This window comes from Marmota monax, unplaced genomic scaffold, assembly GCF_021218885.2.
Source record: "Marmota monax isolate L192 unplaced genomic scaffold, Marmota_monax_Labrador192_F-V1.1 WCK01_AAM20220418_F8-fsc00182, whole genome shotgun sequence".
NCBI lineage: Eukaryota > Metazoa > Chordata > Mammalia > Rodentia > Sciuridae > Marmota > Marmota monax.
Window position 1 is genome coordinate 1,992,422 of NW_026693043.1, and position 144,179 is coordinate 2,136,600.

Sequence of the window (144,179 nt, forward strand, 5' to 3'; positions counted from 1 at the left end):
CCTAGGTCTGCTCCTCTGTATTCTACTTGCTTATTTACTAATTATGAACCATAATTCTTTTGAGAAGGTGTGTATCTAAATAAATAAATTTAAATTTACCAAATTTAAATGAAATTAAATACATTTTATTAAAATCAAGGAATTTAAAAATTCCCAAATTCAACACACAGAGAGAAGCCCCCAAACCATACATGTCTAGCTTCAAAATTGTTATAACACAAAGGCATGTGCAACCACCACTTGTGTTGAGAAATAAAACATTGCCTGGAGCCTAGAGACTCTCTGTGGGCCCCTTCCCCAATTACATTCCTGTCCTTGTCAAATTTACTCCCAAGTGATTTACCTTGTATAATGGTACTGTATGTAGTATCTTTCATCCCTTTTGAAAAAAGAGGAAAGCAGTCCCTACTTCTGGGAACTGGCCTGGCCCTTTCCTGTTGAACATTAACAAAAATAAAATGAAACAAAACAAAACATAAGCAAAACCAATTTCACATGAAGGGTTGCAGAACATGTCACCCAAAATGTGCCATTTTGAAATAAAGTTTATTTTGAGCTTAAGGTATTTAGAACAAACAGCTGGTGAAAGAAGGGCACCTTGACCCTCTCTATTTTTCTTCCTAAAAGTGAAAGCTTCATGTGGAAGATGCCTTTCCTATACCAGAAGGAGAGTAACATACTTATTATTATCAAGGATGAGAAGCTGTGAACAAGAGAATTCTATATAAACAAACCTTGTTACAATTATTCTTACCTTCCTTTAGCCTCCCAGTTTGGTTACTTTTCTGAAATTGCCTCTCTTTGTTAAAATTAATAGAAAATATGTTGCATTATATATTAATATATTAATTATAATATGTAATATAAAATATAATATGAAAGTATTATATTGCCACTTCTTTTTATTTCTGTTACCTTATGAAGGCTCCCTGGTCACATAAAACTTATATTAAACAAGTGTAGCTGGGCATGATGGTGCATGCTTATAATTAATTCCAGTGACTTGGAAGGCTGAGGCAGGAAGATCACAAGGTTGGAGCCAGCCTGGGGAACTTAGGGAGACCCTGTCTCAAAATTTTAAAAAAGGTTGGGGATGTAGCTCAGTGGTAGAGTACCCTGGGTTCCATCCCCAGTACAAAAGCAAAAAAAAAACAAAAAAAACCTTTTCTCTTGTTACTCTGTTTTATGTCAACATATCAGGCTCAGCAGATATAATCCTAAGAAGGGAGAAATAAAGTTTTGACTGTGCAACAGCATAACACCAAGTCAAACAATGCCATACTGCAATCCTGATGGATCATGACAAATGCACTTGGTAATCATGTCTGAACACAGACAAACACATATACTCTCTCAAATAAAACAAAACCCCAAAACAAACAAACAAACAAAACAAAACAAAGAGCAGGCATCCCATGAGCAACTACTGCTGTTTTTTTCTTTATCATTTAAACATTTGACCTCTCTCTAATCTTCCCTCTTTCCAATGGCATATTAAGATAATCACAAAATTTCCCTCTCTGCCTAAGAGGGTGAAATTTGGAGTAAAGACTGGCTTCAATCCTATCACAAAAGCACCAGACAAATTCTATAATAAGTCCTTTCTTAACGACCTTTACTGAGATGCAGATGTCCCCTCATAATGTACATTCTTCCTTTCTTCAATGAACAATAAGCTCAACTTGTTTGACTTCAGATGTGTTCATGGTGGTCTATGCCTAAAAAGACACTGACATTTTGTATTTCCTAAATTATTTTTATTTGTGTAATGATAGATAAGATTTTCTGTATATTAGTTTAATTAGTTGTGTGAATAGCCTCCTTACTGATTTTTCTTATTACTTAAGGTTTCAGAACAACTTTTACAGCTGGGCTCAGTGGTGCAGGCCTGTAATCCCAGCAGTTTGAGAGGCTGAGACAGGAGGATCACAGTTCAAAGCCAGCCTCAGCAATGGCGAAGCACTTAGCAACTCAGTGAGACTCAACTCAATCCCTGGTACCACAAAACAAACAAACAACATTTACAAAATCATGAAAAATTTTCTACCTCTACTTTTCAGCATTTATCCCTCTTATTTCTATAATTATATCTTATTATTCCTAGTATATCTGCATTAATTAGTACTTACAGAGCATAAAAGATATTTCTGGTGATAATGGGTATGCTTGCTTGTTTGTACTTTAACAGGAATTTTTTTAAAGTTTCTCATTATTAAACATGATGCCAGCCTTTGGTTTGAGATGCATATTATGTTAGGAATTCTCTTGGTTCAAATTCTTGCTCTGCCTCTTAATATGCTCTGTGACCTTGACTAAGCTATTAGACTTTTGGAACTAATTTACTCATCTGAGTATCATGGCAATAATAACACTACCTCAAAGATCTTTGTCATTACTAAGTTCATTAAAATATGTGTTAAAAATGTGACACAATACCTAGAACGGTGCTTGGTTCATAATAAATAACCTCATTATACAATATAATATATTATAATAATACAGTTCTAGAACATACAATGTAACAAAACAATATTTCATATGTCATAGATATTATGCCTCCATTCTGATTTAATCAATAATTTTTAAAATTTTTTTTAGTTATAGATGGACACAATACCTTTATTCCTTTATTTATTTTTATGTGGTGCTGAGGATCAAACCCAGTACCTGATACACGTGAGGCAAGTACTCTGCCACTGAGCCACAATCCCAGCCCTAATCAATAATTTTATCAGAACAAGAAGTTAGATTTTATCAAGTTAGATTTTATGTCATTGTGGCATCTATGGCAATATTCATATGGCATTTTTCTTTCATGGATTCGTATTTGTAAATACTCATCTGATCATGTTCCACTTGTGTTTTGGATTAATCTATACCTGCATGAGATAATGTATTATTCCTTAGAAGGAAATTCAAGAACTTGATATAAGCCCAACTTTTGTTTCCATCCTTACCTACTTCTGCTCTGCATCCTCTGCTCTGTATATATATATATATATATATTAAACTGTCTGCTCTATAAAGCTATCATCCTGTACAAGAATAGTTCTACCATTAGATTTATTGTAATTATTAAATAATTTATGCATTTCAAATTTTTGTAAAATATAGAGAATAATAATACCTGGAGAGTGTAAATACAGTATGTGTTTCTATAGTTATGTTTTATTAAAATAAGTAATATATTAAATTTTATCAAGTTCATTTGGGGCCTTTGTATAGATGTTTAGCTGACATTTTGATAGAGTTAATTCTATTTTTTAATTAAAAAATTTTTTTTTGGTGGTGCTAAGGATTGAACCCTGGGTTATACACATACTAGGCAAGTGCTCTACCACTGAGCTACATTATCTTTCTAAATACATGTGTGATCAATGCCAACAAATCTTTGAAAAAAAAGTTCAACATCTCCAGCAACTAGGGAAATGCAAATAAAAACTACATTAAGATTTCATCTCACTGCAGTCAGAATGGCAATTAGCAAGAATACAAATAATGAATATTGTTGAGGATGTGGGGGGGAGGTGCATTCATACATTATACATTGTTGGGGGGACTGAAAATTACTGCAGCCACTTTGGAAAGCATTATGGAGATTCTTTAAAAAACTAGGAATGGAACCACCGTATGACCCATCTATCTCACTCCTCAGTATATATATCCAAAAGATCTAAAATCAGCATATTATAGGGATAAAGCCACATCAATGATTATAGTAGCACAAATCACATATTCATTTATCCTTCAACAGATGAATGGATAAAGAAAATGTGGTATATATATATACACAGTCAAGTATTACTCAGTCATAAAGATGAATGAAACTATGGCATTTGCTGGTAAATGCATGGAACTGAAGACTATCATGCTAAGTGAAATAAGCCAGTCCCAAAAAGTCAAGAGTCGGATGTTTTCTCTGATATTGGGAAGTTAGTCCAAAATTAGGTGATTAAAAAAAAAGAGAGAGAGCCAGAAAAGAGAGAGAGAGAGAAAAGAAAAGGGGGAGAGAGAAAAGAAAAGGGGGGAAGAGATTCCATCAAAACAGAAGAAAGATCAGTAGACTAGATGAAGGGGATTGAAGAGGAGGAAAGAGGGATGCAATAAGGGAAGGACAATGGAATGAATCTGACCTAACTTTCCTATGTACATATGTGAATATACCACAGTGAATCTCACAGTGACTCATGTATGTTTACAAAACACTAACTAAAAAAATAAACTATAAGTAAACAGCAGAAAGATCAGTAGAATAGAGGGAAGAGAATAGGGAGGAGGGAGGAAGACAGGGACAGAGGAAATACTAAGGACTAAATTAGAGCCAATTATATTCCATGCTTTTAGAATTATGTCAAAATGAACCCAAATGTTATGTGTATAACTAAAAAGAACTAATAAAAATAAAAATGGGAAAACACATGTTTGGTCATATGAATATAACATCTTCATATCAACTCACCACTTACTACAAAGCAAGACATTTAAGACTTTCCATTGCTAAACTCTGCATTTGGGGGCCTTCACTATGGTCCAGTAAAGAGGTTTAAAATTTTTTCTCTTAATCCAAAACAGTTTTCACTGGGTTGTGAATTTTCAACTTTGTGCTGCTTTCCTGTGTTCCTAGTGTTGATAAAAATTATAAGACAAAAGCATAGCATCATGGATTTTAGCTTTTATTGCTCTGAAAGCTTTTAATTTATTGGAACAATTTCTTGCCAACCTATGCTCCTTCTTTGAGATCCAAGATACCACTTGGTAAAGTGCTCATTAGTATGAGTTCTGTACTGCAAATGTAAAAATTCCATGTGTATTCAAAAAAACACTTCCATCTCAATATTTAGGTCCTTGTTCTAGCAGTTTCCTGTTTACTAAGCATACATTATAGACAACTAAACAATATCCGGAGATGCCCCTTAGGGCTGCCTGAATATTCTGAGATATATTGCAATCACATCAGCAATATCTTTCTCTTTCATAACATATTATTCTATATGTTTATAATATCTCCTAAGGAAACAAAATTAATTTTTTGATGTTCTTCCCTTGTGAGAGAGGAGAACATAATAAATACTCCTTCTCTATACCTTTGGAGATAATTGGCTGGAAAATGATGGGGTGAAAATTGTTTTCTCACTCAAGATCACTCTGCTGCACATTGGCACCACTGAGGCATGCTTCTGAATACTGGGAACATGCCCTTCAGACAAAGATTAATTAGATGCAAAAGTTAAAAGGGAGAAACAGATGAATCCTCAGCATGGCTTTTAGAATATAAGAAGTATAGTCCATGTTAATGGCTGAGCTAGTTTTCAAAGCTAGCCTTTTGAACTCATCTTATTATGTATCTAGTTTAAAAGACTTGTATTCCTATTCATAATGAAATTTTAAAATGAAAGGGATCCATATAATGATCTAGGATTCATGCAAAAGAAATAATTATTTACCATAAAAGAATTAATTCACAGATGTCACCCAAGGAAACAAACTGAGGAGAAACCCCTGCTTTGCTCATCCTCTTTGATCCAATTATAACCTGCTATTTGTTGGAAAGGACTGTACAGGGGTTGCAAAGAGGGATGTAATATGGTCCCACTACTTGACAAGTTATTTAAGAACAGCAACCAGAACAAATATACAAATACTTTTGATATAATGTAGAAATTGTTAGGGCCCAGAAGAGAAATTTCAAAGGAAGGAAAGATCACACTCCCTGTTTTGCTTCTGATGCTTTGCTATTTTATCCAAAATTTTGTAAATTACAAGAGTTAAGGGATATGGTATAACAGGTCAAATAACACAGAAGCATAAAAAGAAGTAGTTCATAATCTGCTCCTCCATCTTTTCAGCTCTGCCTCTGTTCAAGGTAATCAGTGTCAAATATTTGATGTGTAACTTCCATAAATTTCTAGATTTTCATATTAAGATATTCAAACTTTTTTATTCTTTTGCCAGAAAAAATAGGATCATCCTATGTATCTTTTTGTGCAACTCCTCTTAAAAAAACACAAAACAAAATGAAATGAAACTCTAAGATATGTAGAACTAGAGTTGTCAATGCAATTCAACACCAGAAAAAGAGTCTTTTCACTGAATAGATCTGGAGCAACTAAATATATATATGGACAAAATAAGATTCTTGAACCTCTACCTCACAGACATAAAATAATTATTTTGATATGGATTGTAGACCTAAATGTTAAAGCTTTTACTATAAAGCTTCTAGAAGAACCCATGGGAGAATACAGTCATGACTTTGCAGTAGGTGAGGTTTCTTAACAGAACCGATAAAACACTAATCATAGATGATAAGACTTGATAAATTGAACACAAACACAAGCTTCTGCTCTGATTTCCAAAACAAATGTACCAATTTATAATAACATCAATAGCATATGGTTGTTCTAGTTGTTCCACATTTTCTTCCACACATGGTATTGTAAGGTTTTTAATCTTTATTATTATTACCGTTGTCTTCATTTTAGCCATTCTGATTGGTATGAATCTCATCATCACTCTGGATGTTCTTCCTGGATAACTGATGAAAGTGAGTACCTTTTCATTAGCTATTTGTTTAGTTTCTTTTGTGGAGTATCTGTTAAAGTCTTTGTTCATACAAAAAATACAGAAACAAATGGTTTGTCTCTCTCTTATTGACTTGGAGGAATTGTTAAATAAATTCTGGACTCACTATAAAATATCTGGACCTTGCCTCTTCACTATTTCAGTGGAGTGTTTTGATGAAGAGTATTGCCAATTTTAATGGAATATAGTTGCCTGACCATTCCCTTAATTATTAGTGCATTTTGTGGGGACTAGTTAAGCAAGCCCCAAATCTGCAGAGCAAGCAATTGAGAAGGTAGGGTCATGAACAGGTTGGAACCTCATGGACATGAGTTGATGTTTGTCCACAGGCAGGCAGGCAAGAAGCAAACACCATCAGAAGACTGGACTAGCACAAGTGTGAGCTATTTATTGTTCATAAGCAGCAGTTAGAAGAAAGGAAGAGCAACTGCAGACCCAGGTGCTCTTTGGAGTTTCTTTGCTAATGGAAGGCCTGAGCCCTTTTTTAAAGACCCCTTCTCCCAATGTGTTAAATTAGGTCCACAAAGATTATATCCCTTGAGATTAACTTAAAATCAACTGACTATGTCTTGAATCACATCTCCAAAATCCCTTTATAGCAACACCCAGATTAGCATTTGATTCAATAACTGGGAGAAGGCCTGTGTATATCACAAAATGGCTACTACCTCCCATTCACTCCCAACTCTTGCAAGCAAATTTCCCTTATAGCTGCTTTGCATTCATCCAGAAACACATTAGAAATGGAATTTATAGAGTGCAGAGTGCACACCTATGATCCCAATGGCTAGGAAGGCTGGGGCAGGAGTATCAAAAGTTCAAAGCCAGCCTCAGCAACTTAGCAAGACCCTGTCTCAAAAACTAAATAAATAAATAAAAAGAGCTGGGGTTGTGGCTGAATGGTAAGTGCCTTTGGGTACAGTGTCCAGTACCAAAAAAAAAAAAAAAAAAAAAAAGAATTCAACCTAGCCAAGTTAACGTATCAATAATCATCATATATATCTTCTATGCCATCATCTAGAAGTGTTATGTCCAATATGGTAGTCACATTTGGCTACTTCAGTTTAAATTTAATAAAGTTAAAACATTAAGTTTCTCAGTCACACAATCTGAGTTTTAAGTGTTCAGTAACCACAAGTGGCTACTATGTTAGCACAGAGAAAGGGTATTTCTATTTCATCTGAGGAAGTTCTACTGAACAGTGCTATTTCACAAGTCTGTCTCCTGTTTGGAGTTCATGTTTAATTATAGAGCAAGTTAGGGATCAAGATTTATTTTTTTCATTTATTAGGTTTAATTAATTGACCCAGCATTATTTATTGAAAAGTTCACTCATTTTCACTGCATTTCAGTGGCTGGTACCTTTGCTGTGAGTTGAATGACCATATATGTGGCAATCTGTCTGGTCTGATATTACATAGATTATTCAATCTATATAATATCACTCAATCTTTTTTGAGGGTATAAATATAATTCATTGCATGGCTAAACATGTAGAAATAATTCAAGCTGTGAGATGTATATTATCCACATTGTTCTCCATCATTAATAGTCAACCCAATAGATGTATAATAAAAAAGATTATTTAAAAGTAGAATAGACAATTCTGATGTTAATTATTTTATTGACTAACAACTGTATAGAGTCTTAATATAAGTACAATGTGACATTATTATAACTTTTTAGTGCATCTCACTCAAGCATTTGATTGAAGAGATAAATTTTAATTTCTAGAGATTGCTGACAAGAACAGTATTTCTTCTCCTCCTTTGTATCCCATTATGTTAGCATATGATTTATAGCCAGACTGGAATTATTGTATTGATTTGGATTCACAGTACCAATTTTCACCCATTACAATTCACTTCTTTATTTGTTGAGCTAATGATTCACAAATCATAAAAAATAGAAGAAAATATCTGTGAGGCAATAGTGCCAGGCATCAGAAATAATCTCCTCATTATAATTTTTTCTACTTTTTTTTTAGTTATACATGACAGTACAATCTATTTTGACATATTTATACAAGCATGGAATATATCTTATTCTAATTAGGATCCCAGTCTTGTGGATGTACATGCTGGTGAGATTCACTGTGGTGTATTCATATATGTACATAGGAAAGTTAGGTCAGGTTCATTCTACTGTCTTTCCTATGCCTACCCACTTGCTTTCCTTCACTCCCCTTTGTCTAATCCACTGAACTTCTATTCTTCCCTTCCCCCCACCTTATTGTGGGTTAGCATCCTCATATCAGAGAAAACATTTGACCTTGTTTTTTTGGAATTGGTTTATTTCACTTAGCATGATAGTCTACAGATTTGTCCATTTACTGGTGAATGTCATAAAGTCATTCTTATTTATGGTTGAATAACATTCCATTGTGTATATATACCACAATTTCTTTATCCATTCATCTGTTGATGTAATACCATTCAATCTTAATTCCTGTTTTTTATACACTGATATTGGCAATGCAGTTTTTCCAACTGTTTTTCTTGTTTAAATCCAACTCAATAATTTTTGATCTTTTTTATTTCTATTTGCACAATTTTCTTGAGTTTTCATTGGGTTTGCATTAAGTCTCTAAATAAATTGGAGGTAAATTGGCATTTAGTTTTCAACTTAAATGCTATTAAATACTGTCCAATTATGTTCCTAGACACAGTTGTCTTAGCAGTATGTGAAGTGCTTACTTCTCTGTGTTCTTGTCATCACTAAGCATTATATATATATATATATATATATATATATATATATATATATATATATATTATTGGGCTGGGGTTGTGGCTTAGTGGTAGAGCTCTTGCCAGCATGTGTGAGGCAGTGGGTTCAATTCTCAGCACCACATACAAATATATAGATAAAATAAAAGTCCATCAATGTCTAAAAAATTTATATATATATATATATATATATTATTGCCAGACACTGTGGCAAATGCCTGTAATCCCAGCAGTTCTGGAGGCTGAGACAGGAGTATCACAAGTTCAAAGCCAGCCTCAGCAACTTAGCGAGGCCCAAAGAAACCTAGTGAGACCCTATCTCAAAATAATAATATTTTAAAAATGGACTAAGGATGTGACTAAGTGGTTAAGCATCTCAGGGTTCAATCCATGTTGTGTGTGTGTGTGTGTTTGTGTGTGTGTTTGTGCATGCATAAAGTTTGTTGAATGAAAATAATATCTTGCCATTTTAATTTAATTTTCCTAAATTCTATTTTTCCTTTTTTATTATTTTTTTAAATTTATATATGACAGTGGAAAGCATTACAATTCTTATTACACATATAGGGCATAAAATTATTTTTCATATCTCTGGTTGTATACAAAGTATAATCACACCAATTTGTGTCTTCATACATGTACTTTGGATAATAATGACCATCACATTCCACCATCATTTGTAACCCCATACTTCAGGGACACAGCCACATCAATGTTTATAGCAGCACAATTCACAATAGCTAAATTGTGGAACCAGCTTAGATGCCCTTCAGTAGATGAATGGATAAAGAAACTGTGGTGTATATACACAATGGAATATTATTCAGCAATAAAAGAGAATACAGTCATGGCATTTGCAGGTAAATGGATGGAGGTAGAGAAGATAAGGCTTAGTGAAGTTATCCAATCCCCCCAAAAAATGCTGAATGTTTTCTCTGATATAAAGAGGCTGATTCATAGTGGGGTAGGGAGGGGGAGCATGAGAGGAGTAAATTTTCTTAAATTCTAATGAAGTTGAGCATTTAAAAATATTTTTCCATCAGAATTAGCTTTTTTAGAAATTAAATTTTCCTTAAAATTATTTTTCTTAATTCATTTATAGGTCTCTTTGTATATCATTAATGCAGTGGATACTACACTAAACCACCCAGATGCCACTTCAGGAGAGAAACCTTACCCTCAAGTTTTTCCTGGAGTGTTGCTACTGACAGATCATAGCATTGCCCTCTCTGGAGATTATCTTTGGCCAGAGGATGCTTCATCAACTAAGGTTGCATTTCATGATTGATTAACCCAAACTTTCATTTCAGGATTGGTTGACAGTGGTGTACAGAGGTGAGGCTTCCTTATGTTGAAGTGGTATATCTATCTGAAAGGCCATGTTAACTTCAGAGTTCCCCCATTAGCTTGGCTGAGGCTACTGGTATAAAGATATCATATTTTAACCTCTCCCTCTGTCCAATCTCGCTTCCCTTGTTTTTTCTCAGGTACTTTTATCCAAGAGCATTCCCCAATAATCCTCTTATATGCAAATCTCAGAGTCTCAGAGTCTATTTCTCCAGACACCTGACATGTGACTCTTCACATAGGAAGTAGTCCCAAATAGCAGACTCTAAAAGGGTTTTCTGGTGATGGACACCTGCAGGTTGGTTGGCAATAAAGACCTCAATACTGCTGATAAGTGGAATATCAAAAGTCTGGAATGTTTTGTTGGTACAATTATTAAAACTTTCACCAGTTGTGAACTTGTGTGGAATATTGGTGGAGCACAATACATTAGTGGGTGCAATATCCAAGCATTTCAGATATACAGGGGAAATATTAATTTTAATTTCAGGGGTTATGGAAATGGATAGCTATTGAGATAAAGGCAGTGCAAGACTGAAATTGATGGATCAGTAATTTATAACTAAATGTGCAATTTAGATGGTCTGCTTGATAGCCATGGAGCAGAAAAAGCAGAGAATTAGGTCTTGGGCTTGATAATTAGATTATAGTGTTTGGATTTGGTTTTTCTCCTCCAAAACATGTTGAAATTTGGTCCTCAATATAACAGGGTTGTGAAGTGGTAGGGCCTTTAAGAGGTGATTAGGTCATTAAGAAAGATTAATGTCGAAGGGAAGGAAGATGGCGGCGAGGGGAGTGCATTACCCCCGTGTGCTGCTTCACTGTGTGGGAGTATGACAAGTCAGGACGGCTAAAGGATATCTTGTTAGGAATTTCCAGCAATAGTGGGGTGCGCCGGAACCTGGAGGAAGGATTTCCATCGCACGAGGATCGGCTACGGGGACTCAAACGCGAGAGGTTTGTCGCACGGAGGGTAAAACTGCTTATTCAGCAAATCGCCCCGTGGCTAGAGTCTGCAACGCGCGCTGGGATAGAGACGCAGGGTTACAGTGCTGCAGTTTCTGCCAGCCGCGCAAGCACCGCACTCAGGGCTGAATTCTGGGTTAGAGACGGGGGAAGGAAGCGGTCCATCTCGGTTCTCCACACCAGTCAGACCACAGAGGAGGCCAGCAGCCACCATGTTGGTAAACTGACGTCACCATACCTGTTTTTGACTGACCGCAGCTCATTCAGCCATAGAACAGGTAATTTCAGGCTGCAATTCGCCTGCGGCTTGCAGACAGATTGCTAGGGTTCAGAGCCTGGGTGCTTCTTAAAATCTGATCTTATCGGAGTGAACACCGAGCGCGGGGCGGCCGAGTTCCGGCTCCCGGAACCGTCCCGGAACCGCACTGGCTCAGGGCTGCGGAGCCTGCGGAGGCTGCTTCTTGGACCCTGCTAATATCAGAGCAAACACCAAGCACTAAGAAGCCGAATTCCGGCTCCCAGAACTGAGCCCGCGGGGACTGCTTCTTGGAGCTTACACTTATAGGAGCTTACACCGAGCACGGAGCCGCCGAGTTCCGGCTCCCGGAACCGTCCCGGAACCGCCCTGGCTCAGGGCTGCGGAGTCTGCAGAGGCTGCTTCTTGGACCCTGCTACTATCAGAGCAAACACCAAGCACTAAGAAGCCGAATTCCGGCTCCCGGAACTGAGCCCGCGGGGACTGCTTCTTGGAGCTTACACTTATAGGAGCTTACACCGAGCACGGAGCGGCCGAGTTCCGGCTCCCGGAACTTCCCTGGACCGGGGCTAGGAGCCCGCGGAAACTGCTTCTCGGTCCGGGTCCTGCTGAGGGCCGGTCAGGACTCACCCATTGCTTGGGTTGCCCGGCAAGGGGAACGAAATGCTGCCATTCGCATAGGATACCAACATGGCAGAGATCTGATGTCAGCAGAAAGCGGTGGAGGAGAGATCTTCATCAATACCAGCGGTGACATAAGCAGTTGGTCTCCTGGTAAGGGGGGTGAGGCTCAGTCACCCGAGTCTCCTCAATTTGTCCTCGAGCCAGAGGGAAGGAGCCGGGCCGCCGCCAGCCCCCGGAGCAGGCCCAGAGGCTTGCCAGCGTGGTGACCGCGTGACCCCAATTGGAGAGGGGGCGGAGCGGAGCCGCCACCCACACCCGCCAGGTGGGCAGACCCACGACCCAGTAGTACATGGGCGTGGTAGGAGGGGCAGGGCAGAGCCGCCCTTCGCGCTTGCAAGGTAAACAGACCTGTGACAGCCTGGCGGGTCAGGCCCAGTGGCCTGCCAGTGTGGTACACACATCATCCCAACTCGAGTAGGGGCAGAGCAGATCCTTCTCCCACGCCCGGATCAGGCCCTGCCGGTGTGGTGGTCACGTGACCCCAATTGGAGTGGGGGCGGAGCGGAACCGCCACCCGTGCCCGCAGGGTGAGCAGACCAGTGATCAACCTGCAGATCAGGCCCAGGGGTCCGCAGGCGTGGTAGGAGGGGCAGGGCAGATCCGCCGCCCGCGCCTTCAAGGTAGGCAGACCTACAACAGACTGGCGGATCAGGCCCAGGAGCCTGCCGGCGTGGTACAAACACCACCCTAATTGGAGTAGTGACAGAGCAGAGTCGCCTCCCTTGCCAGGAACAGGCCCAGCGTCCTGCAGGCGGGGTAGTCACGACACCCCAATTGGAGTAGGGGCAGAGCAGAGCCTCCACCCGTGCCCGAAAGGTGGGCAAATCTGCGACCGACCAGCGGGACAGGCCCAGTGGCCTGCTGGTACGACAGACACGTCACCCCATTTGGAGTAGGGGCAGAGTAGAGCTGCCGCCCGCGCCTGCAGGGTAGGCAAACCTGCAACCGACCGACGGATCAGGCCCGGTGGCCTGCCGGCGTGGTACACTCGTCACCCCAATTGGAGTAGGGGCAGAACAGAGCCGCCACCAGCTCCCAGAACAGGCCCAGTGACCTGCTGGCATGGTAGCCACGACACCCCAAGTGGAATAAGGAGAGAGCAGAGCCGCCGCCCGCACCTGCAGGAAAGATACGCAAGCAGTATGAAAAGACAAGGAAAGAAAGGACCACAAGCAATGCAGGTCAACGCAACTTTAGAAGAGGTAACAGCTGCAGCAGATGGAATGTCAGATAAAGAATTCAGGATATACATGCTTCAGATGATCTGGAGTATCAAGGAAGACATTAAACAGCAAAATCAGACAATGAAAGATCACTTCGACAACGAATTACGCAAACAAATCCAGGAAGCAAAGGATCAACTATACAGGGAGATAGAGGTTATAAAAAACAAGCAATCAGAAATCCTAGAAATGCAGGAAGCAATAAACCAACTTAAAAACTCAATGGAGAATTCTACCAGCAGAGTAGAACACTTAGAAGATAGAACATCAGACAATTAAGACAAAGTATTTCAACTGGAAAAGAACATAGACAGCTCAGCAAGACTGTTAAGAAACCATGAGCAGAACATCCAAGAAATATGGGATAACATTAAGAGACCAAACTTAAGAGTCATTGGGATACAGGAAGGTACAGAGCTCCAAACCAAAGGAATGAGCAGTCTATTCAATGAAATAATACAAGAAAACTTCCCAGACTTGAAGAATGAGACAGAATCCCAAATCCTAGAAGCCTACAGGACGCCGAATGTGCAAAATCATAAGAGATCCACACCTAGACACATTATAATGAAGATGCCCAACATACAGAATAAGGAGAGAATTTTAAAAGCTACAAGAGAAAGGAAGCAGATTACATTTAGGGGTAAGCCAATCAGGATAACAGCTGATCTTTCAACACAGACTCTGAAAGCTAGAAGATCCTGGAATAACATATTTCAAACACTGAAAGAAAATGGGTTCCAACCAAGAATTGTGTATCCAGCGAAATTAAGCTTCAGGATGCAGAATGAAATTAAAACCTTCCATGATAAACAAAAGTTTAAAGAATTCGCAGCTAGAAAACCATCTCTTCAAAACATCCTCGCCAAAGCATTACAGGAAGAGGAAATGGAAAATAACAATGAAAACCAACAGTGGGAGGTAGGACAGTAAAGGGGGGGGGATAATCAAAGAGGAAAACAAACAATGTTTAGTAACAGAAATAAACAAATATGGCTGGAAGAACAACCCATATCTCAATAATAACCCTAAATGTTAATGGCTTAAACTCACCAATTAAGAGACACAGGCTAGTAGAATGGATCACAAAACAAGACCCAACAATATGCTGCCTACAGGAGATGCATTTGATAGGAAAAGACATACATAGGCTGAAGGTGAAAGGTTGGGAAAAATCATATCACTCATATGGACTTCGGAAACAAGCAGGCGTGTCCATACTCATATCAAATAAAATAGATTTCAAGCCAAAGTTAATCAAAAGAGATAAAGAGGGACACTACATACTGCTTAAGGGAACCATACACCAACAAGACATAACAATCATAAATATTTATGCCCCAAACAATGGTGCAGCTATGTTCGTCAAACAAACTCTTCTCAAGTTCAAGAGTCTAATAGACCACCACACCATAATCATGGGAGACTTCAACACACCTCTCTCGCCACTGGACAGATCTTCCAAACAAAAGTTGAATAAGGAAACTATAGAACTCAATAACACTATTAATAACCTAGACCTAATTGACATATATAGAGTATACCACCCAACATCAAGCAGTTACACTTTTTTCTCAGCAGCACATGGATCCTTCTCAAAAATAGATCATATATTATGTCACAGGGCAACTCTTAGACAATATAAAGGAGTAGAGATAATACCATGCATCTTATCTGATCATAATGGAATGAAACTGAAAATCAACGATAAAAGAAGGAAGGAAAAAGCATACATCAATTGGAGAATGAACAATAGGTTACTGAATGATCAATGGGTTATAGAAGACATCAAGGAGGAAATTAAAAAATTCTTAGAGATAAATGAAAACACAGACACAACATATCGGAATCTATGGGACACATTGAAAGCAGTTCTAAGAGGAAAATTCATTGCTTGGAGTTCATTCCTTAAAAAAAGAAAAAACCAACAAATAAATGATCTCATACTTCATCTCAAAATCCTTGAAAAAGAAGAGCAAAACAACAGCAAAAGAAGTAGAAGGCAAGAAATAATTAAAATCAGAGCTGAAATTAATGAAATTGAAACAAAAGAAACAATTGAAAAAATTGACAAAACTAAAAGTTGGTTCTTTGAAAAAATAAACAAAATCGACAGACCCTTAGCCATGCTAGCGAAGAGAAGAAGAGAGAGAACTCAAATTACTAGCATACGGGATGAAAAAGGCAATATCACAACAGACACTTCAGAAATACAGAGGATAATCAAAAACTATTTTGAATCCTTATACTCCAATAAATTAGAAGATAGTGAAGGCATAGATAAATTTCTTAAGTCATATGATCTGCCCAGATTGAGTCAGGAGGATATAGAAAACCTAAACAGACCAATATCAATTGAGGAAATAGAAGAAACCATAAAAAGACTACCAACTAAGAAAAGCCCAGGTCCGGATGGGTATACAGCAGAATTTTACAAAACCTTTAAAGAACAACTAATACCAATACTTTTCAAGCTACTTCAGGAAATAGAAAAGGAGGGAGAACTTCCAAATTCATTCTATGAGGCCAACATCACCCTGATACCTAAACCAGACAAAGACACTTCAAAGAAAGAAAACTACAGACCAATATCTCTAATGAACCTAGATGCAAAAATCCTCAATAAAATTCTGGCGAATCGGATACAAAAACATATCAAAAAAATTGTACACCATGATCAAGTAGGATTCATCCCTGGGATGCAAGGCTGGTTCAATATATGGAAATCAATAAATGTTATTCACCACATCAATAGACTTAAAAATAAGAACCATATGATCATCTCGATAGATGCGGAAAAAGCATTCGACAAAGTACAGCATCCCTTTATGTTCAAAACTCTAGAAATACTAGGGATAACAGGAACATACCTCAATATTGTAAAAGCAATCTATGCTAAGCCTCAGGCTAGCATCATTCTGAATGGAGAAAAACTGAAGGCATTCCCTCTAAAATCTGGAACAAGACAGGGATGCCCTCTCTCTCCACTTCTCTTCAACATAGTTCTCGAAACACTGGCCAGAGCAATTAGACAGACGAAAGAAATTAAAGGCATAAAAACAGGAAAAGAAGAAATTAAATTATCACTATTTGCAGATGATATGATTCTATATCTAGCAGACCCAAAAGGCTCTACAAAGAAACTATTAGAGCTAATAAATGAATTCAGCAAAGTGGCAGGATTTAAAATCAACACGCATAAATCAAAGGCATTCCTGTATATCAGCGACAAATCCTCTGAAATGGAAATGAGGACAACCACTCCATTCAAAATATCTTCAAAAAAAATAAAATACTTGGGAATCAACCTAACAAAAGAGGTGAAAGACTTATACAATGAAAACTACAGAACCCTAAAGAGAGAAATAGAAGAAGATCTTAGAAGATGGAAAAATATACCCTGTTCATGGATAGGCAGAACTAACATCATCAAAATGGCGATATTACCAAAAGTTCTCTATAGGTTTAATGCAATGCCAATCAAAATCCCAACGGCATTTCTTGTAGAAATAGAGAAAGCAATCATGAAATTCATATGGAAAAATAAAAGACCCAGAATAGCAAAAACAATGCTAAGCAAGAAGTGTGAATCAGGCGGTATAGCGATACCAGACTTCAAACTATACTACAGAGCAATAGTAACAAAAACAGCATGGTACTGGTACCAAAACAGGTGGGTGGACCAATGGTACAGAATAGAGGACACAGAAACCAATCCACAAAACTACAACTATCTTATATTTGATAAAGGGGATAAAAGCATGCAATGGAGGAAGGATAGCATCTTCAACAAATGGTGCTGGGAAAACTGGAAATCCATATGCAACAAAATGAAACTGAATCCCTTTCTCTCGCCATGCACAAAAGTTAATTCAAAATGGATCAAGGAGCTTGATATCAAATCAGGGACGCGCCGTCTGATAGAAGAAAAAGTTGGCTACGATCTACAGTCGGTGGGGTCGGGCTCCAAATCCCTCAATAGGACACCCATAGCACAAAAGTTAATAACTAGAATCAACAAATGGGACTTACTCAAACTAAAAAGTTTTTTCTCAGCAAAAGAAACAATAAGAGAGGTAAATAGGGAGCCTACATCCTGGGAACAAATCTTTACTCCTCACACTTCAGATAGAGCCCTAATATCCAGAGTATACAAAGAACTCAAAAAATTAGACAATAAGAGAACAAACAACCCAATCAACAAATGGGCCAAGGACCTGAACAGACACTTCTCAGAGGAGGACATACAGTCAATCAACAAGTACATGAAAAAATGCTCAACATCTCTAGCTGTCAGAGAAATGCAAATCAAAACCACCCTAAGATACCATCTCACTCCAGTAAGATTGGCAGCCATTAGGAAGTCAAACAACAACAAGTGCTGGCGAGGATGTGGGGAAAAGGGTACACTTGTACATTGCTGGTGGGACTGCAGATTGGTGCAGCCAATTTGGAAAGCAGTATGGAGATTTCTTGGAAAGCTGGGAATGGAGCCACCATTTGACCCAGCTGTTCCCCTTCTTGGTCTATTCCCTAAAGACCTAAAAAGAGCATGCTACAGGGACACTGCTACATCGATGTTCATAGCAGCACAGTTCACAATAGCAAGACTGTGGAACCAACCTAGATGCCCTTCAATAGACGAATGGATAAAAAAAATGTGGCATTTATACACAATGGAGTATTACTCTGCATTAAAAAATGACAAAATCATAGAATTTACAGGGAAATGGATGGCATTAGAGCAGATTATGCTAAGTGAAGCTAGCCAATCCCTAAAAAACAAATGCCAAATGTCTTCTTTGATATAAGGAAAGTAACTAAGAACAGAGTAGGGACGAAGAACAGGAGAAGAAGATTAACATTTAACAGGGATGAGAGGTGGGAGGGAAAGGGAGAGAGAAGGGAAATTGCACGGTAATGGAAGGAGACCCTCAGGGTTATACAGTGGAGGGGGTAGAGAGAGAGGAGGGGAGGGGAGGGGAGAGGTGGGGAGGGGGGAGGGTGGATGATGGGAAAGGCAGCGGAGCACAACAGACAATAGTATGGCAATTTGTAAATCAATGGATGTGTAACTGATGTGAATCTGCAATCTGTGTATGGGGTGAAGGTGGGAGTTCATAACCCACTTGAATCAAAGTGTGGAATATGATATGTCAAGAAATTTGTAATGTTTTGAACAACCCACAATAAAAAATTAAAAAAAAAATTCAGCAAACTGCAAAAAAAAAAAAAAAAAAAGAAAGATTAATGTCTTTCTTGGATGAGTGAGTTCTTGCTCTCTCAGAGCTGAACTAATTATCATAAGAGTGAGTTGTTATCAATAAAGTCTGCATCTGGTGTTTTTTCTCTTTTGCACATGCTCCCTTGTACTCCCAGTTTTCCTCTGTTATGACTCAGCATAAGGCCCTTACTAGATTTCTAGTCTCTAGAATCATTAGCTAAATAAACTTCTTTCCTTTGTAAATTACCTTCTCAGTTATTCTGTTATAGCAACAGAAAATGGACTAAGACCAAGCTCTACCAAAAGCTGAATTCTCACAAAAGGTATTAGAAGGGTATGAGTCAATGACCTATGGATCTTTACTTGAGATTGAAACTATTATGTTTTGAAACATATTTCAAAACATACTTTTTAAAATTTCTCAGCAAACTCTTTAATATGATAAAATTCATTTAAACACACCCTACTGAACATAACACCTACTGGTAAAAGACTGAATGGTTTTCCACCAAGTTTTGAAGGAAGCATGTTTTTCTATTCTCACCATTCCTGTTAAACACTTTTTTATGAATTACAATTCTTATTACATGTAAACAGCACAATTTTTCATATCTCTGATTGAATATAAAATATGTTGACACCAATTCGTGTCTTCATACATGTACTTTGGATAATGATGTCCATCACATTCCACCATCCTTGGTAATACCCTGCCCCCCTCTGTTTTCCTCCCACCCCTCTGCCCTATCTAGAATTCATCTATTACTCCCATGCTCCCCCTTCCTACCCCACTATGAGTCATCAAAACTACTCTAAGATATCATCTCACTCCAGTCAGAGTGGCAGCTATTATGAAAGCAAAACAACAATAAATGTTGGCGAGGATGTGGGGAAAAAGGAACACTCATGCATTGCTGGTGGGACTGCAGATTGGTGCAGCCAATATGGAAAGCAGTATGGAGATTCCTTGGAAATCTGGGAATGGAACCACCATTTGACCCAGCTATTCCTCTCCTCAGTCTATACCCCAAAGACTTAAAAACAGCATACTACAGGGATACAGCCACATCAATGTTTATAGCAGCACAATTCACAATAGCTAAACTGTGGAGCCAACCTAGATACCTTTCAATAGATGAATGGATAAAGAAACTGTGGTACATGTATACAATGGAATATTACTCAGCAATAACAGAGAATAAAATCATGGGACTTGCAGGTAAATGGATGGCACTGGAGAAGATAATGCTTAAGTGAAGTTAGCCAATCCCCCCCGCAAAAAAAAAAAAAAAATGGCGAATGTTTTCTCTGATATAAGGAGGCTGACTCAAAACATATTTTATTGAAACATTTTAAATGTTATATTTTTAAACTCTCATTTAAGTTTTAGTTCTCCCATTTAATCTTTTCTGGCCCAATAAATATTGGTGTTATAAGTATGAAAATTAGGGAAATTTGACCATATTACTATAAAATTATTTTTTATCTTGATATTTGCAAAAGGACATGAAATGATGCCTCAAATTTGGTCTTTCTATTCTTACGATTTCCCTTAGTTTTTTAAACTACCTGAAAAGTTTATCCAATTCAATTTTACATTTTTTGAGATGTGTCAGGAATACTTGGAGGATAAATATTCAGGAAAATATTTCAAAGGGGTCAGAGTTTTTTTAAAAAACAAAGCTCTATAAATCAGAGAAAATGTAACCTCCTATGTTTTTCTAATTCTAAATTATCAACCCACCACAATGGTAAATCTAAAAAAATAAGAAAATTCATTTGAAGGACAAAAGCATAAGGAAAAAAATAGAAAAGGACAACATGGTGTTAAGAAAAGGAAATTAATATTAAATTTAAAAAGTAAATGTATGTAGTCATAAAGGACTGGGAGTTTTATTACTAAAGTTGCTTCATAGAACACCAGCCTACACTGAAAGGAACAATTTCCTAAAAGTCAATATTGACAGAATAATAGAAAAGATTGCATTTACTTGCCTCATGAGTCCAATGCAAGACCTTTTGTAATCATACAAGTCAGGAAGATATTGCTTCTTAGTTTTCCATTATCCTCCTTTTGTAAATTAAACCAGAAATACAGAGATGCCAATAAAAACTAATATTGAGAATCCTTCATGGACTTATATTTTTTCTAAATCCTAAATGTTCAGAATGCATCATGACAAGAAATGTCATCTGTGCTAAGACAAAAAGATTATTTGACAGTATGGTTTTCTTACTATTTGGTAGAATCTAGGGTGAGTGGGCATAATGTATAGAACATTTTCTTGCCTATCAGAGTCAAGTGAAACTATATTTAAATACCAACTTGGCTTTTTGTTGTTAAAAAAGAACAAAAATGATGATATCTAATATTACATAACCAGGGTGAAGCAGAAAAATTCTAACATTGATGTGTGTTATATTAAAATGTATCTGAAGGTCTACAAATTGGCATCATTTTTCTTTTTGTTCGTGTATAGCTTTCAGTGATTTCGCTGAGTATAAGAAACCTCTGTGTACAGTGATATCTGGTGGAAAATATGACTTTCATTTAGAATTTAAAATGATCTTGACTCCAAAAGTGTGAATTTTTGTCTACAGAATTTCCACATAGTGTATACAACAGCTTTGTTTGATTCAGAATCCCACTTTGAAAAAAAAAACACAAGAATTAATTAAAATCAGAATACAGGTACAGGTGCTAGTTTTGTCATAGTCAATTATTGAGGCCTGGTGCATCATTGCACAGGGCACTATATTTACTGCAATGTTAAGACTCTGGGCGAAGTTCAGGGTTTCTTTCATTAAGTTGCTACAACTTCCATTCCTCATTCCCTTCTCATTGTAGTTTCTGACATTGTGAAGTTCTGGGAAAATTATCTGAGGATAGAGGCATATAAGAGTTGCCAACTGAGATTTCCATTTGGCACTGTTTTGTCTGGCCTTTTTTCAATATTTTGTGAAAAATAAATGGGTCAATTAGGTATATTTCTGAGAGTGTTATGAATCCAAATGATCTTCTTTGTAAAAATGAAAATTTTAACTGATATTTTCAGGTTGAAATAAAGACTCATCTTAAGATAATTTTCCTTGAAATAATCCTTCAACAGGATTTTAGTGAGTGCTGGAGGTAGATATCTAGGACATATCCCTTCTCTCAGGAAGTTTCCAGTCTCGAGGGAATATGGAAATAAATTTAACTGAACTAAACCATTGTAGATGAATAGAGTTATTAGAAGGTAATTAGCCAGTCAAACTTTAGAGTGAATCAGAATTACCTGGATAACTTGTTAAAACATAGTTTACAGGGCTTACCCAACTGTTTCTGACTTGATAGGCCTGGGGTAGGACCTGACAATTTATATTTCTACCAACTTCCCATTCAGTATTGATGCTGCTGGCTGGTAACCACACTGATTGTGGATAGATACTGAGAAATTACTAAAACTAATGAAACAAATAAACCTGCATGTCTAGGGAACCAATGTGGGGCAAAAATGGTATGAGTCATACAGAAAAGAATGAGTAGAACTTTTGCAAAACTCTTCCTGTGACCTTCTCAAACTTGTTGTGTGAGTTAAATGAGTTTAAGTACTATATCATCCCCATTTTGTTGATGAATAGAGAGAGGCCAAGGCAAGCTAAGTGACTTATCCAACATAACACAACTAACACAGCACAGACCTACTGTTCTAAACCAGCCACTTGGCATTGGTGCTGTTTCCACATATCTCTCCAGATGAGTGTGGTGATGATGATGTTAGGGAACAGACAGAGTACTGGAGGAGATCAGGCTTCCAGTGAACTTTAAATAATAGTGAGTTGTGAATGATAGAAACCACAGTATGAATGCATTGTTCTACTGGGCAATGTGTAAAGTAAGAATCGAAGATCTATGTGTGAGAGAGGGCAAATAGGGATTTCTAATTATAAGGAAATGTTGGTATTAGGATATAGCAAGTCATATGAGGATAGCCACTTCAAAAGTAGCTAAGGAGAGGCCCTAGAGATGTAGGTTTAGGTATACCTTATCTGGAAACAAATGGGGAGACTCCCTCAAATGTGAAGCCAAATGAAGAGGCCAAGGGGCAGGTATGACCTTAGTCTTGGGATGCATGGCCAGAGTTTCAGCACAGAAACACAAAAAATATCATTTTTATAGTCCTGAGCAAATCAATCACTGAAAAAAGAACTTAAAAGTTATTTATAGTCCAATAATAAACCTTGAGCATGCCACAACTGTAAAAGTTGTAGGCATGACCGGGAAAACCCGCCAATTGCTGCAGAGAATGGAGTGTCACACAGAAAGGATGTGCTTACATCTTTCTTGGTATTCTGTCCAACTGAATAATCTGCTTTTATATTTGGGGCCAATCTGGAAATTACAGCTGCTAATAAAAGCAGAGATGTTTATTCTGCTTCTGCCACTCCATCACTCAACTAGAGCTGAGCACTAAAGCGACAAAAGGTCCTTAAAAGGGGTGGGGGAGTGGGAAGAACCAAGAAAATAAATAGCTAAACCACTATCAGGATAATGAGTAAATTACAAGAAATATGAAGAGTTTTCATATTCTTCTTTAGAATTAATTACTATTTGTTTCTGAGAATTTATTTATTGGTTTCTGAGAATTTAATTTGTGATTCAGGCTTGACACAAGGAAACTTGTAGGACATACAGGGGAACAACTGAGGTGAAATCAGCATGAGTTTTGTTGGGAAGAATAAGTACAACTAGCAAAATAATAGGAAAAGACCATTCAGAACCAAGTTGGAAGGTTCTACCAGGGGTATCACCATTGACTACATGAAAGGTATGCCCTTGCCCCAACTCCACCACATGTAAATACCTTATGACTTAAAAGAAGAAAAAAAAAGGGATGGAGTTGTGGCTCAGTGGTAGAGCATTTGCCTAGAATGCACAAGGCACTGGGTTCGATCCTCAGCACCACATAAGTGTAAAATAAAGATATTGTGTCCACCTAAAAGCTAAAAAATATTTTTAAAAAAGAAGAAAAAAAGAAAGAAAGAAAAGGAGAAATAAGAAGAGGCTACAGTCCCACTGGAAAGAAAATAGTGAATTTTAATAGTCAATTATTCTCAAATGTCTTCCTAAAACATTCCCTTGATTAAATTTAGATATGTATCTATCAGCAAATACAACTATCCATCAATCTACCTACCTTCCTGCTGCTGTACTGTGAATTTGAAATGTTCCCCAAAGGCTCTTGTGTTAAAGGCTTTGTCATCAGCTTAGTACTATTGGGAAGTGAAGGAAGCTTTAGAGGTGGAGCCTACAGGGAGGACATAGGTCACTGGGTGTATGCCCTCAAAGGGATAGTGGGACTCTATCCCCTTCCTATCTCTCCTTTTGCTTCCCTGCTATGAGGTGAACATTCTAGTCTGCAACCCACTTTTGCCATGATGTCTGTATGTATTGGGGGAATGTTGAGTACTGTGAACCTTGCAGTAATACATATTCCTACTACACAGATTTACACAAATCAGCCAATTAGCAAAAAGATGTGTGTGTGTGTGTGTGTGTGTGTTCATCCCATTTAAGGCAGTGAAGGAAAGCTATCCTGCTTGAAATTAAGGAATAAAAATGAGGACACTGCTGATAAAACTAGCTATGTGCAAGGTATTCTTCTGCAAGAGTATTTTATATATATTAATTATTTAATTTTCACAACACCTCTATGGCAGATGCTATCATTATCTCTGTTACACAAATGAGAAAACTGAGATCTGGTAGAGATATGTAAATTGCCTAAAATCACTGTTAGCAAGCAATGAGGCTGGGATTCAAATCCAGGCAGCCTGGTTCCAGAAGCCAGGTTCTCCATACCACTCCACTCCACTCCACTCCACTCCAGCCCCCTTCTAATCTATATGGAATACTGGTTAGAACATTAGAAAATAATTGTTTCCATCTAGAATTAAAGTGAAGTTTGATTTTCAGGATCACTTCTAATAAACAAAGGGTAATGTTCTCCTTATTGAAATCCAAAGGGAGAAATTAGGCAGAGTGTTCATGAAGTTACTCATTCCTGACAATCTTATATCAAATTACACTAGTCAGTCAGTATTTTGGAAAAAGAGAAGACAATTTGTGGGAGGCCACAGGGGAGGCCATGTCACAATTCATTATGAATGTCATATATATACAGAACTGCTTTCCCCTCATAATTCAGTTTCTTATTATGTGATTTTTATACCTACAATTTATCCAATTAACCACACATGTCCTTATATTATGGCAGTATCTTTATAACTATAATCCAACAGCAAAAAATATACAACATCCACAAAATCCTCAGTAATATGTTTCTTGCCTTTGACTGTATTTCGGTGAAAATCTGTAGAAAATAAATCTATTTGGATATTGTTTTTATTTATATTCTACATTGTTCCAAACAAACATGAGATACAGTGTTTTTATGCAAAGTTTGTAAACAAATACATTTTAAAAATCTATATATTTATGCAATCTCACCATAGATGAGGTACTGGCTAAATATGCTACATGTTAGAATTCATATTGGACATCATATTCATCTTCAAGCTGCAATTTTTCCCCATTTTTCTTTGTCAAAGATTTTTGGAAATGTTATGCTAAAAATAACAGACTTTTAATGTGAGTAACAGGTTAACAAAATGAAAGTTGCTATAGAAACAGAATGCACACTTCAGAAAATGGATCTTCAAGGAAAAGTGATATTTATCAGCTGCAACAAATTGGCAAAAGCTTCTAATATATATCCTATAGTGTGATGCAGACAGCTTTGGTACATGCTAATGGCAATATTTCCTGATTTTTCTGAGTTTTAAGATTGTATGCAATCAAGGATGTCCAGTTAAGAGACAGAAGGAAGAAAAGATGGCTACTTCATGGATTTCTGCAGCAGCATTAATAAAAGTGGATCTATTATAGCAGGCTTCTCCTGTCTCTTTAATGTTGTACATTATTTTGATGTCTTAACCATTAGTATTTGCAGGGTTATCAGAATCATTCACATCAACAGGGAAGAGCCCCCAAATTCCTTAGAATTATCATTTGCATAGGGTTTGGTGTGCTCAGTTTGCTCTAGATAGTAAACATACAGTGTACTTAAAGAAAACTTTAATGATTAGACATCTCTTGTTTAACTATATTATTAAGGGATATTTTATTTATTATTGCTCTCCCACTGCAACTTGTGACTGAATATTGCCACAGTTTGACTATATTCTATTAAAGAGGAACAAATAGCAGTTTTGATAGCATGCACCACTCTGCTTTTATAGCCTACATTTTTTGTACAATAAATCCAGACACTTTACAATCATTAAGAATATATAAGAAGAACCGGCTCCATAACATCTCTCCAGAGCTCAACCTATGCTATAAAACAAGCCACTATAGAAAACACACACTCAGGCTTAGTTATCTATTTTTTTTTTAATTTTTTATTGTTGGCTGTTCAAAACATTACATAGTTCTTGATATATCATATTTCACAATTTGATTCAAGTGGGTTATGAGCTCCCATTTTAGGAAAGGCAGCAGAATACAACAGACACTAGTATGGCAATATGTAAATCAATGGATGTGTAACTCATGTGATTCTGCAATCTGTATATGAGGCTTAGTTATCTAAAAGCCAAAAACCCCTGTTGTAAATAAGTTATTTCTGGTAGGAAATTCATAGGCAGTTTGCATTAAATGTTTTGTTCCTTTGATCCAGATGGTTGTTACTTCTTCTGCGCTCACCTCCTCCAAATTACAATTTGCCCTCTTTCTCAGATCATTAATAATATAGCCTCTGGTAAGTGCACAGGACTTAAATGAGAATGACTATATTGCAGTTGCTAGGACCCAGCTGGTTTATGCACTGATATTATGTAAGGCTGTAACGAGGCAGACTTTTCCTTCCCCTCATACATCTGGAAGCATTTCTCCAAGGAATTTCAAGAGGATTTTGATGAGTGCTGCTCTGGACTTCACTGAAGTTGCCATGGGACTCCTTTATATCCATCTTGTCTCCCCTGCACCTGGCTCCTCCTGCACGAGAGAGGAGTGATGATAACAAATGGGGCTGTTTGGGCCAGACCAACAGGAGGAAAGCTAATAGGCTCAGACTTAATTGCTTTCCTACCTGCAACTTCAATTTCCTTCAAGATAGGGGAATGGTTCTCTGGAGAAAATGAAATCAAGATAGATCAGGATGATCTTCCAATCTTACGGAATTCTGGACTTGAAATATGACAAATGGTCTTTCTGTTTTCCCTGACCCTAAAGAGCAGTCCTAACAACTCAGGAGGGTCATGTTCAGAAGTAACAATAGCTGATAAGGATTGAGCCACATTGGAGATTATTGGATCTCCAGTGTTTATTGAGTCTTGGCTGTCTGCCAGGCAATTCTGCTTTATATCATATCTTAGCTCAATCCATTTTACCAACAGCACTGTGAAGAATTATCCTTAAAATAATTAATGGATTCTTTTTTTCCACCCCAATTCTTTTCAATACTGATTCTGTTTCCTGTTGAACACAGAAAAAAAATCAGAACTCCTGAATTCCCTTTTTCCTTCTCTCGTGTTTTAATGCCACATCTTTCTCAATCAAGAACTCTATTTATTCCTTTTCATAATGTTGCTATGAAACTAATAATTTTAAATCTCTCTTTTTATTGTTTTTAATCTTTCAATTTAAATCGGGAGTCAATATGGTTGAGCCTAGACAGAATTCAGCAAACCCATCTGTAAAAAGCTAGATATTACTTTAGGTTTTGCCAGCTACATGGTCTCAATCTTAATGATTAGACCATGTTAGAGTCTTCTGTTAGAGTATGCAAAAGCAGCATAGATAATACATAAAGGAATGGGTATGTTTGTGTTCCACTGAAAATTTACTTGCAGAAGTAAGAGGTCTGCCCATGGATTCTTCCTTTGCTGAGCCTTGGATTATCAAAACAAAACAAAACAAAACAAAAAAAGGAAAATTGCAGGGAGGTAGTGGAGGAGGCGAAGGGATAGCCCTAATTAGTTTCTAGGACCACTTTTTTAGCTGTGTGACCTTGGGCAATTTTATTTCTGAAGCTTAATTACTTTATCTGAAAGACCAGAGTGATAGCTTTTTCTTAGTATTATTGTGACATTAAAAAGAGAGAGAGTTTTCCTCCTGAGCTTTTCTTTCAGTTTAGTTAAGACTGATGATTTACAACATTTTTGGCATTTATGATGATAGAACCAAAGATAAAGCCTTTGTTTCCTTTACTACCATCCAGAAATTCAAAGAGCATTGGTCCTATCTAAGGGAATAAAAGAAGGCTTCAGGTAGGAACCATTCAAGGCCAACCTTGAAGGACGAGTGGAATTTTTTCAATTAAATAGCAACAGAAGAACATTCCAAGTGGAGATGTCTGCAGGGGCAAAGAGATAAAAGCCTTATAAAAATGTATAGCTCAGACTTAATTGCTTTAATTGAATTTTGAAAAATATCCCAGTATAGCTAGAAGACATGATGAGACAAGGCAAGGTAGATACTGATTGACCCTACCTGATATCTATTCCTCCTTCCTCCTTCCTCATAGGTCTGTGATTTTGTCCAGGGCAGAAATGTAGCCAGCTAAAAATATACCATCCTCTAGACTCCCTTGTAGTTACAGGTGATCATGTGATATAGTTTTACTTAATGAGATGTAGGTAGAAGTTTCTGGAAAGAACCTCTTTTCCAAACAAATAGAAAACATCTCTAAATAAGAAAGCTTTCTTCTGACCTGAAATGTGGATGTGACATTTAGAGATTCAGCAACCCATTTGCAACCATGAAAACAAAAGCCACATATTATCAGTGACAGGAAAACAAAAGGAGCCTGTGTTCCCTGTGACAATATTGAAACACCACATCATCCCTAATTACCTATTTCCAGACTTTGGCTATATGAGAAAATAATAGTTTCCTTATTTGTTTAAGCCACTGCACACTATGTCTTCTATTGTTCACAACTGAACAAAATACTCATTGATATACAATGGAGTTAGAAGTGGCAGGAAAGTTGCCGAACAAGACAATTAGGTGCATACAGTTAAGAGTCCCAAACATTATACAAATTGAATATCCCTAACACAAAATCTGAAATGCTCCAAATTCTAAAATATTTTGAGCACTTACATGATGCCACAAGTGGAAAATTTCATACGTGATCTTATGTGATGAATCACAGTCAAAATGCAGGCACACTAAAAATACTGTATACACCTATATGTATAAAGTATATATGAAATAGAAATGAATTTTCTGTTTATTCTTAGACACATCCCCAAGATATATTAAAATATTCCAAAATCTGAAATATGAAACAATTCTACTCCCAAGCATTTTGGATAAGAGAGACTCAACCTGTATTAAGGTATTTAGATGCAATCTTGTGAGAAAAATATTGAAAGTTTTTAAACAAAGGAGAGATATTAAGTAATTTATTTCACAGGAGATAATTAAGCTCTAAGTATAAGACAGGTACTGCAGAGAACCATGCAGACAAATGAAAATAGCGACAAAGAGACAAATTAGCAAATACAATTACAGGCATACTTTATTGTGCTTCACAGATATTACATTATTTACAAATGGAAGCTTTATGGCAAACCTGCATAGAGCAATTTCAGATGATCATTAGCACTTTAGCAATAAATTATTTTTTAATTAAGGCATGTACATTGCTTTTTTTAAGATATAATGCTATTGCACACTTAATAAACCATTTATAGTGTGAACAGAACTTTATATGCACTGGTAAGCCAAAAACTTCATGTGACATACTTTATTGTGATATTTGCTTTAATGCAGTGGTCTGGAGTGGTACCTGCAAATATCTCCAAGGTATACCCATATTATAAATAATGGTGTCTTATGAAGGAAATAAATGGTTTCATTGAAGAGTAATCAGAGTGGCCTACTTTAAATATGGTAAGAATGTTTCTTAGGGCAAGTAACAATTGTGCTCAGACTTTAAAGATGAGAAGAAATTGGTCATGCAAATACTGATAACAGTATTCTAAGCAGAAGGGCCAGAATTTGCAAAGGCACTGAAGCAGGAAAGAGTTTTGCAGCTTATAGGAACTTTAAGAAGCTCACTGTGACTGGAGCTTATTACCCAAATAAGGAGTCAATGGTTTGAGGTGAGGTTGGAGAGGTACGCAGGCCCTTATAGGGCTATGGTAAGGAGTTTAAATGGAACAGGAAGCCACTGAAGGGTTTTGAGCAAGCAATATGATCCAAGTCATGTTTTAAGAGTGTTCTTTATATGGTGTAGAGAATGGATGAGAAAGGAGCAAGAGTACAATGGTGTAGGCCAGGTAACATTTGTTGCAGTCATCAGGGTACAAGATGATGATGGAATTTGGGTGCCCTCTTCTAAGGTGGTAACTCTAGAGATGGAGTTGTGTTGCATTAATATGATTTGCTGTATGGAAAGGACATAAAGGGTTAGGAAAAAGGCTGAATCAAGGGTGACTGTCTCTGAACTGAGTTTCTGGATGGAAAGTGAGACCACTTATTAATAGATGGGAAAATCTGGTGGGAGGGGACAAAATTTGCATGGGAAATTAATTGCTGTGTTTTAGATGTGTTAAGTTTTCAATGTCTCCCCAGACATCTAAATGAAAGCATCAAGTACACTTGGATATGTGGGATGTGTGAGTCGGAGATTTAGAGAACTCCTCTGGCTGGAGATAAAATTATGACTCATCAGCAAAATGATGGTATTTTAATCCAAGAGGCGAGATGAGCTCATTTTGGAAGATTGCATAGAAAAAGAAAAGATATGGGGTTTGTTTGGGAAAGGTGAAGAATAGAAGAAAGAAGAGAGAAGACGAGATAAACACATAAGATAGCTCACTGGGAATCCACAGAAATTGAAACCTGATTCAGTTGCAGGGATGAGCAAGTCAAAGATTGCTCTGAGGTTTCCCCTTGCTTGATTGACTGAATTCTTATATTCTTAATCAGTATGTGATATACAGAAGGAGGAGGACATTACAGGGTGAGATAAGTTTGATTTTGGTGTTGCAATGATAATCATCAGATAGGCTGAAAACCTGGGACTGCTGGTTGATGCTTTTTAAAAATTGCCTCCCCACTTCACCTAAACCTGAAGCAAATACTCAGGTGTGGTGTTTAATTGTTTTTGATGCTGGTAGGAAGGTGGATAAAATGTCAAAAATAGACATGTGGGTTGTAGAAGGCTAAGAACCTCCATGAGAATGGCAAGGGGGATTTCTTTTGCTGAGAACAATCCTTGGTCCATGTTGGTTGTGTCATCCACAGTGGAATGTCCTGGGGGTATCTTTTACTTCATGTGAACTACCTTTATAGAAACTTGACTTTTCTAGTTCTGTTGTTCTTTCTGTGGATCATATCACTGTTTAAATGGAATTGCTAAAATCCTTGGATCCTGCAGACTGTGTTGATAAGGGAACTAGAGAAACCATGAAGGTGTTACTACCAGAAAGCTAAGGTAACAAGAAGAACAACGTTATTTTAAATAAATAAATAAAACTGTGGTTAGGAGTGAAGGAAGAAGTGTTTCTTTCAGTGAAGCATGTCAATTGGCTCCTTGATTCTACATAGTTTGACATACTGGACTGGATATTAGAAATGGTCACAGTTCTAATTTCCTGGTTGCTTCTGTTGCTTCAAGCTGAAGGGCTGAAGATACCTGAGGTCTTATAGTAGAAAATGAAATTACAAAATCCAGTCTGGGTAGTGCAGGAAATTGAGACCAAAGCTGTTTGTTGGCAGAAATTGGGGCTGTCTCGCATTTTAGATGTGTGTAAGGGGAAGTGAAAATTAAGCAGAGAAAATTCTGTGGCTCTATTTTAGATATTTTCAGAAGCAGCAGATTTTTGTAACAATAAGCATTTCATAGCTATGAGGTTTTAAACGTGGCAAGGACCTGGGGGTGATAAAGACAAAATTAAGTAAACTTTAGTCTTCACGGATCTTACCTGAAAAGGTGGATAAAGAAAAACTAGGTCCACATTAGTTTTAATTATAAATAACTATGCTTTAAATTTTGTGTACTAAATATTTTCCTTTACTGTCAGCTCTGACCTTAGAGCTCAAAGATTTGTGCAAACATATTAGGGTTTTTTTAATGAGATAGCCATTCAAAAATAATTTTTTCATTGGACCAGACACTTTTTTAAAATATTTTTTTAGTTGTAGTTGGACACAATGCCTTTATTTTATTTATTTTTATGTGGTGCTAAGGATCAAACCCAGCGCCTCGCACGTGCTAGATGAGCGCTCTACTGCTGAGCCACAACCTCAGCCCCTGGACCAGACACTTTTTAAGTGAACATAAAATGGGTTTCAATGACATATAAAACATCCATTGATTAAGGGGTACAAGAAACAATTTCCTTTTGAAACTTCCAATTGGAAGAAAAAGGTTTGGTTGCATAGAAGCTGGCCAGGAGGGGTTTAAATGGGATTGAGAAATAGATAGCTATATGCCATCATTTTTAGGATATCTCACAACTCCTAAGAACAGTTGTCCCTCAAGTATCCATGAGGGGTTTAGTTCCAGGATCCCCCCGCTAAAGATACCAAAATCTGAAGATACTCAATCCCTTATGTAGCATGGCATGGAATTTGTATATAACTTAGGTAACCCTCCAGTATACTTTAAATCATATCCTAGATTAAATATAAAACCTAATACAATGTAAATGCTATGTAAATAGTCATTATATTGTATTGTTTAGGGGATAATGACAAGAAGTAAATACATATTCAGTAGAGATGTGATTTTTCCCCAATACTTTTTACCTTTATTTATTTATTTTTATATGGTGCCGAGGATTGAACCCAGTGCCTCACACATGCTAGGCAAGTGTTCTACCACTAAGCTACAACCCCCACCCATTTCCAAATATTTTTGATCTTCAGTTGGTTGAATCCATGGATGTAGGACTTGCCAATACAGAAAGCCAAATGTACACGAATTGAAATACATTCTGATGATGCAATTAAAATGATAAATACTTGACTTTATAATTATGGAAATAATGTTGCTTAGGAAAACCATATATGTTTCTTCAACTAAGATTAACAAGGAGGTTGTCAGCCTCTTCCAAATTAGACATCTTGGAATTGGCAACAGGGGACAAATGTATGTTTCCAACCATCTCAGTGCTAGGGAATAGGGAAGGATCTGACACATCGACAATCCTCCAAAACTTTAGTAAAAGAGAGAAAAATACAATAAAAAGGTTTTTGTTGTTGTTTGTTGTTTTTGTACCAAGGATTGAACTCAGGGTTGCTTAACTGCTGAGCCAGACCCCCAATCCTTTTTTATGTTTTATTTTGAGCCAGGGTCTTGCTAAGTCCTTAGAGCCTTGCTAAGTTGCTGAGATTAGTCTCACACTTGCAGTGCTCTTGCCTCAGCCTCCCAACTTGTGGAATTACAGGTGTGTGCCATCACACCCAGCTATGAATGATTTTTTAAAATTATACAAGGTAGGGAGATATCAAAGAATAGGAACACAGTAGTTAGGAAAATAAGTATCAAAGTGATTTAATAGAAGTCAAGTAGTCTTGTACTGATAGCCTGTATTTGTCTGCTCAGGCTGCCAACACAAAGTATCAAAGACTGGGTGTGTTTAAAAAAAAGACATTTATTCCCCCATGGTTCTGGAGGCTAGAAGTCCAAGATCAAAGTTCTGGTTGATTTAGTTTCTGGTGAGGGCTCTCTTCCTCACTGGTAGATGTCTGCCTTCTCCCTATGTCCTCGCATGGAATTTCCTCAAGTGCTCTGAGGGTAAAAAATAAAGTGAACTCTCTAGTGTCTCTTCTGATCTGGTTGCTAATCCTTTCAGGTCAGGGCTATATACTAAATGACCTCATTTAAGCTTAGTTACTTCTTAAAAGGTTTTAACTTCAAATATAGCCATTCTGGGCATTAGCCTTTTAACATATGAATTTGGAGGACACAAACATTCAGTCCATAACATGGCCCAAAAAGGGAGTGGGTAGACGAGCAGTCTTACTGGGAGACCGTGAAGACAGGGCAGGTTAAAGTGTCCCAAACATATTAGATGTTTGGGTTAGCTATTAGAAACAGAAGCCCCTCTCCCTCTAAACCATTCATTTGGCAAAGGAGGCCTGAGAGTGGGCATGAGAGACTATAAGATTAAATGAGAAGATGGTATGAGGCCAAACAGTGGCCTGGCTGAGTCCACCACTAACCCATTCTAGGTCTCACTGAGCCTAAGATCAGTGTATCATGGACCTCTTACCTGGAGACCAGTGTCACTTGGAGAAAGTGACAGGAAAAAGATCTTGGCAGGACCACACAGAACCTTCAGGCAGGAGGGTTTCCATTCTCAAAATGAACGTTTAAGAAGACAAGCAAACAGCAAACCTCAAAAATTCTAGTTTCTGGGAATTACTTGGGTGAGAGGCACCTGTTACATAACAGAGGCCATTTTAAAATGTCTATACATGGTGTTCACAAGTATACAAACATTAACACAAAAAGAAGTTTGGCAACCACATTTTGGGCTGGAAATTCCTTTGTTGTGGGGAGTTGTCCTGTGTATTGCAGAATGCCTAACGACATCCCTAGTTTCTACCCTCCAGATGCCAGTAGTACTGCTCTCCAAGTTGTGACAACCAAAATGTCTCCAAACATAGCCAGTGTTGAGAACCACTGACCTAAAGAGAGGGCTTCTAGTGGCTGAATAGAGACAATTTGTCCATCCAAATAATATGACAATAATTCCTACCGTTAACTGAAACCGTCATAAAGTGGTAAGTCCATGATAATGCTGAAAAGGAAATGTAATATAATATGTCACAAGAAAAAGTCAAGCCAATGTGAGTCAGAGTCTCACAAAAAATATGGGAGGGTTAGCAAATTGTTCAACTAAAGAAAAAAGCTACAAATCATTATTGAATTTTGTAATGCATTCCTCTCACTGGATATATCAAGAAGTTATTGTACTCTGCCTGAAATGTCACACATCCACATACCTATAAATGATTCAATGCTACAAAAATATCAAATCTTGGGTCATGGTATGAATTAAGAAATGTAACTCAGACAAGCCTGAAGCCTGAGTCCTCTGGGAGATTATTTGGAGAAATTGACATCTGCTTTGTTGGGTCTTGCTGTAAACCCTCAAATATGCCCTGGTACTTTTATCTAATTATTTGCACATGACAGTAGCCAGGGTCTCCCGTAGGAAACCAGGAGAGTGTCAGCTCAGGCAAGGGGAGCCTCTCCTGCTACGTCTCCTTAGTTCTGCACCTCTGGGAGGAACTTTGGGAGACTGATGACATTCTATGTCCAGTGGGGAGTATAATGTATTAACTTCTGCTTTCTATAGGTACTTCTATATGTTTTCATGTCTGTTTCCATTGCAGAAACTTTATATCTTCAATAATAGTGTCTACTGATGTCTTTCTGTCAATCACATCACTGTCCTGTTGTGACCACTGAGCAGGTGCTTTTTGAATTTTCTCTGCCTTTATTCCATCCTACAGTGTTGTGTATTAGACATTAGGAAATGTAGAAATGAAACTTAAATTGGCACCTGTCTCCTATATTTCCCTTTGGTTTTTCTCTTCCTTTTATCTTTTGGATGCATCAGAGGACCCCTGTGTAGTCCATTGCTTTCTTTAGATTCCCTTTTCTTCTTCTTTTTTAAATTCCTCTTTAGTTTAATTTCTTACTATATTATAAGAATTGCTACAACTTCTCACTTTTTAAAAAATATTTTATTTTTTAGTTGTAGATGGCCTCCATACTTTTATTTTATTTATTCATTTTTATGTGGTGCTGAGGATCGAACCCAGGGCCTTGCACGTGTTAAGTGAGCGCTCGACCGCTGAGCCACAACCCCAGCCTACAACCTCTCACTTTTCTTGAATGCCATTTAGAACCCCTGACCATGAGATTATAACCACATTCTACCTAACTTAAATATGATGTTGTTAAGTCTAGGGTACTTTTATTTCTGTTGCTAACATTTCACTTTTAGAAACTCCAAGACGACTATCTCATCCCAATGTTCCTGTCAGCTTGTGTTAAAAACTCTATTGTTCTTGTTGGTAAAAATTGAGCCCAATATGCAGATATGACATTGTCAGTAAAAAATGTCAAGAATGTGTCAAATATTTAGTAGAATGAGAATTTCTACATAAATAGGTACATTGCCTCCAAACTAGATAAAGAGATGATATTAAGGGATCAGGGACTATTTATGAAGTCATAATTACTGAAATGCTTTTTATTCTGTATTGTTTGATTGATTGATCGATTGTACCAGGGGTACATAACCATTGAGCCACATCCCATTTCTTTTCATTTTTTTATTTTTGAAACAGGGACTCACTAAGTTGCTTAGGTCCTCACTAAGTTGCTGAGGCTGGCTTTGAACTTGTGATCCTCCTGCTTCAGCCTCCCGAGTTGCTGGGATTACAGGTATGCACCACCATACCCAGCTTTAATACTGTTTTAAGTGTATATTTTGACAGAACTTCAGGCCTATAGAAAAGTTGCTAAAATAGTACAAAGAATCCTCATACACCCTTCCTCCAAGATGGCATGGATTTTAACATTTTTCCTGTTTATACAAAGAATTTTAAATGAAAGACACAGGCAGAAACATGAGGTGCTCTTAAGATGTGCAAACTATGACCTCAAATATGACACCCCACGCCCTCCTCAGAAAACCCCTTCCAGTTGCACAGTTAGACCTCTGCAGCTTCCTAGTTGCTCTTGTCCTCTTACATCAGACTGCACATTTCCACCAACTTTCTTTTTTTCCTTTATTTTGTTTATTTATTTTTATGTGGTGCTGAGAATTGAACCCAGGGCCTCGCACGTGCTAGGCAAGTGCTCTAATACTGAGCCACAACCCAGTCCCTTTCTTTATTTATCTCTCAATACCTTGCCTGCTATTCAGTATCCAGTACATTGTAAATGCATTCAGTGGGTATGGAACATTTTTTTTTTCTTTTATGGGTTTTGGTTTGCCATTGTTTTTGTTGTTCTAGTGGTGGGCTGCTCCTGAAACAGATGCTCCCTTTTATCCACAAGTTCTTCCATTAAGTATAGACTTTTAGACAAACAAAGCCATAGCTGAGTCTCCTAGATCCCAGAATCTGTGAGGATGGTGTAAGAGAGAGTATGTGGGCACTGGAAGCAATTTTTGTTCAAGACAGAGCAAAAGTTTGATAGTGCTAAAGAAAGCCTATTTAAAAGGCAGTTTAGCATAGGACAGTCAAGTTTAAAAAGTGTCACAGATCACCATATGTTTAAAATAGGGTAGTGTTGCTGGTTAACTAAGAAAAAAAGAAGGTTGGAATATTCAACAGTGAACTTTTAATCTGGTCAATACAGCTCAAATTGTGGCATGAGAGCCAGTTGTTTACACATTCAGACATTCAAGTATAAAAATATTGAGAAAAATAGTATGGGATCTAGCTGATGAAATCATGGACTAAAGAAGTGACTGGAACACAAATAGGAATGCCAGAAAAAGAAGATGTAGCCATCTGTTTTAGTAGACCTCTGTTATAATCATAGCTTCCCATCATCTTTTGAAAAGCCTTTCTATATTTGAGAAAAACCTCCACCTCATGAGTCCTGCCTCCACAGTATTGAAATCTGAATTCCAGTGCCCAGCCCCCTTTGCAGCAAGCAATGTTACTGAGACTCCATGAATCACATATCTCTTGGAGACTTAAATTTGGAAATAAAAAAGCAAACAATCTTGGCATGGACTTACTGTTTGTGCCAGTACAGATAATAGCCAAAGCATTTCCAAACTTGAGTTCCTGATGCAGAAGTAGCATTGTGGCTGGCAACAGTAATATCTGCAGTAGACAAATTCTGGGAATTTAGTGGTTAACGGGGACAGCAGAGGTGGTTTTTCCTAAGGCCATGAAATAGGGTTTTGACCATTTGTCTAGGAAATAATTAGTTAAGTTAGCTAATACCTTTATCTTTATGTGTAAATCTATTTTAGAGTTGAAACAACCAATGGAGATTGTCATTCACAATTGCCTTATACAATACAATATTATAGATATCCTCCACTTAGTTCTTCTAGGAGGCAAGTAATCAACAATAAATTTTGGAGCAGCAAAGAGATAAGGAATAAATATAGTCTTTGAAAAGAAGACACTGAAACTCAAATGGAGTAAAAGCATTGTTGGGGAGCTCACATTTTGGTTGACTCCTCAGCTTTTACCTCACACCAGACTTTGAATTCATAGTCTACCCTTTGTAGGAATTTCCCAAAACAGAGCCAACTCTTCCACACATGATTAAAAGTGGATGTTTTCATTGAGTATTTCAGAAGTGTTTCATTGTTCCAATGTTAAAATGTTATACCATGTTCCTGTTAGATACCTCTATTCTTTTCCCAAGGCCTTATCTGGGTGGGAAAGGGGATGGATTTTAATATCAAGAACATAGGATTTTTCTTTTCATTACATTTTAAAAGTGGAGAGTGCCTTGAAAATAGATTTCCCATTGGAGTACATATTTACAAATACATTAAAGTATACAGGAAACTTATACTTAACAAATGCCTTTCTTTCAAAGATTTGGGGAAAAAATCTTTCAAAATTTTCTATCAACTGTCAGTGGTATTCATGATATAGAGAATACTTTTTTTCTTATTTTTATTTTAGTTGTAGTTGGACACAATACCTTTTATTTTATTTATTTTTATGTGGTGCTGAGGATTGACCCAGGGCCTCGCACATGTTAGGTGAGCGCTCTACCACTGAGCCCCAGCCCCAGCCCCACTTTTTTTTTCTTATTTTCATTTCTTAAATGAGAACAATAAGTACAAAGAAATTTTGAGTGAGAAAGCAGAGTTTGTTCTTTGTCTTCTTTTTTTAGTGTGTGTGTGTGTGTGTGTGTATTTGTGTATGTGTGAAGTAGGGATTGAGAGGTTATGTAGATGCATTTAAGTGGCCATGGGCCAGTATACTTTCTGTGACTTCTGGAAATTCTCCCAGTTATTTAAATGTTCCATGGTAATAGGCTTGCCTATCACAGCCCTCCAAAAGAGCAGACTCTGGTCCTTTATAGGAGCCAGAGAGTGTCTCTTTTTCCTGGAGCTGACTACCTCTATTTGTTTTCATTAGTGGAAATGAAAACAAATGGAGTTCCTAGGTGCCCTAAGCAGAAGGGATGCTATGCCCCCCATTGCTGCTGCCTGCAGACTTCCGAGCTCATTCAGAAACATTGCCAAGAGAGGAATGCTTCTGTCATGACTATCTCCTTCAGGGGCTTGGGCACATTCTTTTGAATTATTTCAGAAGAGGAGACTGCCAACCAACCAAAACACAGCACCAATACTAGCTTATTTTCAACCAAATAATAGCTTTGTAGATTTGGTCTTTCCAGATCTTGTGGTTCCTAGGCTGCTTGCCTCTTCAGCCTGAATTTAGCCACCATCTTCATATTACACTGAATCCCTGTTGCTGTCTTTGGAATTTTGTGTGAACTAAAGATCTCAGAAATAGCTGCAGTTAATTGTTGGAATTTGTGTTTACAAAAGTTCCTTTCCTGTTTTGCAAACTTGGGCTCAGTTCTGCAGCATTGCAAAGCTGCTTCCTCTCAGCAGATGTTCTGCCTCTCACTGGCTATGTTATTGTCTGCACTAATTTGTCTCACCCTGATATCCTCTTCCACTACATAGTCTGGAAATGCAATTTCTCCTCTCCTCTATACAGGCGTTTCTACTAGTGACTCGTCCACTGCATTAGTCCACAAACCACAGCTACCAAGTTCTTCACTGTCCTCTCTATTGAGGTTATTTCTGCTTCCATGGCTTTTCACAGTTGGACACTAAAAGCAATGATGGCTAAAGGCCTCATTTTTTTCTTCTGACACCACCTCCCCATGCTTAAGCTTTTCTGTCACAGTGGGAGACAGTATCATGAGAAAAATTCCATCAGCTAGCAAGGTCATCTTCAAGTAATTATTGGCCCTTTCCACTCTTCTGTTTCTTTAGTATTTAAAGTAATCACTATATGCTGCTGAAACATGTTTCATCTTTATAATCTTATTCTTTTTTATAGTCAAATGCTTGGTCCTATATTTAATCTTAGCTCTTGTATTAGTATCCTCACAGATCATCACATCCAGGGCCTTAATTCAACATAGGTTTATTGAGAGGCAAGGAAACATTAATTGAGAAGTCGTTTCTGGATAGACTTTCCTTTTGTCCATATTCTTAGGCCTCTTGAGTAGTATTTTTTGTTTTACCAAGATAAGTAAGTCCTTTTCTAGTTTTCTTCCAAAGCATTGTGTGTTCAGATCCCTTTTTTTGGAGGGGTCCTGGGAGGGTCAAGGATGGGAATAAGAAGAGGATGAGAATATGATTTAAAGAGGGTGGTTATCTGAGACAGGTCATAGCTCTACAAACTGGATGTCAGGGGACTCTAAGTTTACCTATGGAAGGTTGTGAAATTTGGCAGTGTATTATAAATCAAGGGTTTTTCTTGGCTAATAAACTGTCTCTTATATTTCTATACCAAGCAATATGTCTGAGGGTATGGGGAATACAAAGATGTGAAGATGAAGTCTCTTTCTTTACCCATTTGTTGCAATGCTATAGTTTGAGTGTGTTCCCCAAAGTTTCCTGTGTTAGAACCCTAATTCCTCATTGTGGTAGTATTGGGAGATGAAGCCTAGTGAGAAATGTTTATATCATGTGATTGGAGCCTTCTTGAATGGATTAATGTCTTTCTTGAGTAATCAAGTTCTCATTTTCATGAGATTTGACTATGTACTGTAAACACAAGGTTTTATAAAGCAAGTTTGGCTTCTTGGTCATTTACTTGCTTCTCTTCTTCATGCTTCTACTTTCCTTCCACTTTCAGCCATGAGTTGAAGCAACAAGGGGTTCTGATCAGATGCAGCTGCCTGATCTTGGACTTTCCAACCTCTAGAACTGTAAGCCAAAAAATTGCTCTTCATAAATTTCTGTCTTGATGTTCTGTTATAGCAACAGAAAATGGACTAAGACATGCAGGTTCCCATTCTGACTGGGACCTCCTCCCTCTTCAGCATCCACCTGCCCTGATAAGCCTACAGCAGCTGCAGGAAGTGGCCAAGAGTCAGGAGGGTCAATGTGCCTTCACCAACCATCAAGTAAAGATATCAACATATTTTCTGAAGTTCAGTGGGGTTCTAAATACCTCAGGGTCTCTTTTCCCTTCCCTCTATGTATTTGAGCAGTTCTGAAGCCTTGGTGTACATTAGAATTACTGGGAAACTTAAAAAATAAACATAACAAAGAAGGGGTTAAAATGGTAAATTTTGTGTTGCATATATCTTACGCAATTTTTTTAAATTAGCAGATCTTCTATCCTGAAGGAGATGACACATAACTCACTACCCCTCAGTGTGGGATACATATAGTGACTTTCTTCCAGGAGAAAAGGAAAAGGAATATGGAAAGAAGGAAACGGGAGTAACTATGCAATGGAGAAACCTGACAAACTTCAGTGAGGTTGTGAACAATATCAATGATGATAAGTCATCTTGATAGCATGCACTATTAATTGACATGTTACAAAGAGTGCAGCACTTTACCTAAGGTCTTTCTTTCCAAAATCTATAATCCAAATAAGATCATGAGAAAAACATCAGAAAAGTCCCAACTGAGGGACAGTCTAGTAAATACCAAACCAGTAGTCCTCAAAACCATCATCATTTAAAGCAAGGAAAGTGTGAGAAATTGTCACAACCAAGAGGAATCTAAGGAGACATGACTAAATATGAGGTGGATGGGATACTGATACAGACAAAAGACAATAGGTAAAACCTGAGGAAACCTGAATAAAAAATGGACATTATTTAAAAGTAATGTATCAGTATTGGTTCAATAATTGTCTTAAGTGTCCCTTACCAATGTACGATAGGGGAAACTGGGTGTGGGTGAAACAGAAATTCTCAATACTATTTTGCAATAATTCTGTAAATCTAAGGCTATTCTAAAAGAAAAGGTTTATTAAATAAATAATATGCTTAAATCTTATCCTTGGGAAATAGAATTCACATCTTTAGGTGTGGAGTCTGGGCAACTATATTTTATAAACTCTCCTGGCGATTCTGACTCACAGTGTTAATTCAAGATTCAGTGGTTCATCTGGCCCTGCCCCCTGCCGGTCAAGATTCTGATGTTAGCCTGCTGTTTTACTTCACCTGCTTTTTCCTTCCTCAGCTCTTATAACTAGATTTATTGATGGGCCTCATATCTTGGCCCAGTTCCAAACCATTTCCTCAATCAAATCTGGACAGGCTTAGAGATCCACTTTATCATGGGAGCAAGCTCAGGTTGGAGCTGGACATTTTTTTGTCTGTATCTCATTCAGGCTCAGGACAATATTCAATATAGATGGCCCCTCTCTATCAGCAAGTGCACATCTTAAGATTTAAACAATCAGGGATCAAAAGTAGTTGGAAAAAAAGCAACAGTAATAATCTGTATTTCATTGTACTTAGTAACAGGAAAAGAGGAAAATATGTTTTGTAAATTATCATTCTCTATATCAAGCTTTCTCAACTTTCACATGGGTTGAAGTATTAAAAAATTCATAAGCACCAGGAAAAAAGTATTTGGAAAAAATTGCATCTGTACTAAACATGTGCAGACTTTTTCTTGTTATTATTCCTCAAACAATATAGTATAATAACAATTTACATAACATTTGCATTGTATTATGTATTGTAAGTAATCTAAAGATGATTTAAACTATATGCAAAGATGTTCCTAGGTTATATGCAAATACTATGCTATTTTATATGAGACTTGAAAATCCATGAATTTCACTACCTGTGGGGAGTCCTGAAACCAGTCCCCCACAAATACTAAGGGACAACTCTATTCCCTGGCTTCTCCCAATCAAACATGACCCTGTATGGAGGAATGTGCTTCCATGTCAATTTCTTTTCTGTGGTCTTTTTCATATCAAGACTTCCTTTTGGGAAGAAGCCTTAGACCCTTTATGTGGAGGCTTGAAGATTCTGCCTCCCTTCCTCAGTAACTCAGATACTGATAAGGGTATGGAGAACTTCTAAAGTGGAAGAACCTCTAAAGTTTCCTTACTAGGCTCAATCTGCCAGATAGACCCTGAGATCTGTGACATAAACTGCCCAACTTTCTACTTCAGCCTCTGAAGCCTTTGAGTGAGGTTCTCCAGTCCATAACTGGAAGATTAAAAATGATCCTCACTCAATTGCTTCTTACCAGCCATCTTTTACTCACCATGATACATTGAGATTTTTACCCATTTCCATTATGACAGCATTCTATCAAGCCAAACCTCCTTTTATACTGACAATGTGTTCTTCCAATGTGTCTGCTACTTATTATCCAAATGCAAGTGAGAACAACACTTTCAAATCTCGTGCTCTTTACCAAAACTTCATCTTTATCTCACACTCACCCCATTTTGCTTCATTTCATCTATAAATTCTTGTTACTCTTTCTTTTTCCTCCATTACCAATGGAATTCTTCCACTTCCTCCTTGCTACCACCAATATCACCAGGAAAATCTATAATCTTAAAAATGGAAAAAAAAACAGAAATAAGAATTTAGAAGAAACAGGGGCTGAAGTTGTAGCTCAGTGGTAGAGCATTTGCCTAACATGTGTGAAGCACTTGTTTTGATTCTCAGCACCATATATAAATAAATAAAATAAAGATCCATCAACAACTAAAAAAATATACGAAAAGAAGTAAAGGACCAAAATTAAAAAAAAAAATAGAAGAAACAAAGCAAACACAGGAAATAGAAGAAAGCTTAAAAGAGGAGAAAAGACATAATTGTTGTCCTAAAAGGGATTGGAAAATATTTTACCTGTAAAATGGAAACAAAATTTAATATGAAAAAAATGTAAAAGTAAAAAATAATCACAGAAACTAAAATCTAATAAAGAATTTTTTAAACATCATTAGAAAAGTCATTTTATGTTTCATTTTTGCCTATGCTTTTGATTCTAGTTAGAAATTTGATAGGCACCCTTGAACTTCTTGCTTCCTTAAAATGAACAAATGAGACAGAGCTCCTGCTACTGGATATGTGAGGTATCTCTTGGATCCTTGGCCATGTAGGTGGTTGGATAGAATCTGAACAAGCCTTTGGAAGCTTCATCAGGCACAGTATTCTCTCTGTGAATGGAAACCTCTGCCATATTGGAACTTTTCTGGTTAGCTCCATCTCCATACTGCTCTTGAGAGCTTTCTTACAGTTGTGCATATATGCCATTCATAAGTACTATGGAGAGAGTGGTTGAAAACAAGAATCTGAACATGCCTCTTAAAAGCTTCATCATCCACAGTGTTCTCTCTGTGAATGTAAGTCTCCCCCATGTTAGGAGTACATTGGTTACCTTCTGTTTCCATACTGATTTTGACAGCTTTCTTAGAATTATGCATATATGTATCCTTACCAAGCAAGAATGTTTTTTAATATCTTTATTTTATTTATTTTTTTATGTGGTGCTGAGAATCAAACCCAGTGCCTCACACATGCCAGGCAAGCACTCTACCACTGAGCCACAACCCGAGCCCCAAGAATGTTTTAATATCATTTGTTAAACAAAAGGTTCCAAAAATATCTCATTATTTAAAAAATATTTAATAATAAAACAATGGTAATCATTAATAGTTAAACAGCACTTGGTGCTCAGGCATCACATAATAACATATGTAATGTAGGACCATTCATACCAGAAGCAGATGGGTCTCTAGATCAGAATTTAAGATGAGGATTAGGAAGTTCCATTTCAGCCTTAACCCCAAATCACATTTTAAAATCAGGATTTAACCTGAGAGCCCTCTACTTGAATATTATTGGAATCAATTGTCAATCTGCTAATAAAGCCTTATTGGGGTCCTGTCTGACCCCTGACTTTTGTGTGTATGCTTCAACAAAATCCAAGCTAGCAGAAAGTGAATGGTAACCCCAATGCTTAACATATCCTTCTCCTCCAGTAACTAAAAGGAAGGGTTAAAATACCAAGGCAAGTCTCAAATATGGATGTTGAAGGAAATTTTAATGACTAAAAATAAAATAAATTACAAATGCTATATTAAGGATATTCATAGGCCTCTGTAGTCCACTTCCTCAGAGGCTATATTCTATATGTCCTCCCATCATTTGATCTTATCTGTATGAGATAAAAATAAAATTCTATGATTACTCACTTTATGCCAGGCATTGTATTATTTACAAATGCTATTTTATTCTATCCTGATAAAAAATACTCTAAGAGGCAAGGGCTTACTGGGGATCAATCCAGGGGTGCTTCACCACTGAGCTACATCTCTATTCCACTTATTTTGAGACAGGCTCTTACTAGGTTGCTGAAGCTGGCCTTAAACTTGTGATCCTCCTGCCTCAGTCTCCTGAGTAGCCAGGATTACAGGTGTGTACCACTGTGTCTGGATAAGAGGTAAATGTATTTATTATTCCCAATTTATAGATTAGAAAACTGAGGCACAGAGTGATCAAGTAAATTATCTATGATCTAGTCAGGGGAGGAACCCAGATTAGAAAATAGAGTGACTGACTCCAGGCCATACTCTCTTTCCCAAACTTTATGTTCATACTGTACTAGTTCATTAGTAGTTTTTTGGTTAGAGTATTTCTTCATTCCATCTCTTTATTTAGAGCTTGTTTATGAAGCAAAAACCAACCCAAGTGTCATTTCTTTCATGGAAAATCCTCTCTTTCCTCCATGTTCTCATTTTTTTTTTACATACCCATATGACTTGGATGAAGTTCCCCAAAAGCAGGAGTAAAGATGATGTGTGTGATTTCTGAAGGAAGTGCTCCCAGCAGAAACTGGTAAGGAAGCAGGGCATGGTGTCGCATGCTTGTAATCCCAGTGGCTTGGTAGGCTGAGGCAGGAAGATCATGAGTTCAAAGCCAACCTCAGCAACTTAACTCAGCATGATGCTTTCTCTAAATAAAATATTTAAAGGGCTTGGGATGTGGCTTAGTAGTTAAGTGCCCCTGGGTTCAATTCCTAGTATGAAAGGAAAAGAAAAGTAAACTGCTATGGGAGTGGAGAAGTAGGACAGGGAGGGGAAGACATCCATCAAACCAAAATGGAACATTTCAGGCAAATCGCAAGCCTCAGTCTGATCCCACAGGGGAACTCTAGAGGGTCTGCCGCAGTCTGGCTGGGCACAAAATCACGAGCCACTCACAGCCTTGTAGATTCAAACAGCAATTCTTTATTCCCGAACTGTCACCGGCACTCTACACGCACGTTCTGGGCAAAATCCACACTCTCCACCGGGCTCTGAATCCCACGAGAACTCAACAGGAACTCAAGGCGCCTGAGGCAGCAGGATACGCCCTATTCCCAGCAGGAATCACCTTAAACCTAGAACCGCCCTAAACCCGGATCGCCCTAAACCCTGATCCACCCTAAACCCACCCGGATCCACCCTGGTCCTTGAGCAAGGTCACCTTTCATGCAAAGTCACTGCAAATTACCTGAGTCCACAATGGAGAGTCCTTCCTCTAAGCAACATGGGGTAGGCTGACAAGGGAATTGCCATGTGTCGTACCTACTTAGCTATGGCTCTCAGCAGGGTCAGTTATACCTCAGAGTTTCTGTTGATTTAAAGCAAGAGAACTAAAAATCTCCATACCTGCCAGTCACTGGCTTAGCATTCCTTGGAAGATATAAACTCATAGACATTTCAGGCTGTTAAGGCAAAGTAGCTAAATAGCCAAAGGTTGTTCTCTCAGAAGGACATGGAAGCTATGGGACTTTAGAAGCAAAAGAAACCAAAACTGAGGAGGGGCTCATGGAAATGGTAAAAGCAATGTGAGAGGATCAGGACAGAGCACCGACAGTGTCTGATAACCTTATAATGGAGTCTCTATAATCTATTATTTCAGAATCTCTATATTTTACCATATTACATGATGACACACCTCTGCATCTTTTTCTTTGCATCTAGCAAATGTTATTTGGATTTAATGCACCTTAATAATGAAGAGAGACCATGACCAGACTTGTAAATTCTCAATTGTTTTTTGTTTCCTCTGAAAATTCTTCACTCCCTACCATCTATGCTGGGTTCCATTCTTGTTAATAAATCCCCAACAGCATCAACCTCTTCTGAAAGCTCCCTTTGAAATCTGATGAGTGGAAAGTGCACCCCAACAGCTATTTTCATCCTAATAGAGATGGAATATCCATATTCACCATTCTACTCTTCAAGAACCAAAGAAGTTTTCACCCTCTCAACACCATCCTTTTCCCCTTGCTGATCCTAATAGTGATAAAGAAAATTCAAGAATGACTTTGTAGGTGACTTGAGATAAAAAGCAACCAGTAAATTTGTAATGTGCATAAATGAATATCTCATTTCACAACATCAATATTGAAAGAAAGTTCTGCATGTTGAGTTGTTACCATTGCAATCACTGTGAGACAATCTGCTCATAGACTCAGAAAACCATCCTCCTTCAGTGCCTGCTCAGAGCTAGATAACACTAATGCTGAACCATTCGGCTTACATAGAATACATATAGCAAGAATGGAAATGAAGAAACTACCTGAAATTACTTGTACTATAAACATAAAATAGAAGCAGAAGATATTCCTTTATCAAATTTCTACATAATATCCAACATTACTGAACTTACTGTGGACAAATCCATGTATGAGAGTTAGTTAGAGATGTGTTAGTTTATCCTTATAACTACTCCCATTTTCTAAATGAAGAAACTCTGATCTGAGAACTTAAATCATGTTTTCAAGAGTAGATAGTCCAGAAGTTGTAGAGACGTAAAGATCTGAGATCTGAGATCTGCAGAAATAAGTGACTAACATCAGTATCTGATCTCAGATCCTCGTGCATGTCTAGTTCTCTACACAGGATCAGAATGTGGGGGTTCTTTAGTGAAGTCCTTTCCAAATATACAGGGCCTATTTAATATCGATATCTTCAAATCATCTTGAAAATCCCACATCAAAGATATTCTTCCTCCCAATTGAACCTTAAAATACCTGAACAGCATTGAACACAAAAATTTTAAATCCCTCTTCAGAATCACCGAGCATGTACAGCTCTGCTGAACTGTTATAAGTAGATTGTTGGTGACAAAAATAATAGGAATAAGAATGCATGGGGCTGGGGTTGTGGCTCAGCGATAGAGCACTCGCCTAGCATGTGTGAGGCCCTGGTTTTGATCCTAAGCACCACATAAAAAAATAAATAAATAAAATAAAAGGGTTGTGTCCAACTATAACTAAAAAATAAAGCATCAAAGAGAACCTAACTTAAAGAAAAAAGAATGCAGGGACAATGTTTTTCCTATTAAACTGAATTATTTGGCATGCTTGTGTTTGAGAGAATCAGAATGTTTACTAAAATTGAAAACTATGCAGCTGAACCAATGTTCCAAAAGCTATAGTTAGCCATTAATTCATGTACACATACAGAATAATATGTATAATTTTAAAATTCAGAACTTTGATTATTTTAATCTGATTTTGCCTGTATCAATCCTATTTAATTAAATGTCTAATTAAATAAGTTTCAACTGAACTATTAATTAAACTGAATGCCATTTGTTACTTAAAGCAATAATGATTTATGGTCTATATGGCTATTGAGGGTGAACCATATTTTATTTCATTTGGTATTTTAAACTTTATTTCATTCTTTCTTAGCTTAAATTTAATTACCAATATTCTGGGACAGAAAATCTTTCATGCCTCTTATGTATGGTATCAAGATGCCAGCAGGAAACAGATGGCTGGCTCAGGTTAAAATATTGAAGGAAAGCTTAATGAAATGACTATTACAAAGAGGTGGGAAAGCTATAAGGGATGACATAGTACCCAAGGCAAGAAAGAGAGATCTGAGCCTATTACCTATTACCTGCTCTTGAACTGAAGGGTCTTAGGGAGCTGCTGCCAAGAGCTAGAGACCTAGGGGAATGTTTGGGATGGCTACTGTCAGGTCCTTCAAGAAGAAGGCGAAGTAGGGAGAAAACAAAAACCTCTCCACTTTGCTCTTACTCCCCCTGCCAGTCTTCCTTCATTGTTAGAGCCCAATAGGAAGCTAGAGGATAGGGAGCCTGTTAATGGTCTGCCTCTCAGAGCACAAACCAAGGACATTGGCCCACTCACTAAACAGAGTATCCCTACAGTGTAGCTATTGGGTCCCTTTATCTCTGTAACTTCCACACATAGCAAGGATTTAACAAAAGTAGAATAAATAAGTAATTCCTCTCATTATGAGAAAAAAAAAGTTCATCAATGTAATCTGTAGAAAATCTTAAGAACAGAACAAGAGTTTTGTGCTATCCTATGTACATCAGTCAGATTTACCTCAAGACCCATTAAGCTGATGCTTTCTCAAAATAAGCACATGATGGAACTGGACACATTGGCACATGCCTGTAATCCCAGTGACTTGGGAGGCTGAGACAGGAAGATTGCAATTTCAAGGCCACTTCAGTAACTTAGTGAGGCCCTGTCTCAAAATAAATAATAAAAAGGGCTGGGAAAATAGCTCAGTGGTAAAGTTCCCTGGGTTCAATCCCAAGTACAGCAAAAAAAAAAAAAAAAAAAAAAAAAAAAATGAGGGGGGGGGTGATGGACCTAACTCAGGAACATTTCTGTTGTCAGAATTAAATTTAGAATCAGACATTAAGTTTATTCATTGAAACTTATTTTTTCTTTCATTTCTTCTAACTTAATTGTTGACCTTTCAAAACTATGAACCAAATTGGAGTCTTCTTTTAGGACTTTGTTTTTGCATTTTTCTGTTCACAGTTATTCTATCTATATCTGCACCTTTTCCCATACTGCTTCTCCCTTTCCCTTTCCCTTTCTCATTCAGTGGTCAAGATAATGGAAATAGAAGGTAACTCATTTGGGACAAAATCCAAGGAATCAAAGTCTACTTGCTTCTTTCATTCTGATCTGGTTAAGGTGACAATCATTGCTGCGTATACCTAGGGCCCTCACTTCCTTTTTTTGCATCTAGGTCCATATGATCTCCAAATCCCCAGCCCACCATGACTTTCTCTCATAGGAGAAAATCAGAAACCAATAAGGATGCTGCACCCCATACCCCATTCACAAATCACTAGATACTGGAGAAGGGTTCCAGTGATCTGTGGTACAATTTGCCTTGGGCCTTTTATTTTCCTTAGGGATATTGAATGTAAAGGAACAGAGTTCTCTTCTTACTTTTCATACCCACCTCCCATGTTCCTCTTTAATAATTTTTGCAAAGGATCCTTGCTTCACTCACACATCCCCATCTATGTCAAAACTCATTTAATAAATATTCATTGGGCATTCAGTTGTGTCAACCATCAACAAAGCTTCTTCTGACCTAGCTGTGCTTTAATACATCACAGTGTTCCCTTGTTGCTCAGAGTCTCCCATTCCACCCTACCTCCCACTCTACTTGCCAAAAATCTCTAATCTCCTTTCCTGCCCACAAAAATGATTTTCTCACTCCCTTTGACTCCATTTCACATTCTCTTCTTAACCTTGCTTAATCTGTATCTCTCCCTTTTTTCACTAGGTACTTACATAGTCATTCTGAAGTGATTTATTTCATAATAAGTTATTATGCTGGTGGTCATTTTTGGAATTTTATAACTATCTTTATGGTTACTATTATCATTATTGGTTTCAATGGGTTTTTGCCTAATACTGTAAGATGGGTTTCTGGTAACTGTGCTGTTTGCTGTTTTGTACAGAAGGAGATATTCTTCCTGACCCCTCAACCCTACAACCCAACTTACTTCATAGGATTTTCTTTGGGACACATTGTGTATTGATGACAGAATTAAGCATTAAGTGTTCCGTTACATGGGAACAAGTAAACTAAAAGGCAGTAATGACTTTGAATAGAAATATTACAGATGAACTACAAGGGAAAACAACAGATAGTTATAGTTATGTAGCTTAAGTATTTGCATGACTAAGAAAGTAAACAGTAATAAGATGAGTAAAGGGACAATCATGTCTTGTTCATCCAGAACAAGGAAGCAAATCATAGCCTCTCTTCCAAATGTGGACTATTGGCTTCATAGAGTTGAAATAGGGTCAACTTCTATTGATTGAGACATAGTCATCTTCATCTGTCTTTAGACAGACTGATTCACTTTATCCCATAATAGATCTCTTAAATAAAAATTAAAGCAGGACATTGTTTTGGAGTAAGCTCCTACACTAGGCCCAATAGACCAGCCTAAAAATCAAAATGGAGTCCCTTGCATTGAAGTTCCACATCACCAAGCTGAAATTAAACTATTTATCTGACTTTTTGAGAAATCAGGGTTACAGGGGTAATAGCCAAATTTTCCAAAAAGGCCAGTTTCTGTAGGTATGATGGTGAAATTCACAAGAAGTTCACACTGCTTTTATCTTTTTTTAAAGAATTTTGGTACTAGGAATTGAACACAGAAGTGCTAGCCACTGAGACACATCTCCAGACACATACACACACACACACACACACTGATGCAGGGTCTTGCTAAATTGCCTAGGGGATCACTAATTTGCTGAGCCTGGTCTTCAACTTGCAATCCTCCTTCCTCAACCTCCTGAGTTACTGGGACTATAGGCATGCACCACCCAGCAATTGTTAATTTGGGTTTGTGTATGTTTTTTTTTTTCTTTTTTGCAGTGCTGGGATTCAAACTCAGGGCCTCATGTGTGTTGGGCAAATGCTCTTGCACTGAGCCATACCACCAGCCCTCCCCGGCCTTAATCTTTACACACATAAAAAGGAATCTGAAATAACCTTATATTAACTGAACAGCTATCTTTCTATTGTTTCTCTCTGTCCCTGCCTTACAAGGAAAGTAACTTTTAAATCACTAATCTGCATTTTGTTTTTTTGTTTCTGCCCCATTCTGCCTATAAAACTAATCTCCTCAGTTCAGTTTATTGGAACACTTATTCTATTTTATGAGATGAAGTATTGGCTAATTCTAGAATAAAAAAATAAAGCCAATTAAGATCTTTAAACTAAATTGTTGTAATTTCATCCTTTGACAGATGTAATTGGTGAGAAATGGAAATGTGAACTTAGTTTTCATTTAGTCCTCTCTCTGGCTTCTAAGGCCCTTTTGATGTTTATTCTTGGTGTGACCTGCTTAGAAATGAGGTATCTTCATTGAGTGACTATTCATTTTCTTTAGAAGAAATGCATGCTTATATTTCACTTCATAAACAAGAGAGTCATGGTAAAGATGCATTGGGCACAGGGTTTTATGGATTGAAAGTTCGTTGCCATGACAAATGCCATTCTCAGATTATGGAGTGCTTTGTTTGCAGATGTGAACAAGCAGTGTTTTTAACCAACTTGGAATAAATGTCAAAAGAGAAGAGTACAGTCTACAAAAGGAGTATAGGAAATATCACCCATAAACCCTTGTGTTGGAAAGAGATGGAATATCAGTAAAATAAAAGGATACCATTGAAAATGAAATGATTTGCTCAAAAGATCCAAAGTTATAATTTTCTCATACAAATCATCTGTTTCAGAACGCTGGGCATTTTTTTTAAAAAAAGCAACATCATTATATTCATTAATGCACTCATCATTAATTTTGCACCTCTCATGAATTTGGCTTTTCTATCCACTAGTTGGGCACTTACCTCTGTATGCCTCAGAGCCCTCATCTGCAAAATGAGGATTAAAATAATACACATCATGAGATTGTTGTAAGAATAAATGAGCTAATGCATATAAAATGGTTATGACTGTACCTGACACTTATTGTTCCCAGTGGCAGCTATTATTTGAATTGCTGTCATTATTATCCCTGCTTTTTCATGTTAGGTCACCTGTGATGTTTAAATTAGCTATTATTACTCTCATTATGACAAAAAATGAAACTCAGAGAGGTTAAGCAACTCTCAGGGTAATGCAGCTGATTATTGGAAAAATCTAACTGAATTACTGCATTACACATATTCTCGTGTGTATTTCACTATTACTGAGGAATAAGGGAAAACTTAACTGTTTTAACTAATTGAGAATAGATGGTGTTGGGTGTATTTATTCAGTGACATTTTCATTATAAAAAGGTCTCTGCCTCCAGGCTTCCCTGTCTGCGTTTGTTTTTCCAGGTTTCCATCCCAGATCCTCCCTTAGTAATTAGAGGTTGTGGAATGGGAGAGAGGAGGGTAGGGCGGCATGTCAGCCCCAGACTCAGGCTAGAGGATGGTGCCCATAATCTTTGCCCATTTATACTCAGAATGCAAAAATCTCAACTCAACTTCTGCAGCAATTCATCTTATAAATCAATTTGGCAAGGCATCAGCTTTAAAAATCCATTACACTGAATCAGGAGTGGAGTTTACAGCTAATATGCCGACAGAGTACCCTTCCATGGCAGTGACCTTTTAAGCTGGCATAAACCAATGTTCTTGCTCAGCTCTGCCTCTCTCCATGCGACTGAGTCACTTATGTTCCTGCCTGTTACTTCACGCAGAAAGAAGGGCTGAAGTTTTGACTCTAGTTCTCCTTAGAAAAATAGACATTGCAGAAAATGACATCGTTTCTTACTCCAAATTTCCTCTACAATACTACTTCCTATAATGGCTGTCACCAAATTTTTTTTTTTCTTAATAGGAAGAAGTTTAATATCTACTGAAAGGAAAGTGACCACAACACTCGGAGCAACCAAAAGATCTTTATTGGAGCAGTGCAACAAAGAGAAAGGAAAGAAGGAAAGAGAGAGAGAGAAAAGAGAAGAGATGAACAGGGAGAGAGCAAGAGCAAGAGAGAGACAGAGAGCGCGCGTAAGAAAGATAAAGAGCAAGAGAGAGAGAGCAAGAGAGAAAGAGCAAGAGAGAGGGGGGCCTGGCAGGAGGGAGTTTTTATAGCCCAAATCTAATGGGGCCTCTGGGTCTGCAAGCTGCCTTGTTGGCCCAAGGGCGGGTTAAGTGTTCAGACTTGAGTGGGGTTGAATGTTCAGACTTGAGGCAAACAGGTGATAAAGGACCAGATAGAGGGGGGTTTGAGTGCGTGGGCTATCTTGCAGCCAACATCTGTTCAGCCTGCCCTGCAGACAACACAGTTCAGCCTGCTCTGCACCCAACATCTAGTCTTTTAAAAATGCTCACTCATTTATCACTTACTTAAAATCTGTCTCCTTCTACCAAAACCTGACAAGTTATTTTCTGGCAAACCACCTGTGGTGCCTTTATTACCAAATCCTGAAACTTCTGTTTCTGTTTCTTTGACAACACTTTCCCAGCATTCAACCATGTTGGACCAGTTTATCTTTCTTGAAAATCTCTGTTCTCTTTGCTTCCAAAGCATTCTAATATTTTGGTCCTTTACTCATTTATCTTAAGTTTATCCAGTCAAGATCTCTGGTCTCTTGTACATATTCTGTGAACATATTTTATTAATTTCTGTGGTAGACAAAATATTAGTAAACTCTGGAAAAGATGTCCATGTTCTAATCCCTGGGACCTGCAAATATGTTATTTTAATATGACAAAAAATTTATTATATGTGATTATAAAAAAGGTTTTCTTAATTGAGAATTGAATCTAGGGGCATTTTACCACTGATCTACATCCCTGGATCTGTTTATTTAAATATTTTTTTATTTGGAAACAGGGTTCTTTAAATTGAAGAGGCTCATCTCAAACTTGGGATTCTCCTGCCTCAGCCTCCTGAGTCATGGATTACAGGCATGCACCACTATGCCTAGCATTATAAAGGATCTTGAGCTGGAGATTATACAGGTGTGTTCAATGTAATCCAAGGAACTGTATAAGATAAAGGCAGGAGGATCAGAGTCAGACAAAATGCAACAATAGAACCGGAAGTGAGAGAGGAGAGAGAAAGAGATTTTAAAATGGTACATTGTGGAAGAGGCCTTGGCCAGTGAAAGTGAGACTCTAAAAGCTGGAAAAAAATCAAGGAAATGGATTTTCACCTGGAGCCTTCAGAGGAAATACAATTCTGCCAGCACTTTGATTTTAGGATTTCCGGCTTTTGGAATACTACAATGAGAAATTTAGGTTATTTTGAGCCACAAAGTTTGTGGCAATTTGTTGGAGCAGCAATACAAACTAATATGACTGTCTTTTCAATTCTTTATTTCTCAGAAAAATTTTCCAAATTCCAGAACCAAGGATTATCTCCTAGACATCTCTACCTGAATAGTTCAGCATCTCCAACACAACTAGTTCAACATTAAAATTATCACCTTTATTCCAAAATTCATTTTTCCTGACGACTTTTCTAACTGCCCTTATTAAGTCATTTATTGACAATTTCATTGATGTATGATATTTCTGAGTGTTCTCATTGTCAGATACTGTTGAGACTCTTAGAATGCAGGGATAGAAAAAGACAAAATCTCTGCCCCAATGGGGATCACATTCTAGAAAAATGAGTCAAAACCTGGAAACAAATAAATCAAATAGTTATAGATGGTGAAAACTTTATGAAGCCATTCAAACAAGGTAAAGTAGTAGAGAATGCTGTGAGGTAGGATAGCTGAGTGACAGCTATTCTAAATAGAATGGTCAAAGTCCTCTGAAAAGACCATATGTGAGCAGATATTTAGTTGAAGAGAAACAGTAAGAATGAGAATTTATGGCCAGGTACCATTGTGCACACCTGTAATCCCAGCAATTCAGAAGGCTAAAACAGGAGGATCACAAGTTCGAGGCCAACCTCAGCAACTTCGTGAGATCCTGTCTCAAAAATAAAAAATAGAAAGGACTGGATGTAACTAGTGTTGGAGCACCCCTGGGTTCAATCCTCAGTACTACAAAAAATGAGAATATATATGGGCTGGGGATATGGCTCAAGCAGTAGCGCGCTTGCCTGACATGCATGCCGCCCGGGTTCGATCCTCAGCACCACATACACAAAAAACAAAGATGTTGTGTCCGCCAAAAAATAAAAAAATAAATATTAAAATTCTCTCTCTCTCTCTCTCTCCTCTCTCACTTTCTCTTTAAAAAATGAGAATATATGGAAGACTTATGTTCCAGAAGAATGAACAGCAAATATAAGATCCTGAGGCACAAATGAATTTGGATTCCTTGTATTTGAGTGATTGCAAGATAATGGGAGTGCAGCAAGAGGAGTGGAGAGTGGTAGAGACATGGGATCAGAAAGATGGGCAGAGACTTCTTCAGTTATAGACAGGAGTTCTGAGTGTTTTCTAAGTGTGATAGAAAACCACTAGGGGATTTTGAACAGGACAGTGTTATGATCTGACTTAGAGTTTGAAAACAAATTTCTATGACTACTCTATAGAGAACAAAAGGAAGGGACAAAAAAGTTCATTTAAGAAGCTAAGTAATGCATGATAGTGACTTGGCCCTGACTAGTAATAGTGTGAGTGGTCAGAATCAAGATCTATTTTGAAGGCATTGCTGATAGTACTTGCTTAAAGTTTGATCTGCTGACTAAGGACAGAAAATAGTCAAGGACAAACCCCTAAGTTTTTGAGCAATTGGGGAAAATGTGGTTGCCACTAAGTGAAATGAGGTTTGGAGTCACATATCAAAATTCTGTTTTGACATATGTTAAGATTGACATCCCTGGGTTTGGGTGCTTGCCTGTTATGTGTGAAGCTCAAGGTTTAATCCAGAGAACCAAAAACAACAACAAAATGAAGACTGACATTACTTTAGTTGAGTGAAGTATCAAATAGGTAGGTGAATACTGATAGGTAAGTTTGCTGTTTAAACAGGTACTTAAGACTCAAGAGAGATTCAGAAGTCATTAGCACAAAAATGATGTTCAAAGCCACAAGAGTGAATGAATTTACTTAAGGAAGAACTGAACATAGAAAGAAAAGTGGTCTGAGGGATGAAACATGGAGGACATCACTAGAGAGAGATGGGAAGAAGGGGGAAAGTCAGAAAGGCAGATTAAGAAGGATCAGCCAGTGATGGTGGGAGGAAAGGAGAATGTACCTTAAAAGCCAAATATAGAGTGCATTTTAAAAAAAGAGAATGACCACCTATGTTAAATGCAGTAAGTACTTGTGTCAAATGAAGATAGATAATTCAGCCCTTGATTTGGTCAAATGAAATTGTACTCATCACAAGAAGAGTTGTTTCCAAACAAGGGAGAGGATAAGAAAAAAGAAAGGGTTAAAGAGGAAAAAAAGGAGATGAGGAATTTGAAATACCTTGCAGATTATTGCTATAAAAGGTGGGAGAAAATGAGATCATGACTTGAAAGAGACATGTGATAATGGAAGGGTGTTTTGTTTTAATATTGGAAATATATCTAAGATGGAAGATTTTATAGCATGTTTAAATGATGATGGGGATGGTCCTATATAGAGAGAGTAATTTCCAGAAGAAAGACCTCAGGTTTTACAGGGGAGGAGTTCATTATGTAAGTGTAGTGGTTATTATTGGTCATTTATTTTTACAGGTAGGAGAGAGAGAGAGAGAGAGAATATCAGTTCTGATAGAAGACATTGTAGATGTGATGAGGAAGACTATAAAAGAGAAAAGAAAGTAGGAAACCCAGCAACTTTATCAGCAAGACAAGGTGCATTTGTCAGGCTTTGATGAGGGCACAAATCGGTTATTGCTTAAAAATCATGATAACATTTAAAAATACTAGCCGTGTAAGTAATACATTAGTGAATTTGAAACATAGAAGGCTGTGGCCGGAGTTTGTTATGATTGAAGTTGAAATTAAAAATATTCCCCATCATGAATGAGGCTGAGTGGTCAGGAATGCGGTATATGATGACTGCTAGAAGAATAAGCGAAATGTTATTAAGTCTATGTTAAGGTAATTTAACCTTTTGATGGAAAATGAGAATAATATGATCTATAAGTGATGAAGACATCTATCCTGCCTGAAGGTCCTCTGAACAGCATTTAAGAGGGCTACAAAGGAAGTAGCACTGTCCTCAGAAAAACACCAGATTAAGATTAGAACAAGAAGGTTAAGGGAACATTAATAGATGAGATAAAGGATACAGGAGATTTTGTTGATGATCAGAGTTTCTAAGGCTGCAGAACTAAGGAACATGGAAGTGTGGGAGATGAGATCAGATTTGAATGTGCACAAAGCTGATGGGGGAAAATATAGATGATGTTTAATAACCTGAGAGATTTGCACTTCTGATAGTAACTGATGAAAACAAGGATGGAGAGAGGCTTATGTGGGAAGGGGAAAATTATTAGTTTTAAAATGGTCTCTTAGAAGAAGGTAGGGAATCAGCTCTACTGAGATCAATAGCTGATATCGATGGCCCTGACAATGAAAAGCTATGTTGCAGATATTGTCTTGCCTGGAGCACTGTGTATCTATATTATAGGCTATAGAGAACCATGTCAGGCCCAGAGGAGTCATCCACTAGAAACAGGTGCTCTTTAGGCCAATCGTGAATCCTGTTGTGGGTGTGGTGTTGTGGCCAAGGGATGAGGATATTTTACCTGGTACTTTTGTCTAGACTACCTCTGAATCCCAGTCCCCCATGTCCAACTGTCTACTTAACTTTTTCCTTTCAAAAAGCTTTAAAAGATCTCAAGTTCAAGGTTCAATCTAACTTTCATGACCTCAAAACCACCCTAGATTTCATCTTCTTTCTGTATCTCCTTTCTTATTGGATGGTATACACCACAAATCCAAGAGTCATCCTTGACACTTCCTTCTTCTTAACTACCATATCAAATCTACTCACACAACATACCCCAAATCTGTCTACTTTTTTCATTTTTAACACAAACTTTTTATAAGTAACACCCTAAAATAAGCCACTATCTTCTCTTCTCTAGTCTATTCTAACCGCCTCCCGTCTTCCATTCCTACTCCTAATACAGATGTCAGATAGCTCTTTTAAAAAAATATAAGTCATATTATATTTATCCCCAGTAAAGCCCCTTCCATGAGTTTCCAATGTACTTAAAATAAAATTCCAACTCTTGCCCATGATATCTAAGTCCCAGCATGAACATGTCCCAGCTTATAGAATTCCAGCCACACAGGCCTTTCTGACCTTTGATCACTCTAAGTTTGTTACAGACTTTGGGATTTTGCATTTGTTATTCACTCTGCTTGTAACTCTCATCTCCAGATTTTCAAATGACTGGCTCTTTCTTATCATTTAAACCTTGAAGCAAATGTCACCTTCTCAGTACACCTTTGTCTTAATATGCAATATAAAGAGCCAATTCTCCCTGTCTCAGTCCATATCACATTATTCTGTTATATTTTCTTTATCTCAGTTAAAATTAATTTTGTTTATTTAATTGTTGACTTATGAGTGTGGAGTGAGTCTAGTTGGGAAGTTGTTATAACAACAACAGATGAGAGAAGATAGTGGCTTGTATTAGGGTATTGTTTATGGAGACCATGTCTGTTTCTCTCTTCTAGAATGTAATCTCTATGACAGTAAGAATTTAATTGTGTCCTCACAATATACCCAGTGTCTAGAAAAATGTTTGGTACATAGTAGTCATTCACTAATATTTATTGAATGAATGTGAAAAGTTTCTATTATTATCTAATTACTTTATCCACAAACTGGGTAACTTCAGCCTCACAGGATTACCAGTCAAAAAATTTGGATTTGGTACTGTGTATTTTAGTCAATTTTTTTTTGCTTCTGTGACCAAAAGACCTGACAAGAACAATCTTGGAGGAGGAAAAATTTACTTGGGAGCTCACAGTTTTAGAGCTCTCAATCTATAGATAGCCAGATCCATTTCTTGGGGTAGTGAGGCTGAACATCAGGGCAGAAGAGAGTGGTGGAGGATAGAAGCTCACCAGGAAGCACAGAGAGTGCTCCACACATCAAAGCCAAAATATATACCCCAAAGCCATGCCCCAAATGATCCACCTCCACCAGTCACACCATACCGGCCTTCAGTTATCACTCAGTTACTCCCTATCAGGGAATTAATTCACTGATTGGGTGGGCTCTCATAACCCAATCATTTCACTTCTAAACCTTCTTGAATTGTTCCACACACAAGCTTTTAAGAGGATATACAAACCAAAACATGGGGATTGAACCCAGGGGTTCTTTACCACTGAGCTAAATCCCCAGCCCTTTTAATTAATTAATTAATTAATTTATTTATTTATTTATTTGAGATAGGGTCTCTCAAAGTTGCTGAGGCTAGTCTTAATTTAGCAACCCTCCAGTCTCTGCCTCCCAAGGGTTTACAGGCATACACCACCAATCCCCGCGAAAAATTTTAATGTAACATTATTTAATATATCATTAAATATTGCTCCTGAAAACTCTTTTTGGGGATTTCTATTTCTGCTTTTGTCTTTTTGCAAGGATAATGCTACTCTGATTTTGAGGAGCTCAACAAGATTACATTATCATAATGACTTCCTAGATCTATCCTGAAAAGCAACATACGTTTTAACATGCAAAATTATTTGGATGAAATCATGTTTAAGATTGTGATGCCTCTATTTACCAATGACATGCTGTAGAATATTTATTTAGATCTCTAGCTCTTTCTAGAAAAAAACAAGATATCTGTCTTCTCTCTCTCTCTCTCTCTCTCTCTCTCTCTCTCTCACACACACACACACACACACACACACATTCTTCCAAACTAGCTATTTTTAAGTCAGCATGCATTCCAGAAAATAGCTTTATTTCATAGTAATAGTCATTTATTAGAAAAAGATCTATTTGTCTCTAAAGGATTACCCTTTTGTCTTCCAGAAAAATATATCAATAACCACTGTAGTATACAGGAATTTTTCCTTTCTTGATTTTTTTCTCTGTGCTACTGGGTGCCATTTGCTGGGCAGGTTGGGATAATGGTTGGTGAAAGTATACGTTTCTAAAGAATCCTGCTGAGGCTATGTGGAAAGATTACTAATGGCTAAGAATTGCAGGCTGCTCAGTTAATTGATTTTTTTTTCTATCTAGAGGACAACCATTCCTTTATTTTCACTGTAGTTGGTGTATAATAGACTGATCTCAAGGTGTACAATGGAACTCTCTCCAGTTGCAAGAACATGTGCTTTTAAATAGAAAGCTTGGCACCAATTTAATAAAGGAAATTATATGGGCTGACATAAATGCTTCCCATTTGTTCCATGAGCATACGTTATCATTCTCATGACTAAAAACTGACCCAGAAGACGAATAACAAAAGGACAATAAATAAGTGTATTTATAGCAAGTACCACATGCTTCTTTTCTCATTGTATGTAGATTCTTTGTTCTTTGTATGACAGGAAATAAAAGTTCTTTTTAAATTCTATTTCTAAGAGGCATAGATAATATTTTTTTCAAACTACTCATTGTCTCATATCTGTCATATACTTTCCATTTCTGAATATATGAATCTTCACAAATACTAATTCTCAGAGATCCACTATAAAGTAAGATAGGTTGATCCCACATATCAGGTATTTTATTCCTTTCTGCCGGGACACTATGTAGAATTTCCCGAGTTTAAAAGATTTGTCCTTTCTTATTACATCTTCCCTAAAGGCTAGTTAGCAGGCAGTTCATGGAGAACATCCTATTTATTTCTGAAGCAGATCAACCCTATTGGCAGTTTTGGACTAAGATTCCACTGCAACGTGATAATGTGTTAGTTTTAATTAAAATATTAGTTGCAAGAAAAGCGAATTTGGTCTAGCTATTTCCTCTTGGACTCTCAATTCAACTTTCTAGATCTGATATACCTTGAACAAGAAGGAAGAGTTTCCAAGTCTTCTGACTTTGAGCATAGCAAGAAAAATAGCATTACTGGTTGGTATTTTATTAATGAAATGTGTCAATAATTCTTTTTTTTAACCCCTTAAAAACATTTGTGCCTCCCAGCGACTTGGGAGGCTATGGCAAGAGGTTCACAAATTCAAAGCCAGCCTCAGAAACTTAGGGAGGCTCTGAAAAACTGCTTAGCAAGACCCTATCTCTAAATAAAATTTTAAAAAGGGCTGGGGATGTGGCTCAGTGATCAAGCATCCCTTGCAATGCTTGGTACAAAATAAAAAATAAAGAACATTTGTGTGAGTGTCAAAGGAAGAGAAAGGGATCATGGAGATATTTTGTAGAAAGTATAATCTTTCGGAATTCTCAGAAAAACAAAGATTTTTCTGTGCATTAACTCTTCTCTGCTTAAAATAAAAGCATGATTAGGGAAGAATTTTTTTTTTATCTCCAGTAATAGGACATAGTGAAATGACAATTGAGATTTCTGGTGACTTGTTTTCCCTTCAAAAATATTTTAGCTTGTGGCTAAGGATGTAGTTCAGTGGCACAGTGCTTGCCTAACATGTGCAAGACCCTGGGTTCAATACTCAGTAATAGAAAAAAAGGGGAAAAGCATTCTCTTGGGCTGGGGATGTGGCTCAGAGTGCTAGCCTAGCATGTGTGAGGTTTGATCCCCAGTACTGAAAACAAAACAAAACAAAACAATTTTCAGCTTCTAAGTCAAACTTTTAATCAGATTGAAAGGTGCTGGGCACACACACTTGTAATCCCAGTGACTTGGGTGGCTCTGAGGCAGGAGGATGGCAAGTTCAGGGCCAGACTCAGCAACTTAGCAAGGCCTAAGCAACTCAGTGAGACCTTATTTCAAAGTGTAAAAAAAAAAAAAAAAAAAAAGGCTGGTGACGTAACTCAGTGGCAAAGCTCCCCCTGGGTTTAATCCCCAGTACCAAAAATAAATAGATAGATAAAAAAAAATTAGAAAAAGTAAAACTGAAAGGTGATTATCAACTGAACAAGGGGTAAATAAGCTACTGTTTAGACAATAAACATCAGTGAGCTTTTCCAATGTAACAAAGTACCTCAAGCTTAGAGATTTCCAACGAAAATCCTTTACTAAGCAAATAATTCTGGGGGTTGGCAGTTTGGGTTATGCTCTTCTGAGCAGTTGTTCTGGTGCCTGCTGGAATTATTCATGTATTTGTGGGTTGGCTAGGGGCTAGCTTTTCTTGGATGACTTCATTTCGGACAGCTCATCTCTTCTCTGGTCAGCAGGCTGTTGGGCAATGTTCTAAAAGGTCAAGCACAAGTATGCAAATCCTCTTGAGGTCTAGCCTTATAGCTAATATAATTTCTGCCACATTCTACTGGCCAAACCAAATCCCAAACCAAGGATTGGAGACTGGCTAATTAAATAGAGGACAGTCAGAGATGCTAAAGTAGATGGTTCTGTGGATAGAGATACCCTGGCCTAAGAATTTGTCTCAATTATGGAGGCCAGACCCTAAAGTCCTCATGTTTAAATATGTACAAATAACTCCCTCTTCTGTGATCTTATGCTCAAAGTACAACCTTTTGATTAAATGTGGGTTTCATGTACTATGCTGAGAATTCTTTGATCAATGCACTCTGGTGTCATTTATATTTCTTATTACAAATGGATAGATTATCACTCAGCTCCACTTACCTCTTTCCTATCCATCTTTTGTTCCTTCTTTCCCTCCCATTATAAAAATAGCTCCTTTCTTCCTCTGAACCCTGAGATCTATGGTACCCAGATATTGGAGGTATGGGCTCTGTTCCAGCACAGGTTCCTTATCTCTTGAGACTAAAGATTGTCTTCCCTCCCTCTGGGGGCAAGAGCTGAGCTTCAGCATGGCCACCAGTCTAAAGCCCAGATCTGATCATCCAAACTCACAGAGGCTCTGCGTTTTTCAGTGACTGTTTAGTAGAATCAAGTCAGGTGTTAATATCCCATAGGGTGAACTTTAACCAATGATACAAGAGACAAAAAGGAACTGACAAATTCCTTGCCCTTCCTTTCTTTCCAATCAGATGGTTCTAGGAGGGCAGCAAATTCCATATATACTTTATGAAGAATTCCTTCATGACTGTTCAATCAGCCAGATTTCCCATACATTTGCAACTGTGTTGGTAATGTATCACTTTACATTGGTTTTTGCTCCTTCCTTGACTAAAATCCCCCTTTACCTTATTCTGGATTCACTGAGATTGCACTGTTTTCAAAAGACAAGGATGTCAGTTGAGTATGAAGTTCTTTCACTGTTTTTAGGGAATTCAGGATAAAACAAAAACATGGAAGACAGTGACTTTTCATGCATTTGTTAATTTATATGAAGTAAACATGGAACTAGGGAACTTGTTAGTTTTGATCAACAAATGAATAATGGTCCTATTGGGGAATATCCCTGATTTACTGGACATTGAGGCTTCTTTTTATTTTTATCTATCTATCTATCTATCTATCTATCTATCTATCTATCTATCTATTTGCTCAGGCTTAATTTATAATCTGATGTGTTCTGACACAGATTGGTAGAGTCACCTAGCTAGAGAATATATTCATCCTGCCAATAGCAAAGAGAGTTTTAGCAAAAATGTTCTGTGTGGGACTTTTTTAAACTTACAAAGGAAAAAAAGAAAATTTTTGCTGACCCACAGTGATAACAGAAACTCTTTAAAATTATAATTGTCCATATCTATGTAAACCCAGGCATGAACTCCTCATGTTATTATCACTTTTACAACCATATAACCTAAATTAAAAGTTGAATTCATGGCATCAAAAACTAATAAAATTTAAATAAAATTAATTCTATATAGCAATTTTTGCCAAAGCTAAACTAGTGTTCAGCATTGAAATTATATGTACACTTATTATAGTATGCCACATGATGACTTGATTATCCTACTATTTACTCTGTTTAACATTAAGGTCTTTTATTTTACAGATATCATTTAGCTTTTTTATAATGTAAATGGACCATTCATATATTAGTTCTGCTTCTGTCTTTTTCCATAAGCTCCAAACAATTATAGTAGATATAGTGTGTGTGTGTGTGTGTGTGTGAGTGTGTGTATTTGTGTATTTGTACTGGAGATTGAACCGAGGGGTGCTTTGCCACTGAATTGCATCCTCACCCATTTCTATTTTTTGTTTGTTTGTTTTGAAATAGGGTCTTGCTAAGTTGCTTACAATCTTGCTTACATTGCTGAGATTGGCCTTGAACTTTTGATCCTCCTGCCTCGGCCTCCTGAGCAGCTGGGATTACAGACATGTACCATTATACCCAATGAATTACTTCTTGATTTTTATGTGTAGACTGGTCACCCAAGAACAAGTGCAAACATGAATATTGAAAAGTAGTATTTGATTATAAAATGGTCATCTACATGATACAGAATATGTTATTTTTACTTACTTTGAATATGATTGGAATGGAAACCCATGTATTAAAAAACAATCTTGTAATAATCTCATGGATACACAAAACATTTTCCATAGATTCCCAGAAAGATGAAGCCCTTCACTGGGGAGACATGCTCTAAGTCTGTGGTTTTTAATTTTTTATTATCTTTGTGAATCAGGTACAAAGTTATTGACTATCATCCTAGAAAAATATATACATACACACAAACAATATTTTGAATATAGTTTCAGTAAGATCATAGATGTCCTGATGACAATCCAAGTACTACCATAATTACATTATTTCATTTATTTCCTCCAATTGTCTTGGTAAGTAGTATCCTGTAGACAAATCTCATAGTAGCATAATTATTCTCCCTTTTGAATGTTATTGCTTTTCCTCCAAGATTCCCTTAGGATCTTTTTTTCGAGTCTTCAAATATCAATAACTTTACCAGTTACTTTTCCTAGGAAACATTCAACAAGATTTGATCTTCAGAGTCAAAACAACTGAAAGAACTTCCTTGCATTAAACCATTGAAATACCCTTTCCATATTTCTACTTCCTTTCTCTTTCATCTCTATTCCACATCTATCATCTTTTTATAATAATTTTATATCTAATTTCTTTTAAATTTCACTTTGTATGATGTTTTTAAAATTTAACTTCCAGGTCCCTGATTGTGAGTTCAAATATTATTCTAGTTATGGTGACACCCAGTGTCACATTTATCTCTATAAATATTTTCATTTATTTCTCATATTTATTTTTATTTCTCATATTTATTTCAATTGACAGCTTATTTTTCATCTCCTGCTTTATGTCTTTTTAAAATAAGGCTGTGATGCCTGTACATTTTTAAAAGTCATAGACAAATTTGTTTATGACTCTAAGCTTTTAAATCATGCTTATTGTAATATATTATTCATTTATTTTTTGATGGCTTTTCCTCTTTTTTGTCATTCCTACTCTTCTCTCAATGAATTTTTCCTTGATTTTTTTAAGTTGGACCAACTATTGAGCTAATTTAAAAACCTCCCTTACTAATCCTTGCCTTCCAAGCTCCCAACATTTTTATATAAGAAAATAAAATTTTCATTATAGACAATATATGTGTATTATATACTATATATGTAATATATACTGGAGATTTAACCCAGGGACACTCTACCACTGAGCTGCATTCCCAGCCCCTTTTTATTTTATTATTAGACAGGGTCTCGCTAAGTTAATGAAGCTGGCCTCAAACTTGCCATCCTTCTGCCTCAGCCTCCTGAGTTGCTGGGATTACAGGCAAGTACAACTGCACCAGACAAAATGTTCATTAATTGTAAAGTACTGTTTAGAAGGGTCTTTGTCAATCACAATCCAACATAATTTCCAATTGATACATGTTCAATTTATAATATGGATTTACAAATATTTATATGATGGACATCACTGTTATCGTTCATGAAAAAAGCTATAATAAATGCAGAGAAAAATAGAGAAAATTAACATTAGTCTTAATAGACTTTGGTTTGCTATTCCTTATTCATCTTGCACCAACTATAGAGATCTATATAAAGATATAGGAGAAAAATGCCATAATTCAATGAGGCAAAACAAATTATTACATGTTAAACTCAAATTAACTGATAGAAAATGCAGAAAATAGCCCAGGCATGGTAGTGCATGCCTATAATCCCAGAGGCTTGGGAGTCTGAGGCAAGAGTTCAAATCCAGCCTCAGCAACTTAGCAAGGCCTTAAGCAACTTAGCGAGACCCTGTTGAAAAATATTATATAAAATAAAAAAAGGGGAAAGGGGACTGGGGATGTGGCTTAGTGGTTGAGTGCTCCTGGGTTCAATCTCCTGTACAAACAAAAATGCAGAAAATAGGCTGGCAAATACATAGAAAACTTAAATAACGTGATTTCTAAATGTGACTTTTTGGTAAGTAAGAGAAGTAAATTAAAATTTACCACAATTCTTTTAAAATTGGTTATTTGTTTATTTTAACTTGTCATCTTTTGATTTGTATACTGTGTTATTAGACACAAATATAAAATTTTTATATCTTTCTGATAGATCAACAAGACATCATAAAATGTATTTTTTATTAGGATTGCTTTTAGCCTAAAAGTTTGTTTTGTCTAGTGTTCGCCTAGCTATACCAGTATTGGCAGTGAGTTCTTATACAAATATTTTTCTACTCATTAAATGTTTTTGTATTCCTAAATTAAGATGTGTATCTTGTAACACAGAATATAGTTGAGCTGTTTCTTATCCAGTCTAAGCAAATGCAGAATACTCAAACCACTTCCATTTAATGTAAATACTTACATATATGTATTTAAATTTACCATCATAGTTGTTTTTCTTCATGTTCTATATATTTTGTCTTTTCTCTACTTTCTTGATTACATATCATTTTGTTATTTCATATCTACTTTAAAATTTCCATTGGATTCTTTTTTCTAGTTTCTCGTTCTCCACAGGAATCTCTGATCATAATAACAGCAATTATTTTAAAGTATTGTTTGATAATTCCAGTATCTGAATTTTATGAAAGTCTATTTTCTACTGTTTGATTTTTCCCCTTGCTCATTTACATACCTATTTTTGATTGCATACGATCACTGCATGTAAAAAAACTTAGAGACAATTTAAAGCCCTGGATTATGTTTTCTTCTTCCAATAAGGATATGACTTTGTTTTAGTAAGGCAGTTATTATAGAGTGTCATAATAATCCAGGATTGAGCTACTTCAAAGCTGGATTTCAGTTATTTGTAAAGCTGGGCTAGTCGCCATTTAGTATTATTCTTAAATTAGGGGTGTTAGCAGAGGGTCTCACTTTAAAAGCTATGGTGTTTAGTGGGATCCTTCCCTCTTCATAGGCTCTGAACTTTAATCCCTTTTCCAAGCCTATGAAACTGCTAGAATCTGGCAGAATTTGCATTTCCAAATGCCTTTAAGTGTTTTAAGTCACTACAAGAAGTGACTTACACACACACACACACACACACACACATTTATTATCTCAGAATTGGATCAAGAGTCTAGTTGACTAAACTCTTTTTTTTTTTGGCAGGGGGTGGGGTGGGGGTGGTGCTGGGGGGATGGAATCCAGGACTTCATGCAGGCTAAGACAAGTGCTCTACTACTGAGCTACATCCCCAGCCATAAGTAACAAAATTCTTACTTGATCTGTGCAAGCAGAAAAGGTCTAGACCTAGAGAACAGAAGATCTTAAGATCTTAAGGTCTCTTTCAATCAGACTATTCTGAATGTGGCTTTGACACTGCTGCCAATTGTGATAACTATGCCCTTGTTTTTGGCAATTTTGTGCTAGTTTCTTAGGATGGCCATACAAAATCCCATAAACGTGGTGGCTCAAGCAAAAATGTATTCTCTCACAGTCTCTGGAGGCTCATATCTGAAATCAAGGTGATAAGAAGTTTGGTTCTTTCTAGGTGGTTCTGCAGAGCTCTGTGTCATACCTCTCTCTTAGGCAATGGTGGTTGCTGGCAATTCTTGGCCTTTTTTAGCCTGCATCTGCCTCACTCCAATCCCTGCCTCTGTCATTATGTGGTATTCTCCCTGTGTGTCTTTTGCCCAAATTTCTCCCTTATAAGGAAACTAGTCATTGGATTAGGGACTACTGTAATTCATTATCACCTTATCTTAACTTGATTATTATCTGCAAGGACCCTCTTTTCAAGTAAGGTCACATTCACAGATAGAAGGTGTTAGGAGTTCAACATAGCTTTTTGAAGAGTATAATTTAACTTACAAAAGCAATTAAACAAGATGCCCCTTGGCCCCTGTCATCTCAGGATTCCATTATTTTCATAGCATTTAAGGATCCTAGTTCTATGGTAGCAGTTTCTACTGTAATTTCTGACCTAGAATGAATAGGCAGCACAAAAGTCATTAAAGATGTTGGAGTTCCCCTTTCAGATTTATTTCTCACAGTTAGAGTAAAAGGTATGTTCTCAGAACCTTTACAGGGTGAATGAACAGGTCTTATAGGATAAAGCCACTCTGACATTTCAATATCCCTAAGCCTTAGGATCCTTTCCACTATGGTATATCCAGTTTTCTAGCATTTCAGTTTCATTTACTGTAGGTCACCTTTGGGTCCATGTTTCAGCCAACCAACCAAATAAACTGTCAGAGCCATTTCGAGTCTCTCAAACTGAAACAATAAACCACAATCTTTGCTTAGTTGACCCTATTATAGACTGAATTATACCCGCCTCCTCCTTCAAATTTATATATCGAAACCCTAATTCCCAAAGTGACTTTATTTGGAGATAGGATCTTTAGAGATGAAATTAAAGTTAAATGAGACCATAAAGATGTGGCCCTAATCCTATAGAATAAGTGTCCTTCAAGAGGAAGAGACACTAAAAAGCCCTCTCTCTTTCCCTACACATATGCACAGAGGAAAGGTCATTTGGAGACACAATGAGAAGGTGTTCATCTACAAACCAGGAAGAGAGCCTTCCCCCAAACCCAAAACAGTTGGAGACTTGATCTTGGACTTTAATTCTCTAGAAAATAAAATTTTGAATTCAAGTTATCCTGTCCTTGGATTTTGTTATGGTAGCCAAAACTGACTAATACAGGCCAATATCAATAAATTCTTCCTGGTCCAACTTAATGTTCCTTTCACATTGATCCTATATTTTTAAGATTGATTCCCATACATATCCCCCAGGTTGCTGACTATATATATTGACAAAATTCACTTTGTATTCTTAGCAGCTCCTCATGGGTCACACTTTGAAATTCACTCTTCAGGGACCATTGGGATTTGGGTTTAGTTATATATCTAGAAGCAAAGAGAGGAAACAGGGGTAGGTATTGAATAGGACCATCATTGTCTTGCAAATTGACTATCTCAGTGAATACCACTGCAGTTTCTTGCAGCAAAGGTGGCTAAACTTTTCAGATAGGGCAGGAAAGTCTGCATCTCCTCGCAAAGAAGGCTCAGCAGAACTGAGTTGGAGGATCCCAGCTTTATCAGCATCTTCCCATAGGATACCACTTCAGGATCTTCTCCTTCCCAAACAATATCCTAAGTTTATTCATACACATGCTGCAAGGCTGAGAATTTCGTTTGCAGAATTCAGCCACTGCTAGGAAGAGACTAGAAGTTTGATTTTCAGAAATCTTGGCAAAATTATCCCCAGTTGAGAACCACTGGTATTTCCATCCCTAGAATCTAGATCTATATCTAAGTTCTATGTGGATCTGAAAGAGAGAAATGTGTTATGTGATATTGGCCTCATGTGATTGTGGAAGCTGGTGAAGCAGTCAGGAAGGGAAGCTTCTAAGTAGGTTGGAATCAACAGGCATGAGGTGGAGCCCAGGGGAAAGGCTAAAGGCCCTGGATCTAATTGCCTGTGACATTCACAATGAGGGTATCTAGCTGAAGAGAGGCCCTTTTCCACAAAGCTAAGCAAACACACGTGGCCTCAGAGTCCATGAAACCGAAGGAGCTTCAGAAGATAAGAATAGTTGTTGCTTCTAACTATGTAGGCAAATGGATAATCTCAGACATGTCTGAGCTACAGAATGGCTACTGCTTCCCTTTCTGCCACTCCTATCTCCCTAGAATTTCCCTTGTAGCTGACTTTTCCCTAAAACAAATAGGAGGATGAATTCTGGGAAGTGTAGTTTAACCTGGCAAACTGACATATTACAAAGCCATTACAAGAGAGTTTGTTCAAATCAGTTTCCAAACTAAGTGCATACACAAATGAAAATATTGACCAAGGTGGGAGAATTTGCGGTTACAAAGATTAACCACAAAAGAAATTATGAGCCTAAATGGGTCAAAATCATATTAAGTACTAGGAGTCTTCAGAGCTCCTCAAATGAAAAGTGTATTTTTAAAAATGCAAATTGTTTTTTCTTTATTAATGAGGTTGAAAAGGGATTTGTCTGGCAAAAATGTATGACTCTTGTACATTCAAAATGATTGCAGCCAAAGCTAAATGTCTAAAAGAAAGATAGACTTAATGTTAACAAGCACATTTGATGATTGTCTCTGGAAAAATTATAGGTAATTGGATGAAAATTTTTTCCAGTAATAGATGGTAGTCAATATTTTAAATACACTATGGAGATATTTATCTCAGAGATTCAGCAAAGCAGCAGCAACTTGAGTCAGAGTAAAAACTTTTATTTTCTCATTGATGAAGAGGCTGAGCATTTACTTCATTTGTGGTAAGAATATCTCACATTTTCTCTAAGATTTCTAACAACTTTCCTGAGGCTTCATGTAATTCATGCATTCATTCCACAAACATTTAATGAGCGAATACTATGTGCCAGTCACTTCCCTTTGTGCTCTCTATATAGCAGAAAATAAAACAATGAATCTGCTTTCAAGAAACAAAACATTACAGTGGAGGGACATAGGGCTATGATACAATGCAGTTCTAGTACCATATTAGAGCAAGTATTCAGAGAAAATCCATTTAAAAGGTGGCCTATGAACAAAGATACAAGTCAAGTGAGAGAATGACGAGGATTTCTAGAGGAGAGAATAACAAATGCAAAAGCTGCCAAGAGAGGAGCTGTTTGCCATCTAAGAGGCCAGAGTGCTTGGAATAGAATGCTCCAGAGAAAGAGACTTGGGAGGTGAAACCAAGAGAGATTCAAGGGCCAGACTCAGAAAGCATGATAAAGATTCTGTTCTAAGAGACAAGAGAAGCCACTGGAAGGTTTTGAGCAAGTAACATGACCTGATTTTATTCTGAATAGATAGATAGATAGATAGATAGATAGTGTGTGGGGTGGGGTCAGTCTTGGGTATTGAACCCAGGTGCATTCTACCACTGAGCTCCATCCTCAGTCCTGTTTATTTATTTATTTTATTTTGGGACAGATTCTTGCTAAGATGCTTGGGCTGTCCTTGAACTTGGAATTTTCCTGTCTCTGGAATTACAGGAGTATGCTATGGTACTCAGTTTTTTTGTTGTTGTTATTGTTTTTGGTTTTGGTTTTTTGTTACTGAGGATTTAACCCAAAGACAATTTACCACTGAGTCACATTCCCATCTCTTTTTATTTTTCATTTTGAGACAGGGTCTCACTAGTTGCTTAGGGCCTCACTAAATTACTGAGGCTGATCTCAAACTTGAGATCCTCCTGCCTCAGCCTCCTAAGCTGCTGACATTATAGGCATGTGCTTGCTTTGTTTTCATTTTGTGGAAAACTGATGTCAGGGGGCTGATGGTGGCAGCAGGGAGACCAACGAGGAGGCCCTTTCAATAGTCCAGGAGACTAAAGTGGAAGTGAGAGAAATAGGGTGAAGTGACTGGATTTTGGGTATAAATGGAAATAGATATTATAAGATTTGCTGACACAGATGGCATGTGGGGTCAGACAGAAAGGAGCCAAATCAACATAATTACTAAAACAAAATAAAAAAAAAACTTCATATTTCACTTGTCTCTCCCTGTCTCTATTCCTTTTCTTCAACAGAGTCATCTTTTCTTTCCCTCCAAACACTTAGCCTCCTAACATTCACGTCTAGCTGATTAAAGCACTGACGATGATCTCTGTCTCTACAATCAGGGCATCCAATCCAACTCTACCCTTCTGCTCCTCTTCTTCCTATAAAAATCCTCTGCATGTAACTCAGTGGTGAAGCTTTTGCCTGGCATGCTTGAGGCCCTCAACTGCATCACCAACAAAGCAAAACAATAACAAAACAAAAATCTCTCAGCACCCGCTTCCTGCCTGTTTCCAGCTCAGTGCTCACTCTACCACCCCTTTGAAAATCCTCATGTCTTTTGAGTCGCTAAATACTAACTGTATATATTTATGGGACACAATGTAATTGATATAATTTTTGCTATATACAATAAATTGAACTCTAAATATTAAGAAAACTGTCATGTCCTGAAACTAACTTTTTCATTTAGGTGTTAAACAGACATTATCTGATATAATTAATTCATATTCAGGTAGAAATGACTAATAGCCTACATTAAAAGAGTTTTCTTCTCAAGAAAGTATTTTAAAGAGCTTTGAAATCATCCAAATGAGCTCTTTCCTTGCAGTGCCTATTTTTAAGTAGTAGTGATGGGTTCCATGATTACCTGCAAATTACACTTAGTTGGTGACTGTCCCCCACCCACACAGGCCATGTGCTGACTTTGCCCAAGACTCAGGCACATTTTATTTTTTTAAAAATGGAAGCTACAGGGAAATGGATCACAAATTGTTATTTTTAAGGAGCAACTTTACCACAGTTCATTTATGATTATTAATAAATGAAAAGGTGAAAAATGTGAACAAAGATTCTAAGAAACACAGATATGTGTCCTTTGTTAAAGCCAGCAATTTTGAAATGCCCTCACAGCAGCCTGTCTTGGTATAGATGCCTCAGGAAGGGTTTGGCACTTAACTTGCTATATCATATGAGTCAGGATGATATTGGGGTCTCTTCATTTTATCACCTTAAATTATCAATTGGCACAGGGGGCATTTGAGTCTCTATCATTCCCTCTTTGCAGGGTAAATTTCTTAGGTATGGGGTTGAGTGGGTAGAAGAACATAGGTACTTTTGGGTCAACTTGGGTTTAGCTAAAAAAAAATTTAAAAATCCCTTTGTATTTGCCATATTTTTTCATTTGGGAAAATATGAACAAATAAGGTCCTAAAAATATTATTACTGGACTCAGGTATTTATTGAGTAAATATAGAGGAGCTAGAGGCAGTTTGATCCACTTCAATTCTGTCATAGCATAAAAGCATATATTCTTAGAAGCACATGTCATCTCAAATGGAGATTTGTGCATGGAAAATAAGCTAGCTATACTCGGTTAGATCACTAGTTGCTTATATAATATCCATTCTGCTTTTCTATTTCATTTAAAAATCCTCAATTTTATTAAGGGAGATAATACAACCAGACCCCCCCCCCCCAAAAAAAAAAAAAAACTGTATTTTCCAACTTATTGTAATGCTACATTAGAGTAGGTGGCCAAAATCTGCCCAGTGAAATATGTGGAGGTGTTTATTGTTGGGAGGGAATTTTGGACATGTTTCTACAAAGCAAAATAGCTAATGAATGCTTCTTTTGCATTTCCCAAGTCTTCTTGCCTTTCAAACTTGAATTTGATGAAATAACTGGAGCTCCAGCAGTTATCTTAGATCATGAGGCTACCTTTAAGGAGGGACACCACTTGCTGAGAGGAACATTATATTCCTGATGGTAGCTTTAAGTATAAAGCTATTCATTGTAGCACTGGAAATCTTCCCTGCCAACGTTACAATGAATAGCTTTAGTCTTAAAATAGAAAGACAAGCCTGTAGTCCTTCCAAGTCACTATTATTGAAAGTGACTGTTAGTAGCCACCACATGCAATTTGTAACTGATACAAGGGTTTACTATATACTGACTTATCTTTGGAAGCCAATAATCTTTTGGAAAAACATGATAAGCTAACATTATTATATGTTAAGTGAAAGAACGAACAAGGGTCATGGTAGGAGCAAATGCCCGTTTATTGAGGAACAGCTCTGCATATTTATAGAGCCAGGGGTGGTTTGACAGTTGGCATGGGGTGCTTTTTGATTGGAGGGTAAGGATCAGGTGAGCCAGCAGGGCTAGTCTGATTGGTGAGTATGATCAGGTAAGCCAGCAGGGCTCTGATTGGTGGGTAAGGATCATGTGAGCCAGCAGGGTTCACCATTGGACGGCTCTTCTTGGGGGATGGGGAAGTTAGTCTTTGGAGCTGGGGTGACTCCCAACATTAAGTATACATTTGAGCCTCCTTAGACAATCCTATCATTTTCCAGTGGATTTGTGAAGAAAGTGGCCATTGTGACAGGGATGGAGGTTGTGTATAGGGTCAGAAACATGTACTACCACTCACTATGGCCAACCTGACTATAGCTACTGCTCAGTGTGCCCAATCTGCCACCAGCAAAGACAAACACTGAGTTCCAAATATGACTCCTCCCCTGGGGTGATCAGACAGCTCCTTGGTGGCAGATTGATCCCATTGGGTAGTTTCCATCATGGAAGATGCAAAGGGGAAGTATTTTGTTCTTACTGGAATAGACTCAGGGCATGGAGTTCCCTACACAAAATGTTTCTAGTGAAACTATCACCCATGAATTTATAGAATGCCTCATCCATAATCATGGATCGTGGTGTTGCATACAACATTGCACCTAAACAGAAAGTCACTCCATAGCAAAAGTGTAGCAATTATAAGGCAGGTTGGCACACACCTATAATCCCAGATACTCAGGAGGCTGAGGCAGGTGATTACAAATTTGAGGCCAGCCTGGGAAATTTGCCAAGGCTCTGTCTCAAAATTTAAAAAAAAAAATAAAAGTTAAAAAACTGTGGATGTAGCTCTGTGGTAGAGCATCCTTATTTTCAATCCCTAACTCTGCTAAAAAAAAATGTGCAGCAAAGCAATAGGCCCATCCATGCTCTTAGCATTCATAGTGTTACTATGTTTTCCACCTGAAGCAGCTGGCTCAATACAATTATGGAATGGCCTATTGAACTCACAATGAAGTAGCTGCATGGCGCAAGACTGTGGCAAGGTTGTCCAGGGGCCTGTATATGTTCTAAATCAGTGCTAGTGTTCAATTATTGTTTATCCCCACCAAAACTCATGTTGAGACTTGGTACCCAGTGTGCAAGCATTGAGAGGCGGTGGGGCCTTCATGAGGTGTATTGAAACACAGAGCCACTATCTTTGGGAGGGATTAATGCCTGCATTTTGGGAGTGGGTTATGTCTTGTGGGACTAGATTCATTTCCATGAAATCAGGTTGTTAAAAAGAGAGTTTGTCTTCCTTTTCTCAGTCTCCTGCTTCCTCACTCACTATGTGATCTCTCTTTGTTTTTCTCCACATAATCTCTTCTGAACACATTTGCTTCCATTCTGCTTCTCTGTCAAAATGTGATGCAGCCAGGGTGCCCTCACCAGACACCAGGTTATGCTATTTGGACTTCCCAGTCAGTCATTGGAATCATGAGCCAAATGAACCTCTTTTCATTATGAATTACCCAGTGTCAGGTATTATATTATAGCAACACAAAAGAGATTAATACAATCAGCTTTCAGCTGTTATTATTCCCCTAGCCAATATCCATACATTTAGGAATCAAGACATGGAAATTGGAGAGGGTCTTCACATTGTAATCCATAGTGATACATTAGCAAAATTTTTTGCTTTCCACCCTGGTGACTTAAGACTGTGTTGGTCTAGGGGCTTTAGTTCCAAAGAAAGGAATGCTTTTACTAGGAGACCCAACAGCAATCAATGTTAACTGGCAGTCAAGAGTACTGTTTGGTCATTATTAGTGCGTTTTGCCTCTAGATGAAGAAGCAGAGAAGGGAGTTACTGCCTGACTAGAGTGATTAGTCCTTATTTCCAAGGGGAAATTTGGTCGCTTCTACACAATTAGGGCAAGAACAAGAATGTTTGGAACACAGGAGTTCCTTTAAGGTACATCTTAATACTCCCATGTCCAGTGATTACAGTAGAAAACCATGACCCAATTAAGGCAGGGCTGTCAATAGTCTAGACCCTTCCAGAATGAAGTTTTGGACATCCTACAAGGTAAAGAACCAAAAGAAGCCAGGTGTAGTGGGACATACCTGCAATCCCAGTGACTCAGGAGGCTGAGTCAGGAGAGTTGCAAGTTCAAGGCCAGCCTCAGCAGCTCAGTGAGGCCCTAAGCAACTTAGTCAGACCCTGTCTCAAAATAAAAAGTAAAAAGCACTGCAAATGTGGCTTAGTGGTTGAGCACTCCTGGGTTCAATCCCCACTATTCCCTGCCCCCCCAAAAAAAACAAAAGAAGTGAGGTGTTTGCTAAGCACTCAGGAAATATAGGCTAGGTAGTGAAAGAAGATAGTTATAAACCCAGCTTACACCCACACAAATATTGCATAAATGATGAATCCAATAGTTATGAGCATTAATTTCTTATTATAATATTTTTATTTAATAATTTTATTTTTATGTATAATTTAATAATTTATCATTTTGATTTTTTCCTGTTATTGCCTTATCATCTAAGTCTTATTATAAGTCTTATTAATTAAGACTTATTAATTATAATAGACTTTTAATTATAAAGTTTATATCATATTTAAGTTACAAATATAGGGAGCATGAACCAAAATATATAAATTGTGCATGTGTGTATATGAAAGAGAGATGTTTGTTTGTGTGTATGGTACCCAGGGCCTTGAAAATTCTAGGCAAGCACTCTGCCACTGAGCTATATCCCCAGTCTGAAAGACTTACTTTTAAGGAATAATATGATTATGTTATTGTGAAGCCTTGGTGGCTTAGTCTGTTCAGGTGCTTTAACAAAATACCAAAAACTGGTAGTTCATATATAACATAAATTTGTTTCTCATGGTTTTGTTGTTGTTGTTGTTTTGGTACTGGGGATTGGGCCCAGGGTTGCTTTTACCACTGAGCTACATCCCCAGCTCATTTTATTTTTTGAGACAGGGTCTCGCTGAGTTGCTTAGGGCCTCATTAAATTGCTGAAGCTGGCAATGAACTTGCCATCCTCCTGCCTCAGCCTCCTGAATTGCTGGGATTACAGGTGTGTGCTACCATACCCAGTTTATTTCTCACAGTTCTAGAGGTTGGGAAATGTACACTCAAGGCACAAGCACCTTCCATGTCTGGTTGAAGGCTCACTTCTTGGTTCATGAATGGTGCTCACATGGTAGAAGAGGTGAGCCGTTTCCCTCTAGCCTCTTTTATATGGGAATTAATACCATTCATTAATCACTTTCCTTGGGTCCCTCCTCCTAATACTATCACCCTGAGGATTAGGATTTCAATATATGAATTTCAGGGGGACACATACATCTAGACGATGGCATTTTATAAGCCCAAACCCAGTTGAGTGGCCAGCAGGCCACAGATTTAGAAAAGGGTTGCAGTTGGATTCCAAAAGGTCTGGGGGAAGAATTCCTTCTTGGTTAGAGGAAATTAGTTCTTACCTGGAATGTCCCCCAAGAAGCTCATCTGTTGAAGGCTTGGTCCTCAGTACAAGAATGTCTGAAGGTGGGACTTTTATGAAGTGATGGGATCATGAGGACTCTGATCTCATCAGTGGAACAATTTGTTGATAGTTGAATGAGCTACTTGGAGATGATGGAAACTATAAGAAGTGGCATGGTTGGAGGGAATAGGTCACCCGGGGTGGGGGTACCCTTGGGGACTGTATCTTGTTTTTGTGTGTTTCTCTCTCTCTCTCTCTCTCTCTCTCTCTCTCTCTCTCTCTCTCTCTCTCTCTTTCCTGGCTTCCATGCAGTTTTCCTCCACCATCCTGTTTTGCTTCACCTCAGGCCCAAAGCAATGAAACCAGCTCATCATGGACTAAAACCTCTGAAAATGTGAGCCAAAAATAAATATGTCCCCCTTTAAGTCGTTATTGTCAGATATTTTTGTCACAGAGACAAAAAGCTGACTAATACATCAGTCTTAGTTCTATTAAATCCTCTGTTTGGACGAGGCCCACTCCCATTATGGAGCATAATCTACTTCACTTGAAGTCCATCAATTTAAATGTTAATCACATCCAGAAAAAAACATCTTTATAGAAGCATTCATAATAATGATTTACCAAGTATCTGTGCACCATGTCCCGACCAGATTGACAAAATTAAGCATCAGATAGTTCCCAGGATCCATCTTGGAAAGGATGTTCTTTGTGGGAAAATGAAGTCCTGTCCTGTCCTGACACATGAAGAGCACGTTCCTAGTATGAATGAGCTAAGCTATGATGGGAGTTATTTGAAACCAATCTAAATCCTACAAAGGACTATTTGACCTGGCCCCATACATGTAGCCACTGAAAAGAAACCATTTGGAAAATCAATTAACTTTCCTGTCATGAGTCTTTTCTCTCTATAGCTCAGTCCCCACTCTCTGTAGAGAGCTTAATTCAACCTCTAACAAAAGGTAGCTAGAGCAAACAGGAACACTCTCATGTTCCCATTTTCTGGGACTAGATGATTTCTAATACCGAATCCATCTCAAATTTTAGTATTCAAAGAACATGGAGCTCCTTCAGTAAAGCTGAGGCTGTTAAAAATATTAACTAGACTTTTGAAAAAACATTGGACTTTTAAAACATACTCTGAATGTCAGAACAAAATTAAAGGGACATTTGGGGATTCAGAATAAGTGTAAACAGTATTACATCAAGAAAAGTTAACAGCTTAAAAAGAAAGGTCTATTTGTATCCTTAAAAAAATTTGTTGGAATTCTGAACCTATTGAAAGAATATCATATAACATTAGGAAAGACTGTATTCAGATAACAGCTAGAATTACACATTGGAACATGAAGCAGAAGTGTAAAAAGCAGACTGAAAATGAAAAAAAAATAGTTCTGGGGTTGTGGCTCAGCAGTAGAGCGGGCTTGTGGCTCAGTGGTAGAGTGCTCCCTTAGCATGTTTGAGGCCCTGGGTTTGATCCTCAACACCACACAAAAATAAATAAAATAAAATAAAGATAGTGTGTCCAACTACCAGTAAAAAAAATTTAAAAAACAATGAAATTATTAAAAAATAGTTCTCTCAGAATAATAGGAAAAGGATGAAGGAGCAGGTTTGGGAACCCTGATTTATAGCGGGTCAGTCAGAAGCACAGGTGAAACCACCTGGAGCTTACAATATGGCATCTGAAGAGAGGAAGGGAAGTTTTAGGGACTGAGCTCTCAACCTCTCTGACACTATTTCTAGGTAGATAATGTCAGAATTAAATTAAAGAATACTAAGCTGGTGTCCACTGCTACAGCAATGCTTCCTTGGTCAGGGGAGTCCCCCTACCCTCATAGGCAATCTGTTGTCAGAAGCATGCCATAGAGTGGGAGAGGCTGAGCTTGGTCTTTCCTGTACCCTTAGATATATTTTATTGTATAATTGTTTTTGCAGTTCTGAAATCTAACCCAGGGTCTCCCACATGTAGGCAAGCTATACCACAAAGCTACATCCCAGCCCTTTAGTTGCACATTTTTTTTAACTAGTATAAAAACAAACACCTAGGGCTGGGGGTATAGCTCAGTAGTAGAACACTTTCATAGTACATGTGAGGCTCTGGTATGAGAAATAGAAAATCTGTGGTCCGTTTTCAGAATATGGTATATCTTAATTGGGATGTAAGATCCAATCTTAGTCATTTTGAGCGTCCCAACCTGCATCCAATCGTAGCCATTTTAACTACAGCCCTTCTCTTTTTCTGCCCCGGTTTTAAAATTAGCCAATCATGTAGATCAAAACCCCAAGCTCCTCCTATCTGAGCGTTAGGGATAAAAACAAGCAGACTGCCCACCCTAGTTTGCTTGTTTGCCTGACTTTGTACAGTGACATACCCTTCTGCAGAAGTAAAGTTTGCCTTGCAGAGCTAGTTCTGAGCACATGTTTGATTCCTTGTGGCACCCCAGTATTTCTAACACTGGCTTCCATCCCAAGCATTGAAAACAAAAATTATAAAATGAAATTAAATCCTAGTATTTTTGAGTTCTCAAAATGTAGACATCTCCTGTTTCCCCTCAAAAGTATTGGAAGCAGTTAAAAAACGCACTTAAAATTTAAGTCAGACAGACAACAGAATTGGATCAAATCCAGCAAATTTTGGTTTTGAAGATTCCTGGGAAGTTGAGAGCAAGAAGGCATCTGAAGAATAAGTAAATTTACCAATTAAATAATATAATGATTTATAAAATAGATGTAATATCCTAGAAATAACAAAGTCTAATGAAAATGATCTTTAAAAATCAATAGTCCCCAATGCTATTCAATTCTGAGACCCATTTTGTTCTATACATCTCTGGAGTTTTCTGCTCAACTTCCCTTTTCTCAGAATTTCCTTCCCCTCCTGCAAGACCATGTGCCGTGTTATTATAGTAGGACAATATGGCATGCCCAAGCCAGCCTGGGTTTCCAGGCTTTAGCCTAAGACAGTCAGGCATATGCTCACTCCTCATGCTGGGTATTAAACCAGGGACTCTTTACCACTGAGCTCTATCCCCAGCCTTTTATTTTGAGACAAGTTCTCCTTAAGTTGCTCAGGATGGCCTCAAACTTGATCCTCTTGCCTGAGCCTCCCAAGCCACTGGGATTACAGGTGTGCAACACCACACCTGGTTGGGAGATAATGTTTCACCCCACTTTAAAGGACTATGGTGAGGAATTAATACATTTTAAAGTTTGATACAAAAATGAATGCTGAACATTAACTATTAATTATATTAAAGCTTGATGTCAATGTTATGTTAATATGTATAATATTATGAAAACTATTAATATCCAAATTTATTTTTGTGTTTAACTATTATAGAGACAGTAAGGGTGTGATCCCTTTTCTGAACCTTGTAAGAGTCACAGATTAACAAGCGAAAAGTATAACAGTTTTATTTATTCCAAATTGTACATGATATAGAAGTCTTCAGGATGAAGATCCGAAGACTCATGGGAAGCTGTCCATTTTTATGCTCAGATTCAATGAAGATATGTAGAAAAATGATTGGATACAAATGGTATGATCTAATGGTAACAGGCCAAGTGGGGAAACCCAGCAAGACCTGTTTATTTTGGATTCTTCTTAACTTTCCATGAGGCATTCCTTTCTTCTGAGTGTAAGTCAGCAGGACCCCTTCTGGAATGAGGGTCTTCTGACCTACTATCAGATAAGGCAAGTTAGAGAATTTCTTTTCTTTTTAATTTTTTTTTCCTTGTGATGTTGAGGATTGATAGAGTGCAAGGCAAGCACTCTACCAACTAAGCTATATCCCCAGCCCAAGTCAGCTGTTACACAGAAAAGTGAGAGAAAGTTTAGAGTAATAGTTCTAGCTTTTATGGCTGGTTTGAGGGGAGAGGACTTATCTAGTTTCTTATCTAGTTGCCTTGGGGAAAAGAGAATTCTAGTTTCTGTGGCCTGGCTTAAGGGGAAAAGGGAAGCAGGAGAGAGAAGAGAAGGTCAGAAAGAGACTTTGCACATCAAAGTATGGTATTTTGCAGTAACATTCTGAGCCCCAACTGTATTTTGTATCAAGAGTCCATCCAGTCTGCAATTCCTTCTGGAACTGCTCTAGGGATGGTTTCAAAACTTGGGTCTGGTGATAGGGTCTCAGCTAAGGATGGTGGGGTCTCAACTATGGAATAAGAGAGAACTTAGTCAAATATTTAAGGGTATATGCTTCTCATTGAACATTTATTTATGTTCTTTTCTTTTTTGTCTTCTACCAGTCACAATTTCTTAGACAAAGTACTGAGCATTAAACTTCTTATTTGTAAAATTGATCTAATAATAGATCTGGTTCATAGAGAAGTTGTAAATTTTTTTAATGAGGCTGTATGCCAGGTATCTGGCATATAACAATGTAGTACTAAATAAATACTTCATTACTTTAATTATTATTACTGCAATTCCACATATATAGATGACCAACACATCAAATGGCCAAGTTAATGTATGGAAGGTAAAGGATAAACCATGGTTTATACCTCCTTGTCAAGGAACATATAACCCATCAACCTATACCTTTCCCTTAACTCAGAATATCCCAGCCACAGTTTGCTCTTCTTACAGGTGTGTTCCTTTAATTTCTTGAGGTCTTTGATTGTCGCTAAGTGATCATAATAAAATTTGTGCTTCAGTGATGTCTTATTCCCAGCTGGGACTACAGAAGTTAATTTTAGCCAATCAATAAGTGCTATGTATTTGAGGAGAAGACCTAACATCCATAAAGCAAATGAAATCCTGGAAACATATCTTGTTCACAGTCCTTATAAGATGCAAGTTGAACAGCTGCTTAAATGTTTATAAGTAAAGGTTACAAAGCCCTATTTTGTTTTTCCGCTAGCAGGCTTTGCCAGACCCCCATTAAACTCTGATTACTAAATTCCCCAATAAATATTTGCAGAATAAATGAATGAACACATTAACAGAGTAAACCAAATCTATAAACATGATGTTTGTGAGGAAATATCTTCAAGCACTAATTCTTAACTTGGGGGCAGAGGCATATGGGAAATCTTTTCAAGACACATTTCCAAGCCCCACAGACAGCCCACTTAGACCAGCATTTCTGAGTTATGCAACCAGAGAACTTACATTTTCAAAAACCTCCTCTACTGATTCTGTGAAATACCCAGGGTTAGGAATGTAAGCCTTAAGAAATGAACAGTTGAGCCTGGTGCAGTGGCACATGCCTATTGCCCCAGTGACTGGGGAGGCTGAGGCAGGAGGATCATAAGTTCAAGGCCAACTTCAGAAAGTTAGCAAATTAGTGAGGCCCTAAGCAATGTAGTGAGACCCTATCTTAAAGTAAAAGGACTGGGATATAGTTCAGTGGTAAAGTACCCTGGGTCCGATCCCTAGTACCAAAAATAAAAAAGAAAGAAAGAAAGGAAAAGTTGAAGGCCTCAGAAATTCAAATAATTCACTTGAGTTAAAGGGTAACCTCAATGGAACTGGCTTGTTCCTTTTGTTGTGCCCTTGACTATCTCTGTGCTCTTGGACAAAGAACCAAGATGGCCTGAGGAAGCACAGAGGTCTGTAGAAAGAGACAGACTTGTCAAGCTCTCACTTGGGCATAAAATTACAGTTACAATGCTGGCATTATTACATGGCGCAATATAGGCCAAATCTTTACCTCTCTCTGTAACCATGCCTTTTACCCTCTTAATCTGTGCAGAGTGGTTTTTTTTTTGTTTTGTTTTTTTAATTCCAGCCCTTAGCTCTGGGATTGGTCATGTGGCTTGTTCTGGTCATTAGGATTTTAGCAAATGTAAAACAGACAGGGGAATGGAGAAGTACTCAATATTTCTGCTAAATCTGTTACTTTTAACTTATTTGCTATGAGATACAGCCTAATGGAGGATAACATAGGTGGAGCAAAACTAAGTGAATGAAGGAGTTTAGGAAATAGAACCCTAAAATATGTCATTTTAACATACTTTATTACTTTGAACTGAAGGCGCATGAAAAACAGCAAGTGTAGGAAGAGGTTTTATTTATTTGTTTATTTATTTATTTGTGCCAGGGATTGAACCCAGGGTTCTTAACTACTGAGCCACATCCCCAGCCCTTTTTATTTTTATTTTGAGACAGGGTCTCACTAAGTTGCCTAAACCCTTGCTAAGTTGCTGAGGCTGGATTTGAACTTGTGATCTTCCTGACTCAGCCTCCAGAGCCACTGCGCCTGACCAGGAAGCAACTTTCTCTGAACCCTTCCCCCAGTGCAGTCAAGTATAGATCCTCCAAAAGGAACTAAGTTGTCATCAGTGTGAGTCTACTAAGGCAGTCGTTGGGGGGATACTTTTAACATATTCCCTTGCTACAGTCCAACTCTAGAGAAGACTGCCACTCTTATTGAAAATATTAGTTATGTGGTTATCTATGTTGTTTCAACCCACTTGAACTAAGTCCCAACCCTTGATTTTAGAGCATAACAGCAAGTTAATATGAAGAAACAAAAGGGGTTTATTCTAAAATACTATATAAAGTGGTCTAGGCTAGAGCCTTTCTAGAATTCTGGTTCCTTACCTCTTTATGATTTTAGGAAAAATAATAAAATAAATAGAAGATGGTAACATTGGTACATTATCCAATGGCAGAATCAATAAAGAAAAATATCTGGGGCTACTAATATAACTCAGTGGTAGAGGGCTTGCCTTTCATGTACCAGGCCCTGAGTTCCACCCCAGCACGGCAAGGATGAAAAAAAAAAAAAGTAAAAGGAAGATATCAAGAGAAAACAGATCTGATTAAGTAAAAACTAAAAGTGGTCCCATTACAAAGCGAAATCAATCAAAATGAAAAGCAAATAACAAATGAATAAAATGTTTACATAATAAATGATAGACGTGAGTTGGATATCTTTAATATGTAAAACCTCTTCTAAAATAATGAGAAATTATACATTACTGTGGCAGAATAATGGACAAACTCATAAACCATCATTTCACATAAAAAGAAATATTATGGCCAATAGGCATATAAGATATTCAAACTCATTAGTAATGCAGAATGCAAATTAAGACTTGCTTCTGGCCAAGATGCAGTAACAGGGATGAGATTTATTCTCACACCTGAAACAGTTAAGTAAAGGGAAAATCAATATATGAAACAACGGTTTTGAAGACATTGGATATCAGGCAGTGAAGGACAGTCTCTGGGATATGGGGAAAAATGAGGTAAAACCCGAAACTGTCCCAGGTTGCTGTCTGTGGAGAGTTTCCAAACTAAAGCACATGAAGAGGCAATTCAGAGAAAACATGGAAAACCCTCTGGGCCAAGGAGATAGAAATGAGAGCCCAGTGAGACCAAGATGTCTAGAATTCACAGGACAGAATACTAGAAAGGATAGAGATTCAGAGACCCCTAGAGATCCACAGATCTATAGCAGGCCTCCCTTAAGTATTCACACTGATCAGATCCTGTGTGATAGGAAACTACCTAAAGCTTGGAAAGAACCACTTGAAAAGATTAAAGTACTACAAGGTACCCAGACAAGGCTGGGAATAGTCTCTATTTTTACCAACCACACTGGAAAAACTTGTAACTCCTGGCACATTGAGTAGACCAGTTAGAAAAATCTTGTCTTTGTACAAAGGAATAATTAGCCCTATATTGAGCACTGCTTCTTACCTCACAAATCATAAAAGCAAGACATGAGGGATAAAGTATTTCCAACTAAAGTAATTTCATTCTGATAGAAATAGTTTAAATATTTATAGAAAAAGAAAAAAATATTTAGGACACAAAAATTCATAAAGTGTGCATCTGCATTGGTCAGGTTTATGTTACTATAATGAAATACCTGACCTGGGATATTTATCAAGTAAAGGAGGTTTATTTAGCTCATAGATTGGGGAGTCAAAGTCTAAGATACAAATTGGGGAGGGGCCATTGGTTTGAAATCTGATGAGGGCAAAGGATGGTAGCATAACATGGCAGAAACACATATAAGAGCAAGCAGTCACATCTCAAATAGTAACAGAGAAAAAGAAGACAAGTGGGGCTAGGCTAGCTCCTTTCATAACAACCCTCCTTCAAGAAATACCAAAGGGTCTGGGGTTGAAGCTCAGAGGTAGAGTGCTCTCACTTTGCATGCATGAGACACTGGGTTCCATCCTCAGTGCCACATAAAAGTAAATAAATAAAATATATTGGAAAAAAAGGAATACCAAAGGGGTTGCATGAGAATCACTAAAGGGGTCACATGAGAAATTCCCCATCACCCCAGTGACACAAGGACCTACCAGTAGGCACCACATTCTAAAGTTTCCACCACCTCCCAATAGTGCCGCTCTGGGGAACAATCCTTCAAACACAATGGATCTTTGGGGACACAGATATATTTAAGCAGTAACCAATCAAATATTTCCAAACATACAAAGAAGCAATAGAGCCTTATAATAACTAGCCTGTGTGAGAATAATTGATCAAAGGACAACAACACAAAACTAACAGCAATGCTAGAATTAGTAGACAAGAACATGTAAGGTAATTATAATAAGTGTACTCTGTATGTAAAAATAGCAGAGACAGAGAAGTTATTAAAAAGACCCAAATGAATGTATAGAAATAAAACTATAAGATATAAGATGAAAAATACACTAAATGGAATTTTAAAATCTTACTCATTATGAAAGAAAATATCAGTGAGCATGGAGACATAGTAACACAAACAGTCCAAAATGAAACACAGAGAAAAGATAATTTTTTCAAAAAATGGTCTTTATGCAGGAGGAAGAAGAGAAGGAGATAAAGGAGGAAGAGGAGAAGAAGAAGAACAAGAACAACAAAGATACATACCTCAAATTTTATGCAAAAACTAACTCAAAATGGATCATGGATATTAATGTAAAAAAATAAACCTCTAAAACTAGAAGAAAATACAGGCAAATTTGTGTGTTCTTGGGTTTGATAATGAATTTTTGTGTATATGATGAAAAGTATGTTTCATGAATAAAAAATGGCAAGTTGAACTTTATCAAAATTAAAAACGTTTCTCTGCAAAACATACTGTTAAGAATACAAAAACAGACAAATCTCAGGCTGAGCAAAAATATTTGCAAATTATTTACCAGATAAAGCACTAGTATCTGGGATATAAGAAGAACTCAACAATAAGAAAGCAAACAACTCTCTGGGCTCAGTGGTGCACATCTATAATTACAGTGGCTCAGGATGCTGAGGCAAGAGGATCAGAAGTTCAAAGCCAGCCTCAGCAACTTAGAGAGGCCCTAAGCAACTTAGCAAGACTCTGTCTCTGAATAAAATATAAAAAAAGGGCTGGGAATGTGGCTCAATGGTGAAGTGTCCCTGGGTTCAATCCCTGGTACCAAAAAAAAAAAAAAAAAAAAAAAAAAAAGCAAACGACTCAATTAAAAATAGGTAAAATATCTGAACAGATTCTTCACCAAAACAATATGCAGATGGCAAATAAGCAAATGAAATCATATTTGACATCACTTGCTATTAGGGAAATGCAAATTAAAACTACAGTGAGTATATATAATCAGAGATATGATAAATTATGGTATAATGGTGTATTAAGAAATGTAATGCAAAAATAAATAAATAAATAAAACAAATAAACTTTTCCTCCTCTAAAAAAAAAAAAAAAAAAAACTACAGTGAGTATAACACAGAACTATTAAAGGATAAAACAAAATTATTACCTGACAATATCAAGTAATGATGAGGATATGGAGCAATTGAAACTCTCTACATTGCTTGTAGGAGTGGAAAAATGGTAGAGCCATTCTGAAAAACGGTTGGGTAGCTTTTTAAATTTACTATATGCCCAAGTAATCCCACTACTAATTATTTATCTTGGAGAAATTTTAAAAAATAACTTTTATAGTTATGTAAAAATTTGTTCATGAATGTTTATAGCAATTTGAGTCATAATTGGCCAAAAGTGTATATAACCCAAATATCCATCAGTTCAGTACACAAACTGGGGTATTCATAAAATGTAAAGGTATAAAAAGAGCAAATTATTGATACATTCCATTGCATAGATGGATCTCAAAGGCAGTATACTGTGTGAGAAGAGTAAATCTCAAAAGTTTCTCTACTATAGGATTCTATTTTTTGTGGCATTTTGAAAAGGCAAAATTATAGGAACAGGGAAGAGATTAATGGTTTTCAGTGATTATGGATGGATGAAGGAGATTTGGGAGGTAAAGTAGCATTGTGTCATAATTGTGGTGGTGATTGTAAGAATCTATGCATGTCTTAAAACTCATGGAACTATATACATGCACATAACCTAATGAAATATCATTACAAACATATGAAGAGAACTAAAATGTAGAAGACTGACAATTACAAATATTGTCAAGAATATGAAGCAATTGAATTTCATATATACTACTGGTAGAGATACATGCTTGTGAAATCACATTAAAACTCTAGTACCAATTATTAAATTTGAACAAATGCATATCCTGTAAGTTAGCACTTCCATTCCTTCATATGTAAAAACATAAATGTATAAATATGTTCATAAACACACAAGTATGTGAATGTTCTTAGCTAAAAAATGAAAATTCTTCAAATGACCATCCACAAAAACATGGGTAATTATCTGACATTTTAAGGTAATAAAATAAAATCTTAGTTGCAATGCTATAACAAATTACTATAGTTTGGGAGCTTATAAATAACAGAAATTTACATTTTTAAGTTCTAGAGTCTGGGAAGACCATGATCAAGGCACTGGCAGATTCTGTGGCTGGTAAGGGCTCCTTTCTCCTGGACAATGCCTTCTCACTGTGCCCTCACATGGTTGAAGGAGCTAACTAGTTTTCTGGTTTCTCTTCCACAAAGAAACTAATCTCATTCATGGGGGAAAAGCTTTCATATCCTAATCACCTCCCAACACCCCACATTCTAATACTATCACATAGTCATGAGTGGTGGTGTACCCCTATAATGCCAGCAATTAAGTAGGCTGAAGCAGGAGGATCACAAGTTCAAGGCCAGCCTGGGACATATAGTGAGATGATGTTTCAAAATAAATTATGAATACCATCTTCTGATGAAACAAACAAAAAAAAAGGGTTGTGGGGGAGGCCAGTTTGGGGGAGGTAATTAAGAAAAGCACAGTAAAGGAGTGTGAGGCTTTTTATGCCTGTTTCAGACAGTGCCTTCTCCATTGATGAGTTGCTAAAAAATTATTTTTTTATTTATTTGGCACCAGAGATTGAATCTGGGGTGCTTAACCACTGATCCACATCCCCAGACCTTTTTTTAATTTTTTTTTTTTTTTTTATATTCAGACAGGGCTTTGCTAAATTGCTGAGGCTGGCTTTGAATTTACAATTCTCCTGTCTCAGCCTCCCAAGCCCCTGGGATTATAGGCTGTGCCACTAATCTGGCCTAGATAAATTTCTGGCCTAGAAATGTATTTTTTATCTTTAACAAAAGAGAAAACAAGATTTAAATTTTTTGGATTACTGGGGATTGAGGCCAGAGGCACTTTACCACTGAGCTACAACCCTAGCCCTCTTTATATTTTAAGACAGGTTCTCATTGAGTTGCTTAGGGTCTCCCTAAATTGCTGAGGTTGGCTTCGAACTCGTGATCCTCCTGGCTCAGCTTCCCTAGGCACTGGGATTACAGGTGTGTACCACCACACCCAGCAAGAATCTCTAGTAATTTAGAGTCATCTTTTTCTTCCTGGACTGAGAGGGAAATATCCTTAAAAATTGGAGATCTCCTTTATTGACATAAATTCCTCTTACAAAAGGGTAATTTCCACTCTGTTCTCAGAGCTTCTCCTGTGTGGGCAGTTTCTCAAAATAATCACCTTGAAATACTCTTTATGCAACTCTGATGCACCCATAAAATATGTGGAGAAAAATAAAATACTCCTTATGCCAAAGAGGGATATTTTGGGATGTCATATTCTGGACTCTTATGGTACCAATAAGATAAAAATCTAAACACTGCCTCAGAATACCAATGATTAATATTGAATGTGTAAACTGCCTTTACCTAAGTAATGAAATTTCCAGGTTTATGAAACCTTCACTGACTGCTGGAAACCATGCATGCCCATAGTGTCATATATATCTCTCCTGGAAAGGACCCTCCAAGAATAACTTGTATGAGAATTTTTAACTTGAATCAACTGGCAAAAACAATTTGAAAATGAAGACTAAGGAACCAGGTTAGAGTTTCCTTCCATTAGTGATCTATTTGTGGATTGATGCTGAAGAAAGAAGGTAGCAGGTAGAAGACAAAGGAGATACCTTCTTGACTACCCCACTACTCTGTCTCCAATCAAGTGTCCCAAAGCCTATGATTTAATTATTTCAGGACCTGTGTAATAGTAATATTTCTAAAGTCCTACATGGCCCCCAATCTCAAATCAGTGGCATATTAGAACAAAACCTAAGATCTAATAAGTCATTGTCTTCATAGTTTTCAAGAAATAGACTGATTACCTTTGTGCTACTTGTTTTACAGAAAATAATGTTTTGCTGACTTGTTTGCTTGTTTATTTATGCTAGGAATTGAACCCAGCAGTGCTTAACCACAGAGGCACATCTTCAGCCATTTTTATTAATTTTTTTTAAATTTTTTATTTAATTTTTTTAGACATGGATAGACCTTTATTTTATTCATTATTTATATGTGGTGCTGAGAATCGAACCCAGTGCCTCACACATGCTAGGCAAAAACTCTGCCACTGAGCCTCCCTTTTATTTTTTTTATTCTGAGACAGGATCTTGCTAAGTTGCTTAAGGCTTTACTAAACTGCTGAGGTTGGCCTTGAACTTGCAATCCTCCTATCTCAGCCTCCAAAACTGCTGGGATTATGGGCATGCACCACCACCCTCAGCTAAACATACTATCATAATTTTATTCTCCATGCCTGTCACACACACTACACTATATATTGCATACTTTAGGACACATAGTAAAAAGTCCTATTAATCCAAATTTATTTCATGAAAGAAGAAAATAAGGATGGGAGGAAGAAAATAAGAAAGAAACATGTTTCAGAGGAGTCCTAGAAGAAGACTGAATGGTGTGGGGGGATGTGAAAGGAACTTTCTACCTCTTGAAGATCTGATCATTTGAGTCTATATAACAAATGGAAAAATATAGACATATTAACAGAAAACAAGGCATATAGATTTATTAACTTATAAGGGTGCAGGTGTCATACAAATTGTAAAACTCAAAGAATGGTCAGATGGTTGAATCTTACATACCCATTTCATAGGAGAGAGACAAGTGAGAGCTAAAGGCAATTTTATGGAAGAATAAGTTATTTTAGGGAAAATGAATGGGCCCAAAGAACAGGAAATAGCATGGGACAAAGTCTCTATGGACTCTAAATGTAATGTCATGTCAACTCTGATATTTTTTGCTGTAAGATATACTTCTGAGAGAATCTGGCCTTTAGATAGACTGAGATACTCAGAAAAAGTCCATTGATAGATGGGCAGGACAGAGCACAGGTTAGAAAAACCTTGAAGCTTCTTGTTTACTTTTTTCTGAATACTTATTTAAAAGTATTCAGCTTGTCATGTATCACATTTTGAGGTATCCATTTTTTTCCTGAATGCCAAAAGTAGAATGGTGGCAATGCATGATTTGTGGTGGTGGGGTACTAGGGATGGAACCCAGGGGTGCTTAACCACGGAGCCACATCCACAGCCCTTTTCATTTTTTAAATTTTGAGACAGGGTCACGCTACATTGCTGAGGGCCTCACTAAATTGCTAAGGCTGGCTTTATGATCCTCTTGCCTCAACTCCTCAATTGCTGGGATTACAGGCATGCGTGCAATATATGATTTGAAATGAAAATACTTAATATTGCAGAAATGAAAAAGCCATGGGTCTTCATATGAAAAGGCATTCAAAGTAACAAACAAGATGAATAAAAATACATTTCCTAGAAACATGTTTCTGAAAAAAGAGAAATCAAGAATAAAGATGAAAACCTAAAAAGAGATAGGAAAAGAAAGTTGCTTTTTCTGTTAAAAAAAAAAATGAAAGTAATGTACCTTGGTCCAAATGGTAATTGAAAGTTTATGTTTTAAGCATTTCATCTGCTTCAAGCACATAAAAATGATGAATATTAAAAACAGAATGTAAAGAGATATAATTGGGCTTATCAACAAGATAAGTATCTGGGGATGTAGTTCAGTGGAAAAGCCTCCCTGGGTTCAATCCCCAGTACAAAAAAAAAGTGATAGTATTCAAAATAACAAGAAACCTATAGGAAAAAAAGTTATACACACACACACACACATACATATATATATATATATATATATATATATATATAGTATTTGTCAAAAAATCATGAAACATGGATGTAAAATCAGTACTTATTAAATAGAAAGATAGACCATGTTCATGCTGAGTACAAATCAATACAACATGTTAATTCTGCCTCTTTTGAACTCTGAATTTAATTTCATCACCATCACAATATGGAACAAAATTTCTAACAGAATTTACTATAATAATCTTAAAATTTACACGGATTTTTTGGGAATGTTTTTAGTGTCCAAAAATAATCAAGTCAACAACAGCAATGAAAATAAAACAAACCACAGCCAGGCATGGTGATGCACTTCTGTAATCCCAGCAGTGCAGGACGCTGAGGCAGGAGGATCACAAGTTCAAGGCCAGCCTCAGCAATGCAGTGAGACCCTCAGCAACTTAGCAAAATCCTCTCTCAAAATAAAAAGGACAGGGGATGTGGCTCAGTGGTTAAGTGCCCCTGAGTTCAATCCCTGGTAAATAAATAAATAAATAAATAAATAAATAAACAAACAAACTGCAGAGACTCACCCTAAACAGATATTTAAATTTATTTTAAACCAAATATATAATAATTAATAATTTTGAATTATGACTATTGGGACAAATAAGTTTGTTGGGGCTCAGAACAGTATACTCTGATGTATGACACCTGATATGCTCAGTATTTAGATCCAGAGAAAGGAAGGGCATCCCAGAGACATCTTTCTGGTCTGCCTTCATCCTTGTGTCTCCTTACAAAAAGAATCATACAAACCAGAATTCCTCTTCCCTTAGGTGAGTCACAGAAAACTGGAACTCTTTCCTAAAGCAAGCCATAAAACATAGAAAGGTCACTCTCTTCATTCTCCTTTCACTTTTGAGGATCCTCATTCCAGGAGGTCTTGCTTCATACTTGGAAGGAAGGAATGCCACACAGAGAGGCCAGGAAGAATCTGGAAATACAGGCCTCACTGGCTTCCTCCCTCCATCTATTACTATTAGATAACACTGTGTCATACAATCACGTTTCTACATGGCTGTTCATTCTTCATCAAACCTAAGTATAAAAATAGTTTCCCCTGGGTCTTTAAGTCTTCATTTCTGAAGGCTCCCTTGTCACATAAAATGTTAACCAAATACATTTTTTATATTTTTCTCTTATTAACCTGTCTTTTGCTACAGGAGTGTCAGCCATGACCCTTATGATGAGTAAGGACAGGAATCACACCTTTCCACCCCCACAAATCCAAGAAACTAAATAGAAAGTCCTTAAACTTGTGCACATGTAGTAACTTGTTTGTGATAGATTGTCACTATGAATCAATGGGAAAAGGTAGATTAAACTATAATTTTTGCTAGGGCAACTGGTTGTTTTAACATTCTAGTGAATAACAGACTTGTGGGAAGAGACTCCTCTCCCCTAATCTTGCTATAAATGCCAATTAATTTAGACACAACTACAGAACTTAATGGAAGTGAGATAGCCACACAAAGCCAGAGCAGATGCTGCATAAATTGGAATGACTTTTTGATTTTCTACTTTCCCTAAGTTCAAAAAGGATGAATACCTGCCAGAGACAATCTCAGAGCAGAAAATGATTGAAATTTACATACCATAACCCTGTTATACTCAAGCTTACAACACTAGTCCATTGAAATTTCATTATTTCACTAGTGTCTGTGCTTAAAGAATATTCACACAGACAAAACTTGTCTGCTTTTTAAAACTATATTAAGCAAGAACTAAACCAGTTCCTTATCTAGTGAGAAAAGCAAGAATCATTGCCGAGATCAATACTTTTACCTCCATTCCTCCAGTGTACTGAAAGCCTGTCTCTCCACAGACCACCACCTAACTCTTCTTTAATATCCTTTTACCTCAGTGGGCTCTGATATTACATTTTATCTAAGGGGCATTATCTCAGACTTTTCTCCCACATTTATCCATATAAAATTAACAACTAACTATGATGATGAAAACTTGATATTATCAAAAACAAATTCCAAGTGGAATAAAAGTAGAAATGTGTAAAACAAACTAAATGTTCAAAATTACTCACAGGGAAATATACATATGACTTTCAGAAGATTTCTTAAACTATAAACACAAAAGTTTTATAAAGTCAAATATGGATATAGTTTGTAATGTTATACATGGATACAATGTTTTTAATAAACATTACAAAATTTTATACATCAGGACATCATTAGAAGAGTAAAAAGATCAGAGACAAGGCACACACTGCGAGAAGGTATTTGTAATGCACACAAATAGCCAAGTATTAGCTTCCGGAGTGTTTAATGATGCCTGCAAATCAATAAATAACACAAATAACTCAATAGCTAAATGGGCAAAGAATATGAACAAGCAATTAACTGAAGAGGAAACTCAAATGGCCAATATGTCTAAAAAATCTACTACTGTACTAGAAATTAGGGAAATAAAAAATTGGAAAACAATGAGACGTCATGTTAGACCCACTTGGTTAGTACAAAATAATGACTATTATTTGTTTATGAGAATGTGGAGGAAGTTACTTTAGAATGCTACCAATGAGAGTTTAAACTGATAACATTACTTTGGAAGGTAATTCAACAATGGTTAGAAAAGTTGAAGATGTATATCTAATGACCCAGTAATTTCACCTTTAATTTTCTAGTAAACATCCTCTGGGAGAAGTCTTTTGTGCTGTCCTTTAATAAAGCTTCTACTTTCCACTCTAAAAAAAAAAATTTAGTAAACACGAGTGTTGATAGGAGACAGACAGACGTGAGTGGTGGGAACTCATGTTAAGGAAATAATTCTATAAAATGGCCCTCCTGTGCTGAGCCTCAAATGCTTTCACTTTTAAAAAGCAATTTACCTGTAGTCCTGCCTGGCTTAAGTGGACAGGATATGTCAAATTCCTCAGCAAACTACCTGTTATCTGCAGGAGAAATGTAGGACCAAAATAATGTAGATAAGAGGAACCCAAGTTTTCCTGAAGGGGAGACTTTTGTGACCCTTTTCATAGACCAGATCCTGGAACTCAGGAAGATAAGGACAATTCCTCCTAACCATAAATCTGTAAGAATTTATGGTTAAGAATCCAATTAGAACTGGTCAGCATGGGCCAAAGTGACCTAGAGTTGTTGTGGCAGTGGGGACTTGAAAGTCTGATATTATCCTGCTGACAGTCAAAAGTCAAGAGGTTGACCTGGGTGGGACTCTCTGGAAACTTCTCTGGGATCCCTAATAAAACTGGAGTACAAGAGCAGCATGTCGTCCCTCTCCTTTCTGAGAAGACCTGATGTCTCCCTTGAGAGTGTCCCCTTTTCCCCCTTTCCCTGTCCCTTCTAATAAGCTCATGCCTCTCATGCTTGTTACTCTGAGCAACATGTCTGAAATCTTTCTGACATAGAAGAATCAGGGTTTTGGGGGAGGGGCTTCACACTGCCTCAGTTTCCCAGAAGGCCCCAACCCTGTGACAGTGTCAAGAAGTATTTTCATGTTTCTGCAATTTGACTTCCTGACCAAAGAATATTGATATGCTAGAGAATATGTAATTGACCCCAGACCCATTGGATAACTCCTCACAATCCTAGGGTATTACACTGATGCTTCTGCCCTCATTCAAAGGATAATAAAACTTAATTCCCCTGGAGCCATGGAAACATCCCAGGGGTTATAAACCTGAAGACAGAGATACTTGTCTTATCTTCCTTCTGAAGACATGTATTTACATTTCAAAGTCCGGGACTTTCCCGTTTTCTTTCCCAGGGGAGTTTGTTTATATCAGTGAGATTGAGCTCCCTCTCTCAGGAGAAGAGACACAGGAATGTGTACATATATGGTCCCAGATGCACATTTTCGGGTTCTCCCCCTATAGCACAGACACTGATGTAAGGAAAGGTGATAATGGCTCTCATTGTAACAGTAGTACCCTCACTTTCTAAATATAGTCCTCATTGCTCTAAGGCTTATTTAAAAAAAAAAAAAAGTTTTTTTCCTCTCTTTTTCCCTTTCCTCTTCCCTAACAAGATTAGGGAGACAGTGTTATCTTTTCTTCCCCTAGTCAACTGCCCTTAACACACCCAGTACAGGAAGGTGATGCCCACTGAGGATCTAAGAAGTAAACAGCTCCCAAATTAACAAGTGAATCCTAAGACCCCATCAGGGCCCCCTGGGACCCCCTACCAGAACACACCTGGAATGTAACCCTTGAAGCTTCTTTAAAAGACCCCTGTCCCTCCTGATCCAGAGAGTCACAGACTTTGAGACAGGAGTCCTCTGTGTTTCTCCTTTGCTATCAAAGAAATAAACCTCCTTTTCCCTTTTTCTCAACTCATTTCCTCAATTGGGGACAGGGACCAAGTTTTCAGTTACATATTATAAATAATTGTAATATGGCTTATTCCTGAAATCTTGAGTTCATTTTCAAGATAATATAAACAAATACAGATATTAAAATTTTATTCATTTGCACAAGAGCATGAGGAGATATGCAAAATTTTTTATTCCAACACTGTTTATAATAAAAAAAATATAACTATAAATGTCCATAGAGATGGAACTTGATAGATTTTTATTAAATTCAGATTACATATGGAGCAAGAAAATAAATACAGTTCTCAGCATAAATACTAGCAAATTCTAAAATGCCTCATTTAAAAAACAAAATAGCACACCTGTAATCCCAGTTACTGGGGGTATTCAAACAGGATGATCATAAATTCTAGGCCAGCCTGGGCAATTTAGGGATATCTTGTCTCAAAATAAAATACAAACGGCTGGGGTGTGGTTGGTGGTAGAGCACTCTAGGGGGTCAATTCCCAATATCAAAATGAATGAAAAGGAAAAATAAAACTCAAAAGAAATTATAGGATTAGGGTAGAAAAGCTCAGTGGTAGAGCACTTGCCTGGCATGGGTGAGGCACTGGGTTTGATCCTCAGCACCACATATAAATAAATAAACAAAATATATGTATTATATCCATGTACAACTAATAAAATTTTTTTAAAAAAATTGTAGGATAGTATGCATAACATGATAAAATGTATTTCACATACATATAAATAAAAGCAAATTTTAAAATGTTTCATATAAAAGCAAAGCAAATTGTAAGGGTAATATATATAATATAATAACATAATATAATATATTTCAAATTTAAAAATGAAAATCAATCTCATTCAACTATCAATGGTTAAACTAGCCATGGTGCATGATTTTCTGTCTACTTTTCTGAGTTCTTACATGGGACCCTCTGTAAAAAAAAAAAAAAAAAAAAAAAAAACATTAACAAGAGAAAAACAAGCAGAAATTTACTAACATATATATCTTATATATTCATAGAAGACAGCAGTAATGAGTAATCCTCAAAGCACTGGCTTAAATGCCATCTTCTGCTGAAGCAAAAGAAGCAAGGGTAATGGGGTGGGTAGCAGTTTTGAAAGGTGGCCAAGAAGAGCAGGGTCAACAAGGGTAAAATTTGTTGTGAAGATTTAAATCCATGTCTTTTCCACTGATAAGAATCTCTAGTAATTTATACTCATCCTTTGCTGAGAGCCATAGCTAAGAATGACGCATGGCAATTTCTTTGTCAGCCTACCCCATGTTGCTTAGAGGGAGGACTCTCCATTGTGGAAATGGGCTTGCCTTGGACCCAGGGCATTTGCAGTGACTTTGCATGAAAGGTGACCTTGCTCAAGGACCAGGGCGGATCCGGGTTTAGGGTGGATCAGGGTTTAGGGCGGATCAGGGGTTTAGGGCAGTTCCAGGTTTAAGGTGATTCCTGCTGGGAATAGGGCGTATCCTGCTGCCTAAGGCTCCTTGAGTTCCCAGTTGGTTCTCGCAGGATTCAGAGAGTTTTTTGGGATTCAGAGCCCGGTGGAAAGGTGGATTTTGCCCAGAACGTGTGTGTAGAGTGCCGGTGACAGTTCAGGAATAAAGAATTGCTGTTTGAATCTACAAGGCTGTGAGTGGTTCGTGATTTTGTGCCCAGCCAGACTGCGGCAATCCTTCTCTTCTGGGTACAGAGAGGGAGACACTCTTACAAATGGAGATTTCCTTTATATATGTGAGCCTCCCTTACTGAAGGGTGTCTTTCTGTTTTCAGGCTTTCTATCTCAGCCATTTCTCAAAATAATGAACTCAAAATGATCCTTATGCCAAAGTGGCATATTTTGGGATAGCATTTTCCTGTCTCCTACAGCTTAGTGCTCAGGAATAAAAACAAATAGGCAATCTTGCAACAACATGGACATACCTCAAAAACTAAATGAAAGAATCTAAAAATGAAAACAATATGCTAACACTGTATAATTTCATTTATCAGATATTCTGGAAAAGGCAAAATTAAAGAGACATAGCAGATCAGCTGTTGCCAAGGGGTTGGAGCTGGGGTGGGATATTGACCATAAAGTAACACAAATGATATATGTTGTGTTACAATTATGAGGATGGTTACACAATATTTTGTTTTCTTTGTAGTATTGGGGATTGAACCAAGGACTTCATGCATGCTAGGCCAGCACTTTACCACTGAACTACATCCCCAGCTCTACTTTCTCTAAATTTTATTTTGAGACAAGTTCTCCTTAAGTTGCTAAAAGTGCCTTTGAACTTGAAATCCTTCTGCCTCAGCTTCCTGAGTAGCTGGGATTACAAACCAGTACAACCACACCCAGTGTTACATGACTTTTTAAAAAATACACAGAACTGTACCCTAAAAGGGTGAGTTTTATTGTAAATTACACCTCAACAAATCACCTGATTTGAAGGTCTTTTCTGTTTTAAGTATTTTATTTATTTATTTATCCATTAATTATTGGGGATTGAACCCTGCGGCATTCTACCAGTGAGCTTCATCCCCAGCTCCCATTTTTCTTTTATTTTGAGACAGGGTCTCACTAAGTTGCTGAGGCTGGCCTTGAACATATGATCCTCCTGCTGTTTCAGAACTAGGGTCTCCTGATATGAGAAAGTCCAGTGATCCATTTTCAAAATACAGTATTTAGCTTTACCTGTAAAATAACTTGGGATGTAAGAAAGGCAGCTGGAGGGGAGAACAGAATGAAAAGCTAGAAGTAGTTAACACCAGAGTGTAAAAATTCACAGCCCCTTGACAAACAAAAGAAGGAAGTCTCACATCACTAAAAGAGATAAATTGTACCAAAAGGCACTCAATCCAAAGGGACAAGAGAACAAAGGAAGGTGGGGACAACTAAAGATATATATCTTTAAATAATCCAATAGGAGACAGAAAAACCTATATGACTTTTGGGAAGACTGTACACTCCATAGTACTCAGCCAAGGAGTAACTCTAGGGAATAAAATGCTGGTTGTACCCAATTTGTGGGTGTCCACTCCCCCCTAGAATCCAGTCTTGGAAGACAACCAATCTAGTAAGATGGTCATTAAGGCTTCAGTTTTTGCTATGCCTTGTGTCTTAGTCTGTTTGGGGGGTTTGGACAGTTGAGTGTGTTTCTCACTGGGAAATTGAGGCAGTGCAGAGATTCCTCCCTTCAAACCCTGATTCATCTGACCAAATCAGAAATCTGAGTTCAGACATGTAGCTCAGAGTAACAGGCATAAGTTTATTAGAAGGGGAGGGAAAGGGGAAAAGGGGACATTCTCAAGGGAGAGAGTGGGTCCTCTCAGAGAGAAGAAAGATGGCATGTGCCTCCTGCCCTCTAGTTTTATTTGGTGATACAAAGGATGTTTCTAGGGAATTCTGTCCAGATCCACATCTTAACTTTTGACTGACAGCAAGATGACATCAGACTTTCAAGTCCCCACTGCCATGACAACTCAAGGTCACTCTAGATCATGCTGACAGGTTCTAATTGTAACACTGGTATTATGGTTAGGGGGAATTATCCTTATCTCACTGTGTTCTGAGATCTGGTCTGTCTAAAGATCACAAAAGTCTCCCCTTCAGGGTAACTTGTGTTCCTCCTACTGCATTATTTCTGCCCTGCATTTCTCCTACAGATAGCAGGTAGTTTGCTGAGGAATGTGACATATCCTATCCCCTACACCAGACAGGGCTGCAGGTAAATTTTTTTAAAAATAGTTTTTAGCTGTAGATGGACACAATACCTTTATTTTATTTATTTATTTTTATGTGGTGCTGAGGATGGAACCCCGTGCCTCACACGTACTACATGAGCACTCTACCACTGAGCCACAACCCCAGCCCCAGTGAATTGTTTTTTTAAAAGGAAAACCATATAGAGGTCAGCACAGTGGGCCCAATTTATACAATTATTCCCTTAACCTCTTGTTCTCACCACTTACATCTATATGTCCCCTGTCACTGCCTCAACTTCCAGAGTTGCTGGGATTATAGATGTGAGCCACATGTGTTTTAAATTCTTATTTATACTTCTGAAAAGAAATATTCATACTGTACAAAATAAAGTTGGTACAAAAGGAGAAAAAATTATAAAAACTAAATATCTTCCCCAGGGCAACAACTGTTATTTGTTGCATTGTGTGTCCTTGCAGTAAGTTTCTGTTCATGTGCAAATTATTTTTATAGAATATTCACATAGTTGCCTCATTATTTCTAATGACTTCATTGCATCTCTGTTTGTAATTTTTCATAATTATATAAAGTCGCTACTACTGTCCATTATACTCTCTCTAATCATTTGTTATATGATGGTATTGGAAGCATTTCATATGTGTGTGTGAATACATCCAGTTTCGATTTTCTAGCTTATGATAGGGTTCAAAACATGCTACCCAGCTGGGCATGGTGGCACACATCTGTAATCTCAGCGATTTGGGAGGAGGATCGTGAGTTCAAAGCCAGCCTTAGCAATGGCAAGGCGCTAAGCAATGCAGTGAGACCCTGTGTCTAAATAAAATACAAAACAGGGCTGGGGATGTGGCTCAGTGGCTGAGTGCCCCTGAGTTCAATCCGTGGTACAAAAAAAAATACTACCTCAAAATATAGTACTTTGCAGATTGAATATTCTAAATTGAAGCAATGTGAGTAAAAGCATGTGCAGGAAAGACTTTCTGGCGTTCTCTTAAAGCAGGTCATAAGACCCACATCTGAGACCCAGAGGAAAAGAGCATCCTTTTAGCAGAAGACCAAGGAACATAGATAGATCTGAACAGTCTTTGCTACATTTCCCCCAGTTGATTAAATTTAACCCATAACCCCTTTGTCCTATTGAAACAAACTGGATTTGTGGCCCCTCCCTTGAATTTCACAGGAACTTCCTCATGCTAGGAGTACAAACTGAAGGACTGCAAATCCACGCCCTGACAAGCTGCCTAGGAATTGGAGAGTGGAGATCTTCCCCTCCCCAGGCCTGTGTAGCACAGGCTAAATCTATGAATATCTGTTTCTTACTTTTTGTTTCATTTCTCTGCCAACTTTTCCTTTAAAAGTTCTGCTGATGTTCAGAGATTTTGAACTTGGAACTTTGAAACAATAAACTTCTTCTATTTTCCTTGAAACCTGGCTTTGAATAAAAAAAAAACCATTTTCCTACCATTTTGACTCCAGCTTAGTCTATCCTCCATCTTCCACCCCAGCCCCACCCCATGGGGCTGGTGCCATTTGGTAACACTACCATAATTTCTTATGAACATGATACCTTCGGTTATTTGGGACAAGTTCTGCTCCCTCACAAGTTGAAGTATAACATTAGAAAAGCACACTGAGGCAAGCATATAAAGCAGGGTTTATTTTAAAACAGGTAACAGACTTCTCTGGGGAGGGAGAAGGGGACCATAGCTGGTGTCCTGGTATTCAAAGAAGTGAGTGTGTTCTGACTTTTTCTATGTCCTAGGCTTCCTTTGTTCTCTTACTCCCTTCCTCTTATCCTTCTCCCTCAGTGAGGAGGCCCAGGAAATGCTGGGTGGGGTGGCCAAAAGGTGGGAAACAGGTGAGCTGGAGGAGCTATAGAGGAGTGATCCTAGCAGGAAGGGGGCATAATTAACAACTCCCTGTAGGGAGGGACAATCTCTTAGTCAGGTTACCTTAGCAACAGGTTGGAGCAGGGCCAGGTTATCTTGATAAGAGAGGCTGAAGGGCTCTGAAGGAATTAACATTTCAATTCCTCCGTTCTCTGGATCCACCCTTGTCTATCTGCCAGTCTTAATTCTGGCTTCAAAGACACCCATGTCACCTAAAACCTATATAAAATACATTCTTTAAAAAAGTAAGGCCAGGTGCATTAGTGCATACCTATAATTCCAGTGACTCAGGAGGCTGAGGCAGAAGGATCACAAGTTCAAGTTGTTCAGACTCAGCAACTTAATGAGGCCCTGCCTAAAAATAAAAAATAAAAATAAAAATAAAAAGGACTGGGGGTATGGCTTAGGGGTTAAGCACCCCTGGGTTCAATCCCCAGTACAAAAAAGAAAAAGGAAAGAAAGAAAAAAGGAAGAAAGGAAGGAAGAGAAAAGAAACAAAACTGTTGTGTTCAGATTCTCAAAGTTGCTTATATAGAGATGAGCAAATTAATGCCATAAATCATTCTTTTTTTTTTTTTTTTGTAGCTGAGATTATTGCTCCAATACACTGAGTATGTATGTGGACTTTCTCCTCTTCCCTGGTGAAGTCAGTAATTGTGCTAGACATTTCACTATTGCTTACTGGTATGTAGTTCTCCTCTCCTCCCAGAGCACAGGTATTACCTTACCTCCCATGTGAGTAGTTCCAGGCCAAATCAGGGACTGGATCATGTGTCACATCAACAAAATGAAAAGCCCTTATGAAACCTTCCAGATTGTCTTGTCTACTGGCAGTGATCAGCAAGGAAATGTGTTGATGGGGTAAAACTTCCAGTTAAACTGAACTGTTGATTTAGTGTAGGAGAAACAGCTACCTTGAAGAGTCTCCTAACTTATAATAAATTTTTTTGTGCCTCAAAAATAAAATTTAGGTGATAAGACACTGGGATTTAGGGGTTGTTCATAACCAAAATTGAAGCTTAGTTTATCCCGACTAATATAATAATGATGTTTTCCATTTTTCTTGACCTTTCTAAAGAATCAGCTTTTCATTAAATCTAGACATTTAGTTCTCTATATCAATAATGTCTGCTTTTGCTTCATTTCCTTTCCACCTCTCTGAGGTTTAAGTTTAAAATGTTCTTTTTCTAACCAACTGAGTTCAATTTCTTTTTATTTTTATTGGTTATTAAAATAAGTATTTAGGGCTATTTTCTTCTGAGTAATGCTTTATTTTATAATATATATCTCTTATATAAATGAACTTATATATTTTCAGACTGATATTTTCCCTCTTGTACCTGCTATTTAGGAAACAGTTTGTATTTTACTTTAATTCAGAAGTGGTAATAGATATTTTTCTTTCTGTTTTTGTTGTTAACTTCAACTTTCATTCATTGTGATCAGGGGATATTTTCTACCTCTATGCATGCCAAAGTCAACCTTGTATATTGTATTGTACAAATATTCTAGACCAAACAAGTTGCTTTCTCTGTGTTGTTCCAGTTTTATATATATATATATATATATATATATATATATATATATATATATATATATATATATATATGTTTGACTCCCACAAATTGTAGACCATTCATTCTTATAAGGGCATGTAAAACATTAATAAAATTTGCTACATGCTGGGTTGTATGCTAGACCATATATTACAAATTTCAAATGAATAAAACCATTCAGAGTTGTTCTCTATGATAGTGAAATAAACCAAACATTATTAACAAAAAGATAACCAAACAATTCCCTTGTGTTTGAAATTTTAGCCATGTTCATTTAAAAAGACAATAGGTCAGAGAAGAAATTAAAGTAGACATGAGAAAATATTCCAAACTTGTAATTAAATACAAGCTTTCATATATTTGTGGAATATATCTAAAAACTATGCATGTATGTAAGAGAATTTATCAACTTAAATATAGATAGACTGTGTTCCTGGGGATATATAAAAAAAATCTGGCTTTATCAGGTACTAAAAATGAAAATTAATATCACTATTAAATATAAATTAACATCACTATTAAATATCACTCAAATGGCTAAAATTAAGAAAATGAAAATACCAAGTGTTACAAAGATGTGGAACAACTCAGACTTCATGTATTGCCGATGCTATTGTAAATTGGTACAACTACTTTTGAAAACTGGGAGTTTTTAGAATTTACTGCACATCGCATAATCCAACAATTTCATTCCTAGAAAAATACCCCCCAAAATATTTCCCTTGTGCATCAAAAGTCATGTGCAAGAATATTCATAGTCATATTATGTAAAATAGCCAAACATAGAAAGTAGTTCAGCTATTATCAGGAGAGTGGATAAATGTATACTATACATTTACTCAAAAAATAGCAATGAAATTTAAAAACTATTGCTATGTGCAATGATACTGATGAATTGCTCTCATAAATATAATGTTGGCAAAATGTCCAGGCAGAAGAGCACAAACTGTGAGATTTCATTTATATAGAATTCAAATATAGGCAAAATTATTCTATAGGGTGAGGAATCCAAATAGTGGTTTTCTCTGGGAAGAGACTGGGGTTTTCACTGGGGAGGAGACACATGGATCACTTGTGAAGTGCTTGTAATGTTTTAGTTCTTACCTGGATGGCAGGCTCATATTGTGATTTTTTTTTTTTTTTGTGGCTGAAAACCTGTGCTTTCTACCTCTTATTTCATGCATTTTCCTTTAAAATATAAAATAATTGAATTGGAAATTACTATTTTGTCATATATGGCAGATATGAACAGGTAAATACTGATCTGAAACAAATTTGTATTTCAGAGAAAGACACAAGAGAATGCTTAGGTTTAAAATAGGAGTCACTCAAATTTTCATAGCTCACATTAGAAGCCAGAACTTGTGGTTTGAACGATGATATGTTTCCTAATTTTTCTCCCAAATAATTCAGTTTCACTCTCATTAAACACTTGTTCTTTTATTTAGTCTTCTTCTGTAATTTTACTTTTACAGGTTCTGCTAATTTTTAAAAAATATTTTTGTAGTTGTTGATAGAACCTTTATTTTTTATTTATTCATACACAGTGCTGAGAATCCATGCCAGGCAAGTGCGCTACCACTGAGCCCCAACCCCAGCCCCTGGTCCTGGTAATTTTTATAATCTAACTTTTATAGCTTTCATCTTCCTTCTGTAGCTCAAAACTTTTTTGCTTACTCTCAAAATGTGTCAAACATCCAACCATTCCTCACTCTACCCACCTCAGTTTGCCTGACCAAAGCCACTTCAGCTCTTCGCTGAACAGATAATATATATTGCAACTAGTCTCTCTGTTTTTACCCCTGTTCTCTGATCTAGCTTCCACAAAAAAGCTAGAGAGATTCCCATTAAAAGTGATTAGACAAAGGGGAATGAAGGGAAGAGGGCATGGGAATAGGAAAGACAGTAGAATGATTCAGACATGAATTTCCTATGTTCATATATGAATATAAGACCAGTGAAACTCCACATAATGTTCAACCACAAGATTGGGATCCAAATTAGAATAAGTTATATTCTATATGTATAATATGTCAAATTATACTCTACTGTCATGTATATCTAAAAAGAAGAAAAAAAAATTAATTTTTTTAGATGTTGATGGACCTTTATTTATTTATTTATTTTTTTGTGGTGCTGAGAATAGAACCCAGTGCCTATCTAAGTGCTGTACTACTGAGCCACAACCCCAGCCCCAAGGAAAAAAAATAAAGATGATTTAATGTTACTCTTCTACTCAAAACATTCCAATGGCTTCTCATTCATTGAAAACCAGATTTGAAACCTTTACCTTAATGTTTTAGTTAGCTTTTGTGTTGCTGTGACTAAAATACCTGACAAGAACAATTTTTGAAGAGGAAGAATTTATTTGGTGCTCATAGTTTCAGAGATCTGAATCCACAGATGGCATGGTCCACAGGTCTGGGCTCCAGGTCAGGCAGGACATCATGGTGGAAGAGTGTGACTGAGAAAAGTAGCAGGAGATATGGTAATCAAGAAGCAGAGAGACAAATTCTGCTCACCAGGGACAAAATATAAACCCCAAAGGCATATGCCCATATCTCCTGCCATCATTACCTACCGCCTAGAATTACCATCCATTAATCCACTCAAGTGGATTAATGCACTGATTAGGTTAAGGCTCTCAGCCCAATCATTCCATCTCTAAAATTTCTTACACTGTTGCACACATGAGCTTTTGGGGGGAGACACCTCGTATCTAAACCTGTTGCGTTCCCAGTGACAAAAACACTCAGGGTCACTCTAGGGGAACTGGGCTGCATGAAATAACCACGCAAGAGACAGAGATACCTTTTTCTTTGGGGGTGCTGTGATGGCTCCTCTGACCTTAAGGGTCTACAGAGAGAGGGCGAGCTTGTGCTGACCCCTTTTATTGAGAAGAAGCCATTCAAATGAGGCAAGGGGTCAGGTTTCAAGGGGCTGAGTCTAGCTTCCTGATGTCTGCTGTCAGCAGATTGACTGACATCTAGGAAGGCCACACCCAAAGACAGAGCAAGAAAAGGGGACACACAAAGGGCATTTCCATGGAACATTCTATCCCAAACAGGGCAAGGGGTAATATCACAAAGGAACAGGTGAGCATAGCTCAATCCTGGGGCTGCAGGAAGGCACAGCTATGCATGAAGACACATTCTGCTACTTCGAGGATCGGGGCAGCAGTCTAGGGCCACTATGAATGTGGTCAGATCACTAGGAAAGTGACCCACAGAGCCTTTACAGATCATGAGAAGGAAAACGCTGGTCACTCAGTGCAATGGCCCCCCACATAAACCATAACACCTAACCTAAAAAGCCCTAAAGATCTGACCCCAACTCTTACTCCTCTGCCCCTACTAACTCCATGCTAGCCATGCTAGCTTCCTTTTCACTCCTCTAAAGTGATTGCCTTGGTTCTACCTCAGGGCCTTTACACTTGACTTTCTACTTACCTGGAATTCTCTTTCCACAGACAGCCATTTAGCTTACTCTTTCTTTGTGGATTGGGTCCAAATGTCCCCTCCACACATCGGCCTTGCTTGACCACCCTATCTAAACTAACATACCCTCTCACACAACAAATCACTCACTATCCTTTTTCTCTGCTTTTAACCCCCTTCACAATATATATTATTACATAAAATGAAAATATAAATCTTAGTTATTTGGATTTATGTATTCTGTACTAAACTGTAATTGCCATGAAGGAATTATGTAATTATGATTATAGAACTGTAATTGCCAGGATGGAATCTATCTTATTCCCACTTGTATTTTAAGCATCTAGAAGAACATTCTACCTATCTGAATGATGGAATAACTATTAATGTGATAAACTATGATGCAAATTTGGCAGCTATATTTTTGTAAGGTGATATAGCTCATTTGACACTTGGAGTGGATCATTTTTAACACTCGCTACCTCTATATGACAAAATTGTTTTCAGTAATATTCATGCAAAGACTAATAATAATAATAATAATTTCCTGATTTTGTCTTTAGTTTTAGCATAAATAATTAAAAACTGAAAAGGATATATTTAAAATTTAATGATTTAAATTCAATACAATTCTTTCATCTAGAAACTACAAGTCACAGTTAACAAACAGCACACTTTATAATTCACATTTCGTTTTGTTTGAAATTTTAAGCACAAATAAAAATTCAATTTGGTTACATAGAATTACAGAAAGGACATAATTGCAGTAATTCAACTTCTGTCTGTCTGTCTCTCCCCGCCCTCTCTTTTTTGCAGTACCAGGAACTGAATCCAGGAGTACTTTATCAATGGGCTACATCCCCAGCCCTTTTTATTTATTATTTTTTAAATTTTGAGACAGGGTCTCCCTAAGTTTCTGAAGCTGGATTTGAACTTGTAATCCTCCTGCCCTCAGCTTCCAGAGTTGCTGGGATTATAGGTATGTGCTGCTATGTCCAGACTCTTTCTTCTTCATTTTAATAATCACTATGCTGAATTCTTATGAGCTTACTCTCAAAATGAATGTGTAGAGCTAAGTCTGTACCTGTTGAGGACCCACTAGTAAGTGAGAGTTCTCTGAATCCATTTCCATAGAGATTACAAAGCTTATTAAAGAAAAGTAATTAAGTGAGTTAATATGAAGTGTGCATATAGTTTATCGAAGCCTACCAACAACCACAGGAATTGTTTAGAACTTATAATGATAATTTATTTTGGGGGAGAAATATTTATCACCAATACTGTGTAATGATATTGTTGGCAAAAGGTTATAATAATTTTTTGTGTGAGAAAAAAGGGAAACTGAGGAACCAAGATTTTAACCTTAAATGGGAAAGAGAAGAGAAAAAGATATAAAAATATAAAAGCTAAGAGGTAGGGCTGAGAATATAGTTCTGTGTTAGAGTGCTTGCTAGCATGCACAAGACCCTAGGTTCAATCACAATATATACATACATACATACAAAGCTAAGAGTTTGTAAACCTTGAATTGGAAATATCAATATTAACTTCCAATGTTAAAATATAAATATTTGTATTCTAAATTCTCTTCCCCAAAGTAGCAATGACATCCCAGTAGCAATAAGCCTTCCTAGTGTAGTGCCTGGATCATTGTAAATGTCAGTTTCTAATTGTAAAGAGCCAAGATTCCTTGGAGGAATGACTGTTTCTAGATCTGGAGCAAGAAAGCACAAGAAGAGCCTGAGAAAATCTCATTGTACTAGAAAACTGGAAAATGCTTAAAGACTAATGGAACCAGGTCAAAAAGAATACAGGAGCTGGCTTCAAAGGCCTATGTGGGACAGTCTGAGCATCCAAATCAAATAACTGGAATTTATTTTAGCAAAACAAATAAATAGAAATCTCGAGAGTTTATAATAATATGAAGAGAGAGAGAAACCGAGAGACTCCTCTTTGAAAAGCCTGCCAGGTAGTCATTGGAAAAGAAATAAGAAAAATTAAATTAAATCTAGCCTGGTTAAATAAAGGAATTTACTAAAAAGCATAATGTATAGCTCTCAGAAACATCAGGAGGGCGTGGAAGCACCATAGTCAAGAAAAATTCCCCAAATCATGCTCTGCAGGGCACAGTAGTGACCAGGATACTGGAAGATGACATTAGAACTGCCAATATAGCTGCTGCTGGAGAGAGAAAATGGGGGTCATCTCTACTGTCACTGTTCACTGGAAAGGAATGTTATGATTCATCATTCAGTAAATAATGACAGAGTGTTTCTCTGGACCAGATATAAAGTGATCTATGTCTGGGGTTGCAGCTGGGTTGAAAACAAACCTCTAAGTCCACACAAATAATAAATAACCAAATTAGACATTATGTTAGGAAAACATGAGTGGTACAGAGAAAAAAAATAATGTAGAAATTAGAAGTGGTGGCTTATAATTCACATTTGGTTTTGTTTGAAATTTTAAGCACAAATAAAAATTCAATTTGGTTACATAGAATTACAGAAAGGACATAATTGCAGTAATCAACTTCTGTCTGTCTCTCCACCCACCTCTTTTTTGCAGTACCAGGAACTGAATCCAGGAGTACTTTATCAATGGGCTACATCCCCAGCCCATTTTATTTATTATTTTTTAAATTTTGAGACACTGTACACTGAGGATCACCCATACTTGAGGATCATACAGAAGCCCAGTGTGGCTGAAGCAGAAGGAGAAAAGGAAAACTGTAGGGGAGCCACAACCATGAAGGGTCTTTTCAACCACCGAATGTATTGTAACTTTGACTCTAAGTAAAATGGGGAGTCATTGCTAGATTTTGAACCAAGAAATGATATGATTTGACTTACTTTTCAAAGGATTACACTCTTTATAAAATTAACTTCTGATTCAATATGTGAAATAATGTGATGTAAAAGTGAATGTAAGATTATCAAAATAATTGAAAATAACATATGCTAGAGTTTGGATCTTCTTTTGTTCTAGTACTGGAGATTGAAAATAGGGGTGCTTTACCACTGAGTTATATCCTTGGCCCTTTTTACTTTTTTGAGACAGCGTCTCACTAAGTTGCCCAGGCTGGCCTTGAACTTGCAGTCCTTCTGCTTCAGTCTTCAGAGTAGCTGGCATTACAGGTGTTCACCACCATACACAGCTTTAATTTGGATCTTAACTGTCCCCCAAAGGGGGGACACTTGAGAAGTGGTGGAACCTTTAAGAGGTGGGACCTAGTGGGAGGAAATTAGGTCATGGGAGGGGGCATGCCATTGAAAGGAGTTTTGGGACACAGTATCTTCCTTTTTTCTCTCTTTGCTTCCTAGCCATCAGGAGGTGAGCAGCTTGTCCCACCATGCACTCCCTTCATGATGTACTGCCTTGCTACAGGCAAAAAGGTAACAGGGCCAACCAACCATGGGCTGAAACCTCTAAAACGGTTAGCCAAAATAAATCTTACCTCTTTATAATCTGATTAGCTCATCTATTTGTTATAGTAACAGAAAGCTGACTAAAATAATAAAGAAAAATATCTTCATTATAAAAACACACATCATGAGGAAAAAAAAAAAAACAACACCAAAAACCGAATTGACAAATTGGATTAGTTCAGAACTAAGTACTTCTGTTCTGTGAGGCACAGCATAGCTAAAATTACAGATAGGAAAAAATGGTAACAATGTTCAAAAGTGAAAAGTTATTTAGATTATACAAGGAAATCCTACAAAACAATCATAAAATGACTTAAATCTCAATATAAATAATGGGGAAATGGTATGAGCAGAAAATATACAGAAAAGGAATCCCTGAAGTCTGAAGGCAAATAAAGAGAAGTTCCAAACCACAAACCTTGAGATGGTTAAAACCACCATGAGATGTTGTCTTATACCTGTTGACTGACATCATTTAGTTTAGTTTACTTTAATAGTGTGTGTGTGTGTGTGTGTGTGTGTGTGTGTTGCTGCAGATGAAACCCAGGGCCTTGTGCATTCTTGGCAAGTGCTCTACCACTGAGCTACATCTCCAACCTGAATGGTGTCATTTAGAAAGGTGGATAATATCAAATGTTGGCAAGGATGTGGGGATATAGCAAAACTCATGTATTGCAACCCAAGAATTCACTATATCATCACTTTGGAGAGTGACAGGGCAGTAGTTTATAACTTATTGGAGGGGAGGAAAAATGGCTCTTTCTACCCTTCCAGGTCTTTTGGATAGTTTATTAATTAAATTAACTTAAGGAAGATTTGCAGGAGAAAACCAATTTTAATTAGATACATACACATGACAGTCTTGCCAAGTTATGAGACTCAGGAAAACAACCAGGTAGTTGAGGCTACAGAAAAGAACAGAGACTTGGACTTAGGCTTCTGGGAGAATATGGAAACAACTTATAGAACAATGAGAGGAAAAACTTCATATTGAATAAAGGTTGTCTAGTTATACACATAAAATTGTCTCAGGTGATAAAAGTTTTCTGAGTAGCTCTCTTCTTTTTTAAAGAAATTCATTTAAAGATAAATTTCTTTTTTTTAAAAAAAAGGGAATTTTATATTTTATTGTAGGCAGCTGAGGGAAAGTTAAAGAGCTTTTCCTGTGTTAGTTGGTTCCCAATTTCTTAATTCGAAATAATCAGTACAGCAAAGTATATTTTGGGGTGACAATATTCTGATTATATTTGAGATTGCATGTTTCGAAGCTCATCAATATCTACCCTATAATTTGGCAATTTTGATTCAAGATATATATTCAAAAATATTGTCACTTGATAAGCATTATAGATACAAAATATTGTCACTTGATGCTTAGGGGAGCATGGGGCTGTTTTTTTTTTTTTTCCTCCAAGAGAAAATTAGCCTGAAAACAAAATATCCAACCAATTAACACACAGCATTTGGGTTGAAGAGAAGTGGAGAGGGCTAAGCCCTACCTCAGTGTCCTCTTATCTCCCATCCAGCCCTGGTGAATCATAAATGGATTCCTTAAAAGCACAATCAGAACACTGCTACTCAACATGAACCCATGAGTTATAGGAATCTTGCAAAAGGTACCCAAACATGCATGAGTAGATGTGAGAAATTGGATGATATAGGATTGTCCTGTGTACAAAGCAGAAGGTACATGAAGGATAAGACTGTGAGTTCTGGAAGATGCATGTTTGGGTTACTAGGAGACCTTGAACAACTTACCAACCTCTGTCCCACTGTCACTTCCTACACTCTATAACTTGGCTAGTGCTTATAAAACAGTGCAATTTTCTATTCCATAATAGAATATTGGGTGGCACAATGTAATTGTTTCCAATACTCCAATTATTATTATTTTTTTTGGACTGGGGACTAAACCTCAGGAGCACTGAACTACATCCCCAGTCCTTTTATTTATTTATTTTTATTTTGAGACAGAGTCTTAAGTTGCTGAGGATCTCACTATATTGCCCAGGCTGGCCTCAAATTTATGATCCTCCTGCCTCAGACACCTGAATAACTGGAATTATAGGCATGTGCCACGATGCCCAGTTCAGATTTTCCTATTTGAAGGAGGAGAAGTAGTATCAACCCCAGCAACTCTTCCAAATTCACAGGGACTAGCTTTAGGTCACATTTTCTAGCAGAGGAATCAGAACAGATCATTCTTGCAGACAGCTTATTTATTACTGCAAGAGGCTTCCAAAAGGAAAGAAGACCTTGGTAGGTTGTGTGAAATCCATTAGCTGAGCCCAAAGTGGTTCCTTTGCTTTGTGAAATGACCTGACATCATCACTTATCTCTGTTCCATGTCCTGGTCCAAATCTTCTGCCTCTGATAGCCAGATGTTCTTATCACTAGTTCTCTTTTTCTCCCTTCCTTCCTGTCTCACCCTTCAGCTTTTGATTCCTTCTTTCTTCTTTTTCCTTCATCTCACAATGACTCAAAATGGCTTCTCTTGCACTTTAAGGAACAAAAATATTAAGAACCACTCTGTTACTAGTATCCACTGTAGAGCCTTTGGACTTTGGAGTCCCCAGTGTAGTGAGAGAACTTTCACTTCAGTTTGCAATTCTGAATTGCAAAAATATGGTCAGGATACAGAAGGAAATTGTTCTGTCTCTCAGGATTGCTATTTTTTTGTTTGTTTGCCTTGTTCTTATATGAGTGAAAATGCCTCAGTGTTTCACCACTAATAAGTAGAATATGAATATATATATATATATATATATATATATATATATATATATATATATATATATATATACACACACACACACACATACATATATGTATATGTATATAGGTATTTTAGTATATAATATATATTTACATACACACATATATCAAAGAGCTAAAAATATCCTTCAATTCTTACTTTATTGAGAGTTATTATGTGTTTGTTTTTATTTGTTGCTGTTTTGTGGTACTGGGGATCAAACCCAAGCCTCCTGTTCCCTAGGCAAGTGCTCTACCAATGAGGCACATACCCAGCTCCCTGTTCAGAGGTTTAATCATGAATGGTTATTACATTTTGTCAATGGCTTTTCCAACATCTATAGAGGTAATTTTGTGTGTGGGGGGGTCAGCAACACTATTGAATAAAATTAATGGGTTTTTAAATGTCAACTTGTATTCTTAAAATAAATCTCACTCATGGTATATTATTTTTATACTGTAATATTAGATTTTGTTTGCTCATATTTATTTAGCTTTTTATTTACATTCTCAAATGGTATTGGTTTGTAGTGTTTATTTGTGTATTGTATTTAACAGGTTTTGCATCATAAAAGGAATTAGAATGTTTCCTATATTTTCCATGCTCTGCAACAATATACAGTTCAGAATTTTGGAGCTATCTTACCTTTAAGACTTTGGTAGAATTCCCATGGGAAAACTTTTGCAACTTTCTTTTGGTGTAGAGTTATTCGTTAATGATTTTCTCTATTTCTTATATCAAAATGTGTCTGTTTAAACTTTCTAATTCTAATGGTTAATTTTCAGTAATTCCCTAAGAAAGTATCCATTTCACCTTAATTTTCAATTTTTTTCTCTTAAGTACTGGGGATTGAACTCAGAGGAGGCTTTACAACTGAGTTACATCTCTAGTCACTGCAACCAGCTTCAAACTTTAAGTTCATATTTATAGAGAAAATTCTGTGCTGTCTTAATAGATACTTTTTTCTCTCTCTTTCTCTCTTGTTTTGCTTCTTAATTTGTATATTTGGGGTTTCTTTCTTTCTTTCTTTTTTTTTTTTTTGGTGTTGGGGATAGAACCCAGTACCTCAGGCATGCTAAACCCATGCTTTACCAGCAAGCTATACCTCTAGCCCTTACCCCATTGACAAGTTAGCTATTAGTGTTTCTGTTTTGTTATTTTTCTTAAAATAATTTTGATTTACTAATGAGGAATTTTTTTTCTATTATCAACTTTTCCTTTTAGGTCCATTGTTTAAAATCTTCAACTTTGTTTTTTAATGTTTATAGATATGTTTCTTGTGTTTTCTTTTTGTTTACTTTGCTCTTTTCCTAGTTTTTTCCCTCCTGTAGTTCTGGGGACATAACCCAAGGTCTGATACATGCTAGGTAAACACTCTGCCATTGAACTATATCCCCAGCCCTCCCAGTTTTTTTTTAACCAATGAATTTTCCTGTCATTACTGCCTTAAATGTGTTTCATAGATTATGATGTATACCATTTTCATTATTTTTGTTCTTACGAATTCTGTAATTTCAGTCTGTATTTCCTTTTCACTCAGGAATTATTTAATTGAAGGTAAAAAAAATAAATTAGCTCTTTCACCTTTGTTTCCAAGTGAAAGAGCTAATTTATTTTTTCAATTTTTAAATTATTTTGCTTATTTCTTTTTGTTAGTAATTTTTCAGTTTTATTGTATCAGATATGTTATTTATAATATTTCTACATAATGAAAGTGAGTGATGTTTTACTTGTGACCTAATACATGATCAATTTTTAACAATCTGTCAGTGGGTACTTGAGCAGAAGTTGTGTCTGGATATGTAGCTCATGAATATTTATTAGAGCTAGCGTATTAATTAAATTGTTTAGATATATTTTTTTTGTCCATTTGATCTATCTTGAATTAAGGTTTTATTCTTGGTGTGTTTCTACATGTTTTCTTGCATATACTGTAATTTTTGTTTTATAAATATAGTTGCTATATAACTTAGTACGTAAATGTTTCGATACACTCTATCTTCATTTTGTATTATGGCTTTTAGCACAAACATGTCTTCGTTTGATGCTTTGGGGCTTAAATTAGACTTTGCTGATATCAGCATCTTTATGTTTACTCTCATTTTAAATGTTTCCATTTGATTATTATGCCTTTCTCATTTCTTCATTTTTGCCTTCCTTAATTTCTCAATAATAGGTGTCTCTCATGGCATATGATTGGGTTGTGTCTTGTGAGAAAATCAAATGTTTTTGTGGTACTGGGGATGTAAATCTGGGACTAAAGTATGCTAGGCAAGTTCTCTACCACTGAGCTATCTTTCCAGCCCCCATGAAGTTAAAAATATTCTAATAAATAAGTGTACTAGTTATTGTAGGGGAAAATGTAATATATTTTCCTTACCCACAATTAGGTTCATGGCTGAACTCCTATAGCAAAATACAGAATAACAAGAGAAAAGCATAACATATTTATTCAATATAAGTTTTAACCGACACAGGAGTATTGAGGAATGAAGACCCTCAAATCCAGAGGAAACTATATTTTAAAGGAAATTCATATAGAAGGATGTCAGAGAGCAGAAGCGTATTATCTAATGGTAATAAACTGGGAAGAACTTAGCAAGCCTGTGTGTTCAGATTTTTCTTGGTCTTTCTGTGTGACATTTCCTCTTAGTATCACATGAGGCTTTTCAGGGTAGAGGAGAAGAAGAAGAAAGAGAGTAACCTTCATAGGTTTTATGACCTACCTTAGAGAAAAAGGGGAAAAAGGAATTTTAGTTTCTTTGGCTCAGTTCAGAAAACAGAGACAGGGGAAAGTCAGAGCAGCCTAAAAAAACAAACATTTATTATGGTACAGTTTTTATGTGTCAGGAATCAGGCAGTCACTTCGCTAGAATTTTCTGGCTCAATATTTTTCACAAGGCTTCAATCAAATTGTCATCCAGGATTTAGTCATCTCAAGGTTCAACACTTGGAGGATGCACTTCCAAGTTTTTCTAGTTGCCGGGCCTCAGATCCTTGCTGGTCATTGGCTGAAGATTTTAGTTTTTTACCATGTGGACCTCTCCACAGGGCAGCTCCCAACATGGCAACTGAACAAGTGAGCAAGACAACAAGAGAAAGACAGAAGCCACAGTCTTTTTGTAACCTAATCTTAGAAGTTACATTAGTTTTGCAACATACATTTCATTTGGAACAGGTATGCTCAGCCTACATTCAAGGGAGGAAATTACACAAAGGCTTAGATTCCAGAAAGCAGAGATATTTGTGGAAAGCTTAGAGGTAGCTTATCATGGTCTGCCTTCTGGCCCTCAACAATTTGATTCCCTTCCACATACAAATTATGCTCATCCTTCTCAAGATAGTACCATCTCAAAGTTCAAAATCCCATCATCTAAATGCAATTCAGGTGCAGCTACTTGGGTCTAGTTTCTCTTGTCCTGCAGACCTGTAAAATTAAAGAGACAAGGTGTCTTCCCCAATAGCTGATTGGTGTCCTTAGGCTGCTACCTACTCATAGAATATTAGGCATCTGATCATCTCTTTCAGGTTGTTTCCTCTTTATCCCTTTTGGTTGAAGCTAGCGGTGTTTTTACTAATACAGCTTCATCAATAACTAAGTGGATCTCCTATAAATATTGGTGGGGTTCACTCCATTAGAGAAAAGCCACACCCCTATATATCTTTGAGGTAAGCACTTCTGTATTTTGTGCTGCTCACACCATGGTTGGACAATATCTTTAAACTTTTGATTTATGAAGTATACCCTTAATCTCCTTAAAGGGCCATAAGTGTGATTGAATCTAAATTTGAGGATTAAAATAGAACCTTTGGTATTTTGTAAGTCTTAAAAAGGGATTTTACAGTCACATCCTTCATTTTAGGCAATGTTACCCTGGAAGTGCCTGGATTTGATGTATTCTCAAAAACCATTTCTTAATTTTAACATTATTTGCCATTTGGAGAAGTCAAGGATTTTCAAAACCATAAATCTTGGCTTCCTTTTTTAAAACAGTCCTTCTTTCAATTTCTCTCTCCTTTCTCACACTTTGTTAAAAGCAGCAAGAAGCAACCAGTGATACCCTCAATGCTTTGCTTAGAAATAGCTTTGGCTTGGTCTCCCAGTTCATTAGGCACAATTTCTACTGTACAGACAATGGCTCCATCCCACCAAGACATTATAATAATCCCCTTACTTTGAGAATCCAAAAATATTTTTCTCACTGTCCCTAAACCTTCACTAGTATCTTCCTCAAAGTCCAAAATTTTATAATGCATTCATTGCACTTTAAACATTGATGAACACTCCTCAAATCCACTGCCCAGTTCCAATGCCATGCCCACATTTTAAGTTATTGGTTATGGCAGCACAAAATATTCAGGTACCAAAATCTGTACTCATTTTAGTTTGCTATATAGCAAGGCACCCCAAACCTGGGGGACTTAAAGTCACAGATATTCTTTTTTTAATCCCATACCTTTTACGAGATAGGAATCCTGGCATGAACCAGCTAGTTGCCACTTATTTAGGATTTCCCACAAAGGCTTAATCAGTTTGTGGATGGATTTAACTTGCTATGGTGGGCAGCTTCTAATTATATAAATCATATTCTTAAGTTTTTAAATGTCATTCATTTTCAATACTTTCTCTCTGATTAATTTTACTTCTTTCTGTCTCTCCTTTTCATTATCTTGATTGTTTTCTTGTATTCTGTTTTACGTACCTTGTTAAATTTCACTTGAGTCTATTTACTCTTGAGTATCTTATAATTGATTTGTTTTTTCCCCATTTTTGTCTGTTTAATTTTTAAAAATGAATTAAAGCAATTTTCTTTTTATATATCTCTGGTTTTCACCATTTTATTTCATAGTTTCTGAATTTTTACAAGGTGGTTTCTTATATTTTCATATATATATTTAGTTATATTTAATTCTTATAGCATTCTTTTTACTTTATGGTTTTTTATGGGAACTCTTCCTCATTTGTGTGAAATTTTGTTTTTAATTTTTTAAGAATAGTTCTTTATGAATTTGATTTTCCATTTGTTGCTCTTTATAACATTGGGATGTTTTGCAAGATTCTCAGTTTAGTGAGTTTCTTTCTCTTGACAACATCCAGAGACATTAAGCACCTTTGTCTGTTTAGGTGTAATGGAAAAGGCTTTGTGTCCTCTGGTTTTATGATTCTCCTTTGTCCTGTAGGGCCTTACATTTTTCCCTTTTAGTTTCTTTTCTCTTTCATGACCTAATTTGTCAAGTGGAGTTTCTTTCTTCTTTATTGACTTTTTTTTCAGCAGCTTTGTGTTTCAAAGATTGACCCTTGAAACCATAAGTACTTTTAAATCCCTTCCCTGTGATCTATGCTCTGATCTATTCAGATGCTTTTTTAGAATATTCAGACTTAAGGTGAACTTTACCTTTCTTAGGCTGATTTTGGATCAATTGTCAGCCCCTTCTCTAGGTTTCCCTTCCATTTCCGCCCCCCCCCACCCCATTTTTCCCTTTTGACTTGTGGCTAGACATGGGGTTAAGATAGTAGCATGGGAGATTGTACTGGGATTTGGTGGTTTTCATTTTGTTTATCTATGGTTCCTTTAAGGTTCTGATACTATCAGTCTTGAAGTTATTCTGAAAGCTCAGTTTTTGTGTGATTTTACATTCCATATCTTGTTATTTGGTATTGTTTGGGAAAGATGCATTAGGAGAATGGTAGCTTGGTACGATTGTCTGCAGCTACCTAGAATTTCTCCTTTCAATTTTTGTAGCACCTCTAACAGCTTTTTTCAAATGTTGGCTTTGAAAGTTTGGAGAGGGCAGGAACCATGTCTATCTTGTTTTGGTTTATCACATTTGCCTAGTACAGGTACAATTACTGTAGAATCAAAAGAATACTGGACTTCAGTTTAATGTAACGAATATTCGACTCTGAAGACATGTGTTTAGATACTTAGCCTATTTAGGCCTTAGATTATTTATCCATAGCAAAAGATCTCACAAGATTATTATGGAAAGCTGGATGTGGTGATGCACACCTGTAAGCCCAGCAACTTAGGAGGCTGAGGCAGGAGGATAACAAGTTGGTGAGTCCAGCCTCAGCAACTTACTGATACCCTGTCTCAAAAGATAAAATTAAAGATAAAAATAAAAAAAAGATTATTATACAAAAAGATCAAAGACAAAAAATACCTACTGATGCTAGTTAATACTTACTCAACACACACACTAACATACACACATTAAACTCCACAGTATCCTATACAGCTTGCTCTCTTATTTGGTAATGACACTAGACCTTTATATTTGTAAATTTTTACAAAAAAAATGAATCTACCATCATCATTTTGTTATAAATATAAGTATCCCATGTCTCATTTGTTAAGATCTGGCTTAAGAAAACTCTCTTTGCATCTTCTTAACTTTATTAAAAGATATAGAACACAAATTAAAATATTAGTTCATATTTTTCACATGGGTAGGTAGTCTGTATTCATAGTTTATGTTAATGCAAAAAGAGATAGTACAATGAAAGCCTACTTTTCCCTTGAAAATTTAGAAATTATAATAATCCTAATCATAGTGACAATAACAATAATACATTGCTGTGTTTTGAATATGGTTTAATTTGCTTGGACTTCAATGCAACAATCTTGAGTGGTGGGCTCTAGCAGGAGGAGTTTGGACCATGGAGACAGAGCCCTCACAAACAAATGAATAGTTTTCTGGTATGAGTTCTCATTCTCATGAGATTGGATTAATTACCATGAGAAGAGATTGGTATAAAGCAAATTTGGCCTCCTTGGCTATCTCTCTTACTTCTCATCCACATGTGCCACTTGCCTTTGTATTTTTTGCCATGAGTTGAATCACCATGAGGCCCTCACCAGAAGCCAAACAGATGCTGGCACCATGCTCTTGGACACCCCATTCTTCAGAACCAAGAAAACAAATAAACCTCTTTTCTTTATAAATTATCTAGTTTCAGGTATTCTGTTATAACAATAGAAAACAGACTAAGAAATTCATACTAAGCATTTACTAAATGCCAGCCACCATTTTAAATACTTTCTTTTTGGTATCAGGGATTAAATCCTGGGGTGCTAAACCACTGAGCCACATCTCCAGCCCTTTGTTATTTTTATTTTGAGACAGGGTCTCACTAAAGTGGTTAGGGCCTTGCTAATTTGCTGAGGCTGGCTTTGAACTTGGGATCCTCCTGCCTCAGCCTCCCAAGCTGCTAGGATCACCATGCCTGGAGACATTTTAAATACTTTCAAGTTATTGAATCATTTAATATTTACAAAACTACTACGAGGTAGGTTCTAAACTACAAAAGAAGGGTCAACGGTCAAAGGAAGAGGATTAGAGGAGAATGAAGAAGAGCAGACATTGGTGCAAGCTGGGGGACCTATAGTCTTAGGTAATAGTTAAATTTTTGAATCACCCCATCCTCAAGGGAGAGCCTAGCACTTTTTACTGTGATGTCTAAAATGCATAGCTTCAAGGCAGTCAATTAAGATGCTCTTATTTTTCACAGCAGTTCTCTTTAAGATTCTTTGACTTGGAAAACAAATGAAGCAAAATGAAGTTAATGACTCTTTCAAGTCTTTCCATCAAAGCCTCTCAAATTATATCCATTGTATCAGTGCAAAAAAAAAGGCCCCATTAAGAAAAAAATAAGTTGTTCTGAACACAGTGATGAAGGAAAAGAAGAAGAAGAAGTTTGAACTAAATGAGATTCTAACATTGGCACACTGTTGCTGCCAGACACAGATAATAACGAGAGCTACAGAAAATGAAGGGATTGGCATTGGGAGGGGGCATCACCATTTAAATTTTGTCCCCTGGACACCTTCCTTCTTGTAGTCCAGGTGTAATCAGAGTATAAACAACAACAACCACAACAGCTGCATGAGAAAATCAATCCTCCATCTATATTATTAAATTTAGGAAAACAATGAGAGTATCTGGACATCCCCTAGAACCCTTGACATATGTGACTTTTGTGTTATTGGCTATAAATAGCAAATCAAATCCTTGGTTTTCTTGTATCCTTATACAATAGGTTCCCCTTTTGACTTTCTCAAAGATCATTAAGTTTCAAATCCCACACTGAGCTGGGAACATAATTATTAAGAAAAAATAAACCTCAAACAGATTGAATTACTCAAAAATACACAAAAGAGTCTTGAAGTCTTCTATTCACTTGAAAAAGTGAAAAGAAAAGCCTTTGTCAGCTAAACTTTAATCAAGACATGTAAAATTTCGCCTTTGGTCTGAAATATCTTGGCTATACTAGGGTCCACTTCAGTAATTGAAAAACCATAAAGACATGTTAGGAAGTTAATCTGAATATTATCAAAATCTTACAAAATAACCAGAATATCAGGCAAGTATTTTATGTATCAGAATAAAAAATTGAAAAATAGATGATTTTTTTTAGTTATACTGAATCCATTTTAGAGGTGGTCAGGGAAAACAGGGAAAGAAAGGATTCCTAGAAATTATCCCAGATGAGGCAAGCAGAGAGGGAGACATGCCCATCTTTTGATATGTCTTGAAAGGGGTGAAATGGAGAGAGTTGTATTTTTCTTTTTCTTATTCCACCAGGTTACATTAATTGGATTCCGTGATTTAAAATCAAAACCTTTGATTAGCTACAGATTAGTCTCATCTCCTCACTTCCTGAGCATGCTTTGAACTGCTTGTAAATAACAGTTCTTCATGACGGCAAAAAAAGACAGTTAAAACCCTCCATGTGCCAGGTATATGGTGGTACAATCCTATAATTCCAGTCATTTGGGAGGCTGAGGCAGGAGAATTGCAAGTAGGAGGCCAGCCTCAAGAATTTAGCGAGGCCCTTAAGAAACTTAGCAAGACTCTGTTTCAAAATAAAAAAAATAAAAGGGCTGGGGAAATAGCTCCATGATAAAGTGCTCCAAGGTTCAATCCTCAGTGTCAAAAACAAAAACAAAAAATCCTCCTCCCCCTGCTTCAGAGCATCAAGTCATGGTTGTGAAACCTGCAGTGGCCATCGGATTTACAAAGGTCCCACTAATTCAGCTTGCCCTCTAGATGCCTTTACTCAGAAGAAAAGATGAAGAAATAAAGGATTTAGATGGCTGTAAGATAGTTCTTCAACCTAATAAACAAGATGGATTAGATTTAGAGGAGTTTAAATGTCCAAAATATGAACAAGAATGAGATTGAAAAATAGCATTCATTTTGCATGTTCCATATGGTGGTCACAATGAAGATACTTCTTTTTCAGTAATATTGGGACAGCTGGATATTTGACTCATTACTCCTGTCCTTTTGTTCTGACTTTTAGGCAATATTTGTTTGTAGCCAAATTCAAAGAGCAGACTGCAATAGGAACAAGACTCATTTGTGGGCAATACCTCTGAGAGGAAAACTTAAATTCCCCAGTCAGAAAAAAAAAAAAAAAAAAAGCATTCACTGAGGGATGTATCATATAGAAAAGTGATGATAAACTCAATCCATACCTGGAGTTTGGTGAAGGTCACTTCAGGATAATGATGAGGGAAATGAAGCTGTGTATTTGTGAACCAAATTAATACACAAATCTGTAAAACATGCAGGCTAACCGCAAGATGAATGCATAGTCTTCTTTCCACCAGATTATAGTTTTTAACCTCCTGGAAGGATTACATTTCTGAGTGCTGACTCCAAGGAAGGCTACCCCCTGGTGGGTTGTCCCTGACAGGTATAAATGTTACCTTTTATCATCTATTGTCCACCAATGACAAAAGGAAACTCATTAAATATAATTTCCAGGCTCTTAGAGTTAAGGTTTCCTCAGTGGCCTGAGAATTGCTTGCAGGTTTGGTATGGTGCCAACTATTTGTTGAATCTGGGCAATGATCCTGCACTCATATAAATTCTAGAGTTAATGGTGAAATAATAGAGTCACAACTGGTGGGAAGCATATTTTTCTCTCCTGAAGAATGAAGTCCCTGCAGATGTGTGGTGAATGCATCAGTGTTTCCTGCCATTGTGAATTCTCCTAAAGCCTCCTCTTAAATCCACAGTGCCTCCCAAAGCATTTCAAGTTTGTGGCATTTTCCATTATTCTTAAATATAGCATTTTCAAGCCTTATTTACTTAAAGCTTCAGTGTACATTTGTGAAGGAATTTCTTGGCATGTTATTTCAAGTGATGTCATTAGTTTCTCTGTATGATTAAATGCTCCCAGATGGCTTTATGTCAACCACATACAAAATATCCCACTGTCCACCTCTCTGAATGGCAAAATTGATTTTGTTTATTTTTATGGCATTTCTATTCTTACCCTTCTGGTGATGTCTGCCAGCTAAACAATTAACTGGAATTGGACAATAGTTTATTTACTCTCATTTGCTTACTATACAAGGCATACATTATTATTTTCTGCTCTGGTCTAACCAGTATTGAATCCATCAGGTGCCTATTGGCAGTACCTGGTACATAGCAGATGACCAATTAAAATTTACTAGATGAATTCATGAGTGGATTAATCTCATATGTACACAGCTTGTCTTACTATTTGGATCTCTGGCTTTCGTTGCTATGCACAGTGGAAAGGTGTTTACAGGAAAAATATTTTTCCTCTTCTGTATTCTCAAAATACTTCTGATCACTAAAATGTGTGAAAGTTTCTCACACCAGCTCTCTAACACCAGCTTAGTGTTCTATAATTCAGCTCAATTCTGGAATAACTAGAGTTAGTGAAGACCCCATAAGATTAAGGGCTGAGCCCATAAAACTGATCCCATTTCAGATGCCAATCAGAAGTATTAGGTTCCCAGATTACCCACAATTTCTGTTGGACTTAACTATAAATCACAAGGTTCCTATGACCCCCTTCTTGGGTTTGATAATTTACTAAATGGCTCACAGAACTTAGGAAAATATTTTACTTATATTTATCCATTTATTATGAAAAATAGTACAAAGGATACAGATGAACCACAAGATAAAGAGGTACATAGGGTAAAGTTCAAAAGTTTCCCAAACACAGGAGCCTCTGTACCCATGGAATTGAGGTGTGCTACCTTCCTGTCATGTGAATTTGTTCTCTAATCCAGAAGTTCTCTGAATCCCATAGATCAGGATTTTTTATTGGCCATGTTAGGGATGGAACCCAGTAACCCACACATGCTAAACACATGCTCTACCATGCAGCTACACCCTCAGCCCCAGATCAGGGTTTTGTATGAAGACTTCATTATGGAGGCAAGACCAATTATGATCTCATCTCCAGCTTATCTCCCCTTCCTGAAGGATGGAACATAGAGCTAAAAGTTCTAAGTTACTAATCATGGCTTATTCTTTCTGGGGACTAGTCCCCAGAAAGGGGACTCATTAGAATAAAAGATGCTCCTATCACCCAGGATATTTCAAAGACTTAGGAGCTGTGTGAGGAACCAAGGCCAAAGACCAAATAGTAGAACAAAAAGAAGTACATCAAGAACCCCTATTTTTTAGATGTTTATTTCTGATTGTTTATGAGCTCTGTGCCAGGAACCAGGGACAAAAATCAAAATATATATATTTCTTATTATAAACCACAATATCACAACAGACAATTTCAACAATTGTTCCAATGGTTAACTTTGGGAAATTCATTAGCATGGAAGATCTAGAAATAGGACTTGTTCCAACTTTATCAAGGCACAGACAGTCCTTGCTGATTTAATTGCCTGCCATGCAAATGAAGCTTTAGAAGTGAAAGTCGCTGCTTGCTATATGAGCTTAGAGCTGGACTGTGACCTTGAAATTGTATACTATATTGATGAGCATGGGCAAGAATTCTCATCACCACTTCCCCCAGGGTACTGGTGCTTGCATTATTCCTGGAAGTAAGTAGACTATTTAAAAGCGCATATTTGTAGAACATTTCATTGGAACTATGTTCCTTTACAGACAGGTAGTTTCTTTGGAAGTGTCTAATGTACATAATCCTCTTTATGAATTACAAACAATTACTGGTTCCCATGCTTGAATGGTTTTATCTGCTTCGGTCCAATTAAATTTGGTAGAATAAATATTTGAGAGGGCGAGGTGTGTGGTTTCACAGGTAAATCTGTGAACATTGCTTCTTACTAAGTTCATTGTGTATAAGCTGCTTTTTGTGTTAACAGCATTCAAAGTGCTTCCCTGAGCCTTCATCAAATAAATGTCACTCTTTGTATTAAGCCTTCCAACCTTTCTTTTTGGAAGTTTACTGCCCTATTGTTTCTAAATAATGCATTTGACAGAAGAAGATAACCACAGTGACTTCCTCAAAGAGTATCACATATTTAGATACAGCTAACCAAAAAAGACCCCTATTCAGAAGGCTATACTTAGATACCAGCTGTTTGTTTTGATTTCTAATTCATAGTTACTCACTAAATGGATTTTTGCAACATGAGATGGAGGAGTATTTCTTTTGGTGATACAGTTTCTGTATATTAGGTTTTCTCTTTGAGATGAAGAAGTTGAAATTAAATGTTTTCAATGACAATGAGGTTTTTTTTTTTAATTAAACTCAGCCACTTTTGGCCCTTTCTCTGCTCAGAGAATGGCCACTATTTCTTAGCATTACAAAAGTCTAATGTTGTATTTTAATATTATCATGAAATCGAATGATATTTTTGAAACATTTTCATGTATTTGCATATTCTACAACTAGACTTTAGGGATTTCTTGCCTATTAGAGTACCCAGTTTCAGTGTTTCCGAAGAAGAGTTCATGCACCCACCAGGAGAACTCGGTCATGTCTCAGCATCCTGAGTCATATTAAATTTTTACTCGCATCCTTAGGAAAACAATAAGCTGAAAAAGTCAAGCTTTGGAGAAAGAAAGAATTTTCATAAATTCATTTAGGATATCAAAGATCAAGCATGGGAAGCTCTTAGTAGGTATTTCCAGTGTTAACTAATATCCTACTGTGTTTCTTGAAGTTTGTAAGGCCATGCATTCTCCTTCTGGCTAATGGACCATGATAAGAAATTATGAGTCTCTTTTCTGGTTCATCAGTGAAATGTCTCTATTCAATCTTTCCTTTCAGTGGTGAGCCTGGAATAGTACATTAAAATGGCAGAGCTGTGAGATTGAAACAGACTGCTTTGTTAGATCATCTCAGGGAAGATGGTTGCACTGGTGGGTCACCTGACCTACAACAGACTTTATGTGGTAAAGAAATAAACTTCATGTATCAATCTCCCAAGATCTGGAAGCTGCTTATTATTACCATCTCATAACTCAATCCAATTTGGCCTAGAACAGGCTCAGATTTTTGTATTTATTCCATGAGATTAAGATGATACTTCTTTCGTTGTATGAAAGCCAGGACATGAGTTTTAATACTCCATGATAGGAGGAAGAAAAAGCACTCCTTCTGAATGAATGGACTGTGGGACAAAGAAAGAAGACCAATGGAGATCCAGAAAGGCAGGTGCTATGGTCTGAATGCTTATATTACTCCAAAATTCATATGTTAAAACCTAATCTCCAACACAATAGTATTAATAGTGGGGTCTTGGGGAATTGACTAGATCATGAGGACTTTGCCCTCAGAATGGGACTACTGCCCTCATAAAATAGGATTGACAGATCCTGTTTTCCCCTTCTGCCATGTGAGATGTAGTGAGAAAGTGGCATATTTGAAGTATAAAGCAAATACCACACATTGAATTTGCTGGTACCTTGACCCTGGACATCCTAGGTTGTAGAGCAACTAATGTTGTTGCTTATGAATTACATAGTGTCTTGTTATAGCAACCCAAACAGACTAAGAGGGAAGGCATGGGTGAGGGCTTTTGTTCCACCATCTCTCAGTATTGGAAGTGGGACAGTGGGACTATGGGTATTTAGATTCTTCCAAATTCACCTTGTCCATTTTATGAACTATTTTTCATTATCTAGGTTTAATATTATCATTTAACACTGGGTACAGTGGCACATGCCTATAATCCTGGTGGCTCAGGAGGCTGAAGCAGGAGGATCACAAGTTCAAAGCCATCCTCAGCAACTTAGCAAAGCCCTAAGCAACTCAGTGAGACCCTGTCAATCCCTGGGTTCAATCCCTGGTACCAAATAAACCAATAAATAAATAATACTATCATTCAACAAACTAAGCTTATTCCACCCTTGTGAAAATTTTGTTGTTGCCCTTATATAATCCGGTTTCATTTCCCTGTTTGTTTTTAGGGTCATATAGCACTCATTTGGTATTCACTACAGAGTCAGGATTCAACAGAATAGAAGCATTGCCATCCAAAACTGACCTCAGAAGATAAATGATTTCCTTGGATAAAATGCAGATAGTCAGCACATGTCCAAACTCCCTGTACTTCCTCTGCCAGCTTTGGTGTCTCTGACCAAGAAAACATTTTCCATTTTTCTCTCTTCTGAATGCATTTGCAAAATGTTCTACTGTATCAGCAAATTCCCTTGCATTCTTAATATTCTCAATGTTACTTGGGCAAGATTTACTCTTCTATTATTATGATGCTCTCCCAGAATGGCTTACAAGTGCTGTTTTCCAAATTGCACTGACTTGGCCTTTACTACTGTGTTGATACACTTATAAGCACACACTTGTAGGTTGCTTGCTGTTGGTGATCTCAACAAAGTTCTGATTAAGTCTGTCAGTCTCATCCACATCTCATAGAAGCTGATGCTTTGCCTCCTCCAATTGTAGTTTCAGTTGTTTAACCCATTGTCATACATCATCTTTATTTATCACCACCTAAGCTGACAGTGAAATTGGTGGTAATTACTCTGTCCTGAATTGCCACAAAATTTCTTTGATCTCATTTAATAATATGCTTTATTTTAGCTATAAGTCCCACATAGCTTTAATATAATCTTGTATAAATCAGCACAAAGCAGGACTGTCATCGATACACAAAGATGAAGTCAGGAGGTTTAAAGATTTGCTTCTTGATTTCATCTTAAAAGGTACTTTTCTTTCTAATACTTAATAGATGAAAATAAATACCTGTAGCTAGAGTGATGTGAATGTGGCTGAGAAGATTTGAAAAAAATACTTCAGTCCAAATAACTAGGGTACCTTTTCAAGGAGGCAAGGCAGAAATTATTTTGTAACCTAAAATTCTGAAATTGGAACAATTGCATTATATCCAATTTGAATAGATAGGAGTAGATGGACCTAGAAAGGAGGAGTAAAAAATTGTATCTAAAGAGGGTGACATACTGGGCTTTAGAGACATAATTATGTGTGTGTGTGGTGTTGTTGGGGATGAAACTCTGGGGCTCCCACATGCTAAGCAAGCATTCTACCACTGAGCCCTAGCCCCAGCCTGGGACATACTCATATTACAATCAACAAATATATTCTGATATACTGTGCCTGCCTGCTCTATTAGAATAGATTTCCACGGACATAACTATCTATCTCTTTTGGCTCTAAGTTCATGCTGACCATGAAAATTTTAAATTATTATTTTGGTTTCTCTGAGACCTTGATACAGGGTAGGAAATGCACTGGACCATGGAGATGAGTATTTGAATTATGGGTAGAGTGACCATATATTCTGTTTTGTCCTGGAGAGTCACAATTTGCATCTCTTACCTCAGCTTAAGATTCCCATTTTTCAATCTTAAAGTGTCAGTTTGGACAATAAATTATATGGTCATTCTAGTTTGTGGGAAACTCTTTTGCAAAAATTATTTGAATGCAATTTATACACTAGTATCTTACAAGTTTGGTTAGATGTAGTCTGTCCCTGAGACCTTGATCAGCACAAAATAGATTGACAAGTTAATTTGATAGATCTGTAAATATTACTAACAGATATCAACCTACAGATTCTACCAAGATGGTGCCATCCTGTGAAATCCTGTCTAACCTCTTTTTAGACATATCTAACTCATTTCTAAGTTTTCTCTATGAGAAATTTTAGTGAGTTTGCTTATAGATTTTTCTGCTAGATTGCACTTAACTTTCTAGGCAATTATCTTTTAAATTGTCATAAGAGATTAGAATTTTAAGATGTGATATTCTTAAAACTATTTGCAGCTCTCATGAAGGGTCTCAAAGATATTTGGAATCAATATGAATAGTTAAGGTCACTATCTATCAGTCCCCACACATACTGAGGTTAGTTCAGGGTGCTTGAAGAATGAAGACTGTAAGAATTTCAATTCAGAGAACTGCCATATAGGTAATGGCAGCAATAAGAATAGAATGTTGCAGGAGGCTGGGGTTGTGGCTCAGTGGCAGAGTGCTTGCCTAGCACATGTGAGGCACTGGGTTCAATCCTCAGCACCTCATAAAAATAAATAAATAAATTAAAGGCATTGTGTACATATACAACTAAAAGTATGTCTTAAAAAGAATAGAATGTGCAGCAAAAGCTACCAGTTGAAGAAAGATACTACTACCCTAAAAATAGTTGTCCCATTGTTAATACTTTGGATGCCTAAGATATAAATTGTTGTCCTGATGATTCTAAGAAGCTATCTTAGTAGACTTCATATGGACTCATGTACGCAGCAATTTCCAAAGGAAAGCAGGATCATGACCCAAGTAGGAACTGGCTCATGAGTGGCCTGTGGCATCTGTTGTCTTTACTGCCAGTGTTTTTGATATTCTTTGCTGTGAAGGTAGATATAAATAATACATTAATATTTCTGATTATTACCATGTGGATATTTTCTTGAGGGACCTGTCACACCAATAATAATACAGAATAAAACAAGACAGTAGAAGTTCATTATTGTAGAGGGCATATTTTGAAGTTCTATTTGGGACTATCCCATGGAGACAGTGTAGAAAAAAGGAGAAGGAGAGCTCATCCTGTATCTTAGGGATTGTTGTCAAAGATGTTTTCTGTTTGTGAAAATAGTGGTCAATATTTGCTTATAAGTGGGATGGCCTTATCCTTTTAAGTGTTAGCGTTTTTTGGTTTTGTATGTCTAATTTACTCAGAATTTTTTTACCTCTATACATTCAAAGAAAATCTATTCATTATAATTGTACAAAGGGGTTTTACCCATTAATACTGTTGAATACTTCCTCTCTTTAATTATGATGAAATGATTCCTCTTAACTGGGACAACATAGGTGATCATGGTGATGGGCATGTTTGTGATCTGTGATTTTAAATAATGGGAGAGGGGCTGGGAATATAGCTCGGTTGGTAGAGTGCTTGTCTCACATGTACAAGGCCCTGGGTTCAATCCCCAGCAATAATAATAATAATAATAGGAGAATGAGAATCAGTTTGTTTACCTCAACTGCTGGCCTATGAAACGGAATACCTATAAATATCCTTTTCACCCCTCAAGGAGGCCTGCTGACTTTTCTGTATTTGATAGTACCAAGCTGGACTTCTAACCTCCTGTATCTATTGTTATGCAAATGAATGCCATTAGTCAGGAAGAAACAAGGTGAAGAGTCTGATACTTAAAATGTTGTTCTTTGGCTGAGGCTGTAGCTCAGTGGCAAAGCACTTCCCTAACATGTGTGAGGCAGAGGATTCTATCCTTAGCACCACATAAAAATGAAACAAATAAAATAAAGGCGTGCTGTCCATCTACAAGTACAAAAAATTTTTAAAAATGTTGTTCTGTAGATGATATAGTTACATCTACTTGATTTTTTGTGTGTCTGGTGCTAGGGATGGAACTCAGGACCTTGTCCATGCTAGGCAAGCACTCTATCACTGAGCCACATCCCCAACCCTTTTAAAATTTTATTTTGAGATAGGGTTGGAACTTGTGATCCTCCTGCTTCAGCTTCCTAAGTCACTGGTGTACATCACTTCACTTCAATTGAATTGTATCAAATATTTGTCTGTTTTATCTTGCTTTACTTTTTTCTTTCCCCTTTTATTTCCTTTTTATTTGACCAAAACCACCATTACTGGAAATCAGGAAAAATGACTTTAAATGATTCCTTAAATGATATAAGCATAATCAGTAAGTCAAATCAATAATGCTGCTACAGATCCTATTTATTTTGAAGTTCAACACTTGTTGATATTTTTTCCTGAAAAAATATTTTTACATTTTTGTAAAAATTAACTTTAAGGCTGGGGATACAGCTCAATGGTAGAGCACTTTCCTAGCATGTGTGAGGCCTTGAGTTCAGTCCCCAGTACTGCAAATAGCTTTTATTTCTAATTTTAAAAGATATATTCCTAGAGTACAATAAAGCATTAAAAATTTTATGATCAAAAAGGCAATACTATCAGTACAACAACTCTATGGAGATATAGTTGATTAATCCCTAAATCCAGAAATCCCAAGAGACTTTAAAACTGCTAAAATTAAAATAATTAGTAAAGGCCTGGATACAGAAGAAATACATAATAATTAATATCTTTTATTTACATTGTCCATAACAATTTTAATATGTAAATATGTAAGTTGCCTAGTATTGTTGCCAAAAGCTCAATCCTTGTCCCCAATGCCAATCCAATAATGAGTGCACAGTTTTGAGAAAAAGGAAAAAGAAGGTTTATTGCTTTGCTAGCAATAAACACAGGGGACTCCTGTCCCAAAGAGTGTGATTCTGCCCATCAGCAGGAACAGGGGGCTTTTAATGAGGTGATTCAAAGGCTACATTCCCTGTGTTCCCCATTGGAGATGTAATTCACTTGTTAATTTGGGAGATAGTTATTTTTGAGATTTTCTAGTAGCATCCCCCAAATCTGGATTAGTTCATTCCTATGGTGGGTGGGTGAGTACTCAAGGACAGATAACTCTGTATAGAATGGACAAGAAAGGTAATCCTGTTTCCCCTAAAATTAGGGACCAGGAGAGATTAGGGAGGAGCAGAGAGAGATGAAGAGAAAGAAATATGCCCCTTTTAAAATTAAATTGCAGTATCAGAGCAGCAAGGGCTATATTCAAAGCATAAAGTGGACTGTTGTTATGTTAAGACACATAAGTAGAAAGGTATAGAAACCATAGGCAGCAGGGTGTGGTGGCACACACCTGTAATCCCAGTGGCTCAGGAAGCTGAGGCAGGAGGATAGATAGCAAGTTCAAGGTCTCAGAAATTTAGTAAAGCTCTAAGCAACTCAGCAAGACCCTGTCTCTAAACAAAAGTAAAAAAGGGCTGGGGATGTAGCTTAGTAGTTAAGCACCCTGGTCCCAAACCAAAAAAAAAATATTTTTTATGGTTTATTTAAAAATAAACCATATGAAGACACATAAATATCATAGTAAATAATAAAAATCAATAATACTTAAAGGGAAGACACACTGTAGTTGTTTTGTTTAAAAATGTAAATGGTTTTCTAATTAAAGAAGAGCATTATTGAACTTCTAATCTGTATCCCTTTATGTGAATTTGATAAAAAATATAAATAAAATCAGCATACTATAGTGATGAAGCCACTTCAATATTTTCAGCAAAATTAATAATTGCCAAGCTATGGAATCTACCCAGATGTCTGTCAATAGATGAATTAATCAAGAAAATGTGGTATATATACTCAGACATAAAGAAGAATGAAATAATGGCATTTGCTGTTAAATGGATGGAACTGGAGAACATCATGCTAAGTGAAATAAGCCAGACTCCAAAAATCAAGGTTTGAATGTTTTCTCTCATATGTGGAAACTGGAGCAAAATAAAGGAAAAAAAGTGGTGAGTGGGGGTGGGATTTGATATCATAAATATATAAGGAAGATCAGTTGAGTGGAAATAGAATGGGTGGGAGGGAGGAAGGAAGGGAAAAAGTAGGAAATGTAGAATGAATTTAACAAAATCATGTTATGTGTATATATAAATGCACCAAAGGGATTTTCACCTTTATGTATATGTAAAAAGTCTCAATCAAAATATATAAACAAACAAACAAATAAATAAAAGGAAGATCAGTAGAGGAAGGAGAATAGGGAAGAGGAGGAGGAGAGGAAAAGGAGGTGGGAATGTAAATTGAAATCAAATTACGTGCATATACGATTTTGTCAAAATGAACCCAACTCCTATGTATAACTATAAAGCTCTAATAAAAAATTTAAAAAATAAAAATAATTTTATAAGTTATATGCAAGAATAATAAGCAAAGACTGGTCAACAAATTATGAAAAATAAAAAGTGGCTGGGGAAATTTGCCTTACTACCAGAGATCTGTAAATCTACTATACTTGAAATGGTATTGAAATAACCCAGTGATAAGGGTGGGGTGCAGCTTGGTGGTAGAGTGTGGGCTTAGGATGCATGAGTTCCTGGATTCAATTTGCAGCACAAGTTATAAGAGGTGTGCACATGAGGGAGAAAGAGAGAAACAGTGTGAAATGACTCCAGAATAAACATATCAGTAAAATAGAATAAAAAGTTAAGAAATTGATCAAAATGAAGGGAAAATTTTATATAGACCAACCATTTTATTCCATCTTTATGGAAAACGGAAAGTTTATCCTTGTTGAGGTGGTTGCATTACTAAATTTCCATCTGATGGGAAAAGGCTAGATACTTACTGCACCTAATATATAAAAATGAACTCAGATTAATTCAAAATTTTAATTCTATGAACAAGTGTTAGACTTGGAAGAATATTTGCCTAATATCATAGAGAGAATGGAAATCATTCTAAAGAAGATAGGAATTTAGAATTTATAATGGAAAAAAACAGGAATATTTTAAAACAGTATAAAACAAAAACAAAATGCAAAAATGAAAATATGGCAAGTCATTGTAAATGCAACCTAGAAAATGAAAATTAGAACAAAAATGAGGGCTGGGGATGTAGCTCAGTGGCAGAGTGCTTGCCTAGCAAGTGTGAGGCCCTGGGTTTGATCCCCAGCACTGCAAAAAACAAACAAGCAAAAAACCATTAATTTCACACCTCATCAGAATGCCAAAACATCATTTAGGACTTTAAATGTAAATGTCTTCATATTTGAACTGATATATCGGCCCTTCCTGGATATCAAGCCTACCATCCATCATTCAGACTGGAAATACATCATCAACTCTCCTAGTTCTCAGGCTTTCAGATTCATACTGGAACTGCACTGTCACCTTTCCTGGGTCTCTAGCTTGCTGATTACAGCTCAGCCTCCATAATCATATGAATCAATTCCTTATTATAAATCTCTTTCTATCTCTGTATGTCCTATTGGTTCTGCATCTCAAATGTTCTATAGCTATTAAAATGAGATAGACACCACATACAAAGATGTTGTGTCTGCCGAATACTAAAAAATAAATATTAAAAAAATTCTCTCTCTCTCTCTCTCTCTCTCTCTCTCTCTCTCTCTCTCTCTCTTTAAAAAAATGAGATAGAGCTGTATTTATTGATCTGAAAGATATCAGTAAGCTGTAGTATAATGTATATGGTATGATTTCACTAGTGTTAAAAAAATTTAAAAAGGTGTGTGTGTGTGTGTATGTGAGTATGTGAACAAGTGTACTTTCTCACTCTTATATTTAAGCAGGCAGGGTAAATAACTGTGAATGGATTCATACCAGGCGTGTACATACAGTTCCCAGGCTACTGGGGGAACAAGAGAATGGAGTAGAGAGATCATTAAACTTTCACTAGAATATTTGTAGCGTTTAACTGATTGTAGTAAGTTATGTTAATTTTATAGTTTTTGAGATAAAAATCACGTCATAAAATTCAGCATGAGACTCTGGACTCAATCCACATCCCCCAAATTTACAGCTTTTACTATTTTATAGTGTACAATGCTGTGATTTCTAGTACATTCAGTGTTGTACAAGCATCAACAGTATCTAATTCTAAAAAATTTACACCATCACAGAAAGAAATCCTATACATCCCAGTTCCACACACCCCACATCCCCTGTTGACCATTGATCTCATGCATGCTAGGCAGGCACTCTACCACTAAGCTACACTCTCAGCCCTTTTTAATTTATTCTGAGACAGGGTTGTGTTAAGTTCCAGACTGGCCTGGAACTTGGTGATATTCCTGCCTCAGCATGCCAAGTAGCTGGGATTATAGGCATTGACTACTGTATCCAGTTGGAAATAGGATACGGCTAGTGATGCTGAACAGTTTTGTATGTGCTTATTTGCTGTGTAGATTTTCTTTTGTGAAAGGTCTGTTCAAAGGTTTTATTTAATTTGTATTGAGTTGTATTTTTATCATTTAAAATTTATATGCTTATGTATATAATATGACTGACAATAACATAAATTCAATTTTATTATTGAGAATGAACTACATCAAGAACAAAATAAAATATCTTTTGGTTTAAAATGAAAGAAAGAAAGTAAGAAAGCAAGCAAGCAAGCAAGCAATTAAGGTCAGATGTGTGGGTCCTATTCCAATCTGACTTTTATCCTTATATGAATAGGGAGACACCAGAGGTGGGTGCAGAGAGCAAAGCTCATGAGAGTAAACAGAGAAGGTAGCTATCTGTAAGTGAAGGAGATAAGCCTCAGGAAAAACCAAATATGAAAATTCCAGCCTTCAGAACTGTGAGGTAATGTACTCCTTTTGTATAAGCCACTCAGTTTGTAGTATGTTCTTAGGGCAGCCCAAGCAGACTACTATAATAATTAAGAGTGTAATTGCTGAGTCATATGGTAAGTCTATGTTTATATGTTTAATTTTGGGGGTTGGGTACTGGGGATTGAACCCAGGGGCCCTTAACCACTGAGCCATATCCCCAATCTTTTTAAAGAATTTATTTATTTATTTTTGGTACTGGGGATTGAACTCAGGGGTACTCGACCACTGAGCCATATCTCCAGCCCTATTTTGTGTTTTATTTAGAGACAGGGTCTCACCGAGTTGCTTAGCTCCTTGTTGTTGCTGAGGATGGCTTTGAACTTGTGATTCTTCTGTCTCAGCCTCCACAGCCACTGGGATTACAGGCGTGCGCCACCACTGTGCCAGGCTAATTTTTTAAATTTTGAGACAGGGTCTCGCTGAGTTGCTTAGGGTCTTGCTAAATTGCTGAGGCTGGCCTCAAACTTATGATCTTCCTGCATTCGCCTTCAAAGTTGCTGGGATTATAGCAGTGTGCCACCATCCCTGGCTTACTCTGCCATTTTTGCGAACATCACTCTTCTAATGAAAAATTTTATAAATGACACATGCTGCTGGTAGAAATGAAAACTGCATAGAATGTATGTGAATTTGAAGTGAAAAACAACTTAATTGCAATCTGCAGACATATCCATCCTTAATAGTTTGGCTTATATCATATATAAAAATTGATTTATATAAAACATATATATTGAAATATTTATCTCTCTATATCTTCTTTGCTACAAGTATTCTACCACATAGATGTACAATAATTTTACTTCTTTCTTATTGATGGATACATGTATGATTTCTGTTTTTTTACTATCATATAAATATCATTACAAACACTTATATGTACCTCTTTGATAAACATGAGGGTTTTTTTTTTTTGTTTTGTTTTGTTTTTGTTTTTTTTTAACACAGGGGTGCCTTAGTACTGAGCTACATCTCTAGTCTTTTCGTGATCTTCCTATCTCAGTCTCCCATATCACTAGAATTACAGGTATACACTACCACACTGATGACATGAAATATCTTTGACAGATTGTTAGAACTGAATTGTTTAAAACCTATATTTAAATTTTAGTCTCTTCTGTCAAGTTAGTCTCAAAAATTTCTTTACCAATTCCATCCTCCCAACAATGTGATAGAAAACACATTTTTTGCCAATATGAAGTATTATTTTCATCTTAACAATATTTTTATCTGTTTAGGAAAAACAAATATATGTGAGTGTTTTGTTTTTCTGTTTTTGCATTTCTCTGGTTGAGTATTATTTAACAAATTTTTATGTACTTTTTAAAGTAATGGTAGCCAGTACTTATCCATCTTTCTCATTTTTAATTAAATAGTATTTTTAAATATCCTTTCTTTCTTTTTCTCTTTTTCTTTTTTTGGATTGAAACTGAGGCTTGAATATGCACTCTACTTCTGAGCTATGCCCTAGCTCCTCTTGATATTATTTCTTTCATATATGTGTTTCGTGTGTGTATATGCATATGAATATGTATAGCATGCAGGTATGTGTGTTTATGTGTATGTAGGCATATTTTTCCAGTGTGAGGATAAAGAAAATTTTGTACACTCAAGGAATTATAAAATGTGCAGCCCACAAATACCTTTAAAAAAGAAGTCTACTGTATCTGTACCTTTTCTTGAGAGTGTAGTTTTTCTTGAAGTGTAGTTTTCCTTTTACCAAGCACAGCAGCAAAACTCATTTCTGTTTACATGTTTGCTGATGAATTATGTTACAGAATTTAATGTTAGTCTGGATTGAAAACTCCACACTGTTTGCACACGTGTATATGCAGATTGTGGGACAGGGGCATGGAGAAAGGACATATATATATATACATGTATATACATGTATATATATGTTATATATATTTATTGCATTAAATTTTAATTGAAATGCAGAGATAGTATATGGTAGAGGGGAACAACAAACAAAGAAAAGTTGAAAGGTCAACAAAATATGGAAAAGACAATCAAAGATAAACTATGCTAAAAATCTAACAAAAAATTGGGGAATGAGAATATATGGCAAGATTAAAGAAACATATAATCATAAAATTCCTCATACTAAAAGTAGACAAATTTATTTTCCTAATAAATAGTGAGAAACCCTGTGACTATGGTAAATGAGAGAGTTTTTCCAGTTTTTCAATTTTTAAAAACAATTTTTCATAATTGAGTTGTTTCTTACAACTTACTACTTTATAAAATAATTTTACAACTTAATTAACTAAACCACCTAATCCTCCACATTTACATATGCCAAAATTAAATTAAGGATGGATTAAAAAAAATTAAACCTAAAAAGCAGATGTGAAAGTTAAAGTGTATTTTTATAATCTTCAGTTGGAAAATATGGCTGTAAAACAGAAAAAAAATGACTTCTTTTATCAAATGAAAATTAAAGAAAATTTCCATGCGCCCCTCAAAAAAACTTGAAACATTTATTATGTTACATATAATAGTATATAAAGGATTAATATAAAGAACATATAAAGATATTCTATAAAATAAAGTGAAAATCACAATGAACACAAAAATAAAAATAAAGGATAAGAAATATAGATATTATACTATCATGCTGTGAGTCACATATATTCAAAAGAATAAAAATGTGAAATATTATTTACTCATCAATTAAGATCTAAGAATCAATAATATCAAGAGTTATCATATTTGAAAGTAAGATTTCCTTATCTTATATTCTTCAGGTGATTGTGCAAAATTGATAAAATTATTTTGGAGGACAATTTAGCAGTATCTAACCACATTTGGATGATTCCTGATATCTATCTTGAAAAAAACTCAACACATAAGTACACAAAGAGGCATATAGCAGTTAATTATGGCATTTTTATACAGGTTATGAAAAATTAGAAATAATCTGAATGACCATCAGTAAGATAATCACCAAATAAATCATGAATATTCATGTTTTCAAATATATGCAGCTATTATAAAGAATGAAATAGATCTGTTTGCACTGACAGAGATCTCTAAAATATCTTGATAATGAAGAAACAAGTAGGAAATGACTCAGATAGTTAACCTCCCAAGATAAATATCTAAATTTCATATATGTAAATTAATTTTCTAAAAAAGTAGAATATCGATGAAACTGTTCAAAGTGGTTATTGATCAGGAGTGGAATAAGGATAAGGAAGACTTTGCTCTATTTATTTCTGCTTTGTTTTAATTTTTTGCAATAATATTTTTATATTTGTGTACATTTAAAACACAACACTTTTTAAAGTAACTATAGCCAGTACTTATCTCAGTAACACTGGAAAACTATATTCTCAGTAAAACTTTATTTTCTCATTTATTTTTGTCACTAATATTTTTTCAGTTTATCATTATTGACTCTTTCAAAAACATTCAAACAATTTACAAAGAAAAATTTTTAAATTATTACTATTTAAAAGACCTTTTAAGGGCTGGGTTTGTGGCTCAGTGGTAGAGTGCTCACCTAGCACATGCGAGGTCCTGGGTTCGATCCTCAGCACCACATAAAAATAAATAAAAATAAATATATTATGTTCAACTACAACTAAAAATAAATATTTAAAGAATGCTTTTTAAAATTCAATAAAATGTAATTATTCCTATTTTTGCTATAAAATTGTGTTTTTCATGTGTAGATTGGTACAATTCACATTTTTCTGTTGATAATATTAGTTCATAGAACTGGACTGGTCTAGGACTTAGAAAGCCTAAATTCTCATACACAGCCACTGACATACTAATTTTGGAAATTTCATCACCTGCTCAGTTGTTATTCTATCTTTTACAGAGCATAGCCTAGGTAATCTCCAATTTCTGAAAACATATGTTTCTATGATAATCTCAAAATCAAGCAAATGTAGTTGAAAGTGTTTGTTATGATTTTCACGTTCATAGATTCCATATTTTTGGAAGCCTTTCAAATTGAAGTATTTTGTCCTATTTTTTGCATGAGCAGACAAGTCATTACTATATATTTGGGGGAGAAGTTGTCACATTGATAAATCATCCTTATCAAAAAGGGCTTGAAAATTTGCTTTCTCAAAATAAAATACTGATCGATAAATAATGTAGGGAAAAATGTATAGTAAGAATAGCATAGCTTAGAAGTCAGACAGGTATCTATTATGTGGAAGACTTTGAAAATTCTATTGAAAGGGTCTCAGTCTCATTATCCACACCTATATAGTGGCGTTAATACTATCTACTATCATATTCCTCTATTTTGAGTAATAGGTACCATTTGCTAAGCCCACACTATATGAATGGCAATGTATCAGGTACTTTATACAATATCTAATTTAATTCTCACAATAAATCTTAGCTGCAAAGGAAAGCTGAGTTACTGTATGACTCATTTATTGTAGGAGAATGGAGATCCACTGTGTATGTCACTCAGGAATGATGCAAGTATTCACTTGTGTTATCATGGAGTTCTTTCTGTGAGATCTGAGTACAGTTTATTGCAATGTATCAGTTCTGGTAGCATAATAATGTCCCTTTAGTGCTAAATAATGTTCCTTCAGAACAAAATCTCATTCTTTTTGTTTTCTTTTGGAAACTCCCAATTAATAAATCACTATGAATAGTGTAGAAATTAATATTAGGTCATCTCCTAGTTTTCTTTTTATACCTTTACTGATAAGCATGTATGATAATGTCATTTTTCTTTGTAAATATTTCCACTGCTTCTACATGCTATGACTTTTCAATATTTGTCGGCCATCATTCCAGGAGAGATGTGAGCCAGTTTGCTTTCTCTTTCTCCTCTACAACATTAGCCCATTCAAGGCTCTTGCTTACAGGTGGATTCATTGATGTATAGAAGAAACTATTTCATGTAATACTTCCAAAACTATATAAACTTTTCAATTCAAGTAAAATTGATTTATAAATGCAAGTCTATTCTGAACAAAGTGTCTATAGGAGTTTTAAAAATTGAATGAGACATGCACCTTCTCAAGTTGTCTAGAGGAAAAAGCATATACATTCAGCCAAGAAAAAATTTAAAATCAATTGTTCAGAGGAAAGACAAACAAAAATTTCTAGAAAGAAAGGAAATATATGAGTTGTGATGTGGAGTGAAATTTTAGGAGGGAGCCCTCATGGGATAGAAGCATGTTAGCAATCACATTTACTCTAATTTCAACACTATACCAGTGCTCACTGGACTGCCTACAATTAGCTCATTGTTTACAATATTTTCCCTTGCATATGGTAGATGGGAATGGTATATATTTTCTTCAAACAGGGCATTAGAATTGAGGCATATGTTATCGACTACCCACTCAAAAGCTTATTCTCCTTTCTTGCTAAGGAAACCCAGCTTTGGGTAAAAATATGTCCAGGAGAAGCAACAAGATTGAGGATGAAAGGCATCACAGTGAGAAAAACAGAATAGAAAGGAAATAAGAACTTGGGTCCTCAGGACATCATTAAAATGCTGAGCCACCTCTGAGACCAACCACTTCAGGGCTTTTTATTAAGTAAACAAAACTGTATTTGTGCTTTAAGATATTTAGTTATCTGCTTCCTGCAGCTAAAAAGATTTGTAATTAATACAGGTGTGGTGTGTATGTTGAGTGTTAAAATGAACATTATAAAATATTCTCCACTTATTGAAAGACTAAGCAAGTAAACAAAAATCTCTTTATCTACATGATATAAACACTGTTTTTATTGAAAAATCATTGAAATTCCAAAAGCACATATTGAAATAAATGGAGAGAGCCTATAGGCTGATTACATGGATTGGAAGCAGAACAGTTATATGTCTCTATTCAGTCATCTTAAATACACACACACACACACACACACATACACATTGTGTATTTACAATGATTTTTCACAATTCCATATATCTGTAATATTAAGACCCCAAATTAGATGTAGAACACTTCTATTTCTATTGTTTGAGAAAGTTCTCTTAAAAGACAACCACTAATCTGACTTATACTGCCATACATTAGTTTAAAGTGTAATAGGACAGTCTAAATGGAATAATATAATTTGTATTCTTTTATGTCTGGATTCTTTTGCTCAACATGTCTATGATCCAACCATATTTTATATTTACTAGTAGTTTATTCACTTTTATTGTTGATTAATATTCCATCATGTGACTATATCACAGCATACTTATAATTTTTTTTTGTTGAAGCATGTTTGATGTTCTTCTAAGTGCCAGTGATTAAGAATAAACATGTTATATGGGGCTGGGGCTGGGGCTCAGCAGTAGCGCACTTGCCTTGCATGAGTGTGGCACTGGGTTCTATTCTCAGGAGCACATATAAATTAAAAAAAATAAAGGTCCATCAACAACTAAAAAAGAAAAATAAAAATTAAAAAAGAATAAAGATGTTATGAATATGTTTAAAATTTAAGTTTTAAATAGACAAATAAAAAGCATGTATACTCATCATGTACAACATGGTGTTTTGAAATATGTATACATTGTAGAATGGCTTAAAGTAATTAACATATGCATTATCTCACATACTTTTAATTTATGTAGTGAGAACACTTTAAATATATTCTCAGTGATTTTTCATAGTGCATTGTTAATTAACTACAATCATCCTGTTTTACAAAAGATCTCTTGAACTTATTACCTATCTAACTCAAACGTTTTGCCTTTTGACTAACATCTCCACACATAAACACACCCACCCAAACTCTGGTAATTACCATTCTACTCTCTATTTCCATGAGTTCAACTTTTAGATTACATATGTGGTGTTTCTGTGCTTGGCTTACTTGACATGATGTCCTCCAGGTTCATCTGTGTTGTTGTATATGATAGGATTTCCTTCCTTTTCAAAATTAAATAATATTCCATTATGTGTATGTATATGACAATTTCTTTGCCCATTTATCTGTTGATGGACACTTAGGTTGATACCATATCTTGGCTAAAACAAATAGTGCCGCAATGAACATGGGAGTACAGATATCTCTTTAATATATGGATTTAATTTCATTTGGATAATATGGTATTTCTATTTTTAACTTTTTGAGGAACTTCCATACTGTTTTTTATAATGGCTGCACTAATTTACATTCCTAAAACACTGTACGAGTGTTACCAACAAAGCATAGATTTATTGAGGAAAAGCACAGAATTAATGGTCTGTAAAGTACAAGAGTATACTCCTAAAGCAGAGAGGGAGGAGAGCGGGCAGGTGGGGGGATTCTTGTCTCATATGTTGAATTGTGAGCTGTTCCTCTCCCCGCATGGACCTGATTGAACACCATGCTTCATTTTTTCCATTGGTCACTGTATGATACCTAATGAGAATACTGCCTGCTTTGCCCCCATTGGTTACTTTATGATATCTAATTAGAATACCAAACCTGTGGTGAGAGTTGCCATGTGCAACAAACCCCCAGTGTCAGGAGTTGTCATGGTAATGGAACTTTGTTAAACAGGGACATAATGACTCAACCTCCATTTTGTACCCCATTTTCTTGCACCCCACTTCTGCCATCTTGATGTCCCTAAACTCCTGCCTAATACAAGTGTTCCCTTCTCTCCACATCCTTGCCAATAATCATTATCTTACATATTTTTATTAACAGACAATCTAATAGGCCTGAGGTGTTACCTCATTGTGGTTTTAATTTGCATTTCTTTGATAATGATGTTGAACATTTTTAAATAGAGCATTTTAATGTCTTCTTTTGAAAAATGTCTATTTAAGGTCTCTGCTCAGTTTTTAATTGGGTTATTTGTTTTCATGCCATTAAGTTGAGAGTGTGTGTGTATGATATTAGCCTCTTATCAAATGTATGGTTTAAAAATATTTTCTCCCCTTATTTGAGTTGGGTTTTCACTATGTTGATATTTCCTTGACTGTACAGAAGCTTTTTAATTTTATGTAATCCCATTTGTCTATTTTCACTTTGTTATTCTTATTTTTAACTCTAATTCATTTTATGATGATTTTGTATATGGTGTGAAATAAGGGTCTCAGTCCATTTTTCTCCATGTGGATATCCAGTTTTTCTAACACCCTTTATAGAAAAGAGTGTCTTTCCCCTCATTGTTTATTATTGATATCTTTGTTAAAATTAATTGACTATAAATGTGTGTGTTGATTTGTGGGGTCTCTGTTCTGTTCCATTGGTTTAATGTGTCTTT